A 144,179-nucleotide genomic window follows, 5' to 3' on the forward strand; every position below is an offset into this window, starting at 1 on the left:
CTTTATATAGCTTATCACCGCCTGGATGTACCGAATATGGTATGAAATGAGCCTCTTTCATGATCATCTTCCTCAATTCTTCATCGTTAGGTACACACCACCTCCCATCGAATCTCACACTGCCATCTGTATGAATAGAGAATCTAGACACCGTCCCTTTCTCTACTCCTGTTCTCTTCTCCTCGATCTTGGGATCCAAAACCTGTTTCCTGCGAATATCATCATAAAAGTCTGGTTCCACTGTCAAATCCCCTATAGCATCCCCTTTCTGTATCATATGTATCCCCATCTTCCCCACCTCATCTCTCAACCTCATCAAAGACATAGCTGTGCATAGAGAATGCACACTCTTCCTACTCAAGGCATATGCAACCATATTAGCCTTCCCTTTATGGTATATAATATCCATGTCATAATCCCCAATCAGCTCCATCCACCTCCTGTGTCTCGTGTTCAACTCCTTTTGAGTGAAGATGTACTTGAGACTCTTATGATATGAAAACACCTTAAAGGTTGCCCCATAAATATAGTGCCTCCAAATCTTGAGAGCAAACACAACCGCACCCAACTCTAGATCATGTGTTGGATAGTTCTCCTAATAAGGCTCGAGCCTTTACCGGCAGCAGTAGTGGCTGCCGATTCTGATGATGTTGAGGAGGAGGTTCCTGTGAGGCAGCTTTACCTCATTGACCGGGATATCTTAGAGGTGATGCCTGAGCTGACGAAGGGGGATCAGTATAGACCCGAGGATAGGCAGCCTAGGGTGGGGAGAGGACCACGATGGGTGAGAGAGAGGATGGCTGAGACCCTGCCAGAGCAGCTTGTGCCTCCACAGTACCAGTTTCCCGGTTACCCTTCCTTCTTCAGCCCTGAGATGAGAGTGAGCGAGCTCACGGAGAGGGTGTCTGCTACCTTGACACTTCGGAACCTCCATGAGATGGTATATGTGCAGGGCATCGGGACCGGGGCAGCTCAGCCCGTGTGGTGGAGGGGCGTTGGGGACGACAGTGGAGTCTTCCACTCTTTTGGCGTGGAGCGGTCTACCTGGGGGGAGCCCGTGAGTTACCCCTATGGTTGCTTGGCACCATGGCGGGTGGGAGCCGATGCTGGCGTTGGTGGAGTCGCAGGTCAGGATGCAGCTGGAGCAGGCACGTCTGGAGGTGATGGTGGAGACGAGGTGATGGATGAGCAGGCTATGGAGTGATGATACTCCTTTTGTTTCTATATCGTTTCATGGACTTGTAGTTGATAGTAATGTCTTGTTTAGTACCTTTTATTAGACTTTGGTTTGTACTTTGGCCATAAGACCGTATTTTAGATACTTTTTAGACTATTTATGCAGGATTTTAGGTCGGGAAAGCATTTTCGACTCGCGTATATATATTGAATTGGACTTGAAGTGGCGTCTTAGAGGATTTTTGACCTGTGGTTACTCGATCGGGTGCCCCTCACTCGATCGAGTAACTGCAGGGGTGATATATGGGGAGTATTCTGATCTCAATCTACTATATCGAGTAACTGATGAACTCGATCGAGTAAGTCCAGCTCGATCGAGTGCCTTACAAACTCGATCGAGTAGCACTGTAACAGCTTCATTTCGCTCAAAAACTTGTTTGCATCATCATGTCGTTGGTTATTGCTATAGTATTTCTTGTTGTGGGTGTCTTATATTATGGTTCAGTTTCAATTGTGGTTATATTGTTGCGCATAGTCGTGCGAATTATACAAGTTTCGATGCTATGTATATAAATTAAAATGCTAAACCAAATTGTCTCAGGTAATGTCATGTTTAGGGGTTATAACTCTCGTTGCATAGTTTGTATGGTTGTACAAAAAGTAATTGATGACGTGGCTGCTAATTGGTGATGGTATACCTTGTGGTGCAATTCATGTTTTCGATGATTTCATATTTATGCGAGTCAAGTTGTGTAGTGTCAAGGGAGTATATTGGTTAACATGAGTCAAGGTTTGCATTGTGGTTTGTAAGTAATGGCAATGTGTAATAATATGTATGGGTTGTGGGACAGGAAAGTTGTTTGATGGTGAACTTCGGGGACGAAGTTCCTTTTAATAGGGGAAGAGTAATGTCGCAAAGGAAAAATGATGCAATTATAACAATTTTATAGTGTTTTCATGATATTTTAAAGTATTTTAAATGGTGGCTTAGATGATTTTATAGTGGTTATTGTGTAATTGAGTAGCAGTTTATAATTGTTGAATAGAATAGCATGTCGTTGTATCTTATTTTCAATTAGTTGTTCATTATGTTGTTATGAGAATTGGATGTTATTAGCAGTAGTGGAGTTACTAAAGTGGAATGAGTAATGTGTTGTTGTGAATCAGTAGTAGGACCGTAGTTTTGAGTGTTTTGTAACTGGTAGTTGTTGACAAGTAATTGATGAAGGAATACTTTAATAGTTGTGTCGGTTTACATTTGAGTAATATTATGTAGTAAGTGCAAGTGATAGTTGAATTAGTCGTTCTTGTGGAGAATGTGTGTTCGGTGATTCAAAAGGAAAATGGTGATTCGCTGGGAGTCGTGTTGTGTATTATGTGCTAAGGTAGGTGATGACGATGTTTGATGAACATACATAGGGGGATGGTATTCTTAAACGATGGTGCTGACCTATGTTGGGTAAACAGTGGTGTTGACCTTGGTTTTTTTGTCTTATGTCGCGGGGAAGGATGAGTCGAACTTCGGAGACGAATTTCTTTTTAAGGGGGGAAGACTGTAATACCCGTCCTTTTAGGGACCCGTTGACCGGCGTTGACTGACCTTAGACACCGATCTTGACCTTAGGAAACTTTACGAGTAATGACTTGTGACGTAGTGAGCTTTAGTTGTGTGTTACTCGATCTAGCTGAGGCTACTCGATCGAGTAACTTGAGAGCTCGATCGAGTAGAGGTCACTCGATCGAGTAAGTTAGTTACTCGATCGAGTAACGGGTTTGCAGCAAGGAATTATAAATCGATAATCTTGAAATCCCAAATCATTTCCGCACCTTCTTTCTAAACCTAGGTGTCGTCACCACCCTTCTCCTTCACCATAATCCTTTATCTTGAGGTCCTTGAGGATGCTTACACCATGGGGATGGGATGCTTGAGTCGGGTAGCGGCCTTGACGCCGGTTTGCTATGTTTAGGTATGGTATCATCATCATCATCGTCATCGTTGTTTTCAGTTAGGTTGGTAGTAATAGTGATAGATGGTTGTACTGTTGGTACATGTGATTTGCTTGGTTGATTGGTATCTTTTGGTTGGACGCGGGATCGCTGCAGTTCACTAAAGGTAGGTTTGCCTACTCAGTACTGTTGATTGTCTAGAGAGTCTGTTGATGTTGTTTGGTTGGTTTAGTGTCAGTATTCATGATTGGTTGTGGTAGTTGGTTGGACTTGTCTTGTTTTGATAATCGTTGTTGTGGTACAGCTGATTGTGATTGTTTGTCTGTGGTTCTCGAGGTACGCCCTCGGCTGAGTGGAGTCACTTGCGAGAGTGGCTTCACGTCCGTAGTTCGCCCTCCGTGGAACCCGCCACGGGAGGGGATGTGCACATTAAGGGACATAGGTTTATCGCTCGGATAGATGAGCGGGGCTTAGGTGGGAACGACTGCAGTCCCCCACTGACAGGACTGGTCTGGTGGACAGTCAGTGATGGTGGTTGGTTGAAGGAGATGTGATGTATGTGTTGTTGTACTTGTGCTGTGTCTGTTTTTGTATGTTGCTCCCTCAGGTGCTGACCTTGTGTGGTTTTGTTTTGTTGTTTGTTTCTGTTGTGTCTGACGTGATCCACTATGGTGAGCAGTCAGTCTTAGCAGGTTATGGTTTGGATCATAGCTGGGTGCTTGGCGGGATGAGTATCACGAGTCATGGCAGAAGTAGTTCACGTAGCTGATAGTGGTTTTGAGTTATATCTTTTATATCGGTAGTTTTGTTAATCGCTTGTAATATAACTTAAACGTTCTTTTATCGACATTTGATTATTACTGTCCTCGGGCAATCGAGATGGTAACACCCTCATACTCCAAGTGCCTTACCAGGACCACCTAAGGTATGGGAATTCTACCATCTCGGTTACCCGAGACAATGATAATAAAATGGACAATAACGAAACGTACTTAAATAGTAATAAAGTTTAAGTGATACAAACCAAATCCAAATCTGATAAAGGAAATACAAATGTTCTCAAAATCCAAACGACTAAAAGCAACTAGTTTATGACACAACAAAAGACTCTATGACACGTGATGACTCCATCCCAGCTATCCCTCGCGTAAGCCATCATACCTTCTCAACAACTGCTCACCATCCCCGAATGGATCACCACAGTTTTTAAAACAATTAAACGGGGTCAGTACTGATTACACAAAACAACAGCTACAATGAAATAACACTACAAACAACTCAATCAGCACAACTCCATCTCATCTCTACACACCTGACTACACACCGAAGTGTGTAGTCCTTCCAGAGTACCCATCGCAACAAGTACTCCTCGCCGCCAGTGGGGGAGCGCAGCCATTCCCACCTAAGCCCCGCTCATCTCATCCGAGCGATAAACCAATGTTCATTAATGTGCACATCCCTTCTGTGGCGGGTTCCACAGAAGGCGAATCAAGGGCGTGAAGCCACTCCCGCAAGTGACTCCAGTCAGCCAGGGACGCACCCTGAAGATCATAGACAGTTATACAACAATTACCTTATACAAAAAACAATTACCAAAACCAATGTCAATACGATAAAGAATCAACAACAACAACAATCACCAACAATACTATGTCACCAATACTAAGTAGGGAAACCCCACCTGGAATAGCAATCACCACAGACGATCTAGCAGCTAATCAGAATCTCTCCTCAACGAAACCTCCTCCTATAACACGTATACATACAATTACCACCAGAATCATACAAATCACACCAAACCCCCAACATTACCCAATTAGGATTGAACCAACTTATCAAAACGTTATGAAAGTTACATAAAAAGCTTACCCTCGACACAACGATCACAACGCCGTAAAGAACGAGACAATCCGACACTCATAGCCTTGGGATTTGTTAACAATGCGATGGATGCGATGTACGTAACTGTTAATCTTTTCTTTGAAAGGTTTTTAGAGTGTTAAAAATGATTAAACAAAGTGACGGAATCCCTTTTATATTAATCTCGCATTATTAATATAACCCGGCTAATCAACCCGTAAAACACACTTACTCGATCGAGTAAGTGACTTACTCGATCGAGTGCCCCTTACTCGATCGAGTCCCCAACTTACTCGATCGAGTACCCTACATGCAGTCTACTATTTTGCGTCAAAAACTATTTACGCGACAGAGTAAGCCCCACTCGATAGAGTACCCATAGACATAGAAAACCGTAGTATTACAGTTTGTTCCCTTTTGCATTAATTCATCATATTCTTAGTATAATTAGTCAATCTCCTTATTTCCCATAGATAATTACATGTTTAATTGTAGAAATCAAATTATTACCATGTTTATTGTCAAAGCATCTACCTTTATTAATTGTCTTGACACAACAAACATGAATAGTGAGTAGTCTCCTCACTAGGGTGCGGTTAGGTCCGACATGAGTAATTAACATGCTTGATTCCACCTAAATTTATTGTCAAGGGGGAGAATAGTCGGGTTTCCATTGGAATTACTTGTTTATGTTTTAATTGGGAGTTTGGTGGTTGGATACCCTTGTCCACCAATGGGAATTGGTTAGGTGCCTCGTTGACTATCCTTTTACATTCCTTGTCAATCTAGGTTGAAGCCGAGAGGGAGAACCTTGAGAGGGTGCATTTGGGGGAACCGGGTTGACTTTCGCCTTTGGGAAAAGAGTTAGAAAACCGGGAATCTATCGTGTGCTTTAGACCTTGACCATTGTAAGAGGGTGGCGAGAATGGGCCCGTTTTAGCTAACCTTGAACCTTTAGTCTGAGAAATCGAGTCATGAGCCCGGGAGGGAGTATAGTCGATGTCACTAGTGTTTTAATATGAGTCCGGGAGGAAGTTATTAAGCGAATTAGAGGCGTTTTCCCCCACCAAGCTACCCCTAGACGATAAATTGATGGAATTAACATGTTGATTATGAATTGTTAGTAACTTAATCGCGCCCTAGGCCTTTCATCAATCGATTAAAACCGCATTCAATTGCTTGTTTCTTTATTTTAGAATTTACCTGATTTATTTATTTCTTGTTCTTTAGTCTAGCTCTTAGATAATCACCCAACTTTTTTTTATTCGACTTAGCTAAACGATTGAACATAACAATTGGTAGTCACTTTGCTCCTTGTGTTCGACCCTTTATTGTGCAATGATCACGTGCACTTGCGAGGTTAAAACTTAGACCATCAGAAGCACTTCCCGATAGGGCTGAGCAAAAAAACCGATTATCCAAACTGATCCGATCCGAATCCGATCCGAATTTTTGGATACCCGATGCGAAAGTTAAGTTTGGTTTGGATATCTGATCCGAAATCTTTGGTTTTGGTTTGGATATGGATATTAGAATTAAAACATTTGGATATCTTGTCCGATCCAAAACTATAGTTTTCTAGTATAATTTCGAGAAAATAAAATTTTATTTGATACAACAACTTAATTAATGTTTAAAATATTAGAGAAATATCTAAGTGGTACTTCAATTTTATGTCAAGAACATTGGAGTAAGAATACTAAAGAAAATTATCATGTAAGACTATGAATATAATCGTGTTTCAAACTTAATTTTAAAGTAAATTCAAAAGTATGGATATCCATTGGATATCCGCATCCGATCCGATTATTTTGGATGCCCGAACATTGGATATCCGAAACATTTGGTTTCGATATTATATATCTAACTTCAAGATTTCTAATATGGATATCCGATTCAAACTAGCACTTTGGATCGGATACCCGATCCGTACTCTGCCCTACTTCCCGACATGGCCAAGATCTAGTTAGGTATTAGACAAGAAGGAGACGGATCGCCGGAGATGGACCCATGATTGGCTATCGCACACCTAACAAAGATACCCTAAACTTGCCTAACAAATTAATGTAGTAAAGTAGGGGTCGAACACAAGGAGACGAAAATTGCGTTATGAAATGCTATGAGTTGAATTCTATCTAGGTCGATTTAATTGGTTGGTTGGCTTGTTTATAAAACTTGTAAATAAAATGATGTAAATTATATATGCTAAAAGACTCTAGGGGAGTCGGGTCACACATGCAAATATATAGACGTTCATATTAGACTAGAAATAGATATTGTCCATTTGTTTAGGTCTTATGTCAACCACCTCTCGGCCTTATTGTCAACCATAGAACATGTCCTAACGAGCTCTCGCTATGGCTAGGTCGGTCTACTATAACATGCTTAGTCTAATTCATTTTGGTGCCTCTCGACTTATAAAAGTGAATTAACAAAATAATTTAAGATAGTGATCAATTGCCAAAGATTAGCAAATAAAACAAGCATGTGATAGAAACTTATCAAACAATATTATGTCATTCTAATTTAACATTTACAAATATTAATTATGCATGGCGTACCTAATCCTTAGACATATGAAACTACTCACTCATATTAGAAATAAAACTAATGCTGTATGAATTAATAAACATGATTATAATGGAAATATAACTAAATGAAATGTTAAGAATTATGAATAAACTAAATAAATATAACATATGAAATAACGAAATTGCTAGTGATAAGAAATGTAAATGGAAATGCTAGATATAAACTATGGTGATATCAACTTGATAATGAAATGTAATAACAAACTAATAATGCTAATGCTAATAACAATATAAACTACGAAATAACGATAATGAAGAACGAAATAAACAAGAATCGAAATTACCGTAACAAGAGAATTTGGAACTTGAATAAGAATAACTTGAATAACAAACCCAAATAACTTGAATGGAAAGATTGTATTACTTAGAACAAAAGCTTAATGTAAATTGTTTGCAACAAAGGAAATGCTTAACCAAATGTAAACTAATATGAAAATTAAGAGAATTGTATGCTTAAGAGGGTATGGAGAATGTAAAAGATGGTAAAAAGATATCCTCTAATGACGGATTAAGGCCCATATTTATAGTAAAATAGGGGTAAAACATAAAAACCATGGAGAAGGTCACCCTGATCGGGGACAGACGACCCCGATCGGGGGCGTGGGATCCCGGGTTAATTCCCTTAATTGCTTGATTAATTCCTAAGGGAATCTGATGGTATCAAGTTATACCTCGCAAGTGCACGATTTATCGTTGTGCAAAATTAAGGGTCGATCCCACAAGGAGCTAGGAAGACTACTAATCGTTTTAACTCTATTGTTTAGCTAAGTCGACAATTAAGGGGGAGATTGTTATACTAAAGCTACCTAAGGCAAAGTGAAATATAAAATAAACAAGAAATAGGTAATGAGCAAGAAGAAAGGATGAGTTGTAAATCAAATGAATTAAAAGCCTACGACTCGGTTCTCCCGCAACAATTCATAACTTCACACAATTAATTCCCTAGGCTAATCATAAGGGTGGCAAGGCGAGGAGGAGATGGCTCTAATTCGCCTAAGACCCCCCTCTCGGGTTCGAAATAGGACACTAGCACTACCCACCAACCCCCCTCTCGGGTTCGAAAGGTCGGAATCCCTAACTCAACACCCAACAACCCCAAAAACGTGCACATTTCCAAGGAGGTCAAGAATTTGGTCAAGGTCATTAAGTACTCATCATAAACCGGGTCATCCCACTCCTCCTCTCGGAGGTCGATTTGAAACGCTAGTCTAGAGGTACCCTCCCTTGGTTCTCCCTTTCGGTCTCAACCTAGGTTAGCAATAGGGTCGAATTCCGGGTACCCAACTCACAACCTAACCAACTCTCGTTGGTGGACAAGGGTCACAAGTCGACACTACCCAAAATCAAGCCATAAACCATATCATTCCTCTAAACTACCCTCACCAATTTCCCAAACAATTAACCTTTATGAGAATCAATCAGTGAAGTTACTCATGTCGGGTCAAACCGAGTCCTAGTGGAAGACTACTCACTAATCATGTTTCTAAAAGCAAGAGGAGCAACAAAGATGAATTCTTTAAGAATAAATATGGTGAGAGAATGAATCCTACTACTAATCATGCAATAATCCAACACAAATTATGAAGAAAGATAATTTAATCTAATAATGATGATGTTTAAACTAAAAGACACAACCTTTAACACAAATAACTCAAAGATTCAATCCTTAGCACAAGGAAATCAAAGACTCAATCTTTGCGTGTAAATAACAAAGATGAACAAAGGAAAGATGAACAAGAGAGAAAATAACAACAATCAAACAACAAGATTGGAATTTTAACATAAACAATTAAACAAGACTCAAAAGAAAAGCAAATGTAAACTAATAAAATTAGGAAGAGAAATAATACCAACTCAATAGCAAGAAAGGATTTTGGATTGAAAAATAAGGAAGTATGAACCTTCAATCTTCTTACAACCCAATTTCTACTACTAAGTATGATGTAATAATTGAAGAACTTGTTCTAATTAGGGAAGGATTAGCAATGTAATTAACAAGATTCAAACTTGGAAAAGGAAATTAATTTAGATCTAGGGTTGTGTGTACAAATGGTTAAGGGAGGCGGTATTTATAGTCTTTCATAGGATTTAGAAGAAAAGAGGAGAAAAGCCCAAATCCGTCAGCCTGTTGCGTCCTGCCGGTGGACCGGCTACCGGTTCGCCTACCGGTAACGAGGTCAAATAAATTTGAAGTTGGAATTTTGGGAAATAGCTGGTAAGTGTGTTCTGTCGGTGGACCGGGTGCCGGCTTGCCGGCAGAACACGGTCTTCAACATCTTCAAATTCTTCCTGCGCTGCGCTCTACCGGTTGGCCGACTGCCGGTGTGTCTACCGGTAGCGAGGCCAAATGGAAATTCTCTTCTAACTTCAATTCACTCTTCCTGCTGTGCTCTGCCGGTGGACCGGCTGCCGGTAGAACATAGCCTTCTGCATTTTTCCGTCTTTTCTTGGCATTGTTGGGGGGGGGGGGGGGGTGTTCTGCTGGTGGCCACACCGGCTGCCGGTCTGCCGGCAGAACACGCTTCTCAGCATTTTTCACTTCTTTTTCTTCTCAAGCTAACACGGGTTAGCTCCTTCAAAAGAGCACGGGGAGTCATAATATCGAGGTACGTGGAATAAAGGGCAAAACATGAGCGAGAATGAGCTAAAAGCGTGCTAAAGAGGGCGAAATGCATGAGAAATGGGGGTTGAAATGGCGTAAACTAAACACATATCAAATCTCCCCACACTAAAGCCTTACTCGTCCTCAAGTAAGTCCAAAACCAATGCACGAGAGACTACTATAACAACCATTGAGAGTGCGTGCACAATATAAGCATCACTCAATTGTTATAAATTAATAGCCGAATGAGTATTAGCGCACTCAACGCCCCTTCAACTCACAATTTGACACCCATGAGGGAAGAGTGCCCTATTGCAAGGCAAGTTGGGTCTTGCTACAAAATTGTGATGCGTCTATCATGAAAGCACGTAATCAAGCAATAGAATGCTTCTAACAAAATGGTCCACTTTCCTCATCTAAGTAGCCGGATTTTTCAAACAACAAAACACGGTCTTGGTCGGGAATACCGTCTCAGAGGTTCCAACGGAGGTATCAACCCCCTAAGCATGGCTTAAGCAACCCTAGCATGACCAATGCTCAAGAAACACATTCAAGAGCGGGGTAAGGGGAAGTAGGCAAGTCCGCCGAGAATTACAAAACCGACACGAGATTCAACCCTATGAGACCCATGACTAAGGGGACCTAGGCAACGACATCCTCACGGTTTTCACTCGTCACTCAATGAAAGAAAAAGGTAATTTTTGTGATAAATAGTAACTAAAATCACTCTCCTAACTTGACTAGCGAAAACGTGCCCGCAATCTAATGTGTAAGACCGTCCTATGTCCAATGAAATGCAAACAATGGCAAAGTGCACACGATATGAAACAAGGGTTGTAACGGGGCTAGGAAGTAGGACAAAACGGGATTGGTGCAAGCACCGTTTAGATATGTGGAGTTCAAATCAAGAATTACCGACACATCGTAACCCATTTCTTATTGCAACACATGAGACACGTCTATGCCCTAACATAGCATGGATCACCAAAACTATGCAAAAATTGCATAAACCCAACTCAAATTGGAAAAATTCAAAAGTACTCCTCTTATTTCAACAAATGGTAACGTCTACACCCTAACAAAGACTCGGTTTCCCAAGTCATGCAAAAAATGTGTAAACCCGACTCATTTTGGAAAAACATCAAAATTGCCCTTTTATTTAGCAACGGCTTTTTCTACCCCGTTTAATGATGAGGAGGGGTGTTGCTTGCCTCTTTCTTTTCTTGACAACATATATACAACACAAGTAACTCATTTTTTTTTTTTTTGACTTTTTCATTTTTCTATCTTGTTTTTGCATTTTTTTTTTTCAAAACCTCTTATTTTTATACAATGCCAAATGCATACCAAATTCCGACCCAAGTGGACATATATACTATCCACCATCATGACCCCAAATCACCTCCTTCAACACTACTACAAAACCGACCAATTCTTGATCAAGGAAAGGTGGTTATGGAATGTAGCTATTTTGGTGGGTTTGCCAAATGGAAAGGCTAAAGCTCAAAGGGGCGAATCAAAAAGGGGGATAATGGAAGGGACAAAACAAGGCTATTTGGCTATGTGAGGTTCATATAAACGGATTCTTGTATTCTATCTTGTGCACAAAAATGTGATGCAATTTCATGGTCTAAGGACGAAATGACACACTTATGCATCTTGATGTGACACGCCTCGCGAGGAGGCCTACTCTCAAACCTAGATAAGGGCGGGGTATGAATGTACCCACCCTAGGAGGCTCTACCTTTACCTTTGAGTAGCTAAATCGAGCCTTAGGTCTAGTCTATGGCCCTAGGTCTCACAAGATCAGTCTAAACTCATTGGCCAAGCCCGCCTCCCTCGGCTAACTAAGAGGTCACGGGTGCGAGCCACGGGGAGAGGAGAGGCACAATTGGACACATAACTCATCACGAGGGTTCTTAATTCCCTTCCTCGACCATGTTTATGCAAAATATTTACAAACTAAGTGCAACTAAGTCTAAACACAACACATATGCACATGTGACAAAATGCAAGCGGGAATCAAAAGAACATGAAAATAAACATGCAACCAATATCTAATCCTTGCAGCACGCATCAACATCAAACAATCCCCATGGTCTCCCAAGGAGACACCCAAGGCAACAAAATTCCCATTCTCCTTCAAAATATCCAAGATACCAAAAAGAAAGAATAGTAAAAATGAGTAAGAGATAGGAAGGATTATACCAAGCGGTCTTCTAGCTCCTTTTTGCCTCAAATGGTCAATGCGCTATGCCAAAGGTTAGACAAAACATATATATATATATATATATATATATATATATATATATATATATATATATATATATATATATATATATATACAATGCATATATTTTTGTGATTTTTCGAAATTTTTCAATTTTTAGGCATTTTTTTGAAATTTTATCAAATTTACAAGTATTTACAAATATAAACAAGTATTCCTAAGAGTGGATATTTCCCTCCCCACACTTGAGATGTATATTGTCCTCAATGGACAAAAGCATAGGGAGTGAAGAAGGAAAACAAAGTAACATGTTTTTGTATTTTTGATTTTTGAAAATGAAAATAACATATTTTTTATTTTATTTTTTTGAAAATTAAAAGGACATATTTTTGGTGTTTTTCAATATTTGAATTTCCTCCCCACACTTATTTATTTACATTAGTTCCAAATAAAAATAAATGTGTGGAGGAAATAAGAAAATTAAAATGCATGTTTTTGGAATTTTGTTTTTTTTTGTTGTTTTTTTTTGAAAGTTTTTTTTTTAGGCCCTCCTCACACTTATTTATATACATGTGAGGGCATGTTGAGAAATAAAAGAGCATGTTTTTGTTGGTTTTTGTCATTTTTCAATTCAAATTTTTTTTTTTGTGTTTTTAAAATAAGAATGCAATGCATGGTCTATTCTATATGCAATATTTGAATTAAAATGCGAGGTATACTAAATGGATGCAATGTCTAAATGCGACGATATATTACAAATTTGAAGTCTAATGCAATCCTAGATGAATGCAACTATGTGAGTTTCTAAACTAAATGCATGCGAAAAATTAAACATGAATGAGAGAGTTTGGATTAAGGGAGAGACCATACTTGTCATTTTGGATTTAATCGGGAGGAGGTTGGGCCACCAACTCGGCCCTCAGGACTTGGAGTCCATATTATCATCATCATTCTCTCCGGTGCCATACTCGAAGCCTTGAATCAAGTCATCGGGGTTGAAGGTGAGGTCACCTCCACTACCGCCGGTACCCATGAGACCTCCCGTGAAGTCTCCACTCATCATTATCACGCCACCGCCGCCTCCCGTAGAAGGATCCCCCATAAAAACGCCACCGGACCCCGAAGCACCCACGTCACTAGCAAAAAAGGGGCGGATGTCCCCCCACCCAATGGGCGTCATGCCCCTCCGGTTGATACTCGGGCCTAGGGGGAAAAATGGGGGCGGAGAAGTAGTCCGGTTGGAGGTTAAGACCCCCATGAATCATCTTCTCGTTCTTACTAGAGTAGTTCCCGTCGGGCCAAGTAAAGTAGGAAGGGTGTGGGGCATCAAAGGGGACGTAGTCCCGTCTACAAAAGTCGTCGTAGATCGGGTAGGAGCCGGTGGATTGATCATAGTAGATGCGGTCCAACTTCCGCCCCAACACATCTCTCTCACTCGCGGCCTTAGCCGTGACAATGTCCATCCTCTCCATCCACTCGGTAAGGGAAGATGGTAAGGGAGGGTAGGAAGGTTGACCCGAGGAAGACCCCTCACCGGATTGAAATTGCCATGGTGGGGGTTGGTGGGTTTGCGGCATAGCGTATTGGAGCGAGGAAGTAGTGGCCGCTCGGCTATCTCTTGTATACACACGAGGAGGGTTAGGGGGAGGTTGGTCGGCGGCTACCTCCGCTTCAAGCGGGAGGAGGTAGTCGTCCTTGTCTTGCTCAATTTTTATAGCGGTGACATTGGGGAGCGGGATCGAATTCCGGTGATTGATTTGCCAATAATCCCGCCCGTCAATAGGATTGACCTTAAGCCACTCAAGCTTGGTGGTCATGTAATGTTTCGTCAAAAAGGTCTCCCCGGGTATCCAATTCATGATGGAAAGGTCCACTGGACGGTCTAAGGATCGAGCAATTCGGGTGATGATGCCACCCACATGGATCGGGACTTTTTCTTTGACAAATGAATAGCAAGGTGGTGAGTCACATTAATCTTGAAGGCGGTGGGTTTTGTAAACAAATAGGACCCCAAAATTTCCAATTCATTGGTCCTAAATACCCACGGCTCATCCACGGCGAGAAGAGTGCATCCCATAAACCGATGCCAAACCCAAATGACGGGGTTGTGGCAAGAAATTGCGACCCTTTTTACCCCAACGTTATCCTCAAGACCGGAAATGGCCTTCCAAACTCGGGAATAATGAAATGTAGAGGGTGGGTTATGTGAAGCGGCATTTTCTAACCCAAAAATAGTAGCCAACCGGCTCAAAGAAATTGTGTGGTCCCGGTTCATTAGACGAAAACTAAGGGTCGCCACCAAATTTGTCTGACGGTGCTTGCTAATTCGTAGACTACTCAAAAATTCCCATGTGAGTCGAGGATAAGTATATTCATGCATGTGGTACATTCCCCTCATTTCTACCCCGGTAAAAAGAGCTTCCGTCTCTCTAGCTAACCCGAGGGCCGATAAAGACGGATGATGTAAAAACTTTGTGGGGGTTAGGGGACGATTTTTAAAGAGAATAAACTTACCTTTTTGAGTTTGGGTGGCAAATTCCGCCGAAGGAAAATCCGGGTCGGGGTTTGTATCATTGGTGGCGCGCTTGATTAACTCAGCTCTTGTTCTCCTTCCCGACATATTGAAGATTAGATGGGATTTTGTGAGGCTTGATTGAAGATTGGTTGAGATTTGAGGGAGTTTGGGTGTATTTTGTTGAGAAATGAAAGGGAAATGAGGAAGGGAGATGTGTCGAAATGAATGAAAAATTGGGTTTGAAATTGTTTAATTCGTGATCTGTGTGCGTGTCGTGCCGGTCTGCCGGCTGAGCACACCCCCAATTTTCAATTTTCGAAATTTTTTCCTCAAAATATTTTGTTCTCGCTACCGGTGGACGAACCGGCTGCCGGTCCACCGGTAGAACACTCTTCTCATTTCTATTTGTTTTTGACAGGTGTGTCCTGCCGGTTGCCGGCCTACCGGCAGAACACTACTCCACTCATTTTACTCAGGTTTTTCAACATCTTCATGTGTGTTCAGCCGGTGGGCCAGCTGCCGGCCTACCGGCAGAACACAGCATTAATCAGCTTTCCTCAGTTTTTCAAGTGTTCTGCAATAACCATGTGCTCCCTGCCGATGAGCCGGCTGCCGGCCTACCGGCAGAACACATCACTCTTCAATTTTTCCTTCAAAGTGATTTGGGATCGGTACCGGTAGAGGCACCGGTTGCCGGCCTACCGGCAGAACCCAACATTCAGCTCTTTTTCAACAGTTTTCTTTCAACTTGTTCAATTTTCATTAACTCAGAAATCGAGATTTTTCGTTTGACCTTGGGACTCGTGTTTTCCACAATTACGCCGACCCATCATGTCGGGATTTCGCGTCAAATGAAAATAAGGCTTGTTTTCTTCAAATGTGACCTCCGTCACCAATCCAAAGTGGACAAAATATGGTTTCAAAAGCTCTCATTGTCTACCTAAAATGCATGCTTGCCTCCCATGTAGCGCCCTTGTTTTATGTCGTAGGCTCGACGAAGTCATGAATTACAATCAAGTATGGAGAAGGTAGGTATCGATGGAGCTTATATTCTTTATGATAGGGGCTCTGGTAATGTAATGTTTGAGCCTTTGTCCGTTTACCTTGAAAGCTTGGTCTCCATCGGATATTTCAATTGACCCATGGGGAAAAACTCGGACCACGGTGAAAGGTCCCGACCATTTTGACTTTAGCTTTCCTGAAAATAACTTGAACCTTGAGTTAAAGAGGAGAACCTAGTCTCCCACCTTGAATTCCCTCCTTAAAATAGCCTTGTCATGGAACTTCTTTGTCTTCTCCTTGTAAATCCTTGAACTCTCATATGCATCGAGGCGAAATTCCTCCAACTCATTCATGTCAAGAAGCCTTTTCTCTCCCGCCTTCTTCATGTCAAAATTCAAGAATTTTACCGCCCAAAAGGCACGGTGCTCCAATTCAACGGGGAGATGACAAGGCTTACCGTAAACCAACCTAAAAGGCGAAGTGCCAATAGGAGTCTTGTAGGCGGTACGGTACGCCCATAGAGCATCATCTAGGTTCATTGACCAATCTTTTCGCGATTTTGCCACGCTTTTCTCAAGAATATACTTGATTTCCCGGTTATAGACCTCGGCTTGCCCATTTGCTTGGGGGTGATAAGCAAGACTTCTTCTATGTTGACCCCCGTGTTTCTTGAGCAAAGCCTCAAAGGTCTTTTCATGAAAGTGCAAACCTCTATCACTTATGAGCAGCCTTGGTACTCCAAATCTTGGGAAAATAGTATTCTTCAAGAAATTGCCAACCGATTTGGCATCACATGTCTTGGTAGGAATAACCTCTACCCACTTACTCACATAGTCTACCGCCACAAGTATGTACTCGTATCCATAGGAAGAAGGGTAGGGGCCTTGGTAATCGATACCCCATACATCAAACAACTCAACCTCTAGGATGTAGTTCATTGGCATCTCATGCCTCCTTGAAATATTTCTGCTTCGTTGGCACTTATCACACCCCTTGACGTAAGTTGCCACATCATGAAATAGGGTAGGCTAACTTGGAATACACCTCCTAATTATCCCATCCGCACAAGATTTGTAAAGGCAAGGTTCATCCCAAAAATATTGCCTTAGATCATAAAAGAATTTATTCCTCTTATGTGAGTTATAGTCATGTGGGATGACCCCGGATACCAAGTAGTTGACATAATCCGCGTACCAAGGGACATCCATTAGAGCAAGAGCGAACAATTGATCATCCGGCAATGAGTCATCAATTGGTAGCCCATCCTTTACATTTTCATGGAATAGCCGAGAGAGATGGTCGGCTACTACGTTCTCCACACCTTTCTTGTCTCTAATTTCAATATCAAACTCTTGGAGCAAAAGTATCCACCGGATCAAGCGTGGTTTTGATTCTTTCTTGATTAGCAAGTGCCTCAACGCCGTATGATCGGTATGTACTATTACTTTAGAGCCTACCAAGTAGGAACGGAACTTGTTCATAGCATAGATAACTGCCAAAAGCTCCTTTTCGGGGTTGTGTAGTTTGCTTGAGCTTCATCCAAGGTTTTGCTTGCATAATATATGGCATGGAGCTTGCCATTATTTCTTTGTCCAAGCACCGCTCCCACCGCTACTTCACTAGCATCGCACATCAACTCAAAAGGTTTTCCCCAAGTGGGAGGTTGCATAATTGGAGCGGTGATAAGGGCTTCTTTCAACCTATTAAAGGCATTCAAACATTCATTAGTAAACTCAAAGGGCACGTCTTTGCCAAGTAACAATGTTAAAGGTCGGGCAATCAAAGAAAAATCCTTGATAAATCTCCGGTAAAAGCCGGCATGCCCAAGAAAACTTCTAACTCCTTTGACATTTGTGGGAGGGGGTAAAGTTTTAATCACTTCAATCTTGGCTTGATCAACTTCTAAGCCTTTACTTGACACAACATGACCCAAAACAACCCCGGATGTCACCATGAAGTGACATTTCTCCCAATTTAAGACTAGGCCGGTTTCTTGACACCTTTTCAAGACCTTACTCAAATTAGCTAGACATCCATCAAATGAGGTGCCTACGACGGAAAAATCGTCCATAAACACCTCTATTATATCCTCAACATATTCGGAAAATATAGCTAGCATGCATCTTTGAAATGTGGTTGGCGCATTGCATAGCCCAAAGGGCATGCGCCTATAAGCAAAGGTGCCAAACGGGCGCGTGAAAGTGGTCTTTTCTTGGTCATTAGGGTGAATCGGGATTTGGAAAAATCCCAAAAACTCATCAAGGTAGCAAAAGTGAGAGTGTTGGGCAAGTCTTTACAACATTTGGTCAAGGAAAGGGAGGGGGAAATGGTCTTTCCTAGTCGCCTTGTTGAGGCGTCTATAGTCTATACACATTCTCCACCCGGTTGTGATTCTTGTTGGAATTAGCTCATTCTTGTCATTGGTGACTACCGTGACCCCGCCCTTCTTTGGCACAACATGCACCGGGCTCACCCATGCACTATCGGAGATAGGAAAAGGATACTTGCATCATAGAGCTTCAACACCTCCTTCCTAACCACTTCTTTCATTGCGGGGTTAAGGCGGCGTTGAGGCTCAATGGAAGATGCACCCTCATCCTCCAAATGAATGTGGTGAGTGCAAAAAGAAGGACTAATCCCCTTGATATCATCAATTGAGTATCCAATGACATCCTTATATTTTCTCACAACATCAAGTAACTTTTGAAGTTCGGTGTCATTGAGTGCACTATTGACAATAATAGGGTAAGTGTCATTAGGGCCAAGGAAAGCATGTTTAAGAGTAGAGGGAAGAGGTTTCAACTCCACTTGAGGAGGCGTGGATCTCTCCTCCTTTTTACCGTCTCCTCTCAAGCTCTCAAATTCCTTATCCGGGTCTTCTTCAATTGTTGCTTCCATGGCTAAAGCATACTCCCGGTGCTCTTTGCAATCTTTTACCTTGCCCTCAAGGAATCCTTGCAAACCCTTGTCTTCATCAAATTTCTTCAAATCAACCCATTCCTCTACCATGTCAATCATGTAACAAGACTTTTCTTCTGAAGGCTCCTTCATGGCCTTGTTCAAGGATAATTCTACCTTTTCTTCACCCACTTGTAGAGAAAGCTTTCCATTCTTCACATCAATCATGGCACCCTCCGTAGCAAGGCAAGGGCGCCCCAATATGATGGGAATATTTGAGTCCTCGGGAATGTCCATTACATAGAAGTCACAAGGGAATTCAAGTTTACCCACCTTGAGTAGGACATCCTCCACAAGACCGAATGGGTATCTTACCGACCTATCCGCAAGTTGGAGATAAACCCTTGTTGGTGAAAGCTCATATCCCTTCAACTTCTTGAAGATTTTGAGGGGCATAAGACTAATGCTTGCCCCTAAATCACATAAGGCTCTCTCAATATGCACGGTCCCAATTTTGCAAGGTATGGAAAAGCTCCCCGGTTCTTCAAGCTTTTGAGGAGCCTCATTCATAAGAATTGCGCTACATTCCTTGGATAAATTCACCGTTGTTGTCGGACTCCAGGAATTTTTGTTTGAAATTAGATCCTTCAAAAATTTTCCATAGCTTGGTATCTCCTTGATGGCATCAATGAAGGATATGGTGATTTTGATTCCCTTCATCATGTCCGTGAACTTTCCATATTTTTGTTCAAGTTTTGCCCTTACCAACCTTTGTGGAAAAGGAATTGGTGGCACATAAGTCCTCACAACTTGTTGTTTTGGCTCTTCAACAATTTTTGTGGGTTCGACAATCACCTTTGGAGTCTCCACAAAAATTTCCACAAGTTCATCTTCACCCCCTTTTTCTTCAACTACCCTTGGAGGTTCAACTACGATTTGAGGTTCAACCACATCACCCGGTCTACTACTCTTCCTCTTCTTGACAAATGCCCGGTCCTCCAATTCTCTACCACTCCTCAAGTGGATAGCATTTATGGTTTTCGGATTTTCCTCGGTTTTACCCGGAAATTTTCCATGAGAGGCTTGTAGTTGGCTCAATTGGGAGGCCAATTGGGAGATTTGATTGTCCGTCATCCGTTGAGAAGCTTGCATTTGGGTTCTAAGTTGGTTGATGGATGAGGTTGTCGATCTTCTTATTTTTGAGTGGAATGGTTGATGAATTGTGTTTGAGTGTTGACAAGTTGGTTTTGAGAATTCATCAATTGTTCCATCATGAGTTCCATGTTTGACTTTGGTTGGGTGGATTGTTGAAAAGGTTGGGAGTTTTTTGGAAGGGTGGGTTGTTTGGTGGATTGAGTGATTGAAATTGTTGTCTTGGTTGGAAGGATCTTCCTTGGAAGCCCGGTGGACCTTGGTTGAATGTTGTGTTCGGTTTTTGAGCTTGAAAGTTTGGTTGTTGTGATTTTTATTGGAAGGTGGGGTTTTGGACAATTTGTGAACCATAGGAAAAGTTTGGGTGGGCTCTCATTCCGGGATGATATTGGTTGTTGTTAAATGCTTGCTTGGCCGGACTAGACTCCCATATTCCGTTCACTTACTCCATGCAATTGTCTTCTCCTACCATCAAAGGAGACTCATTTGGTGGGTGTCCTTGGTCTCCACAAATCTCATAACTATAAACTTGGTTCCTCATAGAAGAAGAGTTGTTAGATGTGTTGCTTGAACTCATCAAGGCAACTTGTTGCTTGAGCTCTTCAATTAACCCTTTAACCTCAACATTATTGGCCGATTCAACCGTTGACTTTCCCTTCCTCTTGTGCCTATCATTATTCCAATAAAAGGTACGAGAAGCCATTTCCTCAATAAGCTCTTTGGCCGTTTTGTGGTCAATTTTGTCTAATTCTCCCTTTCCCGAGCCGGAATCAAGGTTTATCTTCATTTCATTGCTTAACCCCTCATAAAAGTTGTTAATCAACTCATCATCTCCAATCCCGTGAAGAGGACAAAACCTTAGGAGTCCCTTATACCTTTCCTATGCCTTGTAAAGGGTCTCATCATCTTGTTGAGTGAAGCCTTGAAGCTCACTCTTGATCCTTGCGGTTCTTTGTGGTGGGAAGTATTTGTTTAGGAAAGCCTTAGAGACATCATCCCAAGTCCGAAGAGAATCGGGTTCACAACTCTTTAGCCACTCCTTAGCACTCCCCCTCAAAGAGTAAGGAAAGAGCCTAAAGCGGAGGGCATCCTCCGACACACCATTTGCCTTGAACATGTCACAACTATCCAAGAATTCATTGAGATGTTCATTGGGGTTTTCGGTGGCTCCCCCGCCGAATTGGTTCCCTTGGACTAGTTGTAGCAAGGTGGCTTTCACATCAAATTTGTTAGCTTGAATAGGTGGCTTGACAATACTAGGATTCACCACCTTTTTTGGAGCCAAATTATTCCGCATAGGAACCGTGGCCATTGTCGCTTCTTCCGAAATTCCAAAGGGATTCTCAAAAGACTCAAAGGTACTCGGTTCTTCGCGAATGTCTTCCACTACTAAATTTTCTTGGGAAGTTGGTGTTTCTATAAGTCCTCTTCTACGGAGTGAATTTAGTCTTCTTGCGGTAGCTTCAATCTCGTGGTCAATCGGATAAGTTGGTTGGCTTCTTCGATTTCTCCTACTCATGCAAAAAGTCCTACACACTCAAGAGAAGGATTAGTAACACAAAAGACTTAGTCTAAACTAGAACGAAAACAATTAATATCTAGTCGAACTCCCCGGCAGTGGCGCCAAAAACTTGATGGTATCAAGTTATACCTCGCAAGTGCACGATTTATCGTTGTGCAAAATTAAGGGTCGATCCCACAAGGAGCTAGGAAGACTACTAATAGTTTTAACTCTATTGTTTAGCTAAGTCGACAATTAAGGGAGAGATTGTTATACTAAAGCTACCTAAGGCAAAGTGAAATGTAAACTAAACAAGAAATAGGTAATGAGCAAGAAGAAAGGATGAGTTGTAAATCAAATGAATTAAAAGCCTAAGACTCGGTTCTCCCGCAACAATTCATAACTTCACACAATTAATTTCCTAAGCTAATCATAAGGTAGCAAGGCGAGGAGGAGATGGCTCTAATTCGCCTAAGACCCCCTATCGGGTTCGAAATAGGACACTAGCACTACCCACCAACCTCCCTCTTGGGTTCGAAGGTCGGAATCCCTAACTCAACACCCAACAACCCCAAAAACGTGCACATTTCCAAGGAGGTCAAGAATTTGGTCAAGGTCATTAAGTACTCATCATAAACCAGGTCATCCCACTTCTCTTCTCGGAGGTCTTTTTCAAACGCTAGTCTAGAGGTACCCTCCCTTGGTTCTCCCTTTCGGTCTCAACCTAGGTTAGCAATAGGGTTGAATTCCGGGTACCCAACTTACAACCTAACCAACTCTCGTTGGTGGACAAGGGTCACAAGTCGACACTACCCAAAATCAAGCCATAAACCATATCATTCCTCTAAACTACCCTTACCAATTTCCCCAAATAATTAACCTTTATGAGAATCAATTAGTGAAGTTACTCATGTCGGGTCAAACCGAGTCCTAGTGGAAGACTACTCACTAATCATGTTTCTAAAAGCAAGAGGAGCAACAAAGATGAATTATTTAAGCATAAACATGGTGAGAGAATGAATCCTACTACTAATCATGCAATAATCCAACACAAATTATGAAGAAAGATAATTTAATCTAATAATTATGATGATTAAACTAAAAGACACAACCTTTAACACAAATAACTCAAAGATTCAATCCTTAACACAAGGAAATCAAAGACTCAATCTTTGGGTGTAAATAACAACGATGAACAAAGGAAAGATGAACAAGAGAGAAAATAACAACAATCAAACAACAAGATTGGAATTTTAACATAAATAATTAAACAAGACTCAAAAGAAAAGCAAATGTAAACTAATGAAATTAGGAAGAGAAATAATACCAACTCAATAGCAAGAAAGGAATTTGGATTGAAAAATAAGGAAGGAGGAACCTTCAATCTTCTTACAACCCAATTTCTACTACTAAGTATGATGTAATAATTGAAAAACTTGTTCTAATTAGGGAAGGATTAGCAATGTAATTAACAAGATTCAAACTTGGAAAAGGAAATTAATTTAGATCTAGGGTTGTGTGTACAAATGGTTAAGGGAGGGGGTATTTATAGTCTTTCATAGGATTTTGAAGAAAATAGGAGAAAAGAGGAGAAAAGCCCAAATCCGTCAGCCTGCTGCGTCCTGCCGGTGGACCGTCTACCGGTTCGCCTACCGGTAGCGAGGTCAAATAAATTTGAAATTGGAATTTTGGGAAATAGCTGGTAAGTGTGTTCTGTCGGTGGACCGGTTGCCGGCCTGCCGGCAGAACACGGTCTTCAACATCTTCAAATTCTTCCTGCGTTGCGCTCTACCGGTTAGCCGGCTGCCGGTGTGTCTACCGGTAGCGAGGCCAAATGGAAATTCTCTTCTAACTTCAATTCACTCTTCCTGATGTGCTCTGCCGGTGGACCGGCTGCCGGCAGAACACAGCCTTCAGCATTTTTCCGTCTTTTCTTGGCATTGTTGTGGGGGTGTTCTGTCGGTGGCCACACCGGCTGCCGGTCTGCCGACAGAACACGTTTCTCAGCATTTTTCATTTCTTTTTCTTCTCAAGCTAACACGGGTTAGCTCCTTCACCCGGGTTTCATTCCGTCTTTCCTTTTTCAAGGATAATCCCCTACAAAAGAGCACGGGGAGTCATAATATCGAGGTACGTGGAATAAAGGGCAAAACATGAGCGAGAATGAGCTAAAAACGTGCTAAAGAGGGCGAAATGCATGAGAAAGGGGGGTTGAAATGGCGTAAACTAAACACATATCAGAATCCTAGAATCCGTCTTAATGCCTCCTAAATGCTTCCGGTTAATTGCTCAAAGAGTATCCTAAAGGCATCCAAAGCTCTTTTGCTCTCATCTTCTTTTTGGACTTTATTTGGGCCAAATTTCCATTTCTTTATTTGTGCATCAACCCAAGCTCCATTTCTTCATGCTCGGGATCTTCATGCTCAGAATTTCCCAACACGCCCTTGCATGGTCAAGTCTATTTTCTTTTATCCTCATGAACTTTAGTGCTTGCACATTCGGCGGGAAAAAGCTATAAAAGCTACATTTCCTACAAAATACAATAAAAACAAGCAAAGACACTAGAACACGGAATTAACTCACAAATACACTAATAAAAGTGTGATATTCAATTAGAACCGAGCTAAAATAAGGGTAAAATCGTATATAAAATGGACACATCAGCCCAAGAAAGGCCACATCTCCGGCGAAAAGGTTGAGAGAGCACTGGGGAGGACGAAAGGGGAAGAGCAGCGACAGTGAGCAAAAAGTTTTGGTTTTCTTTTAGGGGATCTTTTAGAGATGAGATATGATACTTATATCCCTAAACAACTTGAAAATAAATAACCATAAAAATATGCACTACAATACATATAGTGTGAAGTATTATCCTATAGATCTTTTGTGTGTTACCTCGATCTGGAGTTAAAGCTTTCCATTAATGTGGGTTTATAAAAAGACAATGCTGAGGTAACACCTAGTATTACTAAAATTCGGTAATATCCTAATTTAAAAAAATAAAAAATATAATTAAAATAAATAAGATTTTTGATTTTGCGCCAATTGTAGGGGTAAACTATAATTCACAATTTTTCATTTTCCGTGCCAAATATCACACTGTCTATGTATATCATTTTCTCACCGATGCACACTTCACCCAAATTTGAACTTTCATATACTGGCAAACCCAATTGAACATCAGAATTCATGGTGAAAAGCTTATAATTTGCATTCTTCGTAAACTTTGGTGAATTATTGATTACATAGCACATTGATTTGCGAGACATAATAAACATTTTCCTCTCTTTTCTCCATAAACTATCCAACGGAGTAACAGACCAAAGGTCCAACACATGCAGTGGCGTTTCTAGGAGTCGGATGATGGGGTTCGACCTTATTAGAAAATTTTGTACATTAAAATCACTATTTTACTATCAATTATATACAAAAATTTGATATTTTCTTTTCTTAAAATACTTCATCATTACTCTATTATTACTACTATTAATATGTTTACTTTAAAGGTATTCAACATTTTACTTTAGATTTTTGTAGAAAAATCAGTGTGAAAGACTTGAAGAAGCTAACAAGTAACAAACACAAGACGAGATTTGAACCTTGGACCTTGGATATGGTAGCCAGTCTACTTACCACTACTCCACTGCTATGAACATCATAATTATGTATACTGTTTTGATTTTATCCCTTTTCAATGGGGGTTCAATTGAACTCTATGAACCCCATTGAAAACGCTCTTGAACACATGATTGAGTTATACTCCATAACAAGTTCAACAACTATTGTGCCGAAGTGATTCGGTAAAGAAACAAAATTAATGTGTTCTTAATTTAGTTTAAGTAATATTAAATTCCGATAATACCCTTGTTAAGTTTATCGATTTGAAATTTGAATGTTTGAGGATGAGAGTAAAAATGGCAACGAATTTACAATTATGCTATCGGTGTTACTCAAACTCGGTAACGCCAAGTGTCGCAATCTCATTTTCCTTTATAAAATCCCCAAAATAAACTCCAGAAAACCCTAAAAATCAGCACCGTTTTCCACCCTCGCCGGCGGCCACAACGCACCCTTCTTGGTCGCCGGCGAGGATCTACTTCTCCGGCATCCTCTTTTATCGGAGTTTCTTCCACTCCTTTCGAATTTGTATGCTTTTTCCAGAGGGGTCGGGTTCCTTTCTTTTCTTCTAATCTGGTCCTGCGACGATTCTCTACATCTTCGTATAAGTTGCAGGAAAACGGAGTTGTTATACAAGGAACACTCCTTCTCTGTAAGAAATTTTATTTCAATTAAGGTTCCGGTTTTTTAGTATCTTTTTGGTTCTGTTTCTCTGGTTGCTTCCAGTTCTAGTTTCATCCATGTTCGGTAAAGTTCTCTTACAATGGATTATATGTCTTTTCTTCTTAATCTTGCTGAATTTTTGGTTTTGGATGATCATGGTGTGGATGATGAGGATTTGGTTAAGTGGATTATGAGTATGGGGGAGCCTTCTGTTTACACTATACATATGATTAAAGATCGCGGAAATTCTCTTTTCAAAGACGGTAATTTTTCCCTTGCTGGAAGTCTCTACAAATTGGCTCTCGAATTTTTTTGTTTTCTTGCCATCCCACCCTCACAAGATCAACCTGTGGCTACTTCACTTGCCCTATCCCTTGTTCTTAATTTAGCGGCTTGTGAGCTGAAACTCTTTCACTATAATGAGACTCGATGTTTTTGCAACTTGGTCTTAAACTTTGATCCCAGTAATTTGAAAGCCTTGTATCGTAGAAGCTTCGCCTTGAAAAATTTGAATCTCCTTGCGGAGGCTTCATTTACAGTTTGCCTTGAAACTTGACCCAAATAATAAGGAAGTTGCTCGTGAACTAAGCTGTGTAACTGAATGCCTTCTTTTGAATCCCAATGGGAAACAGATTGCTTGTCCTTTTGATCCTTTAGGCAAGGATCGGAAAGGTAAGAAAACTTGATGTCGCTTTGGACAACAAGTTTGTGGCTATTGATGCTGTGAGTGATGCTTCTTGTAGTAAAATGGAGTTGTCTGATAATGATAACGAGATAAGTTGTGTGCTTAATCATGGTTCCGGGAGTTCAGTCATGTCCATGGACTCCACCATCACTACTGAGCCTTACCCTCCCACGCCAGTTGGGCGTGATAGTAACCCCTCGGTTTCCTTTGCCTCGGGATCTACCAAATACAGTTTCACCAACAAAAAACAAACCCACAAAAAATTGTATCTTTCAGCCAAGGATTATGAGACATTGAAGCTTGGAAAGAAGCTACAATTTTTCCATCCCAAATCGGGGGCATCCATGAGTGTTCGTCCCCTCATTACTAAAATTTCTACCTCGACGGGAACTCCCCATGAAGATCCTTCACGGGAAGCAGCGGTTCCCTCTTTTTCTCCTATGCCCATGGTTCATTTTACATCTACCGACGGTGGTCCTGCAAGCAATCTGAGTATTTTTGATGACGAAGTGGCTGATTGTCACGAGGTTAAGAGACCTCGTTTGTTAGCTCAAAGCAGTTTAGATCATTTTAGTGAGGTTGGCGAAGTTTCTATGACTCCAGCTGCCATTTTGGACCCGCCTGGGATCATCGACTCTAAACCCTTGCATTGTCAGAGTATGTTTGTTTTCACAGCCATGAAGACGCTCTCAAGGAGAGCTTGTAGCCGATTTGAAGCAAAGAGAGAGACTATTAGCCATAAGGTAAAGGGTAAGTCTATGTTTTCTTTTTTTTGCAGGTTTAGACCACAGGAGAAGGTTGCAAGTTCTAAGAGAAAAGAGAAAGACTCGATCCATTTTGACTGCCTTTTCCATCCCCCATACAAAAAACGTCGTCTTTGTGTTCTAGTTAATTCAGTTTGTAATACTAGCTCTGCTAGTTGTGTTTTTACTAGTTTAGGGGTCTCTTCTGGCCCCCAGTTTGTTTTGTAATCGACTTTGTTTGTACTCGTATTTTATAAAGTTTATAAAACTAGTACACCTTTGTCTATAAAATCCTTTTATCCATTATTATAACATGCTCCTTATAAGATAAGAGAATTCATGAAGGAATTTGTATCATTGATTCGTGTCTTGTAACGTTACAATAAGGATCGATATATACATAGTATAGATTGGATATCTCAAATAAGAACCTCGAAATTTTATTCCATATAAATTAACATAATATTATGATATGTACATCTCGAACACCCCTCAAACCTTGACCTGACAAAACTGATACGATCCGTATCTGAATCGACACCCGAATTCAAGACCTGCGTTTGACCAAAGCCGAATTGATCTAACGCAATATAACCCGTCTCAATGTTTATTGTTGAAAATTGTTTATCAATAATTATCATATACAAATAACTTGATAATAGTTGACTCGAAAATATCCCGAATCCGAAATGTCACGGCCTAACCCAATCCAAACTTTTACAAACCGGAATTTGACCAGACACGAACCCGACCTAGGGACCCGTTTAGCGGGTCTACTTCAAACCCCATTGTAATTGCTCGAAATTCGCATTTGCGAAATAAGAAAAGAACAAAAAATTTAATTCTTCAACCTTCGATCTTCAACACAAAATCTCATTTGTGACGGCACATATCCGTCACTTTGGAGTATAGGTGATCATGGGCTGGGCCGGGCTGGGTTTGGGCTGGGCCCAAGCATTAAATTAAGCCCAAGTGTGCGGGTCGGGCCGGGCCGGGCTGGGCTGCAAGTGCGGCCCTATTTTATCGGCCCAAGCCCGGCCCATGCGGGTTTTCGGCCGATTCGGGCCAATTTGGGCTAAATATTTTTCCTCTTGAAATAAGTTTAGAAATCCCCATTATGAAGTTAGATACTTTGTGTATTTGTTATCAAAATTTTCGAATAGAATTATGTGATTTTTTCGAGTATTGTCAATTAAGTAGTAACCTAATGTCGCTTTTATGAACCTACTGCTTGAGGCGACTCATACAAACTAAATGCACAATTTTTAGTAGTGTAATAATATATTTTAGTACGGTGCTCATTGTATATTGTTGTAGTGTTGTAATTGATTTGATATTTGTTGTTCTTTAGGCTCAAAAACATTGACTTAGCACGCCGATAATGGTAAACAATTTATCGGCACTAGTGTGATACAAACTAATTAACTCATTTTTTATCATATAAATACTGTTAAAGGAAAATACTAAGCTTTATCAAACTAATACATGTAAACAAGTGACTACGGCTTATTTACAATATAACAATTGATTGGTTAATTATTTTACTAAATGCTTATTAGCATTCTTAAATTGTACATATTCGTAAATTTTGCATATGTTGGGGTCGGGCCGGGCCAAAATTCGGGCCGTAAAGGTGGCCCAAACCTGGCCCTATTAAATTGATTCGGGCCATGGGCTTCGGGTCGTGGGCTTTTTGGGCCTAAAATCGAGGCCCAAGCCCGGGAAAAAATCGGGCTGGGCCGGGTCGGGCTAGCGGACCTGTGCCATATGATCAGCTCTACTTTGGAGTGACGAATACCATTTTCCCTCACAAATGACCCAAATAAAGGAGAGAGCAAAACATATGGGGGTGTCCCCACCTTGTCCCCCTATCCGTTTTGTGAGTCTCATTATCCGTCACTTGCTCCGACACGTCTTCAGCAAGACTAATCGGATCTTCAAGAGCTTCCCCATTTTTTGCAAACTCATTAAAAATTTCATGTACGAGAACATTGTCGCTTTTTGGCCCCTACGAAAAAATTACACTTCATGAGGGCTTGCCTGGAATCCATGGAATTATTAAGGGGTAAGTTTTATTGGGCGATAATTACTGGGGAAATTAATTAGTGGGTAATGAGTTCCTTGATGATATGTTTGGCATAAGAGTAATGATTACTGAGTAAATCTTTTACTCACCCAATCATTACTCAGGGGGAGGGTGAGTAATGTATTACTCTTTTACAAGGGTAATAATTCCAGAAGGTGAATAATTACCCCCATACCAAACATGGGAAATACACCTCACATATTACTTCCCTATTCATTCCCCTTCTATTACCTTCAATCCAAGCAAGCCCCTAGAAAAACCAAAAAATTCAACACAAATCTCACTCCTAAAAACTGACTTCGGCTCTTTTTGCACATCGCCGTCCAACAGAACATCGCTCACCGTTTAACTGTTCTTCATCACCCTCTTAATTCTAGGTATAATACATTCACTCTCTTTCTTAATTGATTTCGTAATTTCATTTATGTTCATGTTTTTAGATTTGAATTGCGTTATGTCCCAATTAATTACTCCCTGACATATTCATGTTTTTTTTTTTGTTTTTTTTGTTTTTCTGTGTTTATGAATTAACATTAAAAAATTGGATATAACTTAGTATATAGTCTTGAGTTTTTTTTTTTTTTGGTACCAAGTATATAGTCTTGACTCTTGAATGCGGATTATCTATCCCATTTTCGCGGTCCTAACTAATTCAAGTGTGCACAATTGGTGACTTATTTTCCTGCTAAAAACTATATGAAGAGATGAACATATCTACATTCAAGTGTGTTATCCTGATAAGCGCGATGAAGAGGTTTAAAACTAGTCCCTCCGTTTCGGTCATTTGTTTACCTTTGGTTTTGGCACATACCATGGAAAGAGGAGGGGCCAATTGAGGGTAGAGGATCAATTGCCCATCAATAACATTCCTAAAATAGAAAAGTAAACAATTGATGAGATTTCCCAAAATGGAATAGGTAAACAAATGACCGGGACTGAGGGTGTATAAAACTAATTTAAGTGTGGGGAATTTATCTTGGAATTGACTAAATTAGTTTCTTGTTAGATGTTGATTTCGTGGAAGTTGGGATTCTAGAGCGGTACCTCTAGTTAAGTGATAATTTCTACATGAATTACGATTTCCTTACTCTAACCAAACAACTTTTACCCCATTTACATGAATTGTTGATTCGTGTGTATTTTATATTCATCGGGTTTTAGTATTCCCATGGTAAACATAATAAAAAACAATAAGTAGAAATAATCGACAAGACTACAATCCACTTTTGGAACTCCGGCAAAAAATAAGAACACATTAGGTAGGAACACCCTTAAATTTGTTCCAGCAAAAATAAGAACTGATAATCATGGTCAAATTTTGATTCGGGGATGACAATCAATAAAATTGAAAGACTTGGGGGTGCGAAAGTGAGATAACATTGTGGTCCTTCGAGAGGAGAGAATGAGAACTTTTACCTTCTAATGTTGAAAATTCATGAAATTAAGGATTTGGAATTATGTTGAAACAAATTATCAATAAAAAGTCCACATTAGATTGGTTATTTTTTCACGCTTGGAGCAATGGCGCTCATTAATGAACAGCTTTGTGTTAAGCTACATTTACGCGTCGATTATTGTGATTTTGTGAAGTTCAACTTTTCAAATTCAGGGCTAAAATTTTAACTAGTTGGATACATCATGCAATCCCCGTATATTTTTGATGAGTGTTAGGACCATTCCTCCACGGCTCCACCCACCGATCGAATTAAGGTGGTTACTATTTATTGTTTTGGCTGAGGTACATAAGTACATTCTCCTCATAACCGCTGGTACAACTATAGGAGTATACAAATTCTTGTATCTAGCGTAATATAAAGTGAGGAAATATATTTATTTAATGAATCATTTTACAAGAATTTAGTGTAAAGCTGCTTTATAAGACTTATTAGGGTTAGGGCAGTATTGGTCTTGTACGTCCAGTAACCTCTCAGGGTCATTCCTAGAATTAAGTGTTTAGCAGTCGGTTGTTGAAGTTTATTTACATGTTTCTATACAGCTGAAAATCCATGGCGGCGCCTGTAGTAAATTCTGGTGCTTTGATCATTCTGGAAGAGCTGAAACCATCTTCTCCTCACTACCAGGACGGGGCGTCCCTTCGAGTTACTGGAAAGTTAGTGTCTTCCTTTGAGTTTTTAAGCCTGCGATTATTTTGTAAATCTTTTTGTGTCTCTTGCTTCCCAACCAAAAAACAGTCTTAAAAGGTGAGTTTTTTTTTCTACTAGTACTTGGTCCTAAAATGTTGGACTTCGAAGGTGAATCTTTTTCTCCCCTTCGCTCTTTGACACGGTCCAATTTTTATTAATACGCTACTAATTAGAAGTTGCATTCAAATGTCTGCAAGGGAAAAAAAGTAAAATATGTTCAACCCTCAGGGCAAAATCATAAAAAAACTAGATTGCTTCCTGAAATATGGATGACCCAAATCAAGGTCGGTTACTGGGTCTTCGGATGATATTCGTCTTTGTGAGGTTTAGATCTTCCGTGTCTTATGAAGGAAAATCTGACTAATTACCATACCTTTCCCCAGCTGCTTACCACCCTTGTCAGCGATTCAGTGCAGAAAGAAATTGAACTGGATAAATCTTTTCATCATATTATTCATATTAACTTGTTAGCTCTAGAATTAATATGATATTATCCTGATTGTACGTCTGAGATTTGTTACTTAAGACTTTGTTCACCTTAAACTCCTGACATTTTGTGTGTTACTTGTAGTACCGTTGTTAAAGTTTCTATTGCAAATTCATACGAATAGTTCAACTTGCAATGACATTTAATTGATGATGCTTGAACCTCTGCCTGGAGACTTATGCTCATAGCTTAGCCGACTTTGATTGTATTGTTGTACTCCCTCCGTCCCGGTCAATTGTTGTCCTTTCGTTTTGGCACAAAGACCAAGGAATGAGGAAAAGGCCAATAACTAAATGACAAGTGGAACAAATTGAATGAAAATGATCAAATTATTCATCAAGTTGATTCTTAAAATAGAAAGGACAACAAATGACCGAGACACCCAAAAATGGAAAAGTACAACAAATGACCGGGACAGAGGGAGTAATATGTTAGTCCATGTTGTTAGATTAGAAGAATATAACGTGGAGACTGCTGTTGCTGTTATTTCTGATGGAAGCGCTACTCTGAAGATTGACACCCAATATGTGGAGCTTCAGTACCGATTGGGTTCCATCTACCAATTCATAGGAGAGCTGCTACTCGAATCTGGCATCGAGGTAGATCATTTACTTGGACACTAAAACAATATTCATATATGATATATCCCTTTTAATATGCATGGTGGTGAAAATCTGGTCTCTCTATTTTCAGCCCATTTTGAAGGCGCGAGTCGGTAGGAATGTTGATGGTATTGACCTCAATTTGTACCGTCAAACCCTAAACCTCTTGAAAGAGTTTCAAGCTGAGCAAGCATAACTGGTACTCCTATAATGTTTTGACGTCTCATTCTGAAGGTTTTCAGATAGTCAAATAATCGCGTTCTATTGTGGTTCGAGTTAATATTCACCTAAGCAGCGATTTCAATGTTTACAAATATGAATGCCAAGTATTTAGAATCCTTTTCTAGCTCAAAATATAGTGCCTGATTCAAAAAGTGGAAGAAAGAAGGGCCGAAGTATCATTGTTACGACTAGGGTTAGAGAGATCACAATGGTGGACTATTGGAGAATTAACTCAAACTTATCTGCAGGACACACTTTTGTTCGAAGGTTTGTAGCTTAAATGCTCAATCTACAGTCAGTCTTATATGTGAAAGCAGTCCTTTAGGGTGTGTTTGGATTGATTGATTTGGAGGGGAAAGAAAGGGAGGGGAAATCGGGGATTTAAAATCCCTTGTTTGGATAGGAAATGAGGGTGAGGGAAATGGAGGGGGAGAGATTTGGAGGGATCCAATTTCCCTCTTCCAAGCCTAATCAAAATCTCTCCACAATAGGCAAATCAGCTTTGGAGGGAAATTGTATCCAAACACCCACACCCCATTCCCCCTCCCCATCCCTTCTCTCCCTTTCCCTTCCCTCCTTCCCCCTCCCCTCCCTTTCCCTCCACTTTTGCTATCCAAACACACCCTTAGGGTGTGTTTGAATTGAGAGATTTGAAGGGAAAAGAAAGGGAGGGAAAGTAGAGGATTTAAAATCCTTTGTTTGGATAACAAATAAGGGTGGAGGAAAATGGAGGGGGAGAGATTTGGAGGGATTCATTTTCCTTTAATCAAGGCAAGTCAAAATCTCTCCACAATAGGCAAGATTTGGAAGGAAATTGTATCCAAACACCCACATCCCATTTGTCCTCCCCTTCCCTTACCTCCCTCTCTCTTCCCTCCTTCCCCCTCCTCTCCCTTTAGGGTGTGTTTGGATAGTAAAAGTGGAGGGAAAGGGAGGGGAGGGAGAAGGAGGGAAGAGGAAGGGATGGAAGGGAAGGGGAGGGAGAATGGAGGAGGTCATTTTCCCTCCAAATTTTGCCTTTGTTTGAGAGGAAATAATTTGGCTTGGAATGGGGAAGTCGAGGGACCCTCCCCTCAAAATCCCTCCACCTCCATTTTGCTAACCATACAAAGGATTTATCATCCCTTCCTTTCCCTTCCCTCTCTTTCCCTCGAAATCCTCCTATCCAAACAGACCCCTAGGGTGTATCTAGTCCTTTTGGATTGAAGGAATTAGAGGGAAAAGAAAGGGAAGGAGAGTGGGGGATTTAAAATCTCTTGTTTGGATAGCAGATGAGGGTGGAGGAAAATGGAAGGGGAGAGATTTGGAGGGATCCAATTTCTCTCTTCCAAGCCTAATCAAAATCTTTCCACAATAGGCAAGATTTGGAGGGAAATTGTATCCAAACAACCACACCCCATTTCCCCTCCCCTTCTCTCCACTTTTGCTATCCAAACACACCTTTAATGTTTTCTTCGTTTCATTGTATGGTTATGAGTTTGTCTTGCATATAAATCGGTATCATGGAAGTTTTTGTGGCGAATCTATCTATATTGGCAAACAAATTGACAATTTGGTTTTGCATTTGGACTAAGATAAGTGTATCTTCATCTTTTGTCAAAATAGTTCATTATTTTTTATTTACACCAAGCCCTTACAAGCTTGGGTTTCTGCTTGCAAATGTGCTGACGAGCCACTCAATTCTTTACTGTAACTATCTCTCCTGATTGTCATCTCCTAAAAATGTCGAGACAACCGTGCAAGTGTTTTAGCGAGATGCTGAACTCTTTCCTGTAACTGCTCTCTTGATTTTACCGCCTCATTTAAAAGGGGTCTTACTGGGAAACAAACTAAAGCTGTTCAAATGTGGGCTTGGGCCGGACATGGACTGGGCCATGAAGAAAAAAGTTGCCCTTTTAAGACTATAGTGGGCGGGCCAGGTCAGAATTATGGGCCAATTATTCTTGTCCTTACCCGCTTTTTAGTTAAAAGTCGGGCGGCCCATGGGCTAATGGGCCGTAACACTTAACATTTAACTGTTAATTACGTATTCGGTATAGAATGACTTCAATTTAAATTACTTTTTATATCTCATACCTTGATTTGAAATTTGAAGTTAGGTGTATAATATATATAGATAGTGAAGGAATACATATAAGGGTAGAGCCGTAGAGGTAAATATTAGATGTATACATCATTGTAACTTGCAATACACGGTAATTAGTGTTGTTTTGAATATATGCGCCTATTGGAAAGACAATCAAATTTTAATTGGCATGGAGATATTTGGAAAGACAACGGTTTAGTTTTGACTTTATTAAATAAAAATATGCTTTTATTTTCTTTCATTTAAAAAAATCATTATTTATAATATTAAACAATTAATATACACAAATAAATTGAAAATTTACTATCTTATATTTTTAGTAGGCCTGACGGGTTGGCCTGTTTGGAAAAGCTCGTGTTCATGTCCAGCCCATTTATTTAATCGGGTTGGGCTTGTCCAGCCCACGACCCATTATTTAGAAAATTTTGTGTCCAAGCCCGCTAAAAATAAGGGCCGGATGGGTCGGGTTATCAGGTAGTATGACCCATGAACAGCTCTAAAACAAACCTAAATTCTCAAATAGTATCATTTGCATTAAATCATATATTCTCTACTTAATACTCCCTCTGACTCAACAGATTGTTTATATTTAATTAAACACAAATTCTCATTTGTGACGGAGATAACCGTCACAAGCTTGTGACGGGTACCGTTTACTCTCACAAAATATCCCTGAAAAGGTGAGTGGGAAGCACATGGGGGGTGCCTCACCTTGTCCCCTCTCCCTTTTTATGAGAGGTCACAAGCAAGACTAGCTGTTGATTAAAATACTCACAAATAATAAGTGTAAATAATCTGTTGAGTCCAAGGAAGTAACTATTGGTTTCAGAAATTGTTCTACAGACATTTGTATGCTTGATTACATAACCTATTCCTGCTGGCTTCATTTTGGTCCGACCCCTCACTTGTGCATTGTGCCCTACAAGGCTACGATAATCAGAAGTTCCCTCTTCAACATTTACTTTTGCAACAAAACTCAGCTTTTTGGCTACCGGTGCAAAATTGATAACCTAATGGTGCAGCCGTGCAGGTGCGTATATTTAACTTAGTTTCATATATATTTGATAAAGCCGCAACATTTTCTTTTAATGCCACTCAAGTACGGAGTATAAGATTCTCACAATTATGAGTGGCATTAGTCATTTTAGTAGTGGCGTTTTGCGTCCCCTTATTATATCATCATACTAATTTACTGTTTATAGTGATTATTACAATGGTATCGTCAAATCAGTCAATTGTATAAGTCTCCCTTAAGGCGACATTATCCTCTATATAAACCAAGTAGCAAATCTAACATTCAAAACAAAAAGTAGACTGACAAAAATGCAAAAACATGATGAAGATGCGCCAATTCCACACGTCCTAATATTTCCATTGCCGATACAAGGGCCGTTCAACTCAACGCTGAAGCTAGCTTTACTCCTGACCTATGCATGTCACCTTCCTCACCACGGATCGTGCCTACAACCGCCTTGTCCTTGGTTCTAACGCAAAAACTCGATTTGACCGACACCCTCGTATCTCGGTCCACACCTCGGATGGCCTCCCAGAGGATCATCCTCATGACAGCGATACGTTCTTGGAAATGCTTGACGCTGTTAAAGAAGTTAGTCCATCGATAATTAAGAACTTGGTAGCAAGCCACAGTTTGAAGCATCCGTAAGTTTACGTGTATGATAGCAGATGGGTTTTATGATTTTGCAGTGGATGTCGGAAATCAAGCTGGTATTCCAGTTCTATATTTTGATGCAATTAGCCCTTGTTGCCTTTGGGTTTATATTTGTCTTCCAAGGTTAATTGATGCTGGTCTTGTGCCAATAAGAGGTATGTTCTTCATGTATTGTCAGTTAAATTGATACAACTACCTAAAAAATAACCGTCATTTTTTTTATACATTGCAATTTAAAAAACGTGAATTTCCATGAAACCTACGCTACTCAAGTTATTATATTTCAAATTGTTTTCCATTCCCATCACTAATAGAAAAACGACTAATTTCATTTTCATTTCAACAGAAAAGAAGTTAGATGCCATGGTTGATATAGTCCCTGGCATGGAAGAATTCCCAGACTATTGTCGTGGCCGTAATTTAATGGATGAAATGAAAATGCAACGAATTCTTGGTGGAGTTAACAATCTCCAAAGAGCCCAAGGCATAATTCTTAATACCTTTGATAACTTGGAGCCATATTTGCTACCATACATGCGTTCCCATTTTGAAAATAAAGTTTATACCATTGGGCATTTGGGCCTATCCATTTGCACTTACCATTGAAAATGCAAGTAAATCTCCCCATGAAAATTGATTTATTAGAAGACTATTTGTTCATCAAATAGTTTTTGGAAAGAGGATAAAAGTTGCATGGCATGGCTTGACAAACAACCACCAAAGTCTGTCATCTTTTGTAGCTTCGGGAGCCTAGCGGTAGTGAATAGTGGAAGTTTTTTCTTGTGGGTTAAACGACCCGGGTCTGTCATAGGAATGGAAGACGACTTTGAAAAATGGAGCCGAGATGTAGAAATGAGCTTAATTGAGGGGATAAAGAAAAGAGGGTGTATTGTTAGTTGGGCACCACAAGAAGAAGTCTTAAAACATTCAGCAATTGGAGGGTTCTTAACTCATAGTGGATGGAACTCGACTATAGAGAGTATTACGAATGGAGTACCAATGATATGTTGGCCGCTTCATGTAGATCAATTGGTGACTAGTAGAGTTGTGAGTCAAGTTTGGAAGATTGGAGTTGATATGAAAGACACTTGTGATAGATTGATAATTGAGAACATGGTCAAAGAAGTCATGGATTCGAGGAAGCATGAGTTGTTTGACAATGTGACTCGATTAGCTAATTTGGCTAGGAAATCAGTTGAAGAAGGGGGAACTTCATATCACTATTTCGGATGTCTAATTGACGACATAAGATCATTACAGCCGCTGAGTCGATACAAAAGTTTTAACGGGAAATCAGTCGTAGAAGGTGAATCTTAATTCATTTTAGCTAGTTTACATTTGAGCTACCAATTCATGATGATAAATAATTGATATAAAATGGTAATAGCAGCCTTGACCAGTGACGACACCATTTTTTTAAGAATGATACAATATTGAAATTATCTTATAAAAATTTATGATTAAATATTACTCCCTACAAATAACTAAGTTTGCCCCATTTCATTTGGGCACCAATAAGGCAATAATAAGGAATGGAATAAACAAGTGAAAAGTAATGCAAAAGGTGCAAGTTGTTGATAATTAACCAAAAAGTAATTAGATTAGTTAAATACTAGTTTAGATCCGCGCAATAAATGTGCGGTATTTTTAATGTTTTTATTTTTGTATTACTTAATCATGCTAAATTAACACCCTATTAATTTTTCATATTTCACGTCATTATATTTTAATATGAGAAAAAAATGAATTGTAACCAGTAAAACTGAGTAAAATTGAACTGTGAAATAATACTGGTATCTCATTAACGGTTCATTTTTCTCGTTATTGTATTTTGTTTCGAGCCAAAAAAAAATTAAAAAATTAATTCAAGAGAATTGAGTAATGTGCTTAAATGTATGTTTTTAATTTTTTTTTATACCACAAAGCTAGTGATTCCAATTTATAAATTCTCTCAATTTTTCTTGTTATAAAAGTAATCAAAATGATCTATATTTTTGTTTATACATAGCATGAATAGTATGTGTCAAGTCATTCTCAAATAATAGCATTAATAAAAGATTTAATAGCTTAAAATTTTATATTATTTATACTTTAAATAAAGTATTAAAGTTTAGTATTTAGTGAAAATTTTATAATTTAAATAAAAGATAACCTTTAATGAAAATAATTATAAAATGAAATTATATTTTTTAATTATTAATTACATTTATTAGTGAATACAATTAAATTATCAATAGCTTCCTTATTTAAAAAGATGCTTTTTGGAGAGAAAATTTGTGAGTTCACCTATTCATCCCCTATTTACTAAAAGATTAACACATCTTGAAATTTCCCGCTCAAAATTCCCGCCCATGTACTGAAAAATTGCGCTCAATGTCTAATTCTTATCTCTCTAAATATATTCTAGGCAAATCTTTTCTAAATATACCCAATCTTAATTGACTCCACTAATTAGTTACACTAAAAAATATACCGTAAATAAATATATACTGAAATGATTTACACAATATTCATCAATCTTTACCTTCTTAATAATATAATATATATAATATAATAATTCCAAAGTCCTTATTTTCTCAATCTCTACCATAAATATATATATATATATATATATATATATATATACAGATATTGTTTTTACCGGTTTCCTTTACGAGGCTAATACGCGTTTAATTAGATATTACATCTAACTTAAATGTATTATTAATGTCAAAAAAACTAATAAAGTACGATAATATTAGTACTGCAAAAATAACTTAACTTAAATGTCTTTTAACGGTAGTTATTTTCTTTTCTACCTCATACTAATATTATATTAGTACATTATAACATTAAATTGAAAGTACAATTAATTTATGCAAATAATTTTTATTAAGACCGCCTCTTTATAATCAAATCTAAAAAATACCGCGCTGTAGCGCGGGATCTATACTAGTTTAGTAAATAGGGGATGTTGATCCAAAAAAATATGGAGGGAGTTTTATGAATTTTTTCCCAAAATAGACGATTTTTACCAATTATTTAACGAAATGGGTCGAATCTCAAATTAATTACCCAAAATGGGTCCAAGTTATACCCAAAGCTAGGTTCGAATCTAAGTCGCCATGTCGGTCGGCGACCAAGCCCAAAGTCGCCATCCCCCATGACGTTTTGGTTTGATTTTGCATGAATAAAATCATGTTGGAAAAGCGCGGGAAATATGACTTCGACACAAGTCGCCACCCGTCATGGCGACTTGACCCCTCACACTAGCTTTGTCAATACCAAGCCTACGTGGACCCATTTTCGATAATTAATTTGAGACTCGATCCATTATGATAATTAATTGGGGAAAATCGTCTATTGGAAACGGATTCGAGTTTTATGATGATCCAAAAAAAAGGGAGGGAGTATTTGGACTGATCCAAAAAAAGGGAGGGTGTCGTTAGTGTAGAGTAGATTAGTGTTTAGTTTTGAGTAAATTAACAATGGGTTAGTGTTTATAAACACCATAATTAGGCCTATTAATGAGTGGCAATAATTGTAAATATAAATGAGCCATAAGGACCATATGGTCATTTGTATGTCTCAAAAAGGAAATTTGTCAAATGGGGCAAACAAAAATACTTTGCCTTATATGGGAAATGGGGCAAAGATAGGTAATTGAAAAAAAAAAAAAAAAAAAAAAAAAAAAAAAAAAACTCGTACTTGTATAAAATCTTTTAAAATGCAATTCATATTTTTATTAATAATTACTACGTATTCACATTTGGTAATGCCACGAACAATTTAATTACACAAATTATAGGGTAAGACTGTCTCATACTAAGAAAACTATTAATTTAAAGCTAATAAATGAGTGATATTTTTATATAATGTGATTGTTTCATAGTATAAGATCGTCCCACACATAACTACTGATTTAATTAAGGAGCACTAACAATTTACAATTGTCAAAGTAAGTAATGAACAACTAATATATTAGAAACATAAAGCGGTTAAAAAAAAAGGAAAATGTGTAATATATAAAGTTTTTGGAAAAAAAAAACAACACAAAAAGTGTTGAATAAATAAAAGTTTTAAAAGAAACAAAAATGTGCTATGTGGATTTCGAACCTGGGTTGTTATCCCCAAAAACAACCAACCTTTGGTCAATTTGCTTTTATCAGTTGGACTATTTTGCATGGGTTAATTTATTTTATCTCCGAAAATTGGTTGGGCCGTAGCCCATATAGCCCTATACGTGGATCTGCCCTTGAATACAACATGTGAAACATATCAAAACTGATAGACGAAAGAAAGAGTAACATTCAAACATAAATATATCAACTCATCCATCAAATGGATACAACTAATCCTGACAAAGCTTACTCGACCTGATAATGCTGACCCAAGATCTGAAAGTGACCCAAACTTGCTTGGCTTAAATATGACCCGAAACCCGAATTAACCGGACCCGACCTAGACTTGACTCGAACCTCGGTTGACCTGACCCAAAAAGACTCGACCCATATATCGTTGACCACCCAAAACGACTTAAAGTCCAAAATAATCTGAAACGATAAGTAGAAGTCATATATTGCTATATACATCAAAATAAAGTTTCATTGGTTATAGACTTTATAGGCATCCCTAATATATACGAAGTAGTTAAATTTGCAAATTAGTACTCCCTCCTATTCTATATTTTCTTCCCCTTTCTTTTTTGTACAAGAAATAAGAAAGTGAATTTGGACCACACAAAATACACTACCCCACATGCCATTGAATTTGGGCCACACAAATCATCCCAAAAAGGGAAATAGGAAGAAAACTCAAATAACCGAATAAGGAAATAGGGAAGAAAATATAGAGTAGAAGGGAGTATTTCTTAACCAAAATACTACTAACTAAGCCCCTTGGTTATTACATATTGGCACATTGTTGGACCCTTGGTTATTCATTCGGTGCTGGGAATTTTGGATGGAGCTCCAATGCCAGATGAGATGAATTATACGCACATTGTCTTGATCCCGAAGAAAAAAGCTCCGGATAAAATTCGTGACTTTAGACCGATAAGCCTTTGCAACGTTATTTATAAGCTGGTGTCCAAAGTTCTTGCGAATCGACTGAAGAAGTTCTTGGCTGATATTGTTTCGGTTAACCAAAGTGCTTTTACTCCGGGACGGTTGATATCGGATAATGTTCTGATTGCCTTTGAATTATTCCATCATATGAAAAATTCGAAGAGCAAGGATGGACATATGGCTATAAAACTTGATATGGCGAAGGCGTATGATAGGGTGGAGTGGGACTTTTTGGACCGTGTTTTACGGGTTATGGGATTTGATGGGTGTTGGGTTGATCGGGTTATGGGGTGTGTCACGACGGTCTCTTCAGCTGTGTTGATTAATGGTAATGTGAAGGAATTTTTTCGACCGGGGAGAGGACTTCGACAAGGGGACCCGTTATCACCATATCTTTTTATCTTATGTGCCGAAGTCTTATCGAATATGTTGCGCAAATCAGTGGAGGATGCATCGCTTCATGGCATTCGCATTGCACAACAAGCACCGGTAATATCCCATTTACTCTTCACTGACGATAGTATATTTTTCTTAAAGGCGTGTGAAGAGGAGGCCGCGAAAGTGAGTGAGATTTTACGTGCTTATGAGAGAGCCTCGGGTCAGCTGGTAAATTTAGATAAGACGACTGTGTCCTTCAGTCGTGGGGTGTCTGAGGAGAGGCAGGTGAGTATTGCGGGGTGCTTGGCGGTTCAGAGGGTGGAGTTTCAGGAGCGCTATTTGGGCTTACCAACTATCATTGGACGGTCTAAAAAACCGATCACCGATATTGTCCGTAACAAGCTGCTTAAACGGCTTCAAGGGTGGCGTGGGAAGACTTTGTCGAAGGCGGGTAGGGAGATTCTTATAAAGGCTGTGGCCAATTCACTCCCTACCTATGTGATGAGTATTTTTAAACTTCCAGCTGCTTTTTGTGACGATTTACGGAGATTGGTCTCGAGATTTTGGTGGGAACATGAGGATGGCAAGAAGGGTATTTCTTGGGTTTCATGGAATCATTTGTGTAAACCCAAGTGCGTAGGGGGTATGGGGTTTCGAGACTTCATCAAGTCGAATATAGCTCTTCTCGGCAAACAAGCTTGGCGTTTGCTAACTTCACCGGAGAGTCTTTGGGCTCAATTGATGCGGGGCAAGTACTACCACGGAAGCGATTTTTTGGCGGCAAACTTGGGACATAATCCGAGTTATACTTGGAGGAGCATCCTTGGTGCGAGGGATGGGTTACTTAATGGGTTGCATCGAAGGATAGGAAATGGATTGGATACTTTAGTGTGGGGTGACCAGTGGATACCGAATACGCAGTCGGGGAGGGTATTGTCGCCGTGTTTTGGAGCAAATTCGAGCATGCGGGTGGCAGATCTTATGGTAACGGGTGGAGGTGCTTGGTGTGAGGAGCGCCTTGGGACGTATTTGCTGCCGTTTGAGGTGGAGCGGGTGCGCAATATCCGGTTGAGCGAGGAGAGCCATGAGGATATGTGGTATTGGGCAGCGGAGAAGGATGGGGAATACTCGGTTCGATCTGCTTATAAGCTGTTAGTGGGAGTGGAGGGTGATACGTCGGAACCATCAACATGGGAACGAAGTAAATGGATATGGAACAATCTTTGGAAAGTTCAAGTGTGGCCACGGATCAAGCTTTTCTTCTGGCAACTATGCAATGACGCGCTAGCAACTAAGGCAAACTTATCTTTTCGAGTCGGTAGGGAGGATGTCTTGTGTCCGTTGTGTCAGTGTCAAATTGAGTCATCTATTCATTTATTTTGGGACTGTGGGATTGCTAGTGAGGTGTGGGTAAGGTTGGGGGTTAACTTTGAGGAGGCCATACGGGTGGGGGGGGAGGGGGGGGATAAGGGATTGGGTGGAGGGATGTTGGAGGGAGATGAATAAGCGAGATTATGGGCTCTTTATGATAGGGTGTTGGGCGTTGTGGGAGGCGCGAAACCAGGTGGTTTTCGAGGGAGGAAAAGGGGAGGTTGATGGGGTGATTCGGCGTGTTCAAAGAGTGATGGATGAGGTTGAGGGGGAAAGGCTGGCACGGAGTAAAGGGGAAGGGAGACAGGCGAGTGGAGGAAATGGCGAGGAGGATAGGGGATGGATGGCACCTGGGGAAGGGTGGGTTAAGTTGAATGTGGATGCGGGGGTGAAGGAGGGTGTTGGTGTGGGTATCGGAGGGGTGTGTCGGGATAGCTCAGGGAAGGTGCTTTGGGGGATGGCAGCTCGAAGGCTGGAAGTGTGGGAAGCTCATGTTGCCGAAGCTGTGGCGGTGCTCGAAGGATTGCAAGAAGCGGCGAAGGCAGGCCATACGACGGTAATTGTTGAAAGCGACTGCTCACAAGTTATAGATGGCCTGAAGTTGCGTAAAAAGGGTCGAAGTGTGTTTACTCTTGTGGTTGATGATATTTTACGTCTATGTAATTCTTTTTCTTCAGTTGTTTTTTCGCATGTTTCTCGTAAGAATAATGAGGTAGCTCACGCCTTAGCTCATATGCTACCGGTAGTTTCGGGTCGGTCGGTTTGGTATGAAATGTTACCTGATGTAGCTCAACGTTATATTTCTCTTGAGTAATATATTTACCCCTGTGGGTTTCAAAAAAAAAAAAAAAAAAAAAAAAAAAAATACTACTAACTAAAGTGTTATAGGCATTAACCCGAACCGAACTGAGCCAAAATGATCTACATCCAAAAGTGACACTACAACAAGTCACTCAAAATTGACCCAAAACCTTAAATAACCGGACCCAAACCATTCCGGAGTCTATATCTATATATATATATATATAAAAGAGAGTTTTTTCGAGCGATCTGAGAGCGTCCACATCATCAAAAATCAATTTAGGAAAGTATAATTTTTGATGTAAAAAATAAAGCGGAAAATCTTTTAATTATTATAATATGTATATTTCCTAAATTATATTCAAGTGATATTTCCAATTTTTATATCAAACTTTTACATTTCATTTGGCAAAAAAATATCGCTAAAAAAATTATGAAAATAATATAATTAGCTTTGTGGTAAAAAATGCTATTATTAGAGTATAAATTTCATATTATTTGCACATATTAAAGATGGTGTACTTCTTAATGTGTAAAATTGTGTAATTTTTAGTATGTTTTGTCCCACATTGAAAAATAACGTAGGTGTGGTGAATATACTACATATAAATAGTACATTGTCCCACATCGAAAGATTAGTATAAGGTGATATGATCCTATGATTATAAATAGGAGGCATATTTGGAACTTATGTATCCACCCAAATTTTGTTGAGTCTCATAAATATTGTTTTAAACAGCTCTTAAGATTTTCTATCATTATCTACGATATGATATAAAAAATAAAGTGGAAATCGTTGGGAAATACCCGGGAAAGAGTTAAGAACATGAACATGAACATGAAAATCAAAAAATACAAAATTAAAGGTTTTACTAATGGTAGTCTCCTGACAGAGTACAAAACTAAAGATTTTACTAATGGTTGTCTTCTGAATGCAGTAATAAAACGTTAATGAGTCGTTATATGTACGATGTAGAGATCCCTATCTAATTAATGATCGAGACTAAGTGGCTTTACCTTTAAAGAAAAATAATATGTATACAGTAGTAGTTTTTTTAAGAAGAGACATGTAATTCTTGGTATGTTATATCTTTCACATTGAAAAATAATGTAGGCATGATAAACATACAAAGTTTAAATAATTAAATTATGTATCTCACATCGAAAGAATAGTATACGGTAGAGTGATTCTATAAATATAAATATGAGGAATCCTTGAAACTTAGTGATTAACCCAAATTTTTTTGATATAAAAAATATGTACTTTTTAGTATGTTATATGTCCCACATTAAAAAATAATGTAGGTGTGGCGAATATATTATAATAGAACTGTCCCATATATATACATTTTCTATATTATATGAAAGTGATGTTTATAATTTTGATATAAAAACTTTATATTTCATTTGACAAAAAAGTATCGTATGAAAATTATATAATTAGATTGTGACAAAAAAATGTTATCATTAGATTGCAGATTTTATTGTAATTTCTCATTATTAAATCGGGTTGATGTCAAAGTAGGTGAAAAAAAAAATGGTGTATTTAGTATGTTATTTGTCCTACATTGAAAAGTAATGTAAGTGTGGTGAATATACTATGTATAAATATTAGAATTGTCCCACATCGGAAGATTACCATAAGGCAGAGTGATCTTATGATTATAAATAGAAGTCATAACCCAAAATTTCTTGATTCTCTTAAGTATTGTCAGGGAGAGCTCTTAAAAGAGTTTGTATTACTGTCTCTAGAATAATGATCTCTAACCTAAGTTAATCTTTGGAAAATCTTTTAGTTATTATATATAATATATACTCTGTATTTCTTATTTTATATTCAAGTGGTATTCTGGGAAAGAAAAAGGTAAACACATGGGTATGTACCATTTGTAGAAACTTAAAATTTGGGGTACCATGTGTAATCTATCAAAGTTCAAGATTACCATGAGAAATTCCCAATATTATAATGATATAGTTAATTAAATTTTCATTTAAAAGAGAAAGAAATCTGTACCAATAAAACAATAAAGGGGGTATTATTTTTTAATTTTTATTTTATTGTCACGCTATCAAACTTAACGTCCATTTAACAGCCTTTACATCAAGGGGTACCATGGGCAAAAAAATGGAACCTCAAGGGTATCATATGCAGATTCTTAAAAGTAGGGGTAACATGGAAAATCTGACAAAACTAAGGGGTACCACGGGAAATTTCCGTATCTCAATTATGATAAAAAATTTTTGAAGAAAAACAAAATACAAATATTAATGGAGAGTACTTGATCATATTATTAAATTTAAATATAACTATTTGATATAATGAGTAGCAATTGTCCGTATTCGGTATTCGGGATCTGTTAGATGTCGAAGTAAGAGCCAAAAAAAATGGTGTAATTCTGAGTATGCATTGAAAAACAATGCAGGTTTGATGAATATGTACTATGTATAAATAGTAGAATTGTCCCACATCAGAAAAATAATCCAAGTTTGGTGAATATATTACTTATAAATAGTAGAATTGTACCACACCAAAAGATTAGTATAAGGTGGAGTGATTATATGATTATAAATAAGTTAACCCACGTATATATTAATATGTAAACAAATCATTAGACATAGTCTCACATAGAATATAAATATTAAACCCTTATAACGTTTTTTTTTCCATTATAAATAAGTTAATTACCCCGTTGCAACGCACGGGCATTCAAACTAAGTTAATGTCGAACATTATTAATGGAGAGTACTTGATCATGTTATTAAATTTAAATATAAATATTAGATATAATGAGTAGCAGTTGTCCGTATTCGTTATTCGGGATCTGATTGGATGTCGAACTAAGTGCAAAAAAAATGGTGTAATTCTGAGTATGATATTTGTCCCATTCTGAAAAACAATGCAGGTTTGATGAATATATACTACGTATAAATAGTAAAATTGTCCCACATCAGAAAAATAATCCAAGTTTGGTGAATATATTACTTATAAATAGTAGAATTGTACCACACCAAAAGATTAGTATAAGGCGGAGTGATTATATGATTATAAATAAGTTAACCCACGTATATATTAATCCTTTATTTTTTTTAAATGAGATATTTTAATAATATGTAAACAAATCATTAGACATAAAATGTAAATATTAAACCCTTATAACGTTTTTTTGCATTATAAATAAGTTAATTACCCAGTTACAACTCACGGGCATTCAAACTAAGTTAATGTCGGAACATTATTAATGAAGAGTACTTGATCATATTATTAAATTTAAATATAACTATTAGATATAATGAGTAGCAATTGTCCGTATTCGGTATTCGGGATCTGGTTGGATGTCGAACTAAATGCAAAAAAGATGGTGTAATTATGAGTATGTTATTAGTCTCACATTGAAAAACAATGCAGGTTTGATAAATATATACTACGTATAAATAGTAGAATTGTCCCACATCAGAAAAATAATCTAAGTTTGGTGAATATTACTTATAAATAGTATAATTGTCCCACATCGAAAGATTAATATAAGGTGGGGTGATTATAAATAAGAGTTAACCCACGTATATAGTTTTTTTTTATTTTTTTTGAAAGAATATTTTAATAATATGTAAGCAAATCATTAGACATAAAATGTAAACATTAAACCCTTATAACGTTTTTTTTCTTTTGCATTATAAATAAGTTAATTGTCCCGTTACAACGCACGGGCATTCAAACTAGTACATAATAGACTCAAATTAGAATAACCCAACTCAAACTAACGTAACCCATTTCCAACCCAACCGAGTCATTTACCACCTCTAAATACAATCAACAATCAACAATACATAAAAGTAGACAAATGGAGTGAGTATTTAACACGAGAGCGGGAGAAAAAAAACCTTGTGTGAGATTGTGAGAGACGATTTCTTAGGACTTTGGAAGATTTTCCGTCTCAGACCGGCGAGAGCCGTAGTACCATTCCACCTTCTCTTAATTCTAGGTATACTCTCTCTCTCTCTCTTTCTTAATTTCATTTCTGTTCATGTTTTTCAATTTTATTTTCCATGTAATTTCTTCTGTCATTTATTCATGGTTTTTTATGTTAATGATTAACATGACAAATTGAATATAACTTGTATAGTCTCGAGTGCGGATTATCTGTCCCATTTTCGTGTTCTGGTCTTAACTAATTCAAGTGTGCACAAATTGGCGGCATATATTTCTGCTAAACACTACGATTATTAACCCTAATTCAAGTGTCGATACCTAATTTGCCGAATTAATGGGAGTTGCAATTCCTTTGGAAATGTAGGACATTATTTACCCCTAGTTAAGTGAGAAAACTGTTCCGGCAAAAATTAAATACTCCCTTTGTCCCGGTCATTTGTAATTTTGTTTAGCTATTCTATTTTAAGATGTCTCATTCATTTGTTTATCCTTCTATTTTGGGAATGTTTGATGTTTCCCATAGGTAATTTGATTATCTACATGACCAAAGGGAAACAATGACCAGGACGGAGGGAATAGTAACGGAGTAACTAACCGAGGTCTAATTTTGATTCTGGGATGAGATTAGACCGAAAGTGAAAGACCCTGGGAGAGAAAGTGCGATAGAACGTTGCGGTCCCTCATAACCTCAAATAGGGCTATAGGAGTAAACAAATTCTTGTATCTAGCTAATTTAAAGTGACTATATATACGGAGTATATGTCTTTAATGAATAGTTTTACGAGAATTTAGTGTAAAGCTGTATTAATACGACTTATTTGGGTAGTACTGATCTTTTTGGTGCAATAATCTCAGTTTAGTTTAGAAGATTAATTGATTAGCAGGTGGTTGAAGTTTGTTTACATGTTTTTATACAGCTGAAACTCCATGGCGTTGCCTGTAGTAAATTCTGGTGCATTGGTCATTCTGGAAGAGCTGAAACCATCTTCTCCGCACTACCAGAATGGGGCGTCACTTCGAGTTACTGGAAAGTTAGTGTCTTCCTCTGAGTTTTTAAGCCTGCGATAACTTTGTGTAATCTTTTTGTGTCCTGTCCCTTGCTTCCAAACGAAAAAACAGTCTTTAATAAGCGAGTTTTTTCTTCTTCTAGTACTTGGTCCTATAATGTTGGGCTTCGAAGGTGAATCCTTTTCCTCCCCTTCTCTCCTTGACACAGCCCAGCTTTTATTAATACGCTACTAATAAAGAAGTCACATATGAATGTTCGTAAGAGCAAAAAAGCCATATATGTTTAATGCTCAGGGTAAAGTTATAAAAGAAACTAGATTGCTCCCTGAAATTTGGACGACCCAAATCAAGGCTGGTTACTGGCTCTTTTGATGATATCCGTCTTTATGAGGCGGTCTTCCGTTTCTTATGAAGGAAATCTGATTAATTGCCATACATTTCCTCAGTTGCTTACTACCCTTGTCAGTGATTTCGGTGGATAAGAAATTGAACTTGTGTAGCTCTAGAATTGATATGATATCATCTCTAATTGCACGTCTGAGATTTGTTACTATGACTTTGTTCACCTTTATTAAACTCGTGACATTTTGTGTGTTAATAGTAGTACCGTAAAAAATTGTGTTTCTATTCCAAATTCATACCAATAGTTTCAACTTGCAATCGCATTAGATGATGTTTGACCTTTGGCAAGAGATTTATGCTGATAGCTTAACGAACTTTGATTGTATTTTGTAGTAATATGTTAGTCCATGTTGTTAGATTAGAAGAATATAACGTGGAGACTGCTGTTGCCGTTATTGCTGATGGAAGCGCTACTCTGAAGATTGACACCCAATATGTGAAGCTTCAGTACCGATTGGGTTCCATCTACCAATTCATTGGGGAGCTGCTGATCGAATCTGGCATCGAGGTAGATCATTTACTTAGACACTAAAAACGATATTCATATATCCTTTTAATATGCCTGTTGGTGAAATTTGTTCTTTCTATTTTCAGCCTGTTCTGAAGGCGCGAGTCGGTAGGAATGTTGATGGTATGGACCTCAATTTGTACCGTCAAACCTTAAACCTCTTGAAAAAGTTTCAAGCTGAGCAAGCATGACTGGTATGATGTTTTGAAGTCCGACTTCTGAAGGTTTTAAGATTATTGTCAAAAAATTGTGTTCTCTTGTGGTCCGTCATAATGTTCATGTTAATATTCAGTTTAACTTATGGTTTGGATGTTTACATATGGAGTACTAAGTATTTAGAATATTTTTCTTGCTCAAAAATCGAAATATAGCACCTGATTCATACAGAGTAAGAAAGAAGGGCCGAAGAATCTTGTTACGACTAGGGGTTAGAGAGATCACAATGGTAAGACAATTGGAGAACTAACTCAAAATTATTTGCAGTACATGGTTTTGAAGCTTTGCAGTGTAATTGCCTAATTGTGAATCTACAGTCGTCGTTTTCTGTGAAACCAGTCTTTTAATGATTTCCTCATTCCGTTAATAGGGTTAATGAGTTGGTCTCACACTATAAGTCGTTACCATGGAAGTTTTTGCAGTAGATCTATCTATATTAGCAGACAGATTGAAACTTTCGTTTTTCTGGGACTAAGATAAGTGTTGCAAGCTTGGATTTCTGCTTCCAAATTCCTAAGACTAAGATTATCCCTAGTCTTAACATGCGTCTGAGCAAAGTATGAGTATCAAACTTGCACATTTTGAGGGATAAAGTAGCATCACTGTAGAGAAGTCTGAGAATGGGTCTTGGATTTCCAAGACCCACTTTAAGACCCGTGAATAGTGTATTGTGTGTGTAAAAGTGGGTCCTATTTATTGTTGTTGATACTTTTGATAGGTTTGAGGGATAAAGTGGAATAAATAAGAGAGTTTGAGTTAAGTCTTAATGATAAAATGAGTCATTTTTACTATTGTTAAGACTCGTATTCCATCTGTGGATAAACTTAGTCTAAGAATCGGAGGTAGTAGGACTTTACGATCCCAGATGGCTATTTTTTTTAATAAGTGATCATTTTCCGAAATATATAATAATATTATCATAATACTACAAAATATATAATCAAAAATGGCGATCTAAAAATACAAAGTCCTAGGTGAAATGGTATATTTATTTAAATTACAATTGGCATATACAAAACCAATAGATCCAATTTGAAAATCATTTTTTTTTTTTTTTTTTTTAATTAGAAAGGTGTAACCTAGTATTCTGACTATTGATGAATTCCAAAGGATACTGGATATTCGCATAGTTGGCAATTTTATAAGGAGGCTTGTGCAGTTGTGCTGCAGGCAATGCCTTTCTTTAATTTTCTGGGAAGTTTTCTGTAGCAGCAGCAGGTAGCATACAACAGCATACTTAGTAATATTATATATTTAGGCACATGTTGCCAGCCAAACTCGCCGCTTCAAGTGCTTCAACTTGATACCCGCTCTGTATCGGTCATTTGTTTACCTTTTATTTTTAACAAATAATTGGAAATGATCGAAATATTCAATATAGTACTCGCGTACTCCTAACCTGTCAAAATTCTTCAGAAATCCTATGTATAAAAGAACAAATGAATGATCAAGTCCAAGAAACTAACAAGACAAATCTAACAATCAAGACAAAAAATAGTTAATTAACAAAATTAGGGCTCACAAAATGCAAAACCATGTGCAAGATGCACCAATTCCTCACGTCCTAATATTCCCATTGCCGATACAAGGGCCGGTCAACTCAATGCTCAAGTTAGCTGAGCTCCTAATCTTTGCCACAAATGACATTCATGTCACCTTCCTCACCACAGATCATGTCTACAACCGCCTTCAGGTCAGTGCTCCAACGACTACTTGCTTTCACCGTCACCCTAGACTGTCGGTCCACACCTTCTCAGATGGCCTCCCGGAGGGTCACATTCGTGGTGGTGACAAGTTCTTAGAGATGATGGACGCTGTTAAAGACGTTAGTCGATCACTTATTAAGGAAATGCTAGTAAGTAATGTTAGCAGTAATGCTATCAATGTGCAGAATTTGAAGCATCCGTTTACGTGTATGATAGCAGATGGGTTGTATGATTTTGCGGTGGATGTGGGGAATCAAGCTGGGATTCCAGTTCTTTATTTTGATACAATTAGCCCTTGTTGCCTTTGGGTTTGTATGTGTCTTCCAAGGTTAATTGATGCTGGTCATGTGCCAATAAGAGGTATGTTTTCTACAACATATTAGTACTCCCTTCGTCCCAATTGGGGTGTGCAAAGAAACCGAAGTGAAAAATCGTTCATTTCTCAGGCGTGGTTAATTCGTTTTGACAAAGTGATTCGGTGAACCAAATTGTTATTTTGAAATGGATAACATTAAGTTCTGATATGCCATTTAGAAAAAAGTTTAACCGAACTAAATCATTTTTTACTAAAGATTAGGAAAAAATAGTACTCGCTCTCTCCCTGTTTTATACATGACGTTCGTTTTATTAGCGGAATCTTTGACTTCAGTTTTTACAAAAAATATATTTGCCCAAAAAGTTGAAAACTTATACCATAGAAACCCATATGAAAAGCTTTTTCGTATGAATTTGTGATATATAATTTTTTGTTCAAGATGGATACATTCTCTTAAACTTAAATTGGGTCAAGTTGCAGGTATTCTAAAGAGCGAAGTAGAAATTTTTTTGTCATATTTATGTAATGTACAAGGGCTAAGAAAAAAATTCGATTATTAAAATGATCCAATATCTAGTCCGAATCAGATATGAATTTTTGGATATCCGATCCAAAAATTAAGTTTAAAAAATATCAAATCCGGAATTTTTGTCAGCTTTAGACACGGGTTTCATCCGGAAAGAGAGTTTCATGCTGACATTATTATTCTAAAATATTTTCTTAACTAAATGACGAGAAAAAGGTGTTCCGGGTGTAATTCCAGAGCAAGTATTGTTACCACCCGTGGCTTGTAGAATGATGTCTTGGGTTGAACCCTCCTCGCTCCTATCGTCTCTCTCGGCCTTTCCTGCAACAATGAACGAACTGAGGGCTTGGCTTTGTGCCAAGCGTACCCACTCCGACGCCCAAGTCAGTGAACTTAGAGGTATAAGTTGTATACTAATTGGCTAGGAATGTGTTGTAGAGAGATAAGGGAGATATTACCAGATGAATAGTGTATTTTAGGTTAAGTTGTGGGATCCTCTCCTCAATGAAGGTTGAGGAGTATTTATAGGCTTTCACCTTTTGTCACGTAGTGGCCAAGTGGCCAAGTGGCTTATCAGGTGGAAAGACCGTTCTACCCTCGTCCGATGGACCTACGGCAGGCCGGCAGAGGGTCTTGGATGTGAGTACGCGGACATGTGTCCCGGCTGGCGAGCTGTCTGGCCGAGACCACGCTGCTATCGTGCCGATGGGTCGATCGGCTAGGGCAAGCGATCTAAGCCGTTGACTTGCTGGGATATCCTTGACCTTGCTCGGTGTGTTGACTTGGTCGGCGGTGCGAATATGCCCCATCAATTTGCCCCCAGCGTAGTCTATGCCGTGGTATGGGCTCCGATGTATGCTGAGCATATATTCTGCACTAAGTAAATTTCGCAAATTTTTCTGTATCGGCGTCTTCTTGTGTATCGGTGTGGCACCTGTTATTCCGTACCATATACCATATCCCCCCTCCACATGGGTGCGTGAAGGGTATCCGATGTGGAAAAGAACAAGACGATGGCCGAGACCAGGGCTGAGAGCGCCGGTTGAATTTGATTGCCCCCGGCCGTGCTTCCCGGCTTGGTTGATTGGTAGTCAAGCGGAGACTAGGTACCTAGGAATTCGTTTGAAGGATATGAACAATCGAAAAGATGTGAATAGGCGTGTTGAAGACGCTTGTCATCATTGCATTGATTGACATTCAACTGTTGCGACGATTGACATTCCGCGGTTGCATGCTTGACACGTGTGTGTTCGATTGGTTGACGCTTCATGGGTCATGCCCTGATTGGTCCTTCTTCATGGGCTTTTCTCTATAAATAGGGTAGTTATTCCGTGATTTTGGCCTTCATTTTATTTTCGAAAATTTTTCTCTAAAATCTTCATCTCTCCAAACTTTCAAGGGTTTTCTTCTTCTTAATCTTCGGAGTATTTGATCCGGCGAGTGTTTTTTTAAGGTAAACAAGCAAACTCTTTATTTTCCTTGCTAATAATTTGTTGTGAACCATGTCTTCTGCGATCTTTGGGCCTAGTAAACTGCGTCGGGGGTCCTAGGTCTCCTTCTCCTGAAGTTGATCCTCAAATTCTGGAGGAATGGGAGGATTCTGACTCTTTTGGTGATCTTGGTGATGATATGGAAAGGTCTCGTCCTAGTGAGGGGAGACGGTACGTCATGGATCACGGCTATGTCTGTAAGATCCGCCTTGATCGTGCTTGGTCCCGTAAGCTTGCCCGTTGTTCCGTGAAACTTTTCGAGGATCATTTTTTCTTTGGTAGGGGATACGAAATTGTTATCCCCGGGGAGGGTCAGTCAGATCTTTGCCCTCCGCCGGCCATCTTGGCGTGTACTGCGGCATTTGGAGTACGGGCTCCGGTTTCCGCTGAATGGGTACGTTGTGGCCATAATTAGAGCCATGAACGTTGCTGTTGCCCAACTGCACCCGCTGGCCATGAGGACCATAATTGGTTTCGTCTGGCTTTGTCTTTTTAAGGGAGAGGCTCCGACGGTGGATTTATTCCGCCGTCTTCATCATCTCAAACCGTCACTCCCTCGGCCGCGTTGGATGGTACAACGTAAAAACCGAGGGGTTACGTCTCTGTTGACAAACTCTCTTCTTGCAAGGGCGGGGATCGGTGGGTGTATGTTAAAGTGCCGAATGACTATCCGCCGCCCCGTTCCTTCCAAAGATCGGGTTAATTTGCGGTGTGAGACTAGGGCGGAGCATGACGGATGGGTCACTCGGAAGCGTCTTAAAATGGATGCCGCAGGTCCCTCGAAGGAGGATGAGAGGTCGCCATGAGGCTCTTTGAGGTGGACAAGGGTGGGGTGCCGAAAGATGGATTCCCCCGACGCAGATCATTCTTCAGGATGAGCCGCTTTGCTATGTCGGCCTCATACCGGCCCTAGCACGGGGTGAGTGGGGTCGGTGTGAGGCCCACCGCCGCTCTCGATGTTTCTTTATTTTCGAATCTCGATTCATTTCTTCTTCTTGACTCTTGTTTTGTCTCTTTTGTAGACCACTTTGGACCGGACCTATCTGAGGATCTTCTTCGGAGAATGGGGCTGCACAAAGATAAAACCGTCGCTAACTTGCATCCCAAGGCTTCAGCCGATGACCGCAGGGTGTCGCCGAATGATCTTATGGAACAGCGGCTAAAGGTCTTGAGCAAAGAGGAAGCGCAGGCGAGGGTTGTGAGCGGCGTGGTGCGTCGGACGCGGAAAACAAGGCCCTTGGTGGCAACGGCGTCGACACCGATTTCAACTCCCATCCCCTCCCTTAAGAAGATGGAGATTGTTGAGATTCCTGATGAGGGGGATTCTGACGCAGAGGGATCTCCCCTTATCCGTAAGAGGAAAGGGACAACTTCTATCGCTGGCAAGGAAGTGCCTTCTCCGGTCAAGAAGGCCAAACATGGTACCTATCTGGCTTGTGGCCTAAATTTATCCGAACCATTAGGTGTTTCTGATAAGTCGGTGTTGATACTGATGTTTTAATTGAATTCCTGCAGATCAGCCGCAATCGGCTATTGCTCACGTTAGGCGGCGGGCGGTGGGGTCCTCTCGCACAGTTGGTGATCAAGGCACCACCGTCAACCCTTCATCCCGAAGGCTTTCGTCTCCCGGCCGCAGTTGGTGGCCAAATTGCCACCATCGTCCCGTCATCCCAGAAGGCTTCCGTCTCCGAGCTTATAGAGGAGGGCACGAAGCTTATTAGGGAGCTGGCGAGGTGGAACGTGGCTACCGCTGCTCGTCTCAGGGAGCAAGAGAAGGCCGTGGCTCGGGCTGTCCACGAGCGTAATTCCTCTAAGCGGTGGGCGTGCAGCGGCGAAGTTGGGTCTCCTTAATGAACAGAGGCTCAGGGTAGAAGCTGAGAAAGCGCTCTTGGCCGAGAGAAAACTTAGGGAGGACGCTGAAAAGGAGGTCCTTCTTTGAGAGGGCTAAAGCCGAGGCCGCGGCCGCCGAAGCCGCGAATCGCTGAGGAAATGTGAGCTCGCTCGGGGCGCGCCGACCTCTACCTTAAGCGAGAGGAACGAGTCCGGGACTGTTTAAGGCTCGGGCGGAGGTGGTTCGTGGCGAGATGCCGTCATCAAGCGAAGGAGGCGGACATCGAGATGCCGCAAACCGACATGCTTCCCAAATCGTGCGCCAAGTTCCGGGATTTGGCCAAGATGCTTTGCTAGGGAAGTTATCGGGGAGCTTTTCCCTCTTGATGGTTCCTTCCCGTGGGGCAGGTTCGACGCGTTGCTTGATGACAAACTCGAGGCTAAGGAGAAAGCCGCGGTGGAGGAGGCCAAGGAGGCGGTGAAGGCAAAGATGGAGAGGGAGGCGGCCGCGGAGAAAGCAGCTCTTGCTGAGAGGGCTCGGGTGGCTAAGGAAGAAGCCGAAAGGATGAGGGCAGCTGAGGATGCCGAGGTCAAGGCCGAGGTCCTAGAAAAGTCTTTGGGTTACTCGCCGAAGAAGATGCGGCTTGATGAGAACAAGTTTACAAAGAGATCTGTTTGCTCCTTACATGTTACCATGTGTTGCTTGGTGAGAACAAGTTTACAAAGGATCTGCTTGGTGCCGGGGGCGATTACTCGGCCCTTCCTCCCGTTATCTCTTTGTACGTGAACATAATAGTAGTTTTTGTCTTCTTTTTGCACAACCTCGGTAGGTTGCGTTTCGGCTTATCCCTGTGGGGACGGCCGTCGTCCGTATTCTTTTCACTTGTAATTTGTAACTTATCTTCTAATAATGGTTCGTTTCTTTCGCCTTCGGCTTGGCCGAGGTCTTTATCTCATCTTTGTCAGAATTGTCTTCCTGTACTCCTAATTGAGCGCCCTTTTTGTTTCCGCCTCGGCTTGGCCGTGGCCGTTTTAGAGTACGTATCTCAACTGTGTTTCAACGCTTCCAAGACACTTCGTCTGTTTTTGCGAGTGTAGTGTGCGATGGCCGTTACTGTCATGGCATCCGCCTTACGAGGGTGATTGCCGCTCTTGTCGGATTGACGGTGTGGCCGGAGCTAAGTTTCTTGACAGAAATGCCGCTCTTGTCGGTATGACAATGTGAGCCGGCGTACATTTTTCGATAGCGTGTTACGTGGCGTCTACCACTTGGGTGATCGCGACGGCATCAAACCTCTTGGGGTGATCTAGTGGCGTCTACTACTGGGGTGATGGCTACGGCGCTAGATTCTTGATGGAGACCGCCGCTCTTGTCGGTATGACAGTGTGAGCCGGCGTCTATTTCTTGATAGCGTGTTACGTGGCGTCTACCACTTGGAGTGAGCTGCGACGGCATCAAACCTCTTGGGGTGATCGCTGTGTGGCGTCTACTACTTGGGGTGACTGCGACGGCGCTAGGCTCTTGATGGAGACTGCCGCTCTTGTCGGTATGACAAAGTGTGAGCGGCGTCATTTCTCGATAGCGTGTTACGTGGCGTCTACCACTTGGAGTGATCGCGACGGCATCAAACCTCTTGGGCGATCGCTAGTGGCGTCTACTACTTGGGGTGACTGCGACGGCGCTAGATTCTTGATGGAGACTGCCGCTCTTGTCGGTATGACAGTGTGAGCCGGCGTCTGTTTCTTGATAAATAACTGATGGGAAGAACTTTGCTTTGATGGAAGGCGTGGATGGTTTTTCACTAGATAAAAACATGCGTTGGGGTGTCCACAGCCATCTTGGACACCTCCGTAGCTACATAAAATTTTACAAGACTACCAATGCCCTAACGGCCCATCACAGGTACATCCCCCAAATCAGCCACTAGTCGTATCCATGAGGTCGCCCCCCTGCTGTAAGGACGGGCTTTTTCCTTTTTCGGACTTCTTCGCCTCCTTGAGGGATTGCATGTTGCAACCTCGGGCAGCTATCTGGACGTTGACCGCCTCATCCTTCTCGTCTTTGGAGACGAGCTTATGCGCTTCCCCCCGGTCCGAGACATACATCAGTGTTAGGGCCCGGATGGACATCACTGCGTCAGCCTCGCTCAGGGTGACCCGGCCTATGAGGACGTTGTAGGCAGACGAGCCGTCGATGACGACGAACTCAGCTAGGATGTTTTTAGCCGCGTTCTTCTCGCCGAACGTCACCGGAGTTTAATTGATCCCAGCGCACCAGTAGGCCCCCCGAGAAGAAGCGTATAGGGGGTCGGTGCGGGGGCTTAAGTCCTTGATCCTCGGTAGAGGCCGAGAAAGCACTCTCTAAACATGATGTTCGTGTATGCACCCGTGTCAATCGGGCACCTCTTGACCGGTGGTTGGATATGTCCAAATTGACTACAAGCGGGTCGCTGTGAGGGGCGATGATCCCTTCGTAGTCCTTTCTTCCGATAGTTATATCGGGGATGCTTGCAGAGGGGATCCTTGAGTTGGGCACAAAGTTGATGGCCTGATATAGCTCGTTTAGGTGCCGCTTGTGCCCATGAGCGGACCCTCCGTTTTCGTTGCCCCGATGACAACATGAATCACGCTATCCGCTCGAAGACGGACTTCCTATCTGAATCGCCGCGTCGGTCTTTTGGCCTTTTGCAACGTACTTGCCGAGGCTTCCTTTCGGATCGCTCCTCTATGGCATTCTTCGGATGGCGGCGATCGTTGGTTAAATGGCCGGTGTGGCCGTGGTACTCACGATCGGCTCGTGTCACCGTCGCTTTTTGGTTTGGGAGGTCTTTCCCACTTCGGCCCTCGTTTTTGCTCGGGGCAAAGACTTCGGCGGGCCGATACGACGAGAGGGGTTTTTTCACTATACCGCCTCGGTGGTACGTTCTGAATTCCAACCGGCGCCTGCCGAGTCTTGCTTCCGGTCGGATCTGTCCGACCGTGATCTCGTTATTCTCACGGCGTCTCTTTGTCGGACCGCGAGCCTAAGTTGTCGCGGCGTTCTTCGTCTGGATCGTCCCGCCGTGACCCTTCTTTCCCGATTGCTCGGCTTCGCGGGGATCTTCCCGTGTCTTGTGGTAGTCTTCTACCTTGATGGCTTGGTCGGCCAACTTTCGCGGCATCCGTGGCCCGTGCCTCCGCTCTTGATGAGCTCGTTTTTAAGGCTCCCCTTGGGAGGCCCTTCATCGATCGCGAAGGCCGCCACTCGGATTAATTTCTCGAATCTGCTGGACCTTTCCATCGAACCTCTTCACGTAGCTCCGGAGAGACTCGCCCCCTCTTGTCGATGGTCGGGAGGTCGGATGTCTCTACGGCCCTTCTCCTATTGCGAGTACTTGGGCTAGGAAAGCGCCCTTCAGGTCGGCGTAGTAGTACACCGAGCCATCGGGAAGCCCTTTGTACCGGCTCGAGCCATCCCATGCAAAGTTGTTGGGAAAATTCGGCACCGCACCTCATCGTGGCCGCTCCCATACCGACATGTAAGACTCGAAGGCCTCGGCGTGGTCGATCGATCGCCATCCCCTTGTATGACAGGGGTGGCGGCAGCTTATTTGGCACCGGACTTCTAGGACGTGGCGTTAAGGGGGGCCGCGACCACGTGCCGAACGACACGCGGCGATCGGCTCCTTGCGTCCCTAACCTCGGCTCCTCCCCGTAGCGGGAGGGGCTCCTTCTTCGGCTCGGACTCCTTCTCCAACTCTGCCGAGTCGGACTCCTCAGCTCCTTCGGGGTGAGCCTCGTTCGTGCGGGGGGACGCCGTCCTCCCACGAGTGCGGGAAGGACTTAGGTCTACCGCGCCCACTTTGGGCTCCCCGCGACTTGGTTGGGTCGGCTTCTCCTAGTGCTCCGTTCAAGTTTCTCGAGTCACGTTTTGGGCCCCGGTCTCCCGGACGCTTTCCGCCGCTCTTGTCGGCGTGACAGTGTGAGCAGGTGTGTTACTAATTAGGTCTAGGAGCATTTTCAGCCTGGCTACATCAACCACACGTCCCATGATGGTGACCTGGTTGGCTGGTAGCGGCGTGTCGGGTATTGATGGCATCCCGAACTCCGGTTGGATTACACCACCGGTGGAGGGTCATATGACTCCGAATTGTTGAAAGTATCATCTTGGTAAAATGCGATTTAAATCGATTCGACGCATCTTGTTGTTTAGACATTTTCTTAGCTTTTTGGGTGGGTTTTCTTTTTTTTTTTTTTTGTTTGGGAATGAATGTGACTAGCTTCTAGTGTCTTTTCCCCACAGACGGCGCCAATTGTTCCGGGTGTAATTCCAGAGCAAGTATTGTTACCACCCGTGGCTTGTAGAATGATGTCTTGGGTTGAACCCTCCTCGCTCCTATCGTCTCTCTCGGCCTTTCCTGCAACAATGAACGAACTGAGGGCTTGGCTTTGTGCCAAGCGTACCCACTCCGACGCCCAAGTCAGTGAACTTAGAGGTATAAGTTGTATACTAATTGGCTAGGAATGTGTTGTAGAGAATAAGGGAGATATTACTGCAGGATGAATAGTGTATTTTAGGTTAAGTTGTGGGATCCTCTCCTCAATGAAGGTTGAGGAGTATTTATAGGCTTTCACCTTTTGTCACGTAGTGGCCAAGTGGCCAAGTGGCTTATCAGGTGGAAAGACCGTTCTACCCTCGTCCGATGGACCTACGGCAGGCCGGCAGAGGGTCTTGGATGTGAGTACGCGGACATGTGTCCCGGCTGGCGAGCTGTCTGGCCGAGACCACAGCTATCGTGCCGATGGGGCATCGGCTAGGCGCGATCTAAGCCGTTGACTTGCTGTGGATATCCTTGACCTTGCTCAGTGTGTTGACTTGGTCAGCGGTGCAGAATATGCCCCATCAAAAGGATTACGCATTTGAGGTAATACCTCAGACCTTGTAGTTTTTGAGCATATACACATTTTTTCTGAGCATATTACCATTTATAAATATAGTGTTTGAGTACTATTATAATTTTTTAGTATAATGTTTTAGTAAATGTGCTCAAAAATTTTATACTAAAGCAGAACTCAAAAACTTTAAAATAAAACACAGAAAATAAATAATCAGAAGTACTACCACAGATTAGGTGGCAATCGGGTCGGTTGCGGGTCTGGTTGAAGCGGGTCGGGTCATATCGGGTTCGGGTTGTATCGAGTTAGCGATGGGTCGGGTCGGTTACGGTTCATGTCGGGTCATCTTCGGGTCAGGTCATCAGCGGGTAGCAAGTCAGATCGGGTTAGTATTAGGTTCGATTATAAGCATATATTTTCTCTTTATGTATTTAGTTTTAGATGGGTAATTTTATGTTTAAACACCATGTAAGAGTATTAATTGTAATTTTAAGTGAAAATAATTAAGATTAATGTCAATTTGGTCTTATTTACACAATTATTAAGCTAATTCATTATCAGGTTGAGTCAATATCGGGTCACGGGTCGGGTCGGGTCGGTTCAGTTCGGGTTGGAAAAAATAAGGATGTTATCGGTTATTGGGTCGGGTTAGGTCGGGTCGGTTCGATTTCGGGTTACTCAATTTTCGGGTTGTATCGGGTCGGGTTTCGGGTGGGTCGGGTCGGGTCAGCTTTTGCCAGCTCTACCACAGATATATAGTCTGAACTGCTAAATGACTAGCATATGCATCTAATATTAATCTGATTTTAACAGACATGCAAGACTTAAATGCCTTGGTTGACGTCGTTCCTGGCATGGAAGCGTTCCTGCGACGATGTGACCTACCGGACATGTGTCGCGGCCGTGATGATATGGATTTGATAAATATGCAACGAATTCTAGCTCAGGTTAAACAATTCCAACGAGCTCAAGGCATCATTCTCAATACATTTCATGACTTGGAGCCAACTTTGCTCTCCCACATAAGCTCACATTGTTTAAGCCAAGTTTATACTCTTGGGCCACTCCATTTTCTCCTTCAAAGAAAAATGGAAATATGTTCCCTACAAGATTCATTAGTTACTTCTATTTGTTCAAATAGTTTTTGGAAGGAGGATAAAAGTTGCATGGCGTGGCTTGATCGACAACAACCAAGATCGGTGATCTATTGCAGTTTCGGTAGCCAAGTGGTTATGACTAAAGAACAACTCATCGAGTTTTGGCATGGTTTGGTAAACAGTGGAAGTACATTCTTATGGGTTAAACGACCTGGGTCCGTCATTGGAATGGATGACGATTTTAGAAAATGGAACAAAGAAATGGACACGGGTTTGATTAATGAAATCGAGAGAAAAGGGCTTATTGTTAGTTGGGCGCCTCAAGAAGAGGTCTTGAGTCATTCGGCTATTGGAGGGTTTTTAACTCATAGTGGATGGAACTCGACTATAGAGAGTATTACAAACGGTGTTCCAATGATTTGTTGGCCACATTATGTAGATCAATTGGTGAATAGTAGAGTTGTAAGTGAAGTTTGGAAGCTCGGATTTGACATTAAAGACACTTGTGATAGAGTAACCATTGAAAAGATGGTAAAGGATGTCATGAATTTGAGAAAGAATGAGTTTTTAGACAATGCGACTAGATTAGCCAACTTGGCTAAAAGATCAGTTGATGAAGGTGGATCTTCCTATCTCTCTTTGGATTGTCTAATTGAGGACATTAGGTCATTGAAGATGTTAATGCCAAATTCCAGTCTGTAACTCCATACGTATGCAAGAGTTCTTCCATGTAAAAGTCTAGAAGGCATAAGACTCGGACATAAATACTCCACAAGATTGTTCTTGATGAACTAAAAACTTGAGATCTGACAATTTCACCCAAATTTTAACCATTAGAATCGCACTTTTATCGGCAAGTTTTTTTTTTCTTGGTGCATGTCTATGTATTTGTTGTTCTTTGAACCCTATTTTTTTTATGGAATGGTTATTACTTATTACAATGTTGCTGTGGTATGTGTAACACATCATGTAATAAAACCATCTAATAAAGGAACACATAAAACTAGTTATCGAAAAGTGGTTTAACTATGGGTATTTAGTGATGATGATAACTACAAATTTGAAATCCCATGATGATGCATATTTATTTCGTTCTTTCTAACCTATGCCTACTAGGCATAGGATAAGAAAACCAAAAATAAAGAATTAAATGTATTTATTGTAAAGAAAACTAAAAATAATACGGAGTAGGATATTTCAATTTCCAATAAAAACACTATTAATCCTCTAAATGTGGTAATTATCACATCATAATTCAAAGACGAAGAATTTGGTAGAGAAATCTGGCTTTGGATTGCTTGTCTACCTCTTCCTTGATTTTCAGAGCGCATGCGGTGCAACTTTTGCTTCACGGGTGTAGCTCCGGGATTAATGAGTATCTTGTGCTCTGCAATCTCTTTTGTTGGGTTCCTTATGTTGATGATAACATGCCCATTTGATTTGTGTCATCTTAGTTTACCTTTTCAGGATATATGATCATATCAAGCATGGATTAAGAAGTGTTGAAGTTGTTAATCATCCCTTTGTATTAAGTCGTTGTGTCATCTAATGTACAAGCGAGAAAGTAGAGTATATTAGAGTAATAGAAACAGTCCAGACGACTGTTACTTTTACAAGTAAACAACTGCTTGGATTGATTGCCACAACTCGTAAAACTTGAAGTCCCTTTTTATCTTTCAAATGCTCTCACGTGACTCTTATTTTTTCAAAGATAAAAATCATATTTTTATTAAGGAGAGGGTCTTCAATAAAGAGTGGTTTGAATTATTATTTTCAAAATGTTTCCTCTTTATGCAAATTCAACCCTTTGGTTCTTTAAGAAAACAAAGAATGCTTTTTGCCATTTTAGTGTTAACTTGTCATCATGTGACTTGTCTTTTCTCTCTTTGTTTTCTGAATTTGCATGAGCTTTTAAGGATATCTTTCAAACCATCTTTCCCTATTCTTGCCTTTGCAAAAGAGCCCTTTTTGGTGCAAGTCTTGGGTGGTTGCTATTGCCCTTCACATGTGTGGTCTTTGACCCTTCAAAACCCTAGCAACCCCCTCACCCATTTCCTCTATAAAAGGCGAGTCCCTCCTTCACAAAATCTCAAGACTTTTCTGAATTAATTTTTCCAACTTTGCAAATTGTTTTTAAAGCATAAAAATCGTGTTTATTTGCAAAACCATTAAAAGTCTTCAAGTTGTTACTGATCGTAGCTCTTTTGCTTTTCTATACTAAACTCTCTTGCTTATGAATTGTTGATCTTGTAAAAGTTGTCCATCTCTATTCTTTGTTAAGAATGTGTTAGTGGAAACTTGATCCTATAACATTCTAAGTGTGTTAGTAGAGTTTAGGACGGAGTAGTCTTTAACTCTTGACAACCGGAGTAGGTTGTGAGTTGGCAACCGGAGTAGGTTGCGAGTTAGCTTGTCATAAGAACGGAGTAGTTCTTGTACTAGCTTTACAACCGGAGTAGGTTGATGTCTTTTATTGTAAGGGTCTTTTAGTTGTCGGAGTAGATCACTAAAAGAAAGCAATAAAAAGGTAGATTGGACGTAGGCACTTGAGTATTTGCCGAACCAATTCAAAAATCTCGTGTTCATTTGTTTTACTTTATTTCCGCTGCAATTTACTTTGTTTGTTTGTTTTGCTTTGCTTAACCTTAGAAGTAATGATTCATCATATCTTTTCGCATTTGGTCTGCAATCATATTCCACAAACGAGACAAATAGATACAGTCAGAACGATTGTTGCTTTCATACTTCAGCAAACATTCATCGTGATACTTGTTCAATCTTTCAATATTATTCAAAGTATCTTCTCATCTCTTTTGTCCTCGTAACTCACTTTAATTCAATAAAGTTGGAGTTATAAATTTTTTAAATAGTACATAATTCACCCCCTCCCCCTCTTAGGTACTTGAATCCATAAACTCAACATCTTTGTTGATCTCAGGCATGTCTTTGTAGGAGCATGCGAATACAGCCCTTGCATGACCACAAAATTGCGGTCCAGATTTTCTTTATTTTTTTCTAAAGAAATGAACATTCATTTTTTATAAACGGCCCGGATCAAATCTTGTAATGATCCAATGCTTGTAATCGTTTTATAAAAATAAAGTTTTAATAAATAGATAAAGAAAATATATTAAAATATTTGTGTATTAGGGAGGAAATGTTGAGAAAGAAACGGAGAGATCCAAATTCCAAAATTGAATGTGAGGGTAATATACTCTCATTGTCGAAAATATTTAGCGGTGTTTGGTTGGAGCTTTTGGAATGGATTCAATCCATTCTATTGTTTGGTTGGAGATTTTTGGAGTGGAGTTAGATAACCAATTGATTCTAATTCCATTCCAATCCCTTGGAATCTCATACACATGTTTCCACTCAAGTTTCTAACTCCATTCCATATTATATGATACTCTGTACTTGTATATATAAACCTTGTACACATATCCGAGAGGTGTGTCAAAACCAATGGACATTTATTGGATACGCGTCCAAATAAATGAAAAAAATTAGACACGAGTTCATAGCTGTCCGATCCATTTTGGCGTGTGTTTACAGGTGTCTGACTCATGCCAAAACTGTGTCGAAAATGGATACGGGGTTTAGGATAAGTATTGGTGCTTGAGTGACCACAACTTGTTTCACGTTGAACGCGAGGGCAAAGAGGATAGGGCCTCGCATCACCACAAAAACGGAGGTGGAAGAAATATCCCAATATAACTATATAATCCCACAAAAATGGAGGGCAAAGAGCATAGGGCCTCGCATCACCTCCGTAACAACTTGAATTGTTAAGCAAGTTGTACCCGCCTACTGAATTTGCCATTTTCGGGCAGGCCAGTTTGGATCAAGAAAGCTCGGGTCATATTCGGGTCGGGTCAGATTAATTCGGGTTTTTGAGTCACATTCGGTTGATGTAGTTCGGGTCACTTCGAGTCTCGGGTCAGCTTTTTCAGGTCGGGTTGCTTTTAGCAGGTCTACCCAGTACTGAGTTGAAAGCAAAGCAATGTCAAAACTACATGTAGTAATGGTACCATTCCCGGCACAAAGCCATATAAAAGCAATGCTAAAACTAGCAAAGATACTCAACTCCAAAGGATTACATATAACCTTTGTGAATACTGAGCACAACCATCGATGCTTACTAAACTCATGGGGTCCCGATTCCTTAGTCGGAACTCCATCGTTTCGTTTCGAAACATTTCCTGACGGGCTTCCTCCAACTGATACGCAAGCTCCCCGTCCAACCCGTCAACTTGTACCCGCCTTGGAGTACAAATGTCGGGAACCTTTCCTCAAACTACTCATCAAGATTAATGAACCGTCCTCCGGATCCCCACCAATCACCCTCCTCATATCGGACGCTCTCATCCCGTTCGCTCTGGACGTCGCCAAGGATTTAGGGGATTGCCCCGTCGCTTTCTTCGCTCCTATCAGCGCTTTTAGTTATCTGGCGTATTCTCAGTTTGACACCCTCCGTGACAGGGGAATTGTGCCTTTTCAAGGTTCGCATACAATTTTTTTCCTATTCACTATATTCTCTCTTTTAATTAATTTCCCAATATAGCTTTATATAATCTCCTATTTACTAAATGAATAGACTTAACTCCACTTTACCCGCCTAAAACCTATTTTCTAGAATAGTACTTGGTATTTTTAACATATACTATATGTGTGGAGATTATAAGTTATAAATGGATATAGTCTTTTGTATTTAAATATTTATAACATTTAATATTTCACATTCTGCACAAATTTATCTCCGATCATTTTAGGATAAAGAATTTTTTTTTAAAGAACTTATTGATAAAAGTTTATTGACTTTTTATGATAAGAAGTTACGGCTAAAAAATATGGTATTAGTAAATATTTATTAAAACTCATTGACTTTTTATGATAAAAATTTGAAGCTAAAAAATATGTTATTAGTAAATATTTCTAAATTAACATTATTAATTTCTCGGTAAAAAAACAAAAAAATTCAAACAAAATGCTCATCTTATTACTTTTTACGATTTGAATTTTTATTTATTTCTCTAATCAAAATACATTAAGGAGAAACATGAAAAATAAGTCAATTGTCAATTTAAATCTAATAAATAATATACTAAAAATTAAAACTATATAAATACCGTGCATATATTGCACGGGGTCTATATTAATAACTCTATAAATACCGCGCATTAATTACGCGGGATCTAAACTAGTTCATATACTAAGTAACTAATTAATTACATTTCTCGAATAGGTCAATGTTTTATAAGCTTGACCCTGAAATAAGGATATACTTCCTCTATCCCGATCTTTTGTTGTACTATTTTAATTTGGGGTGTCGCAATTAATTATTGTCCTTTTTATTATATTAATGCAGATGATGAGTAACTTGATCATCCACACACAATTTGGTCCACTTATCATATAGTAATTGACTCCATCCTTTTCTTATCTTTGTGCCAAAGTCAAATGACAACCATTGACTTAAAGGTACATTTTTCTAAAATTGGCCAATGTTTTATAAGCTTGACTCTGAAATAAGAATATATAAAGAAAGAGAAAAGGGTATGGAGGGTACATCTTATCATCTATGGCACTTATTATATACTTGATATGTTATGTTATTATTTGTAGTGAAATTTTATGTGTGTGACAACTATTTTTATCAGAAATATAAATATTAAAATGGAGTATTACATTCTAGTCCTTAACACTTTAAATTTTACTTATTTCTGGTCAATATTTTGAAAAATAAAATGTGAAATTTCTTCAAGGAAAAAGAATATTATTTCCCCTAATCCATTTTTATTGTCATACTTCTTATTTTGTAAACGATTTAAGAAACAAATAGCGATAAAGTTACAACTATACCCCTTTAATTAAAAAGAATGAGGACAATGTCATTTTCATAGAGCAAATGATATTTAAAACATAAAAGATTACGGTAAATAGTGGTAGTCCTCCCATTTATCATACCAAATTTATAAATGGGACAATTAGTTTGGAGTAAATTTTGAAAAAAAAAAAAGGAGATTGAAAAACAAATAAGGGAAGAATATTATGAGCATGATAGTATTTATGTATTCTTTAAGGCTCTGTTTGGTAAAATTCGCTGAAAAGTTAATTGAAATTTGAAAAAGTACCCAAAAATTGAAAAGTTAACTGAAACCTAAAAAGATAACTGAAAATTAGAAGTTGATAAGGTAACTGATTATATAAAAAATGTTTTATAAACCAGTTGAAAAAGTAGTTGATTTTTGGTAAAATAACGTAAAATGATATACTAATTATTTGATATTATAGATTGAAGGAGTAAATGATGAAAAATAATGGATTTCAGGTACCTGAAATATCAAATGATATTCTAGGTAGCATTTCATTTCAAGTAGGTTATTTGGAGAAATAAACTACTTGCCAAACAATTGCACAAAAATCAAGTAGCTTCAATTTGGTCAAATAAATTATTTTGATTAAATAAGATACCTGAAGTGTCATGTCAGAGCCTAATACTCCGTACCTAGGAGGAAAAATGAGGTAAACACCAAGTGTTGGCATGACATTTATTATTAAGGCAAAAAACGAATTTTTCAATCATATATTATACATTTGACTTGGATTTTGTTGTGTCTTGGCAGATCCTAATTTTATGATAGATGGCACTTTAGATATGGAGCTGGACATGGTGCCTCCTAGCATGAGTGGCATGCGATTAAAAGATCTTCCTAGCCATATAAGAACCATGAATAAGAATAACCCTATATTTGATTATATGAAACGTCTTATTGCAAGATGTAGCATGGGACCAATAATTTTCAACACTTTCGAAGCCTTAGATCAAGAGATTCTCAGAGACTTGTCATTTGTCATTCCGACTCCTGTTTACACTATAGGCCCATTGGGCTCCCTTTTGAAGAACTCCCTAAAACTAAACGATAATGAAGGAAGCATTTTAGAATCCACATTTTGGAAGGAAGACTCGCAATGCCTTGACTGGCTGAATTCACAAAACCCTAATTCGGTTGTATATGTAAGTTTTGGTAGTACAACCACAATGTCTAGTGAGCAACTCATAGAGTTTGCATGGGGGCTTGCTAATAGTAACCACCCTTTTTTATGGGTAGTGAGGCCTGATATTATTATCGGGGAGTCAACAGTCTTACCAGTCGAGTTTAAAAATGAGGTTAGTGGTAGAGGTTTATTGGTAAATTGGTCCCCACAAGAGGAGGTACTTGATCATCCATCTGTGGCCGTTTTCTTGACACATAGTGGATGGAACTCGACAATTGAGAGTATAAGTAGTGGAGTTCCGGTCATTTGTTGGCCGTTTTTGGGAGATCAACAACCAAATAGTTGGTTATGTTGCAATAAATGGGGTATTGGCATACAACTGAATATCATTGTTGAAAGGGCCGAAGTTGAGGAGAAAATAAGAAAGGTGATGATGGAAGAAGAAGGGAAAGAAATGAAAAAGAAATCAATGGAGTTGAAAAGGTTAGCAGACATAGCCACTAGTATAGGTGGGTCGTCTAATATGGAAGTTGATAGATTAATCAACTATGTTGCTTCGTTAAACCAAGAGAAGGCATAATTTAGCCTTTGCACAATGGAAGATGCCTAATATAAGTGGCTCGACTTTGACTTAAAAATAAGGTGATTAGTGTCCATTTACTAGCTCTATATGCCGCTTAGCAATATAACGTTGTATCACGATGTAACCCACAGTTATAATTAACTGTTGTAACACTTTGGTTTATAGGAGGAAATTTTTGTTGCAGCGGTAACACCAAGTCATATAATACATGTGGTGTAACAAATCAATTGGAGCCTTCCAAACTTCCATCTCAGCAATTGACTTGAGAACATGATAATCTTACATGATATTATTAACAAAAATTGATTGACTACGGTTTTTGTCTAATCTCGCCAAAAAAATTTTTTGAATGGTGTTGGGAAGGGATAAACAATTAAACAAGTACGGAGTACATGCTATGGAAGAAGAAGCAATTGAAAGAAACTTGTGTCTTATTTTTAAATATTAAGCGAGCATAGCCGCATAGGTATACCTTCTAAATATCAAGTCTGTTACATATGATAGATGAACCATCTCAACCAAAACCTTAAGGTGATGGTTGAGGCCCAACTATTATAAATATTTCTATTATGCTCCCTCACTCAAATGCCCGTTGGGCTTGAAGAGTGGTTAGTTGTCTGCACCGCTCCCCGCACTGCAGTGTCTTTGGGTTTCCACTTCGAGTTTTTGAGGAGTTTTGAGGTTGCCAGGATTTGAACCCGTGACTTTCGGTCACACAGGTTCTGATACCATGATAGATGAACCACCTCAACCAAAACCTACTGGCTCTGATACCATGATAGATGAACCATCTCAACCAAAACCTTAAGGTGATAGTTGAGGCCCAACTATTATAATTATTTCTATTACGCTCCCTCACTCAAATGCCCATTGAGCTTGAAGAGTGGTTAGTTATGCACCGGCTCCCCCGTACCGTGTGTTGAAATTCCACTTTGAGAGTTTTTGAGGAGTTTTGAGGTTGTCAGGTTCGAACCCGTGACCTTTTGTCACACTGGCTCTGATACCATGATAGATGAACCAACTCAACCAAAACCTTAAGGTAATGGTTGAGGCCCAACTATTATAAATATTCCTATTAACATATGCTTGTGACCAAAAGTAGTGAGTTCCCTTGTTATCCCTAAAAAGACATATCAACTATTCATAATATTTTATGGACTTGTTTGACAAAGTTAGAAAAAAGTTGTGTTCAAATTTTCTGTGAAATGTTTTCATATTCATTTGGATTTCTTCATAAGAAGAGGACAAGACAATAGATGAAAATTAACCCGCTTTGTGCCACTCGTAAAAGTTGAATTCTGTAAAGTAAACCACATTATATGGGTGAATTAAGAACATGAATTAGTTAAAGTGGTAGATACTCTCTTAGGCCATGTTTTTTTTTGGCATTTTAGAGCTGAATTGAGCTAAGCTGAACTGAATGGAGCTGAGTTGAACTGAATAAAGCTGAGCTGAACTGAACTGAACTGAACTGAATAGAGCTGCTGATTGGAGCTGAACTAAACTGAAATAATAATAATAATAATAATAATAATAATAACAATTGATAAATAGTATTTTAGTCACTTTTTACCCCGCATTTATATCTTATTACGACTCAATTTTGCGTGCTTAATTGTCTAATTAGCTCATTTATTTACTAAATTTATAATAATTAGTCCTCGTAGTTATATTTAATACTTAGTCGGGTTTTATACAATATTAGTATTATTCTATTATTATATTAATGATTTTATTAATTATGATTTGTAGGTGAGACGGATCAATGAGACGGAGTCAAATGGTAAAGAGAGGGTGGAGTCATAAAGACAAGTCATGTTGTCATGCTGACCAAATAATCAACAAGTTTGATGAAATCACCAACTCACTTCTTTGTCTTTTCCATTCCCCTGCATCATCATCAACAACACGCAACAACTCAACAACAACCTTCACCTCCATAATCAATCCCCTGTCATCACCTCCATTAATAAAAGCATCACCATTACCATTTTACCACCTCCTTCCTTCGTCTTCATTCACCATTAACCACCTTAATTCAATCGCACAGAAACCCGAAAACCCGGCTTCTCCATGGCCATCATACCTTCATCAACATCCCCTGCATCCCGTATTATCAATTCGTATTCATTCACCACCATGGCAGCCATCGACATTCAACCCGCCACCATTCATAATCTTCATCACCATCTCGACAGTTACCATTCATAGAAGCTCCACCATCAACCACCGTGGCCATCGTTTTCATGTTCAAACACGAGCTCGGAATCGAAACCGAGCAAATTGAAGTTTAGGTTCTCTATGCCGGCTTACCGGCAGCCGACATCCCCTACCGGCAGAACACACCCATTTTTCCTCCTTTTTGTGATGGCCTCGCTACCGGTATAGGGACCGGCAGCCGTCTAGCCGGCAAAACGCACCAAATCAACATTCTCGCATCAAATTGTGCTCTATACCGGTGCCCCGGCTGCCGACAGGCCGGCATAACGCACACCCATCCTTTTTCTGCTCTTTCTTCAATGGCCTCGCTGCCGGCATCAAGCCCGGCCGCCGGCGGGCCGGCAGGACACCTCCATTGCTGCGTTTTGAATCCCGTGTTTCCCCTTCCCCTTTTTCTCTTTTTCTTTGTTTTTCAATTGTTTGGTTTTGTAAACTTTGTGTCGATTAGTTTTGTATTTAGGATTAGATTTATTATTATTATTATTATTAGTGTCATTATTAGTAGTAGTTATTAGACTAGTATAAAAGACCCAACATTACTACCCATTAGACACCTAATTACACCCAACATTACACATTACTACCTTAGAAATTAGACTAGTTTATCTTATTCTCTCCCAATATTGTAAAACCCTCATATTTCCTCTCTTATTTTTATTCAATAAAAAGTTGTTATCTTTCTCTAATTATTAGTTTAATTCTTCTTTTGTTCATTCAAGTTCTTCTCTTTTCATTAGTTTACAATTAGTAATTTTGGGTTGTATTTGGAGAATTGAAGAATCCTTCCATATTTCAATCCAAGTTCCTTTCTTTGCTATTGAGTTGGTATAATTTCTCTTCATAATTTCATTTGTTTACATTTGCTTTTCTTTCAAGTTTTATCTTAATTGTTTATGTTAAAATTCCTACCTTTGTTGTTGGATTGTTATTATTTTCTCTCTTGTTCATCTTTTCTTTGTTTTCCATTGTTGTTGCTCTCAAAGATTGAATCTTTGAGTTGCTATTGTTAAAGTTTGTGTCTTTTTGCATTAATCTCTTTCCATCTTAGATTAATTTGTCTTTCCTCATAATTTTGTTGATTAATTGCATGATTAGTAGTAGAATTTATTCTCCCACCATGTTCATGATTAAAGAATCCATCTTTATTGTCTCCTTTGTCTTAAGAAACATGATTAGTGAGTAGTCTTCCACTAGGACTCGGTTTGACCCAATATGAGTAATTTCACTAATTGAATCTCATAAAGGCTAATTATTTGGGGAAATCGGTGAGGGTAGTTTAGAGGATTGATTTGGGTTTATGGATTGATTTTTGGGTAGTGTCGATTTATGACCCTTGTCCACCAACGAGAGTTGGTTAGGTTGTGATTTGGATACCCGGAATTCGACCCTATTGCTAACCTAGGTTGAGACCGAAAGGGAGAACCGGGTAGGGCACCTCTAGACTAGCGTTTGAAATCGACCCTCGAGAGAGGGAGTGGGATGACCCGGAATACGATGGGGGCTTAATGACCTTGACCAAGTTCTTGACCTCCTCGGAATTGTGCATGATTTTGGGGTAGTTGAGTGTTGAGTTAGGGATTCCTACCTTCGAACCCGAGAGGGGGGTTGGTGGGTAGTGCTAGTGTCCTACTTCGAACCCGAGAGGGGTGTCTTAGGCGAATTAGAGCCATCTCCTCCTTGCTTGTCTACCCGAGTGATTAGCCTAGGGAATTAGTATGTGGAATTACGAATTGTTGTGGGAGAACCGAGTTCTAGGCCTTTTATTCATTTGATTTACAATTTATTTCTCTCTTGCTCATTTATCATCTTTTGTTAAATTGCATTTCATTTCATTTAGTTTAGTTGTTTAGTTTTAAACCTCATCCAAATATCTCCGACTTAGCTAAGCATAAGAATTTAAAACGATTAATAATCACCCATGCTCCCTGCGGATTCGACCTCGACTACCCTACTACATTAGTTGAGTTATTTGTTTGATCGGGGGAGTGCGACAAACCCCGCTATCAAAATGGCGCCGTTGCCGGGGAGCATTGGCTTGATATTAATTGTTTCGTTCTAGTTTAGACTAAGTTATTGTTGCTTTTGCACACCTTGGTGTGCCATCTATCTTGCTAATCTATTCACTTGAGTGTGTAGTGGTTTTTAAGAATCCATTTGAAAATTCGGAAAGTGCAACAATGGTCGCGGTTCCTATGAGGGATAATTTGGCTCCGAAGAAGGTGGTGAACCCAAGTATTGTCAAACCACCTATTCAAGCCAACAACTTTGATGTGAAGGCTACTTTGTTACAACTAGTCCAAGGAAACCAATTCGGAGGGGGAGCCACCGAAAACCCCAATGAACATCTTAATGAATTCTTGGATAGTTGTGACATGTTCAAGGCAAGTGGAGTGTCGGAGGATGCCATCCGCCTTAGGCTCTTTCCTTATTCCTTGAGGGGGAGTGCTAAGGAATGGTTGAAGAGTTGTGAGCCCGATTCATTTAGAACTTGGAATGATGTCTCCAAGGCCTTCTTGAACAAGTATTTCCCACCACAAAGGACCGCAAGAATCAAGAGTGAGCTTCAAGGCTTCACCCAACATGATGATGAGACCCTTTACGAAGCATGGGAAAGGTATAAGGGACTCCAAAGGTTGTGTCCTCATCACGGGATTGGAGATGATGAGTTGATCAACAACTTTTATGAGGGGTTGAGCAATGAAATGAAAATGAACCTAGATTCCGGCTCGGGAAAGGGGGCATTAGATAAAATTGATCACAAGACGGCCAAGGAGCTTATTGAGGAAATGGCTTCCCGAACTTTTCATTGGAATAATGATAGGCACAAGAGGAAGGGAAAGACAACCGTTGAGTCGGCCAACAATGTTGAGGTTAAAGGGTTGATAGAAGAACTCAAGCAACAAATTGCTTTGTTGAACTCAAGCAACACCTCAAGAAACTCTTCATCAAATTGGTCACAAGTGTATTGTTGTGAGATTTGTGGAGATCAAGGGCATCCACCAAATGAATGTCCTTTGATGATGGGAGAGGCAAATTGTATGGAGCAAGTGAATGGAGTGTGGGAATCAATCCCGGCTAGACAATCATTCAACAACAATCAATATCATCCCGGAATGAAAGCCTACCCAAATTTTTCCCATGGCTCACAAAATGTCCAAAACCCCACTTCCCAACAAAATCCACAATTTACACCAAATTTCCAAGCCCAAAAGCAAAATCCCACCTTTCAACCAAGACCACCATTTCAACAAAACTCTCAACCCTTTCCACAATCAACCCAACCCAAATCAAACATGGAGCTCATGATGGAGCAATTGATGAATTCTCAAAACCAACTCATCAACACTCAAACCCAATTCATCACTCATTCCAACCAAAAACAAGAGGAGACAACATCCTCTATCAACCAACTAAGGACTCAAATGCAAGCCTCCCAAAGAGTGACGGATAATCAAATCTCTCAATTGGCTTCTCAAATAAGTCAATTTCAAACCTCAAATAGAAAGTTTCCGGGTAAAACCGAGGAGAACCCAAATACCATTAATGCTATACATTTGAGGAGTGGTAGAGAGTTGGAAGACCGAGTGTTCGTAAAGAGGAAAAAGAGTCGCAAACCGGAAGTTGTGGTTGAGCCACCAAAAGTGGTTGAAGATGATCTTGTAGAGGTTGTTGTGGAAACTCCCATGGTAGTTGATGAACCTACCAAAATTGTTGAGGAACCCAAGCAACAAGTTGTGAGAGCATATGTGCCACCAATTCCTTTTCCCCAAAGGTTGGCACGGGCAAAACTTGAGCAAAAATATGGGAAATTCATGCACATGATGAAAGGTGTGAACATCACCATGCCTTTTATTGATGCCATCAAGGAGATACCCGCATATGGAAAATTCTTGAAGGAGTTGATTTCCAACAAAAATTCATTGAGTCCAACAACAACGGTGAATTTGTCCAAGGAATGTAGTGCTATCCTATTGCACAAGATGCCACCAAAGCTTGAAGATCCGGGAAGTTTTTCCATACCATGTACAATTGGGACCGTTCATATTGAGAGAGCCTTGTGTGACTTGGGGGCAAGCATTAGCCTCATGCCTCTCAATATCTTCAAGAAATTGAAGGGTTTTGAACTTTCACCTACAAGAGTATCTTTGCAACTTGCGGATAGATCGGTGAGGTATCCAATTGGCCTAGTGGAAGATGTACCACTCAAAGTGGGAAAGCTTGTGATACCTTGCGACTTCTATGTGATGGATATTCCCGAAGATTCTAAAATTCCAATCATCCTAGGACGCCCTTGCCTTGCTACGGGGGGTGTCTTGATTGATGTGAAAAATGGCAAACTATCTCTTCAAGTTGGTGATGACAAGATAGAATTCTCCTTGGAAAACTCCATGAAATCTCCTTCTATGAGTGACTCTTGTTGTAGGGTGGATGTGTTGGAGGATTGCTTGAATGAGCATAATCTTGAGCCTTCATATTTGGACCCATTTGAAGTTTGCCAAACCAAGGAGGGGGATGGAGTTGATGATGTGTTGGGAGTTGATGTGAAGGAAGATTTGGGTGAAAATGACTCAAGGGAAGATGAATTTGAAGACCAAATTAATAATGAGATTGAATCATTCTTGAACTCCCCGGATTCATTTAATCTAAGCCCTTTAGAAGATGCACCTTGGTTGGATAACTCTTCAAGTGATTGGGAAGCTCAAATTGATGCCTTGGAGGCGGCTCTCAATGGAAATAGTTCGGGTCAAAAGGAGAGTCAAGAAAATTGGGATAAAAATGACACCACCATGAACCTCAATGTTGAGAAGTTGACTCCTCCACCTACTATTCCCTACCAATTTCCTTACTATGGTGACCAAGAAGAGAGTTGCCCAACAAGTAAAACTTATGAGATTCCGTTCCTCCTACCACCTAGCTACCATTCCAAGTTTAAGGGTTCTAACTATCAAAAGGACCCAAGAAAGGAAGCCAAGGAGGGTAAGAGGAACTATGATAAGAAGTGTTGGAAGAGAGGTCGGGTGCGGTTTGCTATAGCTTGGCACTACTTGTGTCTAGTTGAAGGTTTTGATAGAGCATTTGACCGTCTCCTCCGTGCCTTGAGTGACATGGATCATGCTACTTGGAATTTCAAACAACAAAATTTTGCATGAGAGGTTTGGTGGAGTCCCTCTAGAACCACTAAGTTGTATGTATTCTCTTCCCTTACTTATACTTTCCTTGCATTTTTGTTCCCCCCAACATTTGTTCCATTGAGGACAATTTCATGTTTTAAGTGTGGGGAGGGGATTCATTACATAAAAATCTTAAAAACATAAAAATCTTAAAAATACCAAAAACATGTTATTTATGTTCAAATATTAAAAAAAAAAAATCAAAAACATGTTCTTACATTTTGGAAAATTCAAAAAACCAACAAAAATATGTTATTTATTCTTCCTATTCTCCCCCTATACTTTGTTCCATTGAGGACAATGTAAATTTCAAGTGTGGGGAGGGAAATATCCACTTTGTGCATATTGTTTATATTTGTGTATATTTGCTTGTTAATTTGAGAAAAATACAAAATGCCTAAAAATTGAAAAAATTGAAAAATTTCAAAAAATATTGCATTGTTTATATTATATATATTGCATTTGTCCTAACCCTTTTTATTGACAACACATGAGAGCATCGGAGAAGACATTTGGTAAAATTCTTCCAATTCTTTCTCCTTTATCCTTCCTTTTCTTTTTGTATATATAAGCATGGAGGAGGACGAGATATGTGATGTGGGTGTTCCCTTTGGGAACCGTTTTGGATATGATTGTGTTGTTGATGTGTTGTTAGGACTAGAACTTGTATGCATTAAGATTAGACATGAATATATGTGTTCACTCTTGCATTCACGTAGTTTGTTCATTTGTTTAGTTGCATTTCATACACGTTGCATCTCGTATGTAAATAGTTGCATAGATGGTCTAAATGTGGAGGGTATATGTCGTCAATGATGATAATTGTTTTGCCCGTGTCATTTCCCTCTTGATAGCTCGTGCCTTTTGATGACACATGTTAGGGTTTTTGTTTGCAAAAATCCGGAAGTCTAGCTTAACAATCAAGTTGCGACCACCTTGTGAGACCGAATTAGGCCCGAGATTCGACCTTAGACCGACATAGCTACTAAAATGTGAGGATAGAGCCTCCATATGGCCGGTCCATCAAACCGGTCCCGTTTAGGTCATGAGAGTAGTTCTCCTTACGTGGTATGTCATGTCAAAACGCATAAGTATGGTGCTCTTTCCTTACCGTAGAAGTGTAGATGTGCATATTGAGACAATTTTGTTCAATAAAGTAACCTCACAATAGCCAAATAAGCTTTTGTTATGCCCTTGAGTCAATCATTTCCTTTTGTTGACCCATTTTGAGCCTAAGCCTTATCGTTTCTATTGCCAACAAATTAACTACATCCCATAAACAACTCACCTTGGTTGAGTAGTTCGTCATTGTAGTTCTTTTGTGGAGTATATTTGGGTTGAAATTTTGACTTATCTTGAGGTGTATGATCTTAATGCCACATGAGTGAAATGCAACTTTGGCTACTTTTGTCTAATAAGAGGTGAACAAGTCGTGAAAAATGCAAGAAAGAAAATCAAATAGAAAAGAAAAAAAATGAAGAAGAAAAACAAATAGAAAAAGAGAAAAATGAAATGAAAAAGCAAAAAAGAAAAGAATGTACATTTTTGTCTCAAATAAAGGGTTGGTAATTTGCAAATTGAGTTTGTATTGAAGAAATATTGATTGATTTTTGGAGATGGCAATCTTGCCATATTTTGTGGAAGAATTCATTTGCATTGGTTGAGTTGAGTGAATTGGTTAGATGTGGCGACTACTCGATCCGATAGCCTCACATGTCTTAAAACGGTGCTTGCACCAACCCCTTTTCACCAAACCCGAGCCCCATTACTACCCGATTGTCTCTTGTATGTGCATCAATTTGACATTTCTCTTGCGGATACTGGATGGAGTACCATATTAGATTGCGGGCATGCTTCGCAAGTCGAGTTAGGAGAGTGATTTTGGTTACTTTTTGTCACAAAAATCGCCCCGTTCTTTCATTTGAGTGACTAGTGAAACCCGTGAGAGTCGGTCTTTGGTCTCCTTTTGGTCAAAGGTTTGATATGGAGTCGAATCTTGTGTGTGTCGTGTCATTCTTGGGTGTATAGCGAAGTACTTCCCCTTTCCCGCCTAGAATTTGTTTCTTTGGCATCCCGTGTTGTCAATGTTGGTTACTTGAGCTAGAATTAGGGATTCGACACTTTGGTAAGACCCGGAGATGCCATCCTCCACTAATGACTCTCTTTGTTCGGATTTTGGAAGTAAAACGGCCGCTTAGATGAGGAAAGCGGTTTGATTTTTGTGATGCATCATATATGTTGACTTGTGCTTAATTGAATGATTGCATCAAAATTTTCCGCAAGCCCCCACTTGCCTTGCATCGGAATGCATACCTCATTGTGCTTTGGTGTGAGTTGAAGGGACGGAGAAGGCCCGTTAATTGCCTCTCATCGGATATTATTAGTTTAGCCTGTCTTTTACATTATGGGTCTTAGTTTATTTAATGAGCTTACTCGAGGACGAGTAAGGGCTAAGTGTGGGGAGGTTTGATAAATAGTATTTTAGTCACTTTTTACCCCGCATTTATATCTTATTACGACTCAATTTTGCGTGCTTAATTGTCTAATTAGCTCATTTATTTACTAAATTTATAATAATTAGTCCTCGTAGTTATATTTAATACTTAGTCGGGTTTTATACAATATTAGTATTATTCTATTATTATATTAATGATTTTATTAATTATGATTTGTAGGTGAGACGGATCAATGAGACGGAGTCAAATGGTAAAGAGAGGGTGGAGTCATAAAGACAAGTCATGTTGTCATGCTGACCAAATAATCAACAAGTTTGATGAAATCACCAACTCACTTCTTTGTCTTTTCCATTCCCCTGCATCATCATCAACAACACGCAACAACTCAACAACAACCTTCACCTCCATAATCAATCCCCTGTCATCACCTCCATTAATAAAAGCATCACCATTACCATTTTACCACCTCCTTCCTTCGTCTTCATTCACCATTAACCACCTTAATTCAATCGCACAGAAACCCGAAAACCCGGCTTCTCCATGGCCATCATACCTTCATCAACATCCCCTGCATCCCGTATTATCAATTCGTATTCATTCACCACCATGGCAGCCATCGACATTCAACCCGCCACCATTCATAATCTTCATCACCATCTCGACAGTTACCATTCATAGAAGCTCCACCATCAACCACCGTGGCCATCGTTTTCATGTTCAAACACGAGCTCGGAATCGAAACCGAGCAAATTGAAGTTTAGGTTCTCTATGCCGGCTTACCGGCAGCCGACATCCCCTACCGGCAGAACACACCCATTTTTCCTCCTTTTTGTGATGGCCTCGCTACCGGTATAGGGACCGGCAGCCGTCTAGCCGGCAAAACGCACCAAATCAACATTCTCGCATCAAATTGTGCTCTATACCGGTGCCCCGGCTGCCGACAGGCCGGCATAACGCACACCCATCCTTTTTCTGCTCTTTCTTCAATGGCCTCGCTGCCGGCATCAAGCCCGGCCGCCGGCGGGCCGGCAGGACACCTCCATTGCTGCGTTTTGAATCCCGTGTTTCCCCTTCCCCTTTTTCTCTTTTTCTTTGTTTTTCAATTGTTTGGTTTTGTAAACTTTGTGTCGATTAGTTTTGTATTTAGGATTAGATTTATTATTATTATTATTATTAGTGTCATTATTAGTAGTAGTTATTAGACTAGTATAAAAGACCCAACATTACTACCCATTAGACACCTAATTACACCCAACATTACACATTACTACCTTAAAATTAGACTTTAGTTTATCTTATTCTCTCCCAATATCAGAAAACCCTCATATTTCCTCTCTTATTTTTATTCAATAAAAAGTTGTTATCTTTCTCTAATTATTAGTTTAATTCTTCTTTTGTTCATTCAAGTTCTTCTCTTTTCATTAGTTTACAATTAGTAATTTTGGGTTGTATTTGGAGAATTGAAGAATCCTTCCATATTTCAATCCAAGTTCCTTTCTTTTTCTATTGAGTTGGTATAATTTCTCTTCATAATTTCATTTGTTTACATTTGCTTTTCTTTCAAGTTTTATCTTAATTGTTTATGTTAAAATTCCTACCTTTGTTGTTGGATTGTTATTATTTTCTCTCTTGTTCATCTTTTCTTTGTTTTCCATTGTTGTTGCTCTCAAAGATTGAATCTTTGAGTTCTTATTGTTAAAGTTTGTGTTTTTTTGCATTAATCTCTTTCCATCTTAGATTAATTTGTCTTTCCTCATAATTTTGTTGATTAATTGCATGATTAGTAGTAGAATTTATTCTCCCACCATGTTCATGATTAAAGAATCCATCTTTATTGTCTCCTTTGTCTTAAGAAACATGATTAGTGAGTAGTCTTCCACTAGGACTCGGTTTGACCCAATATGAGTAATTTCACTAATTGAATCTCATAAAGGCTAATTATTTGGGGAAATCGGTGAGGGTAGTTTAGAGGATTGATTTGGGTTTATGGATTGATTTTTGGGTAGTGTCGATTTATGACCCTTGTCCACCAACGAGAGTTGGTTAGGTTGTGATTTGGATACCCTAATTCGACCCTATTGCTAACCTAGGTTGAGACCGAAAGGGAGAACCGGGTAGGGCACCTCTAGACTAGCGTTTGAAATCGACCCTCGAGAGAGGGAGTGGGATGACCCGGAATACGATGGGGGCTTAATGACCTTGACCAAGTTCTTGACCTCCTCGGAATTGTGCATGATTTTGGGGTAGTTGAGTGTTGAGTTAGGGATTCCTACCTTCGAACCCGAGAGGGGGGGTTGGTGGGTAGTGCTAGTGTCCTACTTCGAACCCGAGAGGGGTGTCTTAGGCGAATTAGAGCCATCTCCTCCTTGCTTGTCTACCCGAGTGATTAGCCTAGGGAATTAGTATGTGGAATTACGAATTGTTGTGGGAGAACCGAGTTCTAGGCCTTTTATTCATTTGATTTACAATTTATTTCTCTCTTGCTCATTTATCATCTTTTGTTAAATTGCATTTCATTTCATTTAGTTTAGTTGTTTAGTTTTAAACCTCATCCAAATATCTCCGACTTAGCTAAGCATAAGAATTTAAAACGATTAATAATCACCCATGCTCCCTGCGGATTCGACCTCGACTACCCTACTACATTAGTTGAGTTATTTGTTTGATCGGGGGAGTGCGACAAACCCCGCTATCAACAATAATAATAATAATAATAATAATAATAATTGTAACATAATAACAGTAATAAAATTAATAATAACAACAACAACAACAACAACAACAACAACAACAACAACAACAACAACAACAACAACAACAACAACAACAACAACAACAACAACAACAACAACAACAACAACAACAACAACAACAACAACAACAACAACAACAACAACAACAACAACAACAACAACAACAACAACAACAACAACAACAACAACAACAACAACAACAACAACAACAACAACAACAACAACAACAACAACAACAACAACAACAACAACAACAACAACAACAACAACAACAACAACAACAACAACAACAACAACAACAACAACAACAACAACAACAACAACAACAACAACAACAACAACAACAACAACAACAACAACAACAACAACAACAACAACAACAACAACAACAACAACAACAACAACAACAACAACAACAACAACAACAACAACAACAACAACAACAACAACAACAACAACAACAACAACAACAACAACAACAACAACAACAACAACAACAACAACAACAACAACAACAACAACAACAACAACAACAACAACAACAACAACAACAACAACAACAACAACAACAACAACAACAACAACAACAACAACAACAACAACAACAACAACAACAACAACAACAACAACAACAACAACAACAACAACAACAACAACAACAACAACAACAACAACAACAACAACAACAACAACAACAACAACAACAACAACAACAACAACAACAACAACAACAACAACAACAACAACAACAACAACAACAACAACAACAACAACAACAACAACAACAACAACAACAACAACAACAACAACAACAACAACAACAACAACAACAACAACAACAACAACAACAACAACAACAACAACAACAACAACAACAACAACAACAACAACAACAACAACAACAACAACAACAACAACAACAACAACAACAACAACAACAACAACAACAACAACAACAACAACAACAACAACAACAACAACAACAACAACAACAACAACAACAACAACAACAACAACAACAACAACAACAACAACAACAACAACAACAACAACAACAACAACAACAACAACAACAACAACAACAACAACAACAACAACAACAACAACAACAACAACAACAACAACAACAACAACAACAACAACAACAACAACAACAACAACAACAACAACAACAACAACAACAACAACAACAACAACAACAACAACAACAACAACAACAACAACAACAACAACAACAACAACAACAACAACAACAACAACAACAACAACAACAACAACAACAACAACAACGGTAATAATAATAATAATAACAACAACAACGGTAATAATAATAATAATAACAACAATAATAATAATGACGCAGAAGAAGAACAACATTACTAATAATAATATTAATATTAGTAATTATACTAATTTGAGTGATTAACTAGGTAGCTATCACGAACCACGGTTAACTATCAATTCTAATTGGGTAAAATAATGGAGCACCGATTTGCTAGATTGTTATTCAAAGTCTAGTCGTGTATCATCCTAATTTGAGGTATTAGATAGCCACCACGAACCACCAACAATCTAATTTAATTAATTGATTAAATAAAAATCGACATACTCTAATTTCATCTTTAACAAACAAATAAAATTTGATTGATTAACTAAAACTCAACAAATAATATTAATAATTGATAAAAAAGTAAATTAATTTTTTAATTGGTAAATTAGAATCCATCTTTTAAATTTGAAGTCATTTGAGCAACTAAATTAAGTTTTAGGGAAAATGTTGATTTAAGAGTTCATTTGGTTCAGTTTTGGGTGAAAAGGATACAAAATAGAACGTTTATGAAAAAACGAATGTGAAAAAAGTAAAGTTCGTATATGAAAAAACAGTTAGGTATTAATAATAGTAATATTAAAATTAACATTAACAATGTTATTAATATTATTATTATTATTATTAATATTAATAATAATAGTAGTAATAGTAGTAATTATATTAATATGAATATTATTGATTTTAATAACCATAATATTCATTATAATAACAATAATGAGGATGATTAATTAATAATAAATCAACAATAATAAATAATAATAATAATAATAATTAATATTACTATTAACATTAAATAAATAATATCAATAAAAACTATTAAGTTTAAGATGAGTAGAATTGAAATGAGCAGAATTGATCTGAGCTGAGTTGAATGGCGCTGGGCGGAACTGAACTGAATAGAGCTGGACTAAACTGAAGTAAGTTGAAAATAAGTCAGAAAGAATAGGGTCTTACTCCTGAGGTGGGAGTATTTGAACATAAACAATGTGGATAAATTAATAGTTTAGTATGAATTATTAGTGAAATTAAACCATTTTAATGTGGCATTTCATAATTTTTTTAATGAACCCAAGTTATTTAATAAATTAAAATATTTATTTATTATATTGTTAATTAACCTATCAGAGCTACTTGGCCACATTCTCTCAAGTCTCGACACATAATTCAATAATCATAATAATAATAATAATTATAATAAAAATTGGGAATTGAATCACCAATCGACTGGCAATATCAGCTTATAATAGACTATAGACACTCAAATACGTATTCGATATCTCATAAAATATGGGACATAGAGAATGTTATTTAAATTTAAGAAAATATATATTTAATTGTTACAGAAGTATATGGTTTTATTTTTGTAAAATTGTTTGAGACTCCCTTCTTTCTAATTATATTGTCTGACTTTTCATTTCAAGAGGATTTAAAAAATATGGGTGAAATTATTACTTTACCGCTTTAATCACGAACAATGACGGATAATGTTATTATGACATTTAAAAGATTAGGGATAACAACGTATAATGCATTTGTAGGATACGCGTCCAAATAAATGAAGAAAGTTAACCAATGGTTTATAGTTTTCAATACGTTTCGTTGGGTATCTCACGTGTGTCGGTGTCCAACATAATATATGCCACGGGTACACTGTTTAAGACTTGTGTTCGTAATTTCTAGGCCACATCTTATATTCTTGTTTCACTTTGAACTCGAGGCAAAGAGCCTCGCGAGTCTCGCCCTCGCATGACCACAAAATTGCGGTCCGGATTTTCTTTATTTTTTTCAAAAGAAATGAACATTCTTTTTTTATAAACGACCCAGATCAAATCTTGTAATGATCCAATGTTTATAATCGTTTTATAAAAATAAAGTTCTAATGAATAGATAAAGAAAGTATATTAAAATATTTGTGTATTAGGGAGGAAATGTTGAGAAAGAAATGGAGAGATCCAAATTCCAAAATCACAAAATGTCATTGAAGACGGCACGTAAAGTGAGGATACCATTTCCTCTCACAAATGGCCCAAATAGAGGAGAGAGGGAAGCACATGAGGGTGCCCCCATCTTGTCCCCCCTATCCGTTTTGTAAGTGGCATTATCCGTCACTTGCTCCGACCCGTCTTCAGCAAGACTAACTGTTCCAAAATTGAATTTGAGGGTAATATACCCTCATTGTTTGAAAACCATTTAATTATGATACTCTGTACTCGTATATATAATCCTTGTACACATATCCGAGAGGTGTGTCAAAACTGTTAGTCGTAAATTGTAGTAACAATGAAAAAGATTAGAGATAACCGATTTGTAGTGACGTGGTATGAGAGCCACTGTCTTGAAAACTATATTTCCGGTACGACCGTGGTGGCGATCAGCAGATGACCGGTAGTTCCCCAAGGATTTACACTACTGCACTCAGGCACGCCCACTCGAGACTGAGAGCATTGGAACGACAGAATTTTCTTTACCCAGAAATTATATAGAGAAAGAATGAGAAGCGAAGAAGAGAGAGTGTTGTTGTGTATTTCTGAAGTGAAAGGCAGGTCCTATTTATAGGAGAATTGGAGCAGGAGAGGAGCCAAAAACGACTCCACATTTACAGCAGTTAAACACAAAACACGCATCTCTGGCCCAAAAAGATAGGCACAGCATTGCCAAATCCCAAATCACGAATCCGGATGACCCACTAGTGATATGATAAGGAGTGTGGTTATATATAAACACATGACAACAACTATTTTCTATCAATGTGGGACAAATTGGAAAAACAACAAAAGCATAACAAGCCCCTATTTCCAACAAAAACAAATGGACATTTGTTGGATACGCGTCCAAATTAATGAAAAATATTAAACACGGGTTTATAAGTGCCCTACTCATTCCGAAACGGTGTCGAAAATGGATACGCGGTTTAAGATAAGTGTGGGTGCTTGAGTGGCCATATCTTGTTTCACGTTGAACGCGAGGGCAAAGAGCATGGGGCCTCGCATCACTATTTGTTTTTTGTGAGGGCAATACTGTATATCAAGTATTGTGTAAGTAGGAGGTTGAAGTAAAAGCAATAGACAAAAATGGAGGTGAAAGAAATATCCAGAGAAAACATAAAGCCATGTACTTCAACACCCACTCATCTAAAACAATTAAAACTTTCTCTATTTGACCAAACTACAGCCCCTTTACCCACCCCAACTCTGCTCTTCTACCCTGTGCCGTACAAAACAACCCGTCAAATACTCGACGTCACCCATCTTAAAACTACTCTCTCTCGTACACTCGACTCCTTTTACCCATTGGCTGGTCGATATACAACATGGGATACCATTGACTGCAACGACCAAGGAGTACCCTTTATTGTTACCCATGTTAATTGTCCTCTTACTAGTGTGCTTAATTTTAATGGGTCAACAACAACAAAACTTGAATTGTTAAGCAAGTTATACCCGCCTACCGAATTTGCCGTTATTGGGTCTGGTATTCAAGTAGCGATTCAGATTAATGTATTTAGCTGTGGCGGATTTGTTCTTGGTTGGTATCACAGCCATAAACCCTTAGACGGTGTCTCCGCGTCTACATTTCTCCGTCATTGGGCTGCACTTTCATCTAACCGAAACCCCCAACAACTACCTGATTTTGTTGCTGGATTAACCGCATTTCCGCAGTACCCACCTGAAAAAGACGCACTGATACGCCCCAGAATGGCTTCCTTTAATCAGAGAACCCACGCTACAAATGAATCTTTGTTAGCATCATCATCATCATCGTCGTCCTCTGGTGTGGACATTGTGGTCAAAAGTTTTGTGTTTAAGAGAACTGCGGTGGCTGATCTTAAGGCCAGAGCCGCGTCCAAGGATGTCATGTACCCGTCTCGCTTCCTAGCTGTGTCGGGTTTTATATGGAAGCATCTTTTGCAAATACAGAGACGGTCTGCTCTCGGTGTCATGGTCAATGTTAGACCGAGGGCAAACCCGCCTCTTGCAAATAATTCTATCGGTAACCTTTGCGAAGTGGTCAAGGTTGATCTCGCGGACCATGACAGCGACGAGGCAACTGAACTTCCGGAACTTGTGACGGAGATTTACTCATCAATTTCAAAGATAAAGATATAATTGGTGATTACAATGGAGAGAACCGAGGAGAATCTAAGTTAGATAACTTCTATGAAGTAATAAAAACATTAGTGAAATGTAAGGATGATTTTTACTTTCTTGTGGGTTGGTGTAAATCATCTGGATTTGCAGATGTCGATTTCGGGTTGGGGAAGCCTAAATGGATTATCCCAACACATGAAAGATTATATCAGTTCAGAAAGAATGCAATTCTCTTGGTTGATTATTTGGATTCAGAAGATGATATTGAATTTGAAGTATGGTTGTTCTTGGAGCAGAAGAAAATGACCATGTTGGAGTCCAATCAAGAATTCCGTAACTTCTGTTCTCCTCGCTTTTAGCACACCATATGTTCCACAAATTTTTGCACTACTTTGTGTCTCTGTGTTACTCATTCCCAGTATTTTTTTTTTTACAAATTATTCTACTTTGTGCTGAATGTTAGGAATATTTCCGTAAATAAAGATTGTCCATAGTTGTAGTTTCCTTATTATTGTAATTTCCATATCTTAGGTTATTCGTTTGTTCTTTGGTAAGTTTCATATGATAGCTTTCTTGCTCTTTAGGTCATTGTATTAGTATATAAGGCATTGTTGTATCCTTGTATATTCATCAATAAAAATCATCCTTTCATAACCTTTACATGGTATCAATCGTCCGTCGATCCTAACCCGTATCATGTCTAGCAACACAATCCGAAACCCTCATGAACCGAGCGTTCCGCTCTATCTTGTCAATCTCTCCATGGTTGACAAACTCACACCCTTAACCTTTATGCAATGGCAAGATCAAGTAGCATCGTTCCTCATAGGATATGACCTTCTCAAATACCTTGACGGTTCCTACCCTTGTCCTGCCGCCACCCTTGAACCTTCCACTGAAACCGACAAAACCACACCCACCCCTAACCCTACTTATCACACTTGGATCCGACAAGACCAACTTATCAAGGGAGCCCTCCTTGGTACCCTCACACCCGTCACGCACTCCTTGGTTATGCGTGCCACTATACCTCGCATGCGGTCTGGACCATTCTATCCAATACGTATGCTAAGTCCACTCGCGGTCACATACTTCAAGTAAAAGACCGTCTCAAAACTATTTCAAAAGACGCCACCCAATCCATCACCGATTTTATGCATAACATAAAATCTTGCACTGATAAACTCGCTATTTTAGGAAAACCTATGGATGACGATGACATTATTGCTGAAGTCATCCGTGGCCTCGAGTCCTCGACTATGATACATATAAACCCGTCATCGATGCCGTTAATGCCCGTGATGACCCTATAACCTTTGATGTCCTACATGAAAAACTCATCAACTTTGACCTTACCCTCAAACACACTACCAAACCCGCCCCGTTCCCTGCCTCAGCTCACCACGCTCAAGTCCCTGCCTCGCCTCACCAAGCCTATGCCTCTCGTACCGCAAACCGACCCTATACACCTAATAACAACAATCGCACCAACACCTCCCAAACACCACCACCACCTCCTTCGTCCGATTCCTACACACCTGCCCCTTTCAAAGGCAAGTGTCAATACTGTCGCGCAACGGGTCATGTAATTTCGAGTTGCTTTAAATTCAAACGTGATTATCCCGACGTTGTTTTCCCACCCTCGAATGCCTTCCCCTCTGCCCGACAACCCCGCTCTCAGCCTCAAGCCCACACGGCCACCACACACAACCCGTCATCATCAACCACTCGCCCCTGGCTCGTTGACAGTGGCGCCACACATCACATCACCAATGACCTTGACAACCTTGCTCTCCACGCTCCCTATGACGGCAGTGATGAACTTGTGATTGGTGACGGTTCCGCTTTACCCATCTCAAAAATAGGTTCGTTTAATATCTCGCTCACCACCGATTCCACTCTTATTTTTCAAAACGTTTTATATGTTCCCTTAATTTCTCGTAATATCTTATCCGTCTCACAATTTTGCAAAGATAATAATGCTTATTTTGAATTCTCACAAACTTCCTTTTCTTTAAAGGACAATCATACGCATCGGATTCTGTTAAGCGGGACGTCTAATGGTGGTGTCTATGAATGGCACCCTCCACAACCTACACAGACACTAGCCGACTATCCAAAGACTGTGGCTGGCATCATCGTCTTGGACATCCTTCGGCCAAAATTTTACGTTTTTTAGTTTCTAAATTATCTATTTCCGCTCCTAGCTCGTTATTTGATTTCTGTAACTCTTGTCATGTGAACAAGAGCAATAAACTTGAGTTTTCGACTTCTACTATGTTTAGCAAAGGTCCCTTAGATTTATTATTCAGTGATGTATGGTCGTCACCAACACTTTCTTATGATAATTTTAAGTATTATATTATTTTTGTCGACCATTTTACTCATTATGTTTGGTTATATCCGCTCAAACGCAAATCCGATGCAACCACGATATTTGTTCGTTTTCAAAAGCTTGTCGAAAAATTTTTCAAACGGCCTATTTTACAAATATTTTCCGACAACGGTCGTGAATATATTAAACTAGCTCACACTCTCAATGATAATGGCATTGCTCATCTCACTACACCACCACACACCCCCGAGTTAAACGGGTTTGCGGAACGTCGTCACCGTCATATTGTTGAAACTGGCTTGTCCCTCCTTACCCATTCCCGCCTGCCCACCACCTTTTGGCCTCACGCCTTCTCCACTGCCACCTATCTCATCAATCGGCTGCCAACTGCTACCCTCCATAATTCCACACCTTTCTTCAAATTATTTGGACATCCTCCAAATTATGCCAAACTCCGTAGCTTTGGGTGCTTATGCTACCCTTGGCTTCGCCCTTACACAACTCACAAATTGGAACCTCGCTCCAAACCATGTGTCTTTGTTGGCTATTCACCTACTCAAAGTGCCTTTTATTGCCTCGATCCCACCTCCAACAAAATATTCGTGTCTAGACATGTCAAATTTATTGAACACTGCTTCCCTTATCCTGACCTATTACCCACAAACTCACTCACTTCCGCTGCACCCATTCCCGCCACTTCCTGGTTCTATGAACATCTCCACTCCCCACCTACTGTTGAAATCACCCCTAACTCGCCTTCACACTCACCCACTACTCCTGTCATCACCCCACCGGCCTCCCCTCGCCAACCCGCCACCACACCTCCTGTGGTCACCCCATCAACCTCCCCTCGCCAACCCGTCACAACACCCCCAGTGGTCACCCCACCAAACTCTCCTCGGCATACAACCTCAACCCCTACACCCTCTGTTTCCCAACCCTCTGTTTCCCCACGGATCACTCCACCACCACCACCTCCACCCCCTCCACCTCCTCGTGCCATCACCCGTCTCACCCATAACATCCGCAAACCCAATCCCAAATACACGGACCCTAAATTTGCGAAAACAGCTGCACTTCTCCCACCCTCCAACTTGCCAAACACCACCAAACAAGCGTTGGTTAATCCTTTGTGGCGCGATGCTATGATTGCTGAGTTCTCTGCCTTGCAAAATAATGCTACTTGGACCTTGGTTCCTCCTGATCCCTCTTATAATGTTATTGGTTGTAAGTGGATTTACCGTATTAAATATAATCCTAATAACTCTATTGACAAATACAAGGCTCGTCTTGTTGCTAAAGGTTTTTTGCAGCGTCCCGGAGTTGATTACTCTGAGACCTTCAGTCCCGTTGTGAAACCCACCACCGTGCGTACTTTGCTCTCTCTTGCTCTCACTCAAGGTTGGTGTTTGCGTCAGCTTGACATCAATAACGCGTTTCTCCAAGGTAAATTAAATGATGCGGTTTATATGTCTCAACCTCCGGGTTTTACTAATCCGGAGCATCCTCAATATGTCTGTAAGCTTTCTAAGGCCATTTATGGTCTTAAGCAAGCCCCGCGTGCTTGGTATACGACTTTCAAAACTCACCTGCTTGGTCTCGGGTTCAAGGCCTCTCTGGCCGATCCCTCTCTGTTCTTGTTTCATACATCGTCACACACCATTTATCTTCTTGTGTATGTCGATGATATCATTGTCACTGGTTCTAACCCGTCTATTGTTTCTTCGTTCATTGAGTCACTTGCTGCTCGATTTGCGCTCAAAGACTTGGGCACTTTGTCTTACTTTTTGGGTGTCGAGGTGACTCCTAACCGACATGGTCTTCTCTTGACTCAGTCTAAATACATTCATGATTTATTATTGGCTCATAATATGCTTGAGTCCAAGCCTGCACCTACTCCTTTGGCCGTGCAACCTCCTCTTCATCATGATGGGAGCCTCTTATTTAAAGATGTTACTACTTATCGTGCTATTTTGGGTAGCCTTCAGTATCTCTCTTTTACCCGACCTGATATTGCTTTTTCCGTGAATAAACTTGCTCAGTTTATGCAACGACCAACCACGCTACATTGGCTTTCTTTGAAGCGTTTACTGCGTTATTTGAATGGCTCTTCTCATGTTGGTATTCAATTGTTTCGCTCTTCCCCGACTCGTCTTCATGCCTTTTGTGATGCGGATTGGGGCACTGATCAGTCCACGTATGTTTCCACGACTGGTTTTGTCACTTATTTGGGCCGCAATGCATTGTCTTGGGGCTCCAAGAAACAGCGTGCTATTGCTTGTTCGTCCACCGAGGCCGAGTTTTGTGCCGTTGCCTCTACGACTGCCGAGTTAATGTGGTTGCAGTCCTTGCTCACTGAACTTCGTGTTCCTCTCTCTCAACCACCGGTTATCTATTGTGACAATCTTAGTGCTACGAGTTATGCTGCTAACCCGGTTTTTCACTCCCGTATGAAACATCTTGCTCTTGCATTTCATTTTGTTCGTGAACAGGTTCAGCAGGGTCATCTTCGAGTCCAGCACATTTCCGGTGATGACCAACTTGCTGATGCTCTCACTAAAGCCCTTCCTAAGCCACGGTTTGCATCTTTGCTCTCCAAGATTGGTCTCGCCTTTGGGTCGTCCATCTTGCGGGGGAATGTTAGGAATATTTCCGTAAATAAAGATTGTCCATAGTTGTAGTTTCCTTATTATTGTAATTTCCATATCTTAGGTTATTCGTTTGTTCTTTGGTAAGTTTCATATGATAGCTTTCTTGCTCTTTAGGTCATTGTATTAGTATATAAGGCATTGTTGTATCCTTGTATATTCATCAATAAAAATCATCCTTTCATAACCTTTACACTGAACACCACTTGAGCGGGAATGGATCCTCTTCATTTCCTTTCTTTCCATTTCCTCTCATAATTTCTTTAAATAATAATTTTCCCTTTCACCCTTATTTTACTTTATTTTTATTCGTAAATTTAGAACCATTAGATATTATCTAAATGCGATCATGACCATTAATAAAAACTTGTCTCTCTATTTCTTTTTAGGAAATGGTGAGAAAATGGGCTCCACCTGAGCCTAATGACATTCTTGTCTTCGGGTTGTATTATTTGTATCTCATTTTTTGACTTTTCTTCTACGGATAATTCACACGATACCCTTAAAGTTTGCCATTTTGCATGAAATACCCAAATTTTTGATCCGTAAATCTTAAAGAGGTCATAACTCGTGTTTACGAGGTCCAAAAGTGACGAATTTTTTTTCCAAATCGCTTATCTTTTCGAGAACTACAATTTGAAAAGAAAAAAAAATTTGGTGCATTTGGATTCCGCTACTAGGAGTTATTGTGTGTCAAAGTTTTTTCGACCGAACAAACTTTGAGTGAGCATATCTCCTGGTCACGAGTTCCAAACTCGTCAAACTTTTTTTTCAAATCGTAGTACTCGGAAAGATGATCGATTTGAAAAAAAAAATCTTCACTTTCTGAGTTCGTAAACACGAGTTATGGCCTCATTAAGTTTTCCGGATCAAAAATTTGGATATTTTGTGCAAAATGACCAACTTTAGGGGTACCGCGTGAATTATCCGTTTCTTCTATGAAGTCCGTGATGCGTAAATGTTGAGCTTCGCTGGGACCTTTTGTTTTGTTCCCAGACTTCCCACTGGTCCTATTTCTTCAACAAAACCCCAAATTAGAAGAGAGGCCCATTTTCAGATTTTATTTAGGGTTTAGGACAATGTCTCTCCATAAATCTCACTTTAAATTAATTAGAAGTAGTTTAATTGGAGTCCAAGATTTGATCTTTCAATTAGTTTTGCTGAAGACGGGTCAGAGCAAGTGACGGATAATGCCATCCACAAAACGGATAGGGAGGACAAGGTGGGGGCACCCCCATGTGCTTCCCTCTCTCCTCTATTTGGGTCATTTGTGAGGGAAAATTGTATCCGTCACTCCAAAGTGACGGATACATACCGTCACAAATGAGATTTTGTGTTGATCTTTTGGGTTTTGTAAGACTAATTCTACCTTATTATTTCCTTCCATGTTTGGTACCAATTTCTTTCCTCTCTTTTTATTAATGTTATTTACACCATTGTTTAAGTGAATGAACTTTAAAACAAAACTCGAATATATTGTAATTTTTTGACTTAATTGAGCTTATATGCAATGTTTTTGAGTTATATTGTAATTTTTTGAGTTTATTGTTTAAGTGAATGAACTTACAAACTTTATAGTAAAACTCAAAAACATAAAAACAAAACTCGAATACTTTATTATAATGCTCAAAAACTATAAAACTGGTGGTAGTATATCAGATGTATAATCCACTTAATGTGTGAATGGTGATATAATTAGATTAATTAAAAAGAAATGCAAAATTGCAAATTCCATGAACTGTTAGTCCAACTCAAGGGGTATCATGGTCTCACTACAAATGAATGAACAGTGTTGGGCTCCGTCCGGTGCAACCTCGTCAGGCAAGGTGCAATTGGACACTTCCAAATCAATACTACCAATTCCGTCACGGGCCATTCAGATAACCACCCGGCTATCCCTCTTGCTACCAACCCCATTCCGAGCCACCATTGGTTTTCCTAACCCGAAATCAACTCTATATATGTAAATTTCGATGACCCTTTAAAATTAATTACATTGATTTCGTCTTTACTCTCACCGCTCTCATGACCCTTTAAAATTAATTACATTAATTTCATCTTTATTTTCACTGCTCTCATTTAAGCACAACACGGTCGAGTTCTCCATCATCGCCTTCAAGCATTGGGCCGCTACTTTATTATCATAGCCCAATATACCTTGGTGGGTTACCATGTCTGCCTGGACAAGCCCATTCTCAATTAACTCACCCACTTTTCGGACTATCCCTACTTGTTGAGCATGGTTTCTGAATTGGCCGGTGACAAAGGCGGATTGAACGAGGCTCTACACTTGGCCAATATCCCTTATTTACTAAATGAATAGGTGAATTAATAAATTTTCCCTCCAAAAAGCATCTTCTTAAATAAGAAAGTTATTTATAATTTAATTGTATTCACTAAATAAGGAAATTAATAATCATAATGTATTTCATTATATAATTCTTTTCATTAAAAATTTTTTTTTATCAAATTATATAATTTTCACTAAACTATTATATTTTAATTAGAGTATAAATAATACTCCTCCAATTCACAATAAACATCCCTATTTCCTTTTTCGGTTATTCACAATAACCTCCCATTTCTTTTTTTGGTAAGTGTTTGTGTGGTCCAAATTTAATTGTAGGGTGGGGTAGTGTATTTGTGTGGTCCAAATTTAATTATATGGTGGGATAATGTGTTTCCTTAATTTTTGTGCCAAAATGAAATGGGAGGTTTATTGTGAATTGGAGGGAGTATAAGATTATAAACTATTAATTTTTTTATTGATATCATTATTTGATAATGACTAGGCTCATACTATTCATACTATGTATAAACAAAACTATAACTGATTTTGGTTACTTTCATAACAAAGAAAAAAGTTGAGAGCATTTATAAATTGAAATCATTAGCGTTCTGGTATAAAAAATACCTTAAAAAATGTATTTCTGCACATTACTCAATCCTCTTGGATTAATTTTCAGTTTTAATTTATTTTTTCCTCGAAAAAAAATATAATAACGAGAAAATGAAAAATTATTAAGATACCACTATTATTTTACAGTTCAATTTTACTTAGTTTTCTTGGATAATTTACAGTTCAATTTTTTCCCTCAAAATATAATAACGTGAAATATGAAAAATTAATGAACTATTAGTTTAGCATGATTAAGTAATACAAAAATAAAAAGTCTATATGCGCGGGATCTAAACTAGTAATACAATAACGCTTATTGCTTAAAAAAAATGTGTGTAAACTCGAACCCCAAGATGTCCCATAATCGCACCTGGATAGTAACAACGAGATTAAGTCGATGATGATGTGAAGCTCATAAACTCCTCATCTAATTCGAGAGCATTCATGGTTTCCGGCGTAAGAGAGATCTCTAATTCGACACTTCCACCTCCCTCGCGTCCTGGATTAGCAGTCACCTTACCATCATCCTTGTTAGCATAGCCCGCTAACATTGCTATAGCTTTACCTAACCCAAATTCAGGCTCATATACGTCGAACTTAGCCGAACCACCTACGACTACACCATAAGGCCGGTAATTAACCGATTGTGGTCCGGGCTGGACCACACAAGGATGCTCTTCTGAATGATTGAACATTATTCTAATTGTTTTTTCATCTTGCATTTTGATACTTTGGTTAATTAACAATGCAGCCCGACCTAAACCGCTACCCGATAAATCACCCACGTTAGATTCACTTATGCCTGCCCAAAGACAAGACCTAAAATATTCGGAAGACAATGGTGGTTGGATTCGGGTTCGGAGATTCATTATGATAACACAATTGACGTCTTGATTAGATTTCAAGTTTCGAGCACGAGTAATGGACCGCCACGTAAGCCCACATAAGGCCTGAAATGAAGATATATTGTTGTGAAGGCCACATTCTTCATTTGCTTGGGCCTTCAGCATTGCAATGGACTTGGATGAGAACTGAAATAATTTTACTCTTAATGGGCCGGGATCGTACCGGAATATGAATTCTTCGGGTTCAAGGTAAGGCAATTTGAAGATTTTATCGTAGCCATAATCAGGAAATAACGTCGTAAAAATTGGTTTTTTGGAAACCGAAATTTGGTTGTAGTTATTGTCTTCATTTTCTTGATCGTCATTGAGTTGACTAAATATTTCGGATAATGCGGATATGAAATGCCACAAGGATGTGCCATCCGCTACACAATGGTTAATTGTAAATCCGATGAAGACCCCATCGAGAAGCTCGGTTAATTGGACGGACAATAAAGGCCTAGTATGCCCGTCATAATTAACCGATTTCTCACCAAGATCAAAGAAGGAATTGACTATTTCATGGACATCGGTAGAAGAAAGGATATCGGGTACCGTGTAATCCACGGACGCGTGAATTAGACGGACTCCGGGACCCTTGTTGCAATCGACATAGAAACAACATTTATGTTCGTCGTCGAATTTTTTCGTGACGAGTTGACCGGCTAACGGGTAAAAATGAACTAGAGATGTATACAATGATTTTTTGAGTTTACGTAGAAATGATGAACTTATATTATCTGGTTTTGAATTGAAAAGGAGACCCTTTTGAATCGGACCCATGCTTAACATGTATAAATCTGATCCACCCAAGTAATGATATGTTTCATTATTTGCTACTTCGGTTGGTTTTACAAAACATTCTGATATGAAGTTAAGTTTATGATTCCCTTCACAATAACTTCCCATTTTGGTGAATTGAGAATTGGAATTAGGAAATTTGAAAGTTTTTGATTGAGTTTATAACTATTGGGCATGGCTCACCACCTTTTATATATAGGACGAGATATGAATATTATTTTAATTGGTAGAGGTAGTCTAAGGACAAATTAAATAAAATAGAAGGCGATTAAATTTAGTATATTACTCCCTCTATACCACACCAATGGTTACATTGAGAATCTTGGCACTATTTATGGTCGTAAGGAATATTTGATATTATTCTTATTCTATAAGACAGAATATAGTCATGTGAGATCTTGTTTGATTTATCGTTATGAATGCTATAAGAATATCAAATTTTTATAATTTTTAATAATGTGTAACTAAAAATATTCACGTTGCAAAACGTGTCTCGACAAGTGTGACAAAGTTTATGTTATGATTGGTGTGGTATGGAGGGAGTACTTCTCATGAATTTTTTACCAGCTGAACTAGATAATATCCGCAAATATGAACGTTTTATGTGAGACTATGAGACATTTTTTTTTTTTTGAAATTGTCATCTCATTAATAATCAACTAGGCGTAGGTTACAATGAAGATAACAAATAGACAAAGGAAAATCAAGATTGCTAACGTAAAAAATACATTCAAAATAACTATCTAAATACTGGTAATGGCGCTGCCGCTCCAAAATCATAAATTTCTTGAATCTATGAATAATCGATGTCTTTGCATCCTTCTTGATGGAGGGAAACAGTGTAGCCGTCTTGATGTATTCATCCACGAAACAAATCTGATAATCTCCCCGTCGATTAAAACTTATTATATTGATAACAATCCCACGAAAAAATGGAAAAACCCCGATAGAAGGGACAGAACAACAGATCTCACCAAAAGGGAGACTATTATTGAAAATAAGATAGATCTGCATAATATTAGTTGTTTAAGAAAGCTTTTGTGGGGCTTACCATCGATGAATGATCGATGGAAGCCCCCGAATAATAATGGAGGCTAGGTTTTTAGAGAGGGTTTTTTTAGAGAGAGAGAGAGAGGATGCTTTTTTTCACACAACTAAATAGTGACTATGAGACATTTTCGTATTATCTTAATATGAAATGATCCAACTTTTAGAATTTGCAACTAAACACTCATTATTTACTAATACAAAAACTTCGGAGAGACGGTCTCTCAATAGCGTTATTGAGAGATCTCTCACATTATGGGCTAAGGGGCCCACTCAATTTATTTTTTCTCTATTATATCTCCATTAAATTAGTGAGGGACGGGCTCTCATGAGACCAACTGATTTACTAATTAACCAATTAAAACTTAGTCACCAAATAATTATTCGTATCTCATAATATGACTTAGTCATATAATAACTTCAAATATCATACTAGTATGTCATAACTCGCAAGTGCATTTTTATTATATGAATTATCACATTGTTATTATGATTAAAGCGTCAAAAATTGACGTTACTAAAACCTTCGCTAAAAGATTTAACTTTATTCTATTAATCTTAACAACAAAATATATTTGCTTTACTCTTTTAATCCGCCGATCATTTTGAAGTATACTTATCAATTTATGAACGAGTTTGGATCGCGACATTTGGATTAACTCACTTTTACCAGGTTTTAAACCCATCATAAAACAATTTATGAACAAGTATAGTTCTTTATATTTATTTTTAACTTCGCACCCAAAAAAAAATATTTATTTTAATTTGGATGTATTAATAGCATTTTTTTTTTCGAATATATTTTTATTGTTCAAAATTTAAAGTATCTCTAAGACTATGTTTATCAGTGACCGACTTTAACATAGGTCACCATTAAAAATATTGTTTTAATATTCATAATCCACTTATGTGACCTACTCCTAAATCAGTTAGTCTTGCTGAAAACGGGTCGGAGCAAGTGACGGGTAATGCCACTCACAAAACGGATAGGGGGGACAAGGTGGGGGCACCTCCATGTGCTTCCCTCTCTCCTCTATTTGGGTCATTTGTGAGAGAAAATGGTATTCGTCACTCCAAAGTGACGGATACTTGCCGTCTTCAATAAGATTTTGTGCTCCTAAATATTGATATTTATCAATGACCTACCTACCTTAATATATCTTACTAGTTGAAAAGCCCGTGCGATGCACGGGGCTCCTATTAGGATCATTTGTATAAATATAGTCTATAGTTGATAAAAGAAGTTCAATTATGTTTAATAATTGATATACAAAAGTTCGTGGTTGGTCTAGTTGATCATCAATGAACTATTAGTGCTTTTAGTATAGAAGTTTTGTCATTTAATAGTGTTATCATTTCAGTTGTTAAACATCAAGTAATATAGTAAAAGTATGTAATTAGTTCTTCATTATTGTTATAGGTATCACTGGTTATCTAAATACAATAGTAATCTCCATAAACATAGTGCAGCTCACCAAAACAAATAAATTGCCCTTAATAAATGAGACATGCCTTCATAAGTTTTGCAAATTATTTTAACCTATATCAACTACGTAAAACTAAATGGTATTAAGTAAAGGAACATGTATCATAATTATCTATATTTAGTGTGTTTAGAAAAAAAATGTTAGATCTCCGGCCTATAGCATAAGTTTACCTTGACTATCTACAGTTAAGAGAGTGTTTTGCTCTTTATATACTTCTCGTAAAATCAATTCCATACTGAATTCCAATAAAATTAATAGTCTCTAGACAACAGTACAAAAATATATGTGATTCTATTACATAGGATGCATGAGGCTTCCATTAGGATCATCTTTAACAATATGCATGTTAAATGTTCTTGGAATTCACAGTTCGTTTACATTGTCATTGTTTGGTAATAGAAGTAAACAAAGTTGAAAAAAAAGTCCAACTATGTTGAAAATCGGAACAAAGAAAACTTTTGGGTTGACTTAGTTAATTGTTGATGGGTCATCAGTCCCTTTAACATAAAAGGTACTTTTTTGGTATTAATTATATCAATTCTATAGCATCCGAAGACACAGTTGTATTATGTAATTACGCACCACCGGTTTTAGTTAATTTAAAACATCATTCCCAAAAATGTGTTTTAATTCCATAAAATGAACACGTGATAACTGAGACTGGTTTTTTAAGATTCACAAATAGATGAACTTACAAAATCTACCAATATTCCATTTTGTAAGCATACGACAGTGTAAATGTTGAATGGTGGTACGCAAAACAACATGTATCTCAATTATATATGTAGCCTGTTTGGAGGATTTTTTTGTTAGATCTCTAAACAATGTAAATTTGTTTTTGACTATCTATCCTTAAGACTGGTTGTTCCCTAAGAACTTCATGTGAAATATATAATACGAAATCTAATTTTTTAGATGTGAGATATATTTTTGAATGAATTAACGGTCAAACTTTACAAAATTTGACCTCCAAAAAACAAATCAGGAGTTTTGTATGGATTGAAGGGAGTGGGATATTAGGATACTACTCTTAAACTCGATTAGTTTTAGATTATATCTATTAAAATTATAACTCATTTTTGTTTATTTGAAATATTATCTATTAACAAAATCAAGTCTCATTATCTTACATTTTTATTCTACTCGTTATTTATAATAACAAGATGAACAAATTTCATAAAAGAGTTTCAATTTTAAGAAAATAGCTTCAAATTACTAAATATATATGTACAATCGTTTTACTTCTTAACCAATATATATGAGTTTGACGTAATTTATTACACTAAGAAGTACTTTATATTCAACTAAACCCATATGAGATACCTCACAGTTAACCATTAACAAAAAAGAAGATTATTTCCACTTTACTGCCCTGAGATTTAGCCTAATTTCACTCTATTGCCATAAGGTTTCCATAATTCTACTGTGGTACCTTGAGGTTCTGACTACCTCCCACTTTAGTGACCTATACATAACATTCTTAGTATTTTATACTCCCTCCACTCATCTTTTATCTTCCCACTTCTCTAATATAAGTGGGAAGTATTTATTGAAATGGGAAGATAAAAGATGAATGGAGGGAGTACTAAAAAAATAATTTGAACATAAAGACATTTTTTTTACAATATTATGTTGATTATACTATTTTGTATACAGTTTAATATCCAATTTTGCACTTTGTTTTACTGAAAATGTAATTAAGAGATAAAAGTTGACTATTAAATGTTTGAGGTCACCAAAATAAAATTTTATTCAAAACTCAGGTTACCAAAGCAGTAAGTAGTCGAAACCTCAGGACACCAAGTGGAATTATGCAAACCTCAGGGCACTAAAGTGAAATTAACCCATATCTCAGAGACCAAAATGGAAATTTTCCAAAAAAAAAAAAAAAACTATGAAAAGCTACTGTTAAAACTATTGCACGTTTAAATATACAATCAGTACATGACAAATTTATAAGTCTAATAACCAGCCATACACAAACCGCGGTAAATAATTAAGTGAATAAAAACACATAGATGAATTGGAATTTAGAAAGTAAAAATTGATGTAACCGGCCTAACCGCATTATTTTGTATATTTGGCAGTTCAATACATTTTTAACTTCTATTATGGATTTGATATGAATTTGAAACCAGTTTGGAAAAAAAATTCGGTAATATAATAGTAGATTATATATAGTTCTCACAATTATTCTAAAAAACTATTTATTACACGGATTTATTCATAGTTAGCTAGTTCTTAGATTATTAGTCCCGCATAAAATCATAATTCTTGACTTTATTCATTTGTATTTAATTTTTTGGCTCATTTGACAAAATCGATATGAGATTTATTTAATATTTTTAAATGGTAGCTCATTTTTTTTAAATCTTATGTGAATATTATTGGTAATCTAATCATACACATTTGATACGTTATAGAAAGTCAGAGTTTAAACTATTTCATGTCATCGTTGAAGTTGTTTATTTCTAATATTGTCATTGTAGAAATTTTTCTCTATCAAATGTTAAGTAAATGTTAATCTTTACTTCTTTTTTCCTATTATGATATGTTACTTTTTCCTAAAATATTTTTTTAAAAATAAAAATCAGTTTTTTTTCTAAGGTTTTTTAAAAATATTTTTTTAAAACTATTTTATGCCATCGTTGAAGTTTTTTATTTCTAATATTGTCATTGTAATTTTTTTTTTCTCTGTCGAATGCTAAGTAAATGTTAATCTTTACTTCTTTTTCCTATTATGACATGTTGCTTTTTCCTGAAATATTTTAAAAAAAATAAAAATCAGTTTTTTCCTAAGGTTTTTGTAAGACAATTACAGATTTGGTTATAATTAACAACCCGAATCTTTTGTAAATCTTTTAAATATTCAAAAAAAAAAAATTATATAAAATTATCTTTGTTATTACACGAGTTTCACTTTTTGAGAATGGAAATTTTCAAGAATGAAAATATGTTTTCCTCTGTTGTCTCCGTCTTTGCGTCTCCGTCTTTGCTTTCTTTCTCCCCTGTATGACTCAGTTTTTTTTTTGTTTTTTTTTTTAAAATTTTTTATTTGTGTTCTTTGGGTATTCAAAGTATTGAAAGACTTTCTTGGAGAGTTTTAATTTGTACCATTTGCTCCCCTTTTTTCCTTATGATTTGGGCAATCTGAAAGTTTTCTTGACTTTCGATTACCGCTCTCATCCGCGAGGATGTTATGGGTCGATTACGATTGACCTAGTTTCCTTTCCTTATCAAAAAAAAAAAACTTAGATTTTTGACAATATTTTATATTTGTAAGAAATTAGGATCTCTTTTTTTTCTCACAAAGATTAATTGTATGTTTATAAAACATACAATTTTAACACTTTTATACGTTTATTATATTTTTTTGGGGGTTATAAATATTTCTAAAATAAATATTCTTTATAAAGTTATTTTTCTATTATTATTTTAGTAAAGAATAATCGATAAATCATTAGATCCACTTCTATTAGTATTATGTTTCTCATAAATTATTAGATTTACTTCTATTAGGATTATACTTTCTCATAAATTATTAGATCTATTTCGATTAGGATAATTTTCTCATAAATTATTTAGAAGAAAAAGCTAGATCTACACGTATTATGATTTTTAAAAAAGTTGGACTCTCTAATATCGCTCGAAAAGTTTCTGCTTTATATATATATGTATTGATTTTCATTTTTTTAATTCAATTTTCATAGAAAACAAGAATTGCCATGCATGGGTTCGTTAATCATGGTCAACAAATGAACGAAGAACACATGGCTTTGGTGCAGCATACGAGAAATGGTGAACGCGGTTGTGCATATTGGCCTGCAATTAGTCTTGCTAAAGACGGGTCGGAGCAAGTGACGGATAATGCCACTCACAAAACGGATAGGGGGACAAGGTGGGGCACCCCCATGTGCTTCCCTCTCTCCTCTATTTAGGTCATTTGTGAGGGAAAATGGTATCCGTCACTCCAAAGTGACGGATACGTGCCGTTACAAATGAGATTTTGTGATTGGCCTATTGGGTGTCTAAACAAGTAAACAGTTGTCGAATCCGCCCAATTAAACCCGCGACTGAATAAAATTAGTATTGAGATTTGAAACTACGTGGCCAACGTGCGTCATGTGAATTGCGAAGAACTAAACAAGTGACTAACGACAAGTCGACAACTAGTAGGATACACCAGACCAGACTAAAGATGTTTGGTGACTCAGCCACCTGGGCAAGCTGGCAAATGTGTTATCAGTTTTGAATCGGGTTAAATTGGTTTGATTTAAATCGGTTTGACTTTGGTTTTATTTCAGATGGATTTTGATCGGGTTTACTTTGGATAGCCAATTCAATCAATTGTGCTATATCAAGTCGGGTATGGTTGGGTCGGGTCAATACCAGTTCAGTTGAGTTTAAGTCCATAATTTTCTTGAGCTGGGGTTAAAAAATTCAAAGCATCTTACTTGTGACAGTCTCTTCAAAGAAACATCTCACAGCCCTTCCCACTTGCCCCTTTGTCTCACATCTCTTCAAAGTGACGGACTTTATCTGTCACAAATGAGATTTAGTGTAAAAAATTAGCTTAAATGTATCATATACTTTTTAATTTGAATAAAACAATTCATAATATGATTAATAAAGAAAGAAGTAATGAAAAAGTACCTAAATATGAGTGTTGTTATGAAAAAATAAATATTTTTAATTCAACTCAATCGATTCAGTTTTTATCTGTTCAGATATATTCAGGTTGAGGTATCAATCGGTTATTATTTTTACTTTGGTAAAGTATGGTTCGATTTAGATTGAGTTAGTTTTCAAGTACTATTCGCATTACTCATATCAGGTGTTCGATTGATTATCAATTCAGATATGTTCGATCGATTTTTTGGATTTGGGTTTATTTGGCAGGTCTACTTATATCGGGTATAAATGTATTTTGTGATGATTATTAATACACACAAGACTAATTGATGAAACCTGAGTGCTAGGGGACACTGACCCGCGTCCGAGCACTTGATTCCGAGGACGTGAGATCTGTGGAATGATTCCCGTCTCTCGGCTTGCACATGAAAATAAGAGTAAACCTAGCCTTAGGGGTTTCGAGAAAAGCCCCTTTGATGCCTAAGTCAGATTATGTTTAGATCACTCTAGCCGACCAAGTTCCTCGTGAAGAATTGTATTGAGTCGACTACTGAGTGAGGGAAAGTATTTAGAGAAAGTGAGGAAAAGTATCTAAAGATTGGGAAATTAGGTTAGAATTGGTTACCTTGCCTTATGAACAATAACCCTATTTATAGCAAGAGAAAGTACGAAGTTCGAGGTGTCTACGTGGCTGTTTCCACGTAAGAATCCTCTCGGCTGATGTCATGGTGCTTAGAGCGAATTTATCCTCTTCCACTAACTTTGTTGGCTTCACGAAAGTAATGTTTAATTATCACTTCATCGAAAAAATGAAGGTCTAATTTCACATCCTTGATATTACTAGAAATTGAGTTATTTACGGAGAAGGCTACACATACACATTGTGTATGAAAAAGCCATACACAACCAATGATATCGCGACACGTGGCAAACTTGAGTTAAGTTCAAGTGGTTAATTAAGAGTTAGATTAGTAATTTAACATATGTAGTTAACATGACTAGTTAACACTAGGGGTGAGCAAAACCGGATATCCGATACGGCTTTGGAAACTGTATCGGATATCCGGTTTTTTAAATCTCCTTTTTTAGTATCCTTATCCGATACGGTTTTTCCATATATCCGGAAACCGTTATCCGGTATCCGATTTTCAGCCTCACTTATATAATTTAATATATTTTTTTTTCTTTTCTAAGTATGGTGGTTGGTTTTTTTCGTAACCTAAAAGTGTTTTAAAAATTTATAAGGGTAAAGTTTAATACTAATAAGGTTTAAACACCAACATATTGTATGTTTTGTGATTTTTGTATATATTTTAATATTTTGTTCTAGAAAAAGGGCAACCGTATCGGATACCGTATATATAGTTTCATATTTTGCCGATCCTTATCCGATACGGTTTTTAAAGAACCGCATCAGATATCCGAAAATTCATATCGGATATCCGGAAATCCGTATAATTAAATCCGTATAACGTATCAGATACGTATAATAAAACCGTATCATATAATTTTGCTCAGCCCTCTTAATAGGTTGGTTGTCGGTCAACTCTAGTGGTCAACAACGATCAACCTTTAAGTCAAAGGTCAAAAATATTGTTGATAAGACTTGAACCTAAGATCTCTTTCTTAAGGTGCATTTACTATTACCACTGTGACACGTTCATCTTGTTGTCATTTTTGAATCTCTTTTGGTATATATCGTTGTTAAGACCTAATTTAATAAATAAAAGTATAAATAATTGTATTAAACATGATGCGTACCTATAATTATTACAAAATGTACTTTTATTATATACTAGGTAGTATCCCACGCTTCGGTGTGACCTGTTTTAATAAACACATAGCGATCCCATGACACCCCATAGTGACCGGTTTAAAGTTGTAGGGCGAGTTCGCGACTTTAGGACGTCTCCCAAGTCTTTGCATTAGCTCCTAACAACTCCTACCCGGGTTCATTTTATTTTGACTCTCTAGATTCATTGGGTTCATTAGTTACAGGTTCCAAAACCGTCGCTCTGATACCACTTTGTAACAACCCCATACACCAAGGTGCCTTACCAAGACCACCTAAGGCATGGAAGTGCTACCATCTCGGTTACCCGAGACAATGTATATCAAATAGACAATAACGAAACGTGCTTTATTAAATATATTTAAGGCGATACAAGACCAAAACCAAAACTGATAAATGAAATACAACTGTTTCTCAAAACTGTCAAACCAACTAAAAGTAAAAGAATGTTATGACACAGCGGAAGACTTCTAAACAGCTCTGGCGACTCAACCCAGCTATCTCATGCGCATCCACTCATACCTGCTCAACAACTGCTCACCACCCCCGAATGGATCACCACAGTTTTTAAAACATTAAACAGGGTCAGTTACTACATAAACAATATAAGATAAACAACAACAGATACACAATCACAATCTCTAACACCGTCACATCACCAATCATCTGACTAAACACTAAAGTGTGTAACCCTGCCAGAATATCCATCACAACAGATATTCCTCACTGCCAGTGGGGGACTGCAGCCATTCCCACCTAAGCCCCGCTGATCTCCATAGAGCGAATAACCCATGTTCCTTAATGTGCACCCCCCTTCTGTGGCGGGTTCCACAGAGGGCGAATCAAGGGCGTGAAGTCACTCCCGCAAATGACTTCACTCAGCCGATGACGCACCACACAAACCACAGACAATTATACAACAACCACACTATACAATCAACAATCACCAATTCCAAATCCACTATGATATAAACCAACAACCAACCACAATATCAATTCAAAACAATGCCAGTACCAATTACGATATAATCATCATGCCAATCAACCAATCAACCATCTTATAATCATTTATACAATAACTGAGTATGAAAACCCTACCTGAAAAAGCAACCACCAAGATCGTCACAATGAGTTAATCAAAATCGTTCTTCAATGAAATCACCTCCTATAAACACACAATCATACAATCACAATCTAACATCAACAATACTCCCCAAAACCCCCAAATTTACTCAATTAGGGTTTAACAAAACTCAACGAAATGCTATAAAAATTATACTAAAAGCTTACCCACGACACAACAAACTCAACGGCGTAAAGAACACGACGATCCGACACCTTAAGTCTTTGGGATCTGATAGCAATGTGAGAGAGGAGAGCTATGTAATCTTATTTTCTCTTTTGTGAAACTTAGAATGGTGTAAGAGTAAAAAGAAACTGGTAGAAATCCTTTATATACAAATCTCGCATTGCTATCAAAACCCGACCAAATACTCGTAAAAACTAACTTACTCGATCGAGTAAGTTACTTACTCGATCGAGTAACCCACTTACTCAATCGAGTACCCGTCAGCAGAACACTGTTTCGAAAACCAAACATACTTTCTCGACAGAGTAAGCCCCACTCGATAGAGTACCCATAGACATAGAAAACCGTAGTATTACATCTACGTCCTTCTAGAATCCTTACTACTGGCCCTACTTTTGATGATGCCCTGCCTAATTTTAATGAGGTTAAAGGTTCTGATCTTCTACGTAATACTAGTGAAATCGCCGCCCTTAAACTTATGAAGAAATTGGCAGATATATATTTCGCGAAGGTTGCCGCTACTTCGGACTCTGTTTTCTCGTTGACTCTGCGTCGGGTTACAATGTGGAAGTCTCAGCAGGGGGCTCACTCTTCTGATTGGTTGCGCGCGGTTCCTATTTCTGGGCTGGGTCAGACTATGAATGGGAGGACCTATGGTAGTGTGCTTAGTTATCGAATCGGCGTCCCTTTGTTCACGGTGTCTAGGCCATGTCCTGCTTGTTCTCGCGTTTTTGACGGGGATGTTTATGGCGATCATGCTGTGTCTTGTGCTGGTACTGTGGGCATTAAGCATCGGCATAACCTTGTTCGCGACACCTTATTGGACATCTGCTACAAGTCGGGGATCTCTACTGGTAGAGAGGTTTATATAGGTTTGGTTGATGGGCATGGTTACTCCCTTCGTCCGGCGGATCTGCTTCTTTATTCCTGGGACAGAGGGTGTGATGTGTGTGTCGATCTGACAGGGTCTTCCCCCTTATCTCAGACCGGGTTATCTGATTTTGTGTCGGGTTGTTGCTGATGCTGCTTAGCGAAAGTGTGCCAAGTACCGGGATTTGTGCACGACGGCTGGTTATGGTTTTCTACCCTTCTCGTTTTCTTCTCTGGGAGAGCTGGATTCGGATGCACTGTGACTTTGCTCAAGCGAATCCAGAAATTCTCTGTTTCTCAGGATGCATGGGTTCGCGCGTCCGCTTACATTTTTACTAGACTTAACTTTGTTATCGCTAAGGGAGTGAGGGCCCAGATTGTATCTCGAATGCCCACTAATTTCTTGTAAAAATGTTGATTATTTTTAATAAAAGTTCCGGTTATTAAAATAATAATAATAATAATAATAATAACGGAGTAATTAATAATATTGCGTAACAATTTGAGACACTTGTTTTGAGGTTGCATCTATCTATATCTATCTATATATATAATTATAATAGAGAAACCACTACCCATTAACCTGTACATGTGTCAATCTCTCCTTACTCCTTTTCCCGCCTAACACAACTCTCTTCAACATAACCGTAAAATAATATTTTATTTACCTTTATTATCTAACGCCATTTACTTTTCCTAGCCGTATACATCATTGCATCCTCGGCCCTCCTCCTTCATTCTACTTCTCATCCTCCAAACATACGATTAGAGTTTAATCAATCAATCTGCATCCATTGACTTTTAAGCCAAATTTCTTAATCTATCCTATTCCCCTACAATTTTACTATTCAGTTCATATCTCTCAACCGCTGGCGCTTCGCTTCGCTGCAAAATTGATTGGAAATTATCGAATGCCAATTTTCTTAATCGGGTATTTTCATCGTCTATTTAGATTTCGGTAATTAGCTACAGTCATTTTTATGTATGAGATAGGATTATATATTTGCATTATACGAGTAATTGACAATTGAATTAAATTGATTAATTATTAACCCTAAGGGCTCGCTTGGAATGAGAGTAATTATTAAGGGAGTAATGAGAGCTAAAATAAGAAGAAATAAGAGGAGATTGGTGCTTTGTGGTGGTTGTGGAGGGTGGAAAAAGGAGGTGAGGGAGGAATTATTACCTCCATATGGAGGTAATGCATTACTTGGGGGGAGAGGTAGGAAACAATTACTCCCCTAATGGAGGGAGTATTACACTATATTTCCCTATTTCTATCCATTTCTATCTCCAACCTCAATCCATTCCCTCCATTTTTTAGTTCATTTTAGCTCTATTACTCCCTTAATAATTACTCCCATTCCAAGCAAGCCCTAAAACATACGAAGTACTCCGTATTTCTCTGTAACTTTTTCTACTAAGTACTCCGTTATTGTTTGGGCGATTTATGTGAGATTTGCGTGACATAATGCTTTTGAGGATGTTTTGATACTCATCACTTTACAATTAAGAGCCCTTATCCATTAAATTTAAGCATTAATTATAGGAAAAGATGCACAAAGTAGTTACTGAAGCATGAAAGTTTTCAAATCAATTGTACGGAGTTCTTAATAGGTCAGTTAGGAATCTTACTATTAGTATTAGAAGTGTCGCTATTTAAGTTTTTGAATTCCGACCAATTGGAAAAACAAAATTTGCAAAGTTATAGTCATCTCTATTATGATTGACTATTGCGAACAAATAAATTTAATTAAACGGCTTAGGGTTATTTAAGACAGGTATATCGGCCTTCTTATTATTCGTCTTAAGCTTAAGACGGGTCAACTAAGTAGAATAAAACATACATCCGTTCTAAGGAAGTTAGGAAGGTTAACAAACTTTAATACTTGGCTTTTAGCCTTTTTTTATTTGCATTTGAAATATAAAGAAATGGTTCATTTATAGTATGGAGTATCAATCATTCCTAGACATGGCTACATAGTTTAGTTACTTGAGAACATCATACAAATGTAATTTAATCACGCATTTTCGACTCAAGATGTATTGAACATTGATTTTATGTTTCTTTTAGTTTCCACAATGATAGTTTTCACTTATATATAGCTGTTAGAAATGGTGATGCTTGACCGTCCACCATATAGATTTTATGCATTTTAGGCGCACGGTGTATTGGGCATTATAGAAATGTAACTCAACCAACATCATATTTTATACTTCTGCACATGTCTCTTCAGGTCCATATTATCTATTCAGACTATACTAATTAGTACGGAGTAATATAATGGGATGAATTTAATAATCCTTAGGCCATGTACTCGATCCGTCCCAGTCTTTTGTTTATGTTGAAATATATGATCATTGGAATATTGGAAATATTGTATACATTAGTATAATGATATGAGAGTACAATAGTGTTATTACATTATGTAGGTTAGCTATTTATACAAAAGAATATAGGCTAAACTAGGAAAGGATAAATTATGTGCATAATTACAATGATATGAGAGGCTTGATTTGAGGAGAGCCAACGGCTCCTTGAGTGGCTGCCAACGGCTCTTTGGAGCCGGTTATCATCCCCCCGCAAGTTGGCGTGTGGAGAACCGAGACACCCAACTTGGACACAAGGTCTTCGAATGAAGCACGGCTGAGGGCTTTAGTGAGAATGTCCGCTAGTTGCGCCTTTGTGTGGACGTAAGTAGGAGCGATAATCCCTTTTTGAATTTCATCCCGAATAAAATGACAATCAACTTCAATGTGTTTGGTTCGCTCGTGAAAAACCGGATTTCGAGCGATGTGAAGAGCGGATTTGTTGTCGCATTGAAGTTTAATAGGCGTGTTATGCGAGATACCGAGGCTTTGAAGTAGGCCCTTGAGCAATTTTAGTTCACTAACCGTAAATGCAATAGCTCGGTATTCGGCTTCAGCAGAGGATTTGGAGACGGTGGCCTGTTTCTTGGTCTTCCATGAAATAGGAGAGGAGCCCTGGAAGACGATATATGCGGATAGGGACCTACGGCTCGTAGGGCATGTGGCATAGTCCGCATCACAATAGGCATTTAGTCGTAGGTCACAATCAGCTCGAAGAAGTATACCTTGGTCCGGAAAATTCTTTATATATCGAACAACATTCAAAGCTGCGGCCCAATGCTCAGTTGTGGGGGCATGCATGAATTGTTCGAGAATATGAACGGAGTATGTTAACTCGGGGCGCGTTTTGTCAGATAAACAAGGCGACCGACTAGACGACGGTAAGGTTGTGGGTCGTGCATAAGGTCGGCTTTGGAGAGGGCAAGACGATGATTTTGTTCCATCGGAATAGGTGTAGGTTTTGTACCAAGTAGCCCGGTTTCACTTAAAATGTCGAGGGCATATTTTCGTTGAGACACAAATAAACCGGTTGGGTTGCGCGCAATTTTAAGGCCAAGAAAGTACTTTAAATGGTCGAGATCTTTCATGTGAAAACATTGGCTTAAATAGGTTTTAAATTTAGAGATAAAATTGATATTGTTGCCACAAATTACCAAGTCATCGACGTAGACTAAGACGTGTACCTCTGTGTCCGGTTGAGAGATGGAAAATAGGGAGTGGTCATAAGGACATTGCGAAAACCCGTATTTGAGGAGAGCGGAGGCAAGCTTTGCATACCAACATCTGGGTGCTTGCCGAAGACCATATAAAGATTTTCGAAGTCGACAGACTTTCCCTTTAGCCGAGTGTAGGAATCCCGGGGGCGGTTTCATATATACTTCCTCATTGAGGTCTCCATGGAGGAAGGCGTTATGGACATCCATTTGATGGAGAGCCCATTGTTTTGCGGCGGCAATAGCAAGAAGGGCACGAACGGTGACGAGCTTAACAGTAGGGGCAAAAGTTTCATTGTAATCCACTCCTTCGACTTGACGATTGCCCATGATAACTAGGCGAGCTTTATAGCGCTCGATTGACCCGTCGGCGTTGTACTTGATTTTGTAGACCCATTTGGACCCAATAGCCTTTTTGTTGGGAGGTAAATCTTCGAGAGTCCACGTATTGTTTTTCTCAAGTGCATCGAGCTCATGTCTCATGGCCTCACGCCATTCGGGAACCTGCACAACATCTTTAAAGAAGCTAGGCTCGTGATTTTTAGTCACGGCCGACAAGAAGATCTTATGTTTAGGTGAAAACTTATCATAAGTAAGATAATGAGAAAGAGGAAATGTCGTACCTAAAGACGATGATGAGGTGGTGAGAGCGTGTAACTGAAAGATCATAGATCCATATTAGACTCTCTAATAAAATTAATTTATCTCATAAATTATCATTTAGGTGATCTATGTAACATGCATGCTAATATGAAAGCATAAAAGGAAAGAACAATTTCCTTACATTGAATTTGTGGTAAAAAGGGCACAAACTAGTTCACCTTACTAGCTTGTTCTTGAGCTTATACCAATGGAAGATCCTCCTTGCAAATCTTCAAAATAGAAGATTTCCTTCTTGTTGCACCCAAGAACTAACCCAAAAATAATAACAAGTATGAACTAGAACTTGTTAATATTTTACCCTTGATTATTATTAGTAGTATTACTAACTAGTCTTAGTAATATTATTTGTGTTCTTACTAACAAGCTTAATAGTAAGGATTATTATTTTAGAGAGATGAATAAAATGTTCACATGCATGTAGGTAGAGTAAAGAAATGAGGTGGAGTAAAATGTGAACAATAGATGGAGTATATAGGGAAGGGAAGTGGCGGGTGGAAGGTGGAGTGAGGGAGTGGAGAAAATTTGTCTTATGTTTTTATCTTACATCACATGCAAACTCTTACATAAGATAAATTATGGTAGTATACAAAATAAGGTGAAATGATTATGTGAATAATCATCCACTAGACCACTACTCTTATTTTACACGGTTCACTTGACCATTTACGGGTCTATTTTGGTTCTTATATTTGTCGCACAAATCTGTGTAATTTTTAATTTAAACATCGTATCATGTTTAAATACTTCCATAATTAATTCGTCCAATTCACTCCGTAAATATACGTGTACCACTACACATATTATTTACGTACTAATATTAATCACATTAATCAATTAGTACAATTTTAGTAAATTAACAGTTAATTAACTAAAACCCGTTTCCCAAAACTTATTATTTAATTATCGCATAATTAAATAATAACTGCCGCTCCTCGAGTTCGCAACTCGAAATCTCTCTAAAAATAATCGACTAACCTCTTAGTCTATAAATCAAGGGACTAAACAAATTGTATCTCATACAATTAATTAGTTATCAATTGGGGTTCGTTCCTTTAGGTGTGACCGAAAGGGGTCAGTTGATCACCGCCGTCTCACGACAATAACATCAAACTCTAGTCAGCCAACCGTTATCGATTAACGTTAATCAACTGACGAGGATCAAATAATTAAATATCTGATGATATTCCATTAATGAGATTTAATATGTTAACGCACTATTGTGGAGGACACTAACTCCAACAATCTCCCACTTGTCCGACACAAGGTGTGCGCTACCATTTCTCTTGTCCGTTTTAATTTCCCACTCAATGCAAGGTGTCTTTCAGGTCGCACTTGCACATGAACACATCGCGAGTGGTTTTCTCGATCGGGAGTGTGACTACCTGCTTGGAAAAATCTCTCACAGATTACTTCCGAGCGTGGCCACGCATTTGTAGTCATTAACTCCTCGAGTGGCCTTGAGATATAGTTACCCAACGTGGGTGGACAATTCCTGTATGCCCTATCTATCCTATTACACAATATAGCTCACCATGACCTAGTAAATGCCCTTTTGGCCTCCTTTCACGGCACGACCTAGGACAAAAACCAAAGTCACTCGGAAACTGCACTTGCTCAGATAATAGTCTCCAGTCAAAAGAATCGACTCATTAGAACATCTTAGAGATCCCCGCCATGACCAGGCGTCTATAATAGAACTTAGGGACTCTCTAAATGGTCACTGTCCGGCAAAGTGTCACACACTCTGCCTATGTAATCGACCAGTCATCACGTATGACCTTATGGTGTTGAACAACCATCAATCGACTTACAATCTAGTCACTCCGAGACGTCACCTCATTAAGTGACTAGGGACAAAATACAATGTTCATCTTATTCACTTGAATAGTGTTCAACATTGTCTCCACAACTTATTCAAATAAACAAGGTATTAAAATTTAGTCACACTAAATAAAAGATTCATAAAATAAATGAATGCGAAAACAATGAATGTGATTATCATATATATAATAAAAGATACACTATCCAATTATTACATATCCATAATCTAAAGAAAATCTGGTACTCGTCTCAATCCCATAGCGACGACATGACCATCATGCTTAGCCTTTGATAAAGGCTTGGTTAAAGGATCAGCAATATTATCATCTGTCCCAACCTTACAAATGTCAATTTCCTTCCTTTCCACATAATCTCTAATTACATGGTATTTCCTTTCAATATGTCTAGATTTGTTACTAGACTTAGGCTCTTTGGCTTGAAAAATAGCTCAACTGTTATCACAATATTGAGTGATAGAATCTTTGGCGGAATGGACTACTCCTAGCCCCTCCATGAATTGCCTAATCCAAACAGCTTCCTTCGCAGCCTCAGACGCTGCAAGGTACTCAGCCTCTGTTGTAGAATCCGCAGTAACACTTTGCTTGAAGCTCTTCAGCAAACAGCTCCTCCATTTAGCATAAACACGTAGCCGGATTGGGATTTCATGTCATCCCGATCGGTTTGGAAACTTGCGTCCGTGTAACCTCTTACACGCAACTCAGTTTCTCCTCCAAACACTAAGAACAAATCCTTAGTCCTTCTCAAGTACTTAAGGATGTTCTTTACGGCTATCCAGTGGCTCTCACCAGGCTTGGCTTGATACCGACTTGTCATGCTCAAGGCATACGCAACGTCGGGACGAGTAAAAATCATAGCATACATGATAGACCCAACAGCGGAAGCATAAGGGACGGTCTTCATGTGTTCAATTTCCTTAGGGGTGGAGGGAGACTGTGACTTGCTCAAAGTAATCCCTTGGCCTATAGGTAGGAATCCTCTCTTGGAGTCTTTCATATTGAACCGGTCAAGAACTTTGTCAATATAAGCTTCTTGACTCAATGCTAGTATCCTCTTGGACCTATCCCTATAGATCCGGATACCTAAGATTCGTTGTGCCTCTCCCAAGTCCTTCATTTGGAAGTGTTTCCCTAGCCACTCCTTAACGGAAGCGACTGATGGAACATCATTCCCAATGAGCAATATGTCATCCACATATAGGACAAGGAATGCAACCTTACTCCCACTAAACTTCATGTATAAACACGGTTCTTCCACACTTCTAGTGAAACCGTATTGTTTAATAACATGATCAAAGTGATGATTCCAACTCCTAGATGCTTGTTTAAGACCATAGATGGAATTTTTAAGCTTACACACCTTCTTAGGGTTAGATGTATCCACAAAACCTTCAGGTTGTATCATGTACACCTCTTCTTCTAGAATCCCATTCAAGAAGGCGGTTTTGACATCCATTTGCCAAATCTCATAATCATGAAATGCGGAAACCGCTAAGATTATCCTAATGGACCTAAGCATAGCGACTGGAGCGAAGGTTTCGTCATAGTGTAAACCATGAACTTGGGTGAAACCTTTTGCCACCAATCTAGCTTTGTAAACATCCACATGTTTATCCACGCCGAGCTTAATTTTATATATCCATGTACACTGAAGGGGTCGCACTGCCTCAGGTAAATCCACCAAGTCCCATACTTGGTTCTCGTACATGGAATCCATTTCGGACCGCATGGCTTCTAGCCAAAGCGAGGAGTCGGGACTAGACATGGCCGATTTGTAGGTAGTGGGTTCATTACTTTCAAGAAGTAACAAAACACCATCCTCTTCGATGTTACCAAGGTAGAGATCAGGTTGATTAGAAATCCTACTTGACTTTCTAGGAATAATTACCGTTTCAGAGGAAGAGGGAATGCTATCCTCCACGTTCTCCTCTACCTCATTCTCGGTTTGTGGCTCTCGAACTTCTTCAAGTTCAAATTTTCTCCCACTCTGTCTCCTAGAAATAAACTCCTTTTCTAGGAAGACAACATCACGAGCCACAAACACTTTGTTCTCGTGTTATTGTAGAAGTAATAGCCACGTGTATCCCTTGGATATCCTACAAAAAGACATTTGTCAGACCTGGGTGCAAGCTTATTGTCAGACTTCTTAACGTACGCTTCGCAACCCCAAATACGCATGAATGACAAATGAGGGACTTTCCCTGTCCATATCTCATATGGAGTCTTATCGGCCGCTTTAGTCGGGCTTCGATTTAGTAAAAATACTGCAGACAAGAGGGCAAAACCCCAAAATGAACTAGGAAGCTCAGTTAGACTCATCATTGACCGAACCATATCAAGTAAAGTTCGGTTTCTCCTTTCGGCCACACCATTTAATTGCGGTGTACCAGGAGGAGTCCATTGTGATACTATACCACAATCTTTTAGGTGTGAATCAAATTCAATATTTAGATACTCACCACCACGGTCGGACCGTAGGGTCTTTATCTTTTTATCCAATTGGTTCTCTACTTCCTTTTGAAACTCTTTGAACTTGTCAAAGGCTTAACTCTTGTTCTTCATTAAGTAGACATACCCATATCTACTTAAGTCATCAGTAAAAGTAATGAAGTACTGAAAACCTCCTCTAGCGGTGATGGTTAATGGTCCACACACATTCGTGTGTATGAGAGCCAAAACCTCACTAGCTTGTGTCCCTTTTCCCGCAAAAGGTGCACGAGTCATCTTGTCTAAAAGGCAAAACTCGCATGTACCATAAGATTCGAAATCAAATGGTTTGAGCACTTTTGATGAAGCAAGTCTCTTAATGCGTCTTTTGTTTATGTGGCCTAAACGACAATGCCAAAGGTAGGATTCGTTTGGATCACCTTTTTTGAGCTTTTTAGTTTCCATATGATAAACGTTATTAACATCATTTAAAACATAAATGCCTCCAATTGAAATGGCCTTGCCATAAACCACATCATTAAAAGAAAAAGTACAACACTTGTCCTTAATCATAAAACAAAAACCTTTCGTGTCTAACGCGAAATGGAGATGATGTTCTTAGTTAAAGTTGGTACAAAATAACACTTATTTAAATACAACTCTAAACCACTAGCTAAAGTGAGCACATAGGTCCCTACGGCAATGGCGGCTACTCTAGCTCCATTGCCCATGCGGAGATCCACATCACCTTTTGCTAGTGCTTGCACGTCCCTTATACCCTGCAAATGGTTACAAAGGTGAGAGCCACATCCGGTATCAGGTACCCAAGTGGAAGTACAAGCATAATTAACGTCTATCACATAGAGAGAGGAAATCATACCAATAGGCGTCACACGCCCTTCCTTGAGATCCTCCAAGTATTTGGGACAACTCCTCCTATAATGCCCCTTCCCATTACAATGGAAACATTCGGCCTCGGAGAGCTTGACACTTTTTGCCTTGAGATTGCCATTCTCAATGGTCTTCCCCTTTCTCTTGTCATGTTTCTTTGACGATTTCTTGAATTGGGACTTTTCTATCCCTTTTCCTTTCTTAACTCCAAGAGACATGTTCTTTAACTTCATGGTTAAAACATCTCCCTTTTCACTCCCACTAGCCTCCATATCCCTCTCCGCTTGGGTGAGGAGTGCATGAATTTCATGGTAACTCTTATCCATGTCATTCATGTTGTAGTTTACCCTAAAGTGGGCAAACTTGGTGGGGAGTGAGTGAAGGATACGATCCACCACAAGAGTCTTAGGAATCTTACACCCTAGACGCTCTAGGATGTCAACATATTCGACAATTTTGAGTACATGGGGACCAACCTTTTGGCCCCTCTCAAGCTTAGCTTCAAAGAAGCGTGCCGCCGCATCGTATTGACGGACTTTAGGTGTTTGTGAAAACATAGTGATCATACGAGTGAAAATCTCGTAAGCATTTAAAGAAATGCATGATAGCTTGAGCTTTGGGGATATTGACCATATCAACACATTCTTGATATCATTCAACATCCTCACATAGTCATCATAGGCGGTCCACACCGCCGATGAAGCTCTTGCACCGGGCTCGATTGGAGGAGCATCGGTCAAATAAGTGAGCACATTGTCGGACAACGCGACACTTTTGATGTTGGATTCCCATTCAAGAAAGTTACTACCGTCATATTTTAAAATACATTTGTCCATTACGGACCTTAGCCATGAATCTTTGCCTAGTGAAGTAGTCTATGGAGTTGATGAAGTTGCCATTGCGAATTAAAATGCTACAACAAAAAGGGAAAATTAACATTCATTGTTTTTAAAAATTACTTGTAAAAACATGTTTACCAAGTTTTAGTATTTATATAATGACCTCCCACTAAATTATATAAATGATTCCAAGACCCAAATATTAAACAAAAATGAGCATCGCTTGGGCGAAACATCCCATAATTGCGTAAATTCGGTAAGTCACGTTGACTAATTCTACCTCTAGAACTCTTGGTCGACGAATTTCCTCAAATTCATCTACTAGCCCCGGAACACAAGACCGTCTTATATCCCGTTGAGTCCAACCAATTTTAGAGTGTGATAACCGTTTACCACCCTACTTACCCAAGGTAAAAAGAGAACACCCCGCTTGGGCGAGCGTGGCTCTAATGAACAAGAGATTCATAGGTGTTACTAATTGGTAAGGCTAATCTCAATTTTAGTTATGTGAGAGATCTTGTCAATTTAGTCATAAATTCCTTATAAGTGAATTAATTTGGTGAATGTAAATGACGTGAATTGACAACCGCGAAAATAAAATGCATGTGAATGGCGATTTTGGCATGCGCGAAAATAAATCAAGCAAACATGTAAGCATATGAATAAATCCTAGTATGGCCACCTAGTTAATAAAAACTAGTCTATTACATTTCGGAAACCAACTCCTTGGTCCCTTGCCTCTTCATTCCATAAGTGGCTCTTCCTTGTGGGATTTGGAACACCTTCCAAAAATAGACTCCGTCTCGTTGTAATCCGTCTTTTGGAAACGCCGGTAAAATAACTATTACAAATGAATTACATAGCTATTCCTATTATACATTAATTAATAAAATAAATAAAACTATTAATTAATTATAAACCGACGATACGAGATCGTATTTAATTACAAACAAATCGATATTCCCATTCATTTCGGGTAATAACGATTAAAATTAACTAGGCCATACTAGGTACAACAAGATAAATACTTTAAATAAATGACAATCATTCATTCAACTTAAATAAATATGCTTAAAATTCTGTAAATATGATGCCAAAATCGCCCTATCTATCATTCATTGGTATCCATCTCGGTTTGTGTGGATTTAATCGATTTTTAACATGTAAAAATCAATAACTAACTCTTAAATCTCATTTAAGTCCAAACTAATTGTCCAAACTGTTTTGAACCTCAAAATTAGTCCTCACTAATTTTATGATAAATTATTAGTTTGATTTGGTGATAATTTGCTAATTTAATCGATAAAATCATAATATTTAAGTAAAAATCCAAAATAATTGAAACATTACCCAAAAAATTGAAACAAATTTTTTTTAGTATTCTGGAACACTCCCAAGAACACCAAAATGTCAGAAAAATTGCCCAAAAATTCCGGATAAATTTTGTGAAGAAAAAGATCGATATTTATCGGTTTTTAACCACTAAAACTAATAAACATCAAAACAAAGTGAAAACACACATGAAAAATCACTTTTGACATTTAAATAATATTATTAAATGTACATAAATTTATCATGGGCAGAATCAAAAGTTTCGAAATTATGATTAATTAATTGGACCTTTATCGACTTTTAACTCAAAAATCAATAAACATGCAAAAAATTCGAACCAACCTTCAACTTTTTGCATACAATCAGTAGAAAATATGCATGAACTACCAAAAAAAATCCATACACTAAATCAACTTTGAACTAATTTTAGTCAATTTTTCACTAAAATACGACATTTTGACTCGGTTTTCTACCAAAAAACATTAAAATTAGCAAAATAACTTTAAAAATCATCAAAAATTCCACAAACTTTCTTAGATCAGTAGGTATGCATGTACCAAAAATTTCGTGCTAAAACCTCTTCTAACACAATTTTTGAGTTTTTACAAATTATCTCATAATTCATTAAAATACTTAAAATCAACATGCAAATTACAAGTTTAAGCTCTGATACCACTTGAAAGATCATAGATCCATATTAGACTCTCTAATAAAATTAATTTATCTCATAAATTATCATTTAGGTGATTTATGTAACATGTATGCTAATATGAAAGCATAAAAGGAAAGAACAATTTCCTTACATTGAATTTGTGGTAAAAAGGGCACAAACTAGTTCACCTTACTAGCTTGTTCTTGAGCTTATACCAATGGAAGATCCTCCTTGCAAATCTTCAAAATAGAAGATTTCCTTCTTGTTGCACCCAAGAACTAACCCAAAAATAATAACAAGTATGAACTAGAACTTGTTAATATTTTACCCTTGATTATTATTAGTAGTATTACTAACTAGTCTTAGTAATATTATTTGTGTTCTTACTAACAAGCTTAATAGTAAGGATTATTATTTTAGAGAGATGAATAAAATGTTCACATGCATGTAGGTAGAGTAAAGAAATGAGGTGGAGTAAAATGTGAACAATAGATGGAGTATATAGGGAAAAGGAAGTGGCGGGTGGAAGGTGGAGTGAGGGAGTGGAGAAAATTTGTCTTATGTTTTTATCTTACATCACATGCAAACTCTTACATAAGATAAATTATGGTAGTATAGAAAATAAGGTGAAATGATTATGTGAATAATCATCCACTACTCTTACTTTACACGGTCCACTTGACCATTTACGGGTCCATGTTGGTTCTTATATTTGTCGCACAAATCCGTGTAATTTTTAATTTAAACATCGTATCATGTTTAAATACTTCCATAATTAATTCGTCCAATTCACTCCGTAAATATACGTGTACCACTACACATATTATTTACGTACTAATATTAATCACATTAATCAATTAGTACAATTTTAGTAAATTAACAGTTAATTAACTAAAACCCGTTTCCCAAAACTTATTATTTAATTATCGCATAATTAAATAATAACTGCCACTTCTCGAGTTCGCAACTCGAAATCTCTCTAAAAATAATCGACTAACCTCTTAGTCTATAAATCAAGGGACTAAACAAATTGTATCTCATACAATTAATTAGTTATCAATTGGGGTTCGTTCCTTTAGGTGTGACCGAAAGGGGTCAGTTGATCACCGCCGTCTCACGACAATAACGTCAAACTCTAGTCAGCCAACCGTTATCGATTTACGTTAATCAACTGACGAGGATCAAATAATTAAATATCTGATGATATTCCATTAATGAGATTTAATATGTTAACGCACTATTGTGGAGGACACTAACTCCAACAGTAACGAGGGGCGAGGTTTTGAGACAACGAAATCTTTGAGGTTGGTGTTTGGCATTTTAAGACGATGGTCGCGTCCAAGGTTGGGAGGGGCCGTGAGGTCAGCGGAAGTGGTGGTGTCCGCGGGTGGGGTAGATGTTGTGGTGTCGATGGAGGGTTGTTTGGTGGAGAGGGACTCTGAATTTGGTTTAGGTGGGTTTTGAGTGACATTGTGCGATGGTTGTACCGTTGGTGAAATAAGAAGGGTACTATCAATGTTGTTTGTAGGTTCAAGCAGAAGAGGGGAGTCAGTAGTGTCATGGATATGGAGGTTTTGAAATGGGAATTCCGTTTCGACAAAAATGACATCTCTTGACTCGAAATAAGATCCGGTATCTAAGTCATAAAGACGCCACCCTTTTTTATCAAACGGATAACCAATAAAAATGCATTTACGGCTCTTGGGAGCGAATTTATCATGAGACCGATTTAGGGACTTGGCGTAAGCTAAGCAACCAAAATTTTTGATATTTTCAAAAGGAGGAGGTTTGTTAAAAAGAGCTTCATATGGAGTTTTACCGTGTAGGAGACGAGTCGGAGTACGATTTATTAAATAAACGGCACTCAAGACACATTCGCCCCAAAAATATATGGGTAAGTGAGCTTGAAAGAGTAGAGCGTGGGCAACGTTTAAAATGTGACGATGTTTACGTTCGACCCGCCCATTTTGTTGAGGCGTGTCAACGTTAGAATGTTGAAAAAGAATGCCGTTACTTTTAAAAAAAGGTATGAGAGGGCGAAATTCTGTACCATTGTCGGTACGTAAAATTTTAATTTTCTTGTCAAATTGACGTTCGATCATGGCAAAAAAATTCAATAAAGTTTGTTTCGTGTCGCTTTTGTTTTGTAAAAGATAGACCCAAGTTGACCGTGAAAAATCGTCTACTATAGTTAAAAAATGCCGTGAACCACAAGAGGCGTTTTTCGAATATGGGCCCCAAATGTCACAGTGTATAATATCAAAAGATGATGTAGCATGACTATTACTTAAAGAAAAATGTTCGCGAGTTTGTTTCGCACGTAAACAAATGTCGCAAGTTCTGCTATGAAAAATAGTAGTATTCTTAGATACATGAAAAAAAGGTAAAAAACGTGAAATTTCGGAAGAAGGATGCCCCAACCGTTTGTGCCAGAGTTCCATTGGATTTCCTGTCTCAACCAAGTATGCTTGTGCCTTATCATTCCGGACACCTTTGAGGTAGTAAAGCCCCTCGTGTTGCTCACCCGCACCAATCACAGTCTTCGAGGTACAGTCCTGAATAAGGCACAAGTTATAGGAAAATTGAACAGTAAGACTTGTATCAATTAAAAGACTAGAAACAGAGATCAAATTACAATGTAAATTTGAAGCATATAAGACATTTCGTAAGATAAGACGAGATGATAGACGGATGTCACCACTTTGTGTGGCAACTGTAAGATCCCCATTTGGGAGTCCAACTGATAAAGGAGAAATTATTTTAAGATTAGAAAAATGCGAGAGACATCCCGACATATGGTGAGATGCTCCCGTATCGATAATCCAAGAAAAGGAGGAAAAATTACCATTGAGACGGGTTGTATCTGTGTCGCCTTTGCGTGCATGTAATAACTTACCCAATTCATCCAACTCACTGGTTGTGAGATTGTTCAAGTCTATTTTATCAAAGGTGGAGATAGGCGGCTGGGAAGTTGAAGCAGCCGTGTGGGATGGTGTGGAAGTCGCAGCCACGTGAGCTTTAGGAGACAGCACGGTGGTCCCCTGTTTTGGCCGAGTGGCAGGGGTTGTACTTCGTGGGTCAGGCACGAATACGGCGTTGCTCAAATCAGTAGCGTTAGGATCAACATAGATACGAGGACGAGGACGGTCACCCCACCATTCGGGGTAAAGTCCCGTCACTTGGTAGCAGAATTTCAAGCTGTGACCAGATTTTTTACAGGCGATGCAATAATATTTAGAAGGTTCACTACGACGTTCTCGCCCCCCACCCGACCGTCGTGCACCATGATGAGCACGGGCAGCATAGGCCATCACATCAGGCGTGGTTTCGGTCTTATTAATTGATAAATTTCGAACCCCTTCTTCTTGCAATAAACGATTGTAAATAAGGTCTAAAGAGGGAAGAGGATTGATACCGATAATTTGTGATCTAGCATTGAAGAACCGGTCATCAAGACCCATCAGGAAGTCGTGTACCCGTTTCCGTTCCCTGCGAGCATCAATAATAGTAAGCCAATTACACTTACAGGGATTGCAGGAACACGATTGAATCGTGTCATGTTCGAGGAAAGCGTCCCATATAGTGGTCATCCTGCCATAGTACTCCATAAGAGACTCGTTTGCGCCTTGACGACATGCCAACAATTCGACTTGTAATTGATAAATCCTTGCTTCGTTAGTTTGACAAAACCGATTTTTGATATCGGTCCAAACCAATCGTGCTTCGGGTCGTAAAGAAATCTGCCTTCGTAATTCAGGAACAAGAGTGTTATAAATCCACATGGTCACGAGAGCATTAGAGGAACACCAGGTCGCGTGATTGCTGTCCGTTTCAGACAGTTTAGAAATAGACCCGTCAATGTATCCAAACTTTCCTTTCGCCATGAGAGCGAGTTGGAAAGAGCGAGATCATTCATCATAGTTTTTGCCATTGAAAGTAATCGGGGTAATGTTAGCACCGGTGTGTTCCACGTGAACCATGGAATAAGATTGAGATTGTGAGGAATCGATAGTCGAAGCCGAATGAACGACCTCAGAAGAAGACGATGCAGCGTTTGTCATTGGTTTGTTTATATTTTTTTTTCGAAGATAGATAGAAGAGACGGCAGAGACAGAGTATTGGAGACAAAGAGAAGAAAAGAAAACCTAGATTACACTGATACCATGTTGAAATATATGATCATTGGAATATTGGAAATATTGTATACATTAGTATAATGATATGAGAGTACAATTGTGTTATTACATTATGTAGGTTAGCTATTTATACAAAAGAATATAGGCTAAACTAGGAAAGGATAAATTATGTGCATAATTACAATGATATGGGAGGCTTGATTTGAGGAGAGCCAACGGCTCCTTGAGTGGCTGCCAACGGCTCTTTGGAGCCGGTTATCAGTTTACTAATTTTATTTATGGGTGTCTCATCATTTGTTTAGCTTTTTATATTTGGAATATATTCGAACGATAATTTGATCATCCACATAACCCATCGTTCATTTGATCATTTACATAACCCATCGTTCATTTGTCTAATGGTCTTATACCGAGTCTGGGCACCGAAAAACTATTTAGAACTAATAAATGGTAACCTATTTTTTGTGATATTTAAACATAATACAACCTTAGAGAATTTTTTTTTACATTTGGGTTGGGTCGCAGACTCGCAGGCGCCTTGATTATGTCTATGAAAATAGGTTTTGTCGGAGGAGATGAACGATTAAAATCATTAAGAAGATATCATTAAGAGTTTAAGATGACTTCAAGGTTAAGGATTTTTAGTGTCATCATTTTGTTAAGGCATGTTCATTATAAATTTGTTCGATTGAATATCATGGCACCCTCATAATTTCGGACTCTATTCATTTTTATAAGGTATTTGTACATTCAAACTAATATTTTTTTTGTAGCTAAAACTTAAGACTTTTTTATTCATATTATTTATTTATACCCGTGCAATTTTGCACGGGTTCTAAGCTAGTTGATTAATATCACAAGGGATTTTTAATCTATGATACCCGCGAAGGTGACTTGAAAGAGCGTATGATGGGCATCATCACCAATATGACCCTTCACTTCCAATCTATCTTCCATGTTCCTCACGTTGACTTCTTTGGAGGATCCATCAAGTTTCGACTCAATTTTTTGCCAGTCAATTCCACCTTTTGGGTACTTGCTCATTTGTCCGGCTTCCGCATATATCTGTAATTAATTTCCGCGTTATATTCGATACCATGAACATGGTACCTCTATATCGAGTTAATAAATAAAATCATACTAATTACACGATTTTATAGTTGGTACCTTATTATAACCGTCACCAGGGACACTCCACGCCACGACCCAAGCGTTACTACTCTCTTCATCCGGCTCTTTGCTGACATAAACCACAGCGCCTTTGGACCCTCTAGGCATGGTAAGCGTGCTAGCGACATGAATAAACCAATTATTATTCGCGTCTAAAATTGTAGCCGGAAATCCGTCTGTAGTACACGATCCAGACCATTCTTTTGTCTCTTGAAGCACTAAATCTTCGAAGGTAGTATTTGAAATGAACCCTTTAACTTCAACCTCGGCATCTTTAACCATTTTCGTCTTTGCTTTTATTTCTTCGGCCACTTCTCTCTCTTTCTTTTCTGCCTCCTTAGCCTTCTCTTTCACGTAACCGTAACCCTCTCCTAACTTTTCTAGTACTTTTAATCCTGTACTCATATTTCCTGCTATAAATCTGTAATTTGAAAACATGTACAGTAAGAATTAATGAATTATTGGCAAGAAAATTGTCTGATAAACAAACTTGTATGAGATCGACGAGACTGTCTTACCCTGCTAGGCGCCTGTACCATGTGAGTTCTTTCCCGCGGGGATTATTCCCTTTCCGGGCGTCAGGTCCCCAGGAAAGTGTTCATCTAGGGAATCGAACCCAGGACCTCGCAATTCCTCCTTAGGAGGCTTTGAGGTTACCCTGAAATTCCACTAGACTCACACATCTTGGGTCTATTCCATTTTAGAATATCTCATTTATTTGTTTACCTTTTTATATTGACAAGGTTTTTTATGAGTAATTAGTTCATCTTGTGTCATTCATTTACAAATGTTTCCCTCCTCTCCCCTGGCCGTTGGTTTTGGTGTCAAAATTAAAAGTAAATAAATAACCGAGACGGGAAATATAAATATATAATGTATAGCATTGGGAGAACATACCTCGAGTTGAAATGGAAGTGTTTGATGACTGTATTAGTGTTTTGAGTTTTGATTATTGATCGATAATGCAACTCATGCAAGTTATGTAAGAGGCGTTACCTATGCCAACACCATTTTATACACGCTTGGGAAACGGACAATGTGTGAACGTGCATTCGGTATGGACAAATATTTTACAATTGCTCTATCCCCAACATATTCCTTCTTATCTTTCACGCGATGAAAATTCCTACAAATATTGCAGGCGGATCTAGCCTTTGGGCTATATGGGCTATAGCCCTATATGAATTTAGGGATAAATAAAATTTGGGATATTCTCTCGTGTACCCCTCAACTTTTTCATTTTCTATGATATACCCCTCTTTTCATGCAAAAAAAACTTTGACCGTCAATAACTCTTGGCTACAAGTTCAGAATACGTTAACATTTTTTTTCAAATTGACCTTCTTTAAAAGGTCTTCCGTTTAAAAAAAATTCACCGACGTCTCAACTCGTAGTCGGGAATTATGGTCGGTAAAAGTTTATTCGTTAAAAAATGTTTGACCAACCATAACTACCGGCTACGTGTTTAAAAAGAGGTGATTTTTTTTTTTCAAATTGAAGGCCTTGACGAGATAATTGGTTTGAAAAAAAATTACCATTTTCTGAACTCGTAACAGAGAATTATTGTCGGTCAAAGTTTTTTTGTGAAAAACGAGAGGTACACCATAGAAAACGAAAAAGTTCAGGGGTACACGAGAGAATACCCCATAAAATTTGCTTTCATATTTTGCAAGAATTTAATGTAGCACAGGTTGTTGGAGGCTAGCAATAAGATCATCTCAATGAGTAGTAAAGGACGGGGGTTCAAACCTTATTCCCAACAACTGCTTTTTTATTCAAGAGTTCCATAATGTGCTTTTTATTCAAGAGTTCCATAATGTTAATGATTATCCTTTAGTTTTTGGTTTTTCCAAGGTTAATATCTTTGACTTTCATAAGCTATAAAAATACGTAATTATATTATGTAACTTATTAGTCAGTAAATTATAAAATTAAATCACTCTCTAAAAATACGTAATTATACTACGTAACTTATTAGTCGATAAATTATAAAATTAAATTACTCTCTCCTCGTTTCATAATATAAAGTTTCGTTTTACCGAAGTGAATCTTTTGATTTATTTTTATAAAAATATACTCCGTAAAATACTAGTCAATAATTTATAAAATTAAATTACTAATTTCGTTAAAAAAAAGGAAATATGTATGTGTGTGTTTCTTCATCAAAATTACTCAGTCTTATTTTTGTGTCCTCCAGGAGAACCGTTGTCCTTACACCCAAATCTTTATACATTCCATTGGTGGATTGCTTTTAGGTGTAAGGAGGATGGTCCTCCCGGAGGACACAAAAATTTTTCTTTATTGTAATATTTCCGTAAAAACAAACTATTCTCGCGAAATCCTAATAATTATTTAAATATTTTACTTGCATACAAATTCAACAAATTATCATTTTCGGCTTAGAAGTTATAAATATAGGTTCCACACGATTTTGAACCTAGAATTTTTTTTGTTTCTACAATCTCAAAATCTAGCCCGACATAACTTCAAATCCTGGCTTATTACGGTACTCGTACTGGTAGCTTGTGCTGTCCTCCGTCCACTTGCATGAGTTGCATCAACCCGACGGGTACAATAAACCCGATATTCTTCACACCCCAAAACCACTTGCACACTTAGTGATGGTAGCTTTATATATCTAGTTTGTAGCTATATTGTAGTATGTAATATATTGATCTATTTTTCTGTATCAATTCACAAACAATCAACCTCCTTATATAATGTAACAATACATCAGTTACAAGGAGTAAATCAAGGGATTAATTGTCATTATTGGCTGGAATAATGGAGTCATTAAGGAGAAATATTTACAGCCTTAATAACTAATATTATTGTTGTAAATATCAATATTTGTAATGACTCTTTTTTAGCATTCAAATTTCAATACTCCCACTCAGCCAACACAACCAATTTAATCCTCCCACTTGGTCACACAACCAAGTTTACTACAATAACAAACTTAACATAGTTCATACAGGAAATGGGGCGCGCGACCAAACAGTAACAAGTAATGTTATATTAAGTTACCATCAAACTAACATAACACTGTCAATAATAACGATTCCCCAAATCATTCGAACAACACTGCTAGCATACAATATCCCTTTTATGCTATTCACACATATGTAGTTATATACTAAATATAACCGTCGGCCGGGCTAATAATATAGTGAAGTTGAATTGATCATTCCTTAGATACTAATGAAAAATCATCTCAACTTGACTGCTTTCCTAATATGCTTCGGTAAGCCAAAACCTTTGTCAGCTCTTCGAAAAAACACATTAAAGTAGCAACATCAAATTTTGATTTTTTAACACAGTTCTAAGTCAAAGGGCTTCGTTCCAAAACGACCACTAAGGCCTATAAGGATCACACAGTGACAAGGTAGGGAAAATAATTGTCACTCTTAAACTGTCGCTAAACACACATAGTATATGACATATGTGTCACAACATAGCTCCCACTATGATAGGGCATGCCACTTTCCTATGTTGTGCGAATACTAAGTCTAGATACTACCTAAGTATCTAACTCAAGCCACTCGATCGACATACTCAATGTGCAATCCGACACTCGATATTCGGTTTAAAGCTCTAGTATGAAAGACATGTTTTTCATACTCGACTCTTGCATATCTATTTAGAGTCTCATCTTATACACAATAAGGCGACTTGGTCAATACTCAATAAGTATAATAAAGTTGTATCGTTGCACACACAAAATGACAACGAAACTCAGTCTCATCTTGCATGCTTCACTAGCATCAAGGTGATTACCTGTGTGACTAGGTCAATCAAAAGCTTGGTGACATTACTCGCGTGCCTAAAAAATGCAACATATGCTCAAGAATATATGAAAAGAAAAATATATTATTCCAGAAAATATTCCAATCATGTCCATAATTCAAAACATGTCAAAAAACAACAAGATTACAAGACTTTAAACTAAAACCTTCGTAAGCCCAAGTTCCTAACATGAGTCCGGAACAAATCTCGTTTAATAGGTTTAGTTAAAGGATCAGCAATCATTAGAGTTGTTGATATATGCTCGATAGTAATTTCTTTATTACTTATAGCGTCTCGAACAAAATGATAACGCCTCTTAATATGCTTGGTTTTTCTATGAAATTTCGGATCCTGGGCAAATTGCTTAGCAGCAGTATTGTCACAATGCATTACCACAGGTTCATTAACTTTAGGAGTAAGATTGAAGTCCTGCAGAACTCCTTAGCCACATTGCTTCTTGAACGGCAAGGCTAATAGCGAAATACTCTGCTTCCATAGTTGATAAAGCAACACAATCTTGTTTCTTACTGCACCAGGATATTGCACCTCCACCAAGGATAAAAGCATATCCTGAGGTTGATTTAGACTCATCTAAATCACCTCCCCAATCAGAATCCGAGTATCCTTTCAACCTTAAGTCCCCACCTTGATAACAAAGGACTAAGTCACTTGTACCACGAAGGTAACGCAAGATTCTCTTGACTCCTTGCCAATGCGCAGGGCCTGGGTTACTTTGATAACGACTTACCAAACCAACCGCATAGCAAATGTCGGGCCGAGTACATAACATGGCATACATCAAACTACCTATGGCATTAGCATAAGGAACATTGCTCATTTGTTTCTTTTCTGTATCTGTTTTAGGACATTGGTCTAAGCTTAAGGAATGGTCCTTGTCAACAGGAGTATCAATGGGTTTGGATTTATCCATTCGAAAACGTTCTAATACCTTCTTAATGTATGTATCTTGACACAAACCAAGTAGTTTCTTAGCACGATTTCTTTTAATTTCCACTCCTATAACAAATCTAGCTTCACCCATATCCTTCATCTCAAAAACAGAGGATAGCCACTGCTTAGCGGCGTTGATCATTTCCATGTTGTTACCAGCTAGAAGTATGTCATCAACATATAAAGAGAGAAACATAATCCCTTCTTTAGCTTTCTTTACATACACACAATGATCTTCATCAGCCATATAGAAGCCAAATGCAGTAATGGCCTTATGGAATCTGAAGTACCATCGCCTAGAAGATTGCTTTAGACCATATATGGATCTTTGAAGACGACACACTTTATCATCTTGACCATTTGAGACAAACCCAATAGGTTGATCCATGTAGATCTCTTCCTCAAGTGTTCCATTGAGAAAAGTAGTCTTTACGTCCATTTGGAACAGCTTTAAGTCCAAATGGGCAACTAGGGCTAGCAGGAGGCGAATAGAGGCAAATCTCACCGCAGGAGAAAATGTCTCATCATAGTCAACACCCTCAATTTGGGTGAAACCTTTCGCCACTAGTCGGGCCTTGAACTTGTCAATTGACCCATCCGCTTTACGTTTCACTTTGAAAACCCATTTGTTCCCAATTGACTTACGGTTAGGCGGAAGATCAACAAGTTCCCAAACCTTATTACTTGCCATTGAGTCCATCTCATCCCTCATAGCATCCATCCATTCTTGACTATTTGGTGAATCCATAGCTTCTTTAAAAGAAGTAGGCTCATCGATCTCGGGAAGGGTGCAAAGGAAAGCTCGCTTTTCAATATCAAAGAATCGTTTAGGAACTCTCCCGCGTTCACTTCTTCGCTCATCAACATTACTTGCTTCACCAAGTGAAGTATCTCTCCCACTATCTACTAAAGAAGTGGAATTCGGAACTTGAGAACTAGTCTCTTGTTCCACACTTGAAAATTGAGGACGAATCTCATTTTCAAGTTGATCTTCATTAGCAAGTAAGTTCTTATCCATTGGAATCGTAGGACTATTCCTATCATTTCCTTCATTGGTAGGATTTAAACTATCTAAGGTGATACTAGAAGGCCTAAATTCCTCCCCTTCACCTAAAGATAGTTCTTGTAACTCATACAAGTCGAGATCGGTCTTGATTTCACCAATACTTGGGAACTCATCCTCAATAAAATTGACATTACGTGAATCAATTTCAGTCATGCCACCATTCGGATGCTCACCAAACATCACATACCCTTTCGAGCGTTCGGGATATCTAATGAACACCATTTTGGTTGTTCTTGGACCAAGCTTGCCATGTTTGTGAGTCGGGTTATGCACATAGCCTGCCGAACCCCATGGGCATAAATGGTCCAAAGAAGGCTTTATATTATTCCACAACTCCTATGGAGTAACGGGTACACTCTTACTTGGTACACGATTAAGGATATAGGTTGCCGTAAGCAACGCGTCTCCCCAATAACTAATAGGTAAGTTGGCTTGTGCCATCATAGACCTAACCATATCAAGTAAGGTACGATTCATTCTTTCCGTAACACCGTTTTGTTGTGGAGTATAAGGAATTGTGAGTTGTCTACGTATACCCTTTTCCCCACAAAACCCTTCGAACATATCTGAAAGGTATTCGCGACCACGATCAGCTCGAAGTGTCTTAACTTTTCGTTCCAATTGGTTCTCAACTTCCGTAACAAAACGTTTGAACATATCAAGCGCTTCATAACGGTGAGACAACAAATACACGTAACCAAAACGCGAATAGTCATCGATAAAAGTGAGGAAATATGTAGCACCATGACGAGCCTTCACATTTAAAGGCCCACAAATGTCAGAATAAATCAACTCTAAGGGAGTTGAAGCTCGAGAAGCCTTACTAAAAGGTTTCTTGCTGGCTTTTCCAGCTAGACAAGGCTCACATATGGGCAACTTAACCCTTGTAAGCTTATCTAATAGACCATCTTTGGCTAGTCTATTCATTCTTTATTGGCCTATATGACCAAGTCTAGCATGCCATTTAACAGATTCAGAATCGACATCAAAATGAGAAACTAAAGCAAACGACGAATTATCATAAGAATCATCCAAATCAAGTACAAAGAAACCATTGTTCAAAATACCACGACCAAACAAATCGTCATGATATAAAATGTCCAAACTACTTGAAGTGAAATTGAAAACAAAACCAAGTTTCAACAAACTAATAACTCGAAACTAAACAACATTGGACTCCGTGCATAAAGAGCATCATGTAGAAGCAACACATTGCCACCACGGAGCTTTATTTGGTAAGTTCCTACTCCCAAGACGTCTTCCGTACTGCCATTGCCAAGCATGACAGTTTGTGAACCCATCGGAAAGCGATGAAAGTCCACGAATCCGTCTCTATCACGAACTATGTGCTTGCTTGCTCCCGAATCTACAATCCAATTAGGAAGAGAGTTAGCAACTAATGCATGAGAACAAACAAATAATTCATGACTATGAATCAAGAAAGGTGCCTTCTTTGGCTCGGAACAATCACGAGCAAAATGTCCCTTCTTTCCACAGTTGTAGCACTTCACACGTGCCACATTTGTCTCTTTACGGCCTTTTGCCTTGTGTTGTTTTTGGACACCACCACGTGGTCCAGGAGTTTGATTAGGGCGACGACTCTTTGGCTTTTTTCCTTTGTTGTTCTTGGACGTACCTTGAACAGAAAGAGCAACAGCAGGAGTGGAAGGACTTAGCGCCTTTTGGCGCTCTACTTCCATTTCGACATGCTTAGCTAGCTCAGCAAATGTCTTCACATTCTCACTATGAGCCATGAGGAGTTTAAAATTCTTCCACTCTTCAGTGTTAGAAGGTAGAGAGCGAAGCATATTCACTATCTGTTCCTCATCAGGCACTTCTCGCCCAGCAGCCTTTAGATCACGTATCATGGCACTCATAGTGCGTAGATGCTCGGTGACATTTTGTTTAGGATTAATAGTATAATCCATCCACTTCAGGTTCAAAGCTCGGAGCCTCGTCGCTGATGTCTGACCAAATGTGACTTTAAGCTTGTCCCACATGTCCTTAGCAGTGGGACATGTCTCAAACTCTCCAATGAGATCATTATGCATGCAAAACAACATAGTAAAGCGTGCAGAACGATCTTTTCTGAACCAAACATTGTGGAGCTCCAAGTCCTCAAAATACTTGTCATCATCTTTGCCAATAGGATCCGTAGGTTCCTTTGGCTTGGCAACAGTAGTGGACAAGGTATCCAAAACCTCGCGCTCATTAAGAAGATACTGAATCTTCCTATGCCACATATCGTAGTTCGTCCCATCAAGTTTCTCGGTTGTGGACAGGTCACCAATCATATTTTTAGCCATCTACAAGCATATATTTCAATAAATGGACATTAGGCACGACTCAAAAAATTAAATTACCAAAGAAAGTCTATCATTTATATCTCATGTTCGAAAAAATCGCTAGGCTCATAATCATCACACGAGGACATAAACTATAAAATTCTAAAAAAATTAATTTTCACTACTTCAAATTTATTATGAAACATGATCATTTAAATAAATTTGAGCCAAACAAATTAGCATTATACAATATTTATAATATTACTAAAATATTAAATGTATGTAAAACAAAATTACATAATTATTGTATCTCAAGTGAAACATATCCACGATGATAAAAGTGATGACATACAAAATTAATTCGTATTAAAGTAAATATAGGTACACGCAACAATTCTAAAAAAACAGAATTTTTAAGAAATTGTAGTATGCGCAGCGGATAAAAACTGTACCAACATCAAAACATACCAATATGTACTATTGACAACATGATTACAGTTGTAAGGCATTATAGAAAAAAGGTATACTCCACCAAATAAAATAGTAATAAAATATATTACTAAAAAAAATATTAGGATTGTAGAGAGTAACAGTCAGGGTTTTAAGAACCCATTATTAACATCCCTCGCCAGACTTCATCCCTACAAAAACAAAAAATCCCCAAAAACAAATTTTTCCCTTCTTTCTACTGTCATTTGGGGTTGTCAAAAAACACAATTAAAACCCCCCAACTAAATAGAATGATAAATAAAGACTCTTCCCACATGACTCATGTTTTTCTTTATTACCCATTTAATAACCTCCAACCAAATTGGGTCTCCTTTAAATTTACACAAATAAAAATAAAATTAAAGGTGAGAACGACCACCACAATCACGTAGATCGGCGGCAGACGGCTATTTCGAGACGGATCACGCTCCGAACGCGCGACTTGTAATGGTGGACCGTGACTCACACGCGCCGCCACATTACGTTAGATCGCGGTCGGTTATTCAAAAAACAATGGGTCGGGCTAATCTCGTTACAAAAACAAGAAAAGGTCGGAGTCCGTTAAGGTATGGAGTTTAACTGTGGGAAGAGGGGAGAAAAACAAGTAATATCTTCATACTGTTAAAAAAAGATGTTTTCTTTCTTTTAAAAAAGGAAGATTTATTTAAAAAGGAAAAACAACGAATGTTTCATTATCATTATACGGGTATGTATGACACTTTTCGAAACAAGGATACGATATCACTAAGTCGACTTAATACAAACACATACGGGACAGAGGCCAAACACAAGATGGCTCTGATACCACTGTTGGAAGTACTAACCTTATTACGGTACTCGTACTGGTAGCTTGTGCTGTCCTCCGTCCACTTGCGTCAACCCGACGGGTACAATAAACCCGATATTCTTCACACCCCAAAACCACTTGCACACTTAGTGATGGTAGCTTTATGTATCTAGTTTGTAGCTATATTGTAGTATGTAATATATTGATCTATTTTTCTATATCAATTCACAAACAATCAACCTCCTTATATAGTGTAACAATACATCAGTTACAAGGAGTAAATCAAGGTATTAATTGTCATTATTGGCTGGAATAATGGAGTCATTAAGGAGAAATATTTACAGCCTTAATAACTAATATTATTGTTGTAAATATCAATATTTGTAACAGCTCTTTTAGCATTAAAATTTCAATAGCTCTTTTCACCCCCTTTTATTCGATGATACGTGCGATTGTTTTAGGGGCTAATGAGATGAAAATTCCTACAAATAGTGAATATTTTATATTAAAAATGACCATTTCTTTTTATCAAATAATGACCACTTTCATCAAAACATGGTTACTATTGTCATAAAATCCCCACTTTCTTCTTTCATATGGTATGAAGGTTATAGAGTATATTTTGCGTTCTCTCTATAACTTCATCGAATTATATATATTACTAGTGTGATGCCCGTGCGTTGCACAAATTTTAAAATAATTGGTTAAATGTAAAATGCGCAAGGACATTTTAGTCTTTACTAGTTTTAAACCCGTGCAAAATTGCACGGGTTTGGTATTTAGGACGGTATGAATGTTTTTTGATAAATATTTTATTTTTACATTTCTATTGTAATTATCTAATTGTTTTATATCAGTGATCAGTTATCTAACTGGAAATGAACATTCTCCACGTAAATAGGATGCGTTAAAACCACAACTACCGTGTGAATGTTCATTTTCAGTTACAGACGGATTAACATTAGTAAGAGATTCACCATATTCGGCATATAGATCTCTCACTAAGCGCTCAACAACATCGTACTATCTAGTTTAAAAAAATATTGAAGTTATTTAATTTATTCGACTTACCTTATCGTGTTTTTATTATTTAAACAATATTTGTTATAACAATTGTGAATTATTTATTAAAAAAATTATTAAAAAAAATTTACTAAAAAAATTTTAATCACTTGTACATTAAAATAAAATTTATTTATTTGTTTTTTTAGAGTAAAAAAAAATTAAAAATAGCTTTAAATCCTTGTTGAAGACTGTATTAACTCGGTTCCCTATCATTGTCACCTACCAATTTCGGTGTGCGCGGCTGATAATTAAGATGCCGAGTTTTATATTCCAAGTAGATATGCCGTCATTATTGTTTTTTGAAAAAAAAAAAATTGTACCTTGTAGTTTTAAAATATTATGTTGTGAATTTGTGGTACAATAATATTAACAAAAATACATGTAATTCATTTTTGTAATTCATTTCCGTTGTAGGTTCGATCCCGTATATAACTGTAATTCCTTCCTGAAATTATGTAATTTTATTGTGTAATTTTGTTTTAAAAATTATGTAATTTAATCACATTTACTCGCATTTGTAATTAATTCTGCGTAAATGTTATACATTTTCTTTACACGGAATGTATAAAATTTTATCATAATATTAATTCGAAAAAAGTATTCCATAAGATTATTTTATATAATCTGTTGCGACACGAAATTTAGCGCATGTTCGAAAAGACAGATATCTGAATAATTAAATACGTTGCACATTCATGGGTCCCACCATAATTTGGATTTTCCAAAAAAAAAAAGAAAAAGAAAATGTATTTATGACGTGGCGCGCTGTACAATGAGTATTGTCTTCTGAATTTATATAGATAAGATTGTGTAAATGAGACTACAGATCAATTTTAATGCTAACATATTTGATTAACAATAATAATTACTTAGAAAGTAGTTATTGCATGCTAAACTAATCGACACTTATTAGATAACATATTTTTCCCTTAAATAGAAGCTTTGAGAGATTTAATTCATAAAACAAAATAAAATATGACAATGCATTTGTATTTTAATTCGTTTAATATTGCATGTCTTATGTACAACATGTACATGTCCTCTCTCTTTTGATCTTTATATCTAAAGTATGATAAACGACTAATATAGATGCAACACATCCTTAAGCACCTTAGATCCCTTCTTTTTCTTTTTGAACTTCTCCTCCCCACCTCAACCATGTGTTTAATGTCTTCATTATTATCAACGTCTTCATTAATTTTGATCTTTTCTCCTTATTCATTTGGTGGTTTTGGTCAACTCAGTGTTAAACCCTTTGGACTCGCAGTGACTTTCTTCTATTAATTTTTATTGCTCTTCTTGATATGTTGCCAACACTTTTAAGACCACTCAGTCTATTAGACCCCTCCTGATTCCCCATGGCACAAAATGATTGTAGTCGCCTCCTTTTGTGCTACTACTCTTTTGGCGTGTATTAGTTGGATTGCCCCAGATCATTTAGAGCAGTGGTTAAAAGATGGACTTTCAAGTGTACCGCTTTTTACCCCTGGCCTTTTGAGTGTACTACTTGCCATTGAGATTGACCTTCTTTCTGGGCAATCGCGTGAGTTCTTAAAACTTGAAATATTTATGAAAAGGTAGTGTAAACTTGAAAGTGATGTTTATGTTAAAATTTCCTTAAAAATGTCGTTTGATAATATTTTTAAGATGTTTTTATAATTGATCAAACCGAATAAAAAAATCCAATTGGCTTTACAAGTTGAACACATAAACGCATGTTAACATATATGATGGAATAAAATAGGCATGATTGCTCTGATAATGATCAAATACGCAATGAATGGCTTGTGTAATGATCAATTTCACCTTGTCATAGGAAGCAATCAGGTCGTTTAACAAAATTTCTAGAATGATAGATTTGCTATGGAATTCATTTGCATTCTCGAGAGTAGTTAGTATTAAACAAAATTAAGTCACTCAGGTTGATTACAGAGACTTGAGACTACTATTAAGTTATTAAATACAATATTTAAAATATGATGTTTAGCTAATTACAGTATTAAACTCTATTTCTATATTATTCTTATGTTAATTTTTATTAAACACTATTTGTATATTATTCTTTATGTTAATTTTTAATTTTTTGTTAAATGTTTAAAAAAGTTCGAGCCGACAGACATTTTATATTGTGAATTATCATAATGAATAATCCGTAAAACTGGTGATTATGAATATATCTAAGTTTTTTTTCTGTAGTAAATTGAAGTTTTCATATATATAAATAAATACAAATATTAAGAAATAATATTCTAATTCCAATAGAAAAGTTGGAAAAAGTAACTTTAAAATAATAAGTAAACTAATATTAAAAAATTATTTTCTAATTCTGATAGGAAAATTGTAAATGATTAATGATTTTCTAACTCTAATATAAAAATTATAAGTAATTAATTTTAAAACTTATTTTTCTAATTCTAATAAGGAAATTGTAAATGATTAATTATTTCCTATTTCTAATAGGAAAATTGGAAATAATTAATTTTAAAATTTATTAGGTGTTTTAAAAAGGTTGGAGAATACCACGTCGCTCGAAAAAAGCCTCAAATATATATTTACTAGATTTAATGCCCGGGCGATGCCCGGGCCAACTTGTAATATCCTATGTTTATGATGTAATAATATTCTAACGTCCTACTATTATTTTGCACTTGATTTTGCTGAATTTAACATATAGAAATTCAACTAAATTATAGGAGCTTATTAGCTTTTCTGCACTGAACTTATGAACTTATAAGAGTTGAACTAAACTTATAAGAGCTTAACTTGTAGAAAAATGGGTATAAATTTCCAAGGAAGTCGGGTTTGCCTCTTCAAGAGCAATCTTGTGGAGTGTTTATGGCCCAAGTCTATGTCTTCTAGTCTTCGAGCCCACAACTCTCGGGCATACCTGTATACGTGGTACATTTAAAGTCAATGGAGATAACTGAAACAGAGTCGTCAGCAATTGTGAGGTCAATCGATCATCGATGCATTTTATTTAAGCAAAAAGGATTGTAGTTTATGTGTATTATATTTTTTGTGATAGTTTCAATCTTTTAACGTCAATATTCAAATTAAAGAGCTATATGTACTGCATTATTTTCTCCTTTCTTAGAATTTCATTCAAAAGTATTTAGCTCTCTATAATCCTATTTATGTAGTGATGTACTCCATATCATATATTGATATAGAGAGAAATCAACTATTAGTTCACAAACTACAATGAACATTGTAACAAACCTCAAGCACACCAGCCTGTAACCAACATGGTTATTCATATAACAAAAATTAGCATTATTATTAACAGTAAGGTGGCCGTCGGACGTGCATTAATTGTTGAACTTTCTTTTAAAAGAACAAAACAACAATAGTTGGCCGTCGGACATGCATTAATTGTTGAACTTTTTTTAAAAGAACAAAACAACGATAAACACATGTACTCCCTCTATCCAGGTCATTTTGTTGTCCTATTTCATTTTTAGGTGTATCAATTAAATGTTATTCCTTTTATTTTAAGAATAAATTTGATGAACAGACAATTGACTGGGACAGAGGGAGTACTCCTTATATCTGATCTCTATTTAAAAGCCTTATATTTTGAGATGAGACATGCATTTGATCTTTCATATAGCTCAATCACATGTAATAATATGGAACTTGTTTATAGTAGTTCTTATAATTTCATAAATATTTTATAGCTTTTGGATTAATTGTTGGTGATCTTGCGTAGTTAATGTCAGAATTGTTAACAATTAAATCCAATAATTATTTATAAAAACGGAGTAGTAAATTTTAATCTTATAAATAGGAACTTCAATTTCTTGTGTTGCCGACTTGCTGCTCATCTTTGTTAAGGCCGAAGATACCTACAAATCCTACAAACATGCCGAAATCTATATTCCTTATATAGAGACATAGAGATCGAAAGATTACGGGAATTATTTATACTTCTAAAAAACATAGTTCACATTGCAGCGATCCAAGGATGACTTTAGATCTCAATTTGTCATCAATATTTGTACAAAATTACCAATGCCACCCTACAAAAAAATCGCGTACAATACCATTTCAATAGCATTTATTCGAGTCTAGTTGATGCTGTCAAGAGTTATATCATACAGTTTTTGTTGTTGAACATTAGTAACATGTACCTTGGTTTTGGATTTTGGAATATGTAACCATTAAATCATTTATACTTTAATAATTATGTTTTGGATTGGTAACTTTGATATACTAACCTCGGGCAACCGAGATGGTGACGGTATCTCATGCTAGGGTGGTCCTGGTAAGGCACCTTGGTATGTGGGGGTGTTACAATATGCTTACCGGGAAACCAATGAAATCAGTGACTGGCTTGCAAATAGAGGTATTCAAGCTTCGAATGATCTTACCATTCTGGACTTGTTGAGTTAAAACATCCAACATGAGCTTTAATGGGAAGTGTTACGTAACATTTGGTGATGTTAATGGATGTTAATTCATTATTTAACTTTACGTGAAAGTTGCTTGAGATTTTGGTGAAAACCAATGAATTATTTAATTCATTTGTTAACGAAGAATGATTTATGATTTTTAAATCTAACGTCATTTTATGTATCTACATAAAGGACAACATATCCTTAGAAAAATTATCTCACAACAAATATCAAACAAGGTGACTTATCTTGCTAGAAAATAGCAAGTCAGATTTGGGGGTGAGAGGCCGTATAACGGGTGTTATAATACAATAATTTAGGAGGTTACTCTAGGGGTGATATTAGTGAAATTGACTAATATTACTGGAGGGCTAGAGGTTGTTATCTTATATTATTCTGGGTTTCCAATTGGTATTAATTCGGTACGGTTACGTTGTACTAGTACTAGATTATTATAGTGGATTCTAGTCGATTTGGCTAGTGGATTTTACTTCCGGTTTGGAAGGTTTTGCTTTGGGTTTGACCCTAAATACCGTCTCATCTTAATATTGTTTACATTTATTTACTTTTATGGTTTAATTGTCGTTTGCTTGCTTCCGTTGCGCGTGAGAGATTGGCGCTAATTTTCCAACAGTGGTATCAGAGCCATTAGGCTCGGTCTGGTGGCTGGTTTAACTGGCAAGGATGTTAAATATGGGGTCTCAATTTGCAGTACCATAATTTGACGCTAAAATTAGTTTCACCCTTTGGCAAAGAAGGATGAAGGATCTCCTGGTACATCTTGGCTTGGCTAGAGCCTTGATAGGAGATGAGTGATGACAACTGGGAAGATGAGTGATGACAACTGGGAAGAGGTTTGCACCAAGTGTGCAAGTACTATTAGGTTGTGCATCTCGGATTCCGTCATCAATTGTGTTCTTGATGACGACTCCCCATCAGTGATATAAAGGTTGGAAAAGCTCTACATGACAAAGAGTTTGACCAACAGGTAGCTTTTTAAGCGACGGTTATATCGGCCGAGGATGGATGAGGAAGAAAATTTAATTGGACATGTGAATTTGTTCAATGGATTATTAGACAAGTTAAAGAAGATCGAAGTAAAGCTTGAGGAGGAAGATAAGGCGTTATTACTCCTCAATTCTCTCCCAGACACATATGAGACTTATGTGGATATTATTATGTGCGGAAAATACACCATCACGATGGAGCAAGCACAGACAGCTTTATTGTCCTTTGATGTCAGGAAGAAGACAAAGCTGGGGTACAGAGTGACAATATGGGTATAGTTGTAGTTGCTCGGAATGGTAGAGGTTGTTCGTTTAACAGGGAGGATGGATCGAAGCATGGTAGGTCTCGATCCAAGAATGCTTCTAATAATGATGTGAAGTGGTTAAAGTGTGGTAACCTTGGGCATATTAGGCGGTTCTGTCCTAAGAAATGCGGGGATGAAGAAAACAAGGGCGACATCAACTTGGTTGCCAGTGAAGGAAGTAGTGGTTGTTTCCTTACCGATGGTAGTGACATATTTGCGATCACGGATGTGAACGACGTCTCTTCCAAGGAATAATGGATATTAGATTCTGGTTGTGTCAACCATATTTGCACCCAAAAGGATAGTTTTGATGAGCTCCAAGAAGGCGTGGTAGGAAAATGAGTTTGGCTGATAACTCAATAGTGGATGTCATGGGTGTTGGGGTGGTGAAAATCAAAATGTCAAATGGGGTGGTGCATACTTTGGACAAGGTTTCTTATGTTCCAAAGTTGCGGAGGAATCTAATTTCACTTGGTCAACTAGAGTCCAAAGGTTATGGGTATAAAACTCACGGAAGAGTTTTGAAAGTGACTAAGGGTTTTATGGTCCTTGTGAAGAAGGAGTTACGTCGTGGTTTATACCGTCTGGGTGGACATGTAATGAAAAACTCAAAGGATAGCTGGAAATGGAAAAGTCGTGCACGTGTTTCGTTTGCGGAAAAGGTGGCGAAAGTAGATTGTTTTCAGGTTACAGACGGGCGCAAAGGTAAAAAATTCTTGCTGATGGGAAGGTGGAGAGCAAAAGGTTTCTCTCCGGAGTCAAGTAACGTCATTGACTGGTTCTAGGTTGTACACGGTGCATTGGTCGTGTTACTGAGTTAGGGGTGGTTAGGACCGGTACTAACTCGGACCGGTACTAACTCGGATGTGCAGCTGGTAATTTCATAAGGCCAATGGTTGATTCCTCGGTTATGTTCTCTTGTGTTGGAGGGGGATATTTGTTGAGTTAAAACATCCAACAAAAGCTTTAATGGGAAGTGTTACATTGTACAAGTAACATTTGGTGATGTTAAATGGATCTTAATTCATTATTTAACATTACGTGAAAGTTGTTTGAGCTTTTGGTGAAAACGAATGAATTATTTAATTCATTTGTTTTGTTAACGTAGAATGATTTATAATTTTAAAATATAATATCATTTTACGTAGCTATATAAAGGATGGCAAATCCTTTGGAAAAATTATCTCACAATAAATATTAAACAAGGTGACTTAGCTTGGTAGAAAATAGCAAGTCGGGTTTGAGGGTGAGATGCCGTATAACGGGTGTTATAATACAATAATTTAGGAGGTTACTCTAGGAGTGATATTAGTGGAATTGACTAATATTACTGGAGGGCTAGAGATTGTTATCTTATATTATTGTGGGTTTCGAATTGGTATTTGTTCCGGGTGTAATTCCAGAGCAAGTATCGTTACCACCCGTGGCTTGTAGAATGATGTCCTGAGCTGAATCCTTCTTGCCTTTATCGTTCCTCTCGGCCTCTCCTGCAACAATGAACGAACTGAGGGCTTGACTTTGTGCCAAGCGTACTCACTCCGACGCTCAAGTTAGTAAACTCAAAGGATTAAGTTGTGTTACTTGGCTAAGTATGTATTGTAGAGAGATAAGGAAGATAATACCAGATGAATAGTGATTCTTAGGTTAAATTGTGGATCCTTTCCTCAATGAAGGTTGAGGAGTATTTATAGGCTTTCACCTTTTGTCACGTAGTGGCCAAGTGGCCAAGTGGCTAGCAGGTGGAAAGACCGATCTACCCCTCGGCCGAGGGACCTATGGCAGGCCGGCGGGCCCTGTTGACTCACCGCCGAGGGGTCTTGGATATGAGTACGCGGGTATGTGCCCCGGCTGGTAGGTTGTCATGCCGAGACCAGTGACAGTAGATGGGTCGATCGGCTAGGCCGTCTAAGTCGTTGACTTGCTGTGGATATCTTTGACCTTGCTCAATATGTTGACTTGGTCAGTGGTGCAGAATATGCCCCATCAGTATTAATTCGAGACGGTTAGGTTATACTAGTACTACATTATTATAGTGGATTCTAGTCGATTTGTCTAGTGGGTTTATTTCCGGTTTGGAAGATTTTGCCCTGAGTTTGACCCTAAATACCGTCTCATCTTAATATTGCTTACATTTATTTACTTTTACGGTTTAATTGTCGATTGATTGCTTCCGTTGCGTGTGGGAGATTGACGCTAATTTCCCAACGCTATCCACCCTTTGAGTTGCCCACTATTCTT

At 38.4% G+C, this 144,179-nt stretch overlaps 9 protein-coding genes, 2 non-coding genes and 1 pseudogene across 11 annotated transcripts; 8 read left to right on the top strand and 4 right to left on the bottom strand.

The window, feature by feature from the left end:
- Nucleotides 1–16,156: 16,156 nt before the first annotated feature.
- Nucleotides 16,157–19,955, bottom strand: LOC141595652 (uncharacterized). The gene is made up of 6 exons (XM_074415613.1): nt 19,155–19,955; nt 18,732–19,034; nt 18,397–18,623; nt 17,502–17,623; nt 17,093–17,376; nt 16,157–16,915 (listed from the first exon to the last, which is right to left on the bottom strand). Exons 1-6 carry the CDS (start codon nt 19,953–19,955, stop codon nt 16,157–16,159), a joined length of 2,496 nt encoding a protein of 831 aa, XP_074271714.1.
- Nucleotides 19,956–20,809: 854 nt separating this feature from the next.
- LOC141597934 (small nucleolar RNA R71) lies at nt 20,810–20,916 on the top strand. The gene has a single exon (XR_012523142.1). It is a non-coding gene; the product is annotated as a small nucleolar RNA R71 (small nucleolar RNA).
- An 8,567-nt stretch (nt 20,917–29,483) lies between these two features.
- Nucleotides 29,484–32,912, top strand: LOC141597190 (CST complex subunit TEN1-like). Its single transcript, XM_074417561.1, has 4 exons — nt 29,484–29,643; nt 31,263–31,376; nt 32,346–32,496; nt 32,591–32,912. Exons 2-4 carry the CDS (start codon nt 31,273–31,275, stop codon nt 32,693–32,695), a joined length of 360 nt encoding a protein of 119 aa, XP_074273662.1. The 5' UTR covers nt 29,484–29,643; nt 31,263–31,272; the 3' UTR covers nt 32,696–32,912.
- A 1,488-nt stretch (nt 32,913–34,400) lies between these two features.
- Nucleotides 34,401–37,887, top strand: LOC141597189 (7-deoxyloganetic acid glucosyltransferase-like; annotated as a pseudogene).
- Nucleotides 37,888–43,523: 5,636 nt separating this feature from the next.
- Nucleotides 43,524–44,084, top strand: LOC141595653 (uncharacterized). Its single transcript, XM_074415615.1, has one exon. It carries the CDS (start codon nt 43,524–43,526, stop codon nt 44,082–44,084), a length of 561 nt encoding a protein of 186 aa, XP_074271716.1.
- Nucleotides 44,085–47,898: 3,814 nt separating this feature from the next.
- Nucleotides 47,899–50,398, top strand: LOC141597191 (CST complex subunit TEN1-like). Its single transcript, XM_074417562.1, has 4 exons — nt 47,899–48,051; nt 48,917–49,030; nt 49,767–49,917; nt 50,004–50,398. The coding sequence occupies exons 2-4, from the start codon at nt 48,927–48,929 to the stop codon at nt 50,106–50,108; spliced, it is 360 nt and encodes a 119-aa protein (XP_074273663.1). The 5' UTR covers nt 47,899–48,051; nt 48,917–48,926; the 3' UTR covers nt 50,109–50,398.
- Nucleotides 50,399–51,205: 807 nt separating this feature from the next.
- On the top strand, nt 51,206–62,842 carry LOC141595819 (7-deoxyloganetic acid glucosyltransferase-like). Its single transcript, XM_074415781.1, has 2 exons — nt 51,206–52,199; nt 61,690–62,842. The coding sequence occupies exons 1-2, from the start codon at nt 51,659–51,661 to the stop codon at nt 62,673–62,675; spliced, it is 1,527 nt and encodes a 508-aa protein (XP_074271882.1). The 5' UTR covers nt 51,206–51,658; the 3' UTR covers nt 62,676–62,842.
- A 2,664-nt stretch (nt 62,843–65,506) lies between these two features.
- On the top strand, nt 65,507–69,742 carry LOC141597192 (7-deoxyloganetin glucosyltransferase-like). The gene is made up of 2 exons (XM_074417563.1): nt 65,507–66,472; nt 68,597–69,742. The coding sequence occupies exons 1-2, from the start codon at nt 65,974–65,976 to the stop codon at nt 69,547–69,549; spliced, it is 1,452 nt and encodes a 483-aa protein (XP_074273664.1). The 5' UTR covers nt 65,507–65,973; the 3' UTR covers nt 69,550–69,742.
- A 4,576-nt stretch (nt 69,743–74,318) lies between these two features.
- Nucleotides 74,319–74,425, bottom strand: LOC141597815 (small nucleolar RNA R71). Its single transcript, XR_012523029.1, has one exon. It is a non-coding gene; the product is annotated as a small nucleolar RNA R71 (small nucleolar RNA).
- A 12,128-nt stretch (nt 74,426–86,553) lies between these two features.
- Nucleotides 86,554–87,588, top strand: LOC141595654 (vinorine synthase-like). The gene has a single exon (XM_074415616.1). The coding sequence runs from the start codon at nt 86,554–86,556 to the stop codon at nt 87,586–87,588; it is 1,035 nt and encodes a 344-aa protein (XP_074271717.1).
- An 8,158-nt stretch (nt 87,589–95,746) lies between these two features.
- LOC141595655 (putative acetyltransferase At3g50280) lies at nt 95,747–97,245 on the bottom strand. Its single transcript, XM_074415617.1, has one exon. The coding sequence runs from the start codon at nt 97,243–97,245 to the stop codon at nt 95,842–95,844; it is 1,404 nt and encodes a 467-aa protein (XP_074271718.1). The 3' UTR covers nt 95,747–95,841.
- A 28,146-nt stretch (nt 97,246–125,391) lies between these two features.
- Nucleotides 125,392–126,812, bottom strand: LOC141595820 (jasmonate-induced protein homolog). The gene is made up of 3 exons (XM_074415783.1): nt 126,704–126,812; nt 125,804–126,227; nt 125,392–125,701 (listed from the first exon to the last, which is right to left on the bottom strand). The coding sequence occupies exons 2-3, from the start codon at nt 126,209–126,211 to the stop codon at nt 125,504–125,506; spliced, it is 606 nt and encodes a 201-aa protein (XP_074271884.1). The 5' UTR covers nt 126,212–126,227; nt 126,704–126,812; the 3' UTR covers nt 125,392–125,503.
- Between the last annotated feature and the right edge of the window lie 17,367 nt (nt 126,813–144,179).

Source organism: Silene latifolia, chromosome 8 (genome assembly GCF_048544455.1).
Source record: "Silene latifolia isolate original U9 population chromosome 8, ASM4854445v1, whole genome shotgun sequence".
Taxonomy (NCBI): domain Eukaryota; kingdom Viridiplantae; phylum Streptophyta; class Magnoliopsida; order Caryophyllales; family Caryophyllaceae; genus Silene; species Silene latifolia.

Excerpts from the sequence above, each read along its gene's own strand:
- LOC141595652 (XM_074415613.1), bottom strand. The coding sequence starts at position 19,955 with ATGACGGACAATCAAATCTCCCAATTGGCCTCCCAATTGAGCCAACTA. Across the intron at positions 18,624-18,731 it reads AGAGATCCACGCCTCCTCAA|TTACTTGATGTTGTGAGAAA; the intron begins GTGGAGTTGAAA and ends GAACTTCAAAAG. Across the intron at positions 16,916-17,092 it reads CGGATTATGTCAACTACTTG|GGGTGTGATAAGTGCCAACG; the intron begins GTATCCGGGGTC and ends ACTTACGTCAAG.
- LOC141597190 (XM_074417561.1), top strand. The coding sequence starts at position 31,273 with ATGGCGGCGCCTGTAGTAAATTCTGGTGCTTTGATCATTCTGGAAGAG. Across the intron at positions 31,377-32,345 it reads TCCCTTCGAGTTACTGGAAA|ATTAGAAGAATATAACGTGG; the intron begins GTTAGTGTCTTC and ends CCATGTTGTTAG. Across the intron at positions 32,497-32,590 it reads TACTCGAATCTGGCATCGAG|CCCATTTTGAAGGCGCGAGT; the intron begins GTAGATCATTTA and ends CTCTATTTTCAG.
- LOC141595653 (XM_074415615.1), top strand. The coding sequence starts at position 43,524 with ATGGATGAGGTTGAGGGGGAAAGGCTGGCACGGAGTAAAGGGGAAGGG.
- LOC141597191 (XM_074417562.1), top strand. The coding sequence starts at position 48,927 with ATGGCGTTGCCTGTAGTAAATTCTGGTGCATTGGTCATTCTGGAAGAG. Across the intron at positions 49,031-49,766 it reads TCACTTCGAGTTACTGGAAA|ATTAGAAGAATATAACGTGG; the intron begins GTTAGTGTCTTC and ends CCATGTTGTTAG. Across the intron at positions 49,918-50,003 it reads TGATCGAATCTGGCATCGAG|CCTGTTCTGAAGGCGCGAGT; the intron begins GTAGATCATTTA and ends TTCTATTTTCAG.
- LOC141595819 (XM_074415781.1), top strand. The coding sequence starts at position 51,659 with ATGCAAAACCATGTGCAAGATGCACCAATTCCTCACGTCCTAATATTC. Across the intron at positions 52,200-61,689 it reads TGGTCATGTGCCAATAAGAG|ACATGCAAGACTTAAATGCC; the intron begins GTATGTTTTCTA and ends TGATTTTAACAG.
- LOC141597192 (XM_074417563.1), top strand. The coding sequence starts at position 65,974 with ATGTCAAAACTACATGTAGTAATGGTACCATTCCCGGCACAAAGCCAT. Across the intron at positions 66,473-68,596 it reads GGGAATTGTGCCTTTTCAAG|ATCCTAATTTTATGATAGAT; the intron begins GTTCGCATACAA and ends GTGTCTTGGCAG.
- LOC141595654 (XM_074415616.1), top strand. The coding sequence starts at position 86,554 with ATGGAGGTGAAAGAAATATCCAGAGAAAACATAAAGCCATGTACTTCA.
- LOC141595655 (XM_074415617.1), bottom strand. The coding sequence starts at position 97,245 with ATGGGAAGTTATTGTGAAGGGAATCATAAACTTAACTTCATATCAGAA.
- LOC141595820 (XM_074415783.1), bottom strand. The coding sequence starts at position 126,211 with ATGAGTACAGGATTAAAAGTACTAGAAAAGTTAGGAGAGGGTTACGGT. Across the intron at positions 125,702-125,803 it reads CTGGTGACGGTTATAATAAG|ATATATGCGGAAGCCGGACA; the intron begins GTACCAACTATA and ends AATTAATTACAG.